General features: G+C 48.8%; 6 protein-coding genes across 10 annotated transcripts; 3 read left to right on the forward strand and 3 right to left on the reverse strand.

Annotated features, from left to right (window-relative positions):
• The first annotated feature begins 872 nt into the window (after positions 1-872).
• EGR4 (early growth response 4) lies at positions 873-7079 on the forward strand. 2 transcript variants are annotated; one of them, XM_070236239.1, is made up of 2 exons: positions 873-1484; positions 1913-7079. In XM_070236239.1, the coding sequence occupies exons 1-2, from the start codon at positions 1349-1351 to the stop codon at positions 3226-3228; spliced, it is 1452 nt and encodes a 483-aa protein (XP_070092340.1). In that variant the 5' UTR covers positions 873-1348; the 3' UTR covers positions 3229-7079. The 2 variants fall into 2 exon arrangements, with proteins under 2 accessions (XP_070092340.1, XP_023474655.2); XM_023618887.2 differs by having other exon boundaries at positions 912-1484; positions 1910-7079.
• Positions 7080-10273: 3194 nt separating this feature from the next.
• On the forward strand, positions 10274-36725 carry FBXO41 (F-box protein 41). The gene is made up of 13 exons (XM_001917153.6): positions 10274-10618; positions 22837-23873; positions 25396-25621; positions 26104-26177; positions 26446-26804; positions 27598-27839; positions 28011-28126; positions 28248-28400; positions 28547-28642; positions 30327-30445; positions 30622-30780; positions 32085-32200; positions 32334-36725. The coding sequence occupies exons 2-13, from the start codon at positions 22975-22977 to the stop codon at positions 32394-32396; spliced, it is 2622 nt and encodes an 873-aa protein (XP_001917188.3). The 5' UTR covers positions 10274-10618; positions 22837-22974; the 3' UTR covers positions 32397-36725.
• A 1353-nt stretch (positions 36726-38078) lies between these two features.
• Positions 38079-55407, reverse strand: CCT7 (chaperonin containing TCP1 subunit 7). Its single transcript, XM_001488366.6, has 12 exons — positions 54416-55407; positions 49558-49711; positions 48833-48939; positions 47354-47479; positions 45956-46008; positions 45440-45611; positions 42263-42427; positions 41284-41472; positions 40567-40664; positions 40057-40189; positions 39367-39573; positions 38079-38446 (listed from the first exon to the last, which is right to left on the reverse strand). Exons 1-12 carry the CDS (start codon positions 54419-54421, stop codon positions 38225-38227), a joined length of 1632 nt encoding a protein of 543 aa, XP_001488416.1. The 5' UTR covers positions 54422-55407; the 3' UTR covers positions 38079-38224.
• A 163-nt stretch (positions 55408-55570) lies between these two features.
• PRADC1 (protease associated domain containing 1) lies at positions 55571-59895 on the forward strand. Its single transcript, XM_001916917.6, has 5 exons — positions 55571-55741; positions 57967-58067; positions 58572-58681; positions 58958-59125; positions 59352-59895. Exons 1-5 carry the CDS (start codon positions 55675-55677, stop codon positions 59470-59472), a joined length of 567 nt encoding a protein of 188 aa, XP_001916952.4. The 5' UTR covers positions 55571-55674; the 3' UTR covers positions 59473-59895.
• A 473-nt stretch (positions 59896-60368) lies between these two features.
• On the reverse strand, positions 60369-72431 carry SMYD5 (SMYD family member 5). 4 transcript variants are annotated; one of them, XM_001488515.6, is made up of 13 exons: positions 72302-72431; positions 68421-68529; positions 67546-67685; positions 66956-67077; positions 66480-66549; positions 65764-65868; positions 64874-64936; positions 64582-64652; positions 64169-64275; positions 63717-63773; positions 62708-62802; positions 61935-62005; positions 60369-61833 (listed from the first exon to the last, which is right to left on the reverse strand). In XM_001488515.6, the coding sequence occupies exons 1-13, from the start codon at positions 72395-72397 to the stop codon at positions 61686-61688; spliced, it is 1254 nt and encodes a 417-aa protein (XP_001488565.1). In that variant the 5' UTR covers positions 72398-72431; the 3' UTR covers positions 60369-61685. The 4 variants fall into 4 exon arrangements, with proteins under 4 accessions (XP_001488565.1, XP_014586586.1, XP_070092341.1 ...); XM_014731100.3 differs by having other exon boundaries at positions 61917-62005; XM_070236240.1 differs by having other exon boundaries at positions 67546-67792; positions 72302-72419.
• Positions 72432-74427: 1996 nt separating this feature from the next.
• Positions 74428-80085, reverse strand: NOTO (notochord homeobox). Its single transcript, XM_023618889.2, has 3 exons — positions 79611-80085; positions 76667-76881; positions 74428-74824 (listed from the first exon to the last, which is right to left on the reverse strand). The coding sequence occupies exons 1-3, from the start codon at positions 79978-79980 to the stop codon at positions 74666-74668; spliced, it is 744 nt and encodes a 247-aa protein (XP_023474657.1). The 5' UTR covers positions 79981-80085; the 3' UTR covers positions 74428-74665.
• Between the last annotated feature and the right edge of the window lie 33719 nt (positions 80086-113804).

Raw genomic sequence — 113804 nt, forward strand, 5'->3', positions numbered from 1 at the left:
AATTTGTCAGTTGTCTATCCAAATTTTACATATTCTTTGACTCAGAATTACACTCACTGGAATTTATCTCACACACATGTTCATATCTATATTGTCAAGGACATTACAACAATGTTGGTAAAAGCTAAAGGTTGGAAAGTTCCTATATGCTCATGGATAGAGGACAAATTGAGCTCCCTTACAGTGGAGTACTATACAGCCTTAAAAAAGAATGACCAACTTCTTTACATTTGGACATGGAGCAATCTCTCAGCTACAATAAGTGGGAGAAAACTATATTGCAGGACAGTGTGTATGCTTGCATATGCATTTTTTTCTGAAAGAATACACAAAACCCTAGATGTGGCTACCTCAAGAAGTAGGTAGGTAAGGAAAAGAGGGACTTTTACTTTTCAATCTGGAACATGCCCTTTGGTACGGATTGACTTTTTCTCTCACCATTAGCAAGTATTCTGGTCCTTTTTAATTTAAATAAGTTATTTTTCCTAGAAAAAAAAAGAAAACCATTAAGAAAATGAAAACACACAAGTGTGAGCAAATAGCGAATAAAGGCAACATATCTCTGGCTTACTGAGTGTTCCTGTGCCAAGAACTTCGAATGCTCTAACCCAAGTGCTCTTTATAGCAAATTTATGAAGTAGATATACAATAATCTCCATTTCACAGGTGAGGAAACGGATGCTCAGGGAGATTAAATGACACAGCTACTAAGTGGCAGACAGAGGATTCGAACCACAAAGTGTGGAATCCTAAAACCCACGTGGGCTTTCCTCGCCGACCTCTGGCCGCTGCCTCCAGGTGGGAAGCGCACTTACTGGACGTCCGGCCCCACGCGGCGCAGCGCCCCAGCCTGGCGCACCCGCGGCCCCGGCGCGCACGGGGCTCCACGCTCGGGGAGCGCGCGCGCACGTAGCGGCGCGGCCCCGGCGGCGGCGGCGACGTCACAGCCCGAGCTTTCCTTTTCGGGAGTCCCCGGCACACATCCTGTGTCCATGTTTGGGCATTTACGTCACAGCGGCAGTGCCGGGGCCTCCCGAAATGGCAGTGGCCCGGGGAGTCGGAAGCCCTGAGCCAGCGCCGCCGCTGCTATATAAGTGGGGGGGGCCGCGGGTTGGGGGAGCCCGGCTGCGCTTTGGAGAGGCGAGGAACCGCCGCCCGAGCCTAGTCCCAGCGAGCAAGGGCTTCTCGGCCCCCCGAACCCCTTTCCCAGAGGTGAGCGCCTGGAGCCAGGAGCCCGGACGCCTGGTTCTACGAGGCGCGGGGCGCGCAGCAGCCGGCCTCCCCGCTACCTGCGCGTCGCCAAGCCCAGCGGGCGAGGCCCCCGGCGCCCCGCAGCCGCCACCGCGCCATGCTCCACCTTAGCGAGTTTTCCAGCCCCGACGCGCTCCTGGTCAAGTCCACCGAGGGGTGTTGCTCCGAACCCAGCGCTGAACTGCCCCGGCTTCCCGCCAGGGACGCGCCCGCGGCCGCCGGCTACCCCGGAGGTAAGGAGCGCGGCAGGGGGTGCTCAGACGGCTGCGCAGCGCGGGGGCGCACGGTGCCTGAGAACATGCAGGGATTGGGACGCTGGAGCTGTGGGGGTAGGGGCGGTAGCAGGCTCGGGGGTCCTACGGCCGGTAGGAGCCTCGGAGGTCCTGGAGTGCGCACTCCCATTCCCACCCCCACCAGGCCACCAGCGCCTCCGCAGGAACCTGTGCGTGTATCAAGGCGTCCTTATGCCTGTGCACGTGTGTTTTGCGTGTGCATGTTTGTGTGTGCGTCTTGGGGCCTATGTCGGCTCGGGCTGGATCAGAATGTGCAAAAGGCACTTCGTATGTATCAATGCGCACCAGGGGCTTCTTGGGCAGGGGCTGCGTCTCCGCGGCGCGCCCTTCTATGTACCCGGAGCTGATTCCTGCTCCCTCCTCAGCAGGCGACTTCTTGAGCTGGGCTTTGAGCAGCTGCGGCGCCGGGGGGGACTTAACCGACTCCTGCTTCCTGGAGGGGCCTGCGCCCACGCCCCCTCCCGGCCTCAGCTACAGCGGTAGCTTCTTCATCCAGGCAGTACCCGAACACCCGCACGACCCAGAGGCACTCTTCAACCTCATGTCGGGCATCCTAGGCCTGGCGCCTTTCCCGGGTCCTGAGGCGGCAGCATCCCGGTCTCCGTTGGACGCCTCATTTCCCACAGGCCCCGACGCCTTGCTGCCGGGTCCGCCAGACCTTTACTCCCCGGATCTGGGCGCTGCCGCCTTCCCAGAGGCGTTCTGGGAGGCCTCGCCGTCGGCAGGTGCCCCCTCACAGTGCCTCTATGAGCCTCAACTCTCCCCACCCGACGTCAAGCCAGGCCTCCGGGCTCCTCCGGCCTCTCCAGCGCTGGACACGGCCTCGGCCTTCAAAGGCCCCTACGCTCCCTGGGAGCTGCTCTCAGCTGGGGCCCCGGGGAGTTGTGGGTCACAGGGAGGCTTCCAGGCCGCCCCCGAGGCCCGTTTCCCCACGATGGGGGCCAAGATTGAAGACCTGCTGTCCATCAGCTGCCCCGCCGAGCTGCCGGCCGGCCCAGCCAACAGACTCTACCCCACGGGGGCCTACGACACTTTCCCGCTGGCCCCGGGTGACTTAGGAGAGGGGGCCGAGGGCCTCCCGGCGCTCCTGACCCCTCCTAGTGGGGAGGGAGGGAGCAGCGGCGACGGCGGAGAGTTTCTGGCCAGTACACAACCTCAGCTTTCCCCGTTGGGCCTCCGCAGCGCCGCAGCGGACTTCCCGAAACCTCTGGTGGCGGACATCCCCGGGAGCAGTGGCGTGCCTGAACCTCCGGGGCCGCCGCCGCCGGCCCCGTTCCCCCCAGCCAAGGCGCGGCGCAAGGGGCGCCGGGGCAGCAAGTGCAGCGCACGTTGCTTCTGCCCGCGGCCGCACGCCAAGGCCTTTGCTTGCCCGGTGGAAAGCTGTGTGCGCAGCTTTGCGCGCTCCGACGAGCTCAACCGCCACCTGCGCATCCACACAGGCCACAAGCCCTTTCAGTGCCGCATCTGCCTCCGCAACTTCAGCCGCAGCGACCACCTTACCACACACGTGCGCACTCACACCGGCGAGAAGCCCTTTGCCTGCGACGTGTGCGGCCGCCGCTTCGCGCGCAGCGATGAGAAAAAACGGCACAGCAAGGTGCACCTCAAGCAGAAGGCGCGCGCCGAGGAGCGGCTCAAGGGCCTTGGCTTTTACTCGTTGGGCCTCTCCTTCGCCGCCCTGTGAAGGGAAAATATGTTTGTAGGTTGGGGCGCCGCCGCCTGGCGCTCACGAGAAGACGTGGCCCATCCCGCGTTTCCGCTCCTCTTCCCACCTCTTTCCCGCACGCCCCGGGGCGGGCCTCTGGTCCTGCTTCCAGTTCCTTCGAAGAGCCCGCTGCGCACGCCTCGTTCAGCACCAGCTCCGTGGACAGCTCCCGCGGTCCGGGCTCCCGAAGCCGCGCTCTGGGGGAAGTCCTCTCAGGCCGCCCCCTGAGTAGGCACTTCCTTGGGACTCAAGGCAGTCTTTTGTAACTGGCACTCGCCCCACGCCCTCCCCTAGACCCCCCAGAGACAGGCTGGGGCAGCGCGGAGCCGGTCTCGCGCGGGATTTTGTACAGCAATGTCGTTTCCAGCAGCCATTGGTTGTAACGTTTTGCTTTGGGGTTATTTCCTTTTTGTTGTTGTTAATTTTTGTAAAGCAGACGCTACTCTCAAGCAGTTGACAAAACTGGTTATTTTTGCAATTAAAATTATTGTGCTAAAAGCTTACTGAATCTGCCATCCAAGCTCCTGACCCTTCCCCCCAACCACGCCGTCAGGAGAATATATGCCAGAAGAGAAAGGAGATCCTCACGCTCATGGAGTCATTACATACCTACTGTCGGGTACTGTGGCACAGAGTAGGCATTCAATAAATATGTACTGAATCAACGAATGAATTTAATCACAGCTGACCTAAGGGCTCAAGGTGTTTTCTGGAACTTGAGAGTGGTTGAGGGGCTTAGGTGTTAATCATTGTGCATATATTATCCTCCTTAATTCTCACAGTCCTGGGGATAGTAGGCATATACTATATTTCAAAGATGAGGAAGCAAAGTAGGTAACTCGCTGGGTAACCCAGCTAGGAGCAGACAGGGTCAAACAGATCTGTCTGGCTCCAAAGCCAGTGCTTTTTTCCCACCCCTAGAGTGGCGACACCTCAGCCTAATATCACTGTTTGGAAAGGCTTCCTACTCAGAGGTAAAAGAGGTTCAGCAACTAGAGGGAGCCCCAAGCAATAGTGACAGCAGCAGAAGACTGCAGCATTTCAGTGCTGTTCCTCAACACCCAGAGTATTGGGTGTCACAGAGGCTCCAGCTGGTGCCTTTGCATCTGTCTGAGAATCACATGCTGTCAGGGCCAAAAGGGACTCAGCGTTCAGTTAGACCATTGATGGGCAGACCCAACCCAGCAAGGAGAGGGTGCTTGCCAGAGGCTCACAGTCACCTTAGTTGCTCTTCCCACAAAGGGTCTTCACCAGGAAGCAGCAGCCCACTTACCATCCTGCCATGCACCTGCCACAGCCCCTTCTCCCTAGCTCTCCTTCCAGGTGAAACCCTTCATGTCTTTGGGGGCAGGGGGGTTGGAGCTAGGAGGGTAGTGAGGAAAGTATGATCCTGTGAGTGGGGAATAGGTGAAACTTGGCCCCTCTTTACTCCCTGAGCTCCCAACCCCAAAGCTTTTACACTCTTTCTGGCCACCTTGGGCAGACTTGGACCACTAAAAGCCTCTATGCACCCCATTTCTCCTCCCCAACAACTCCTCTCTGTTAAGGAAAGGATAGGGCCCCTCTGGGGGCTTCATTCTTTTCTCTTCTGAGCTGAGCTGTTCTGAAATTAGGAGAGCCTTACAGTCATATGATGCCAGATCAACCTAGCTTCTGATCCTCTGGCTTCTTCATCCCTCCACTGTCAGATGTGCTCATCCTCCACCCCTGCAGTCTCATTGACCAAAGACAAAACTGTCAAGTCAAAGAATTCCACCCATTTCTCTCCCCAGGTATTAAGTGCTATCCTGCTGGCTGAGTATCTTGTACCCTAATAAGCTAATTTGTGGTAAAGGCTTCGTATTACCTCTTCTAGGAGAGTTAACATTTTTAAAGAGTAGCCAGCAGAGGGCAGTGTTTAACCCTGCAGAGAGGCTCAAGTGATGGACTGTCAGGCACTCTGATAGGGAAGAGGTAGATTCAAGGAGACATAAGACAATGATGACTCTCATTATCTTACTATTAAGCAATCACACCTTTCGCTTACATGCGTGGACCACCTGACTTCACTTTCCACACAGAGTTGGGTAATGAAGAGCATTAAGGACCAGATTTCAAGCAACTGGTCCCAAACCACACAACCTGAACAAAGGAAGAAGGCTGACCAGCTGTGGGTGGGTGGCATCGAACCACCACCTCTCCTTGCCCCCTTCACCAGCATTCCATCAAGTGCTACTGGCTCTATCGTGCCCCATCTTGTCCTCATGCCCACCAAAGCCTAATATCACTGATGAGAAAACTGAACCCCAAAGAAGTGACTTAATAGTGGTGCTGGCACCAGAGCCCAGCCCAGTTCTGGAACTCCCAGCTGGGAAGTCCCTCCTATTAGTCCAAAGGGAAACTGCTCCATTTACTGCAGCTTGCCTTAGGGATTCTGAGGGAAGAGAATGTTAGACCAGAGATGGAAAGAATTAAAATCAAACCATCAGAAAATCAACCCAAACCCAGGACCCAAACCTAATCAGGGCTTAGCAGAGAGCTCATTTTCCTTACTTGCTCCTCTGTTTCATCTTGTCCTCAAAATGTGGGTGTCTTCCCAGACTTAGTTCTGAGCTCTCCCTCCTTCTCTATTTCAGCACTCTCCTTTGAGAGCACATTCATTCCCAGGCATTCAGCTATCACTGCTACACGGGTGGCTTCTAAGTCAGCCGGCCCTGGTCTCTACCCTAGCTGCAGCCCCATGGTTCTGACTAATGAACATCTCCTTACGGTTATCCCACCACCACTTTGAAAACAAGCTGCCTAACATCAAATCCCCCTTCCGTATACCCAATTTCTGCTAACAGCAGCCATCATTTGTTTGGTTCCCTAGACTTGCCTAAATAATCACAGTTCTGTGGGATTCACCTTTGACCCCTCCTTCCCCCACATCCAGGCTGTCATTCAGACCTTTGGATCTTTTTCTTTTTTAAAGATTGGCACCTGAGCTAACAACTGTTGCCAATCTTTTTGGGTTTTTTTAAATGCTTTTTTCTCCCCAAATCCCCCCAGTACATAGTTGTATATATTTTTTAGTTGTGGGTCCTTCTAGTTGTGGCATGTGGGATGCTGCCCCAACATGGCCTAATGAGTGGTGCCATATTCCCACCCAGGATCCAAATCGGCAAAACCCTGGGCCGCCAATGCGGAGCACACAAACAACCACTCAGCCACAGGGCCGGCCCCAGACCTGCTGGATCTTATTGAAGTTCTTCAAGGTCTTAACTATTGTTATTCATGGCACACTGTTTCTTTTTATGTATTGTAATTTTTGGCTTGTGAGCTTATCTTCAGTGGGGATTTACCTGGGCAGTAATACTCTGTGGCCTGGGTTGAGGGTATGTTTATCTTGAGCAGTTTTGTGTTTGCTTCTGCCAGGCATTCCAGGAGTATCCACTGATGGAGACCTATCTTTATGTTAATTTCTTGGCCTGGGGTTCCTGTACCACGCAGATGTTGTGAGATCAAACTCTAACTCAAGTAGTTATAAATTCTCAGAGGCAGCTCCTCCTACTCCAACCAGGGCCTGGGTCAGCACAGTCAAGCCATATGCCTCCCTCCCCATAGCCGCTGGGGTTAGTCACAGCGCGTCTCATGCTTACATCTCTTGGTCTCAGTTCCCTTATTTCAGTCCATGTAGTTTTTCTTTCCTTTCTTGCAAGCTCAGCTAAGCATTTCAGGTGTCTGTTATATTTTGTGAATCATTCCATGTATTCTGTAGCAAGAGGGTCTTTGGTTTGTCTATTCAACAATATTGCTGAAAACTGAAGCCAGAAGATGTTGATTCCTCTATTAAATATTTCTCACATTTATCCTCTCTGTGCCTATTTCCAGCACCTCAGTCCATGCCAACCCCCTCCACAGACATGCACACCATGGCTATGACAATCACGTAGAATCACATCATAACATGTAGTTGGAAGGAGCTTATAAGAACATCTTGTCTGACCCCTCACTGTATAGAGGAGGAAACTGGCCCAGGAGGTTTGGGGATTTTCTTAAGGGCACACAGATGATGAGGGACTGAAGTGGGACTTGAACCTGGGCTTCCAGTTCCAAGACCAGTGCATATTCATATAGCCACTCATTGCACAAGTATTACTGAGTGCCTGCCATATGTTGGGCCGGTAGTTCCCAACCTTTTACCTTTCCAGTGCACCTGAGGAATTCAACATGTCTATCAGTAACAAAGGCTCACTCAAGTCCTGATTCTCACCCTGGAGAGGCAGGGAAGAGGAATAAAAATCTTGATGAGGTGGGATATAGGTGAGAGTTTGACAAAGCAACCCAGAAAGTCTGCCCTTTCCTCCCCCTACACTCTAAGCCCTGTGCCCTGTTTGAGACAAGCCTGCACTCTACCAAACCACTCCCCATGGCCCCTTTACCTCCATTCTCTCTCCTTCCATTCCATATATTGCACAGCACTACTGATGGAATTTCCCTAAAATGTTCTTCGCAGTGTTTTACCCCAAACTGACCATAGCTTCCACCTTCCTACAAAAAGTACATTGCAGTTAAAGCCCTCCATCTGTGATCCAAATTCATCTTCCACTCTCCTCTGTCATCTCTCCCTTTGCTCTGTCCTCTCCCCTCTCCCCATGTATTATCCAAATCCTCCCTCCCTTGAACTCCCCTAAGGGCAGAGGCCTTATCTGATCCACATGTGTGGCGCCATATCACCAACCCTACTGCCCAGCACACTGAACTGTTTAATTATTGTGTTGGCCTAAGAAAAGGCCTAAAGGCCTAAAAGGAGAAAAGAAAAGAGAAGGGGAAGAGGAAGGAAGGAAGGTAGTTGGAGAACATGAAGCTGGGAAAGGGTCAGGAGGGAGAGATGAGAAGACACAGGCCTGAGGCCCTGATCCAAGCCATGGGACCATGCTTCTGGCTGGTCTGTGCCTGTCCAATTCTCGCTGAGCCCATGATTGTCTGCCTCAGCTCTGGGCACCCAGATGTATCTGTCACTTAACATTCTCTCTTTTGGTTTCTCTGGCCCACATGGAGTGGGATTCAGTTTAACATTTTTAGAACTGTGGTTCCCATAACAACCAAGCAGGAAGTGTTGTCTGTGAAATGTAGCATGGGCACACATGCGTACACACATACATATATGCACATGTGCACACAAATACATGCACACCCTGATACACACATATTCACTCACACATGCACACACTCATACATGCACACGTGCACATCCACATATACACACATGCATTCACTCACAAACACACACATGCACACATGCATATGCAGATTATACACCTGTAGGCACATGCATGCATATACACATGCACAGAAGCACACCTGTACATACACAAGCATGCCCCAAATCGTTTTAGAATATTCACAGGAAGCAAAGAGTGACGACAAATAAAGATCGCTACAACAAAGGTAGAACCAAGACAACATATGGATATTTTTGGCTGTCTGCAAAAGCAGGTGGATTTAGGGAATCTGCATTTTGGCAGAAGAGGCTCAGTGGGCTTTAACACAGCAAAGGGGTGGCAGGAGGGCACCGTGTTTAGGCACAGACTTTGGAGTTCAGGGACTTGAGTTCAAATCCTGACTATGCCATTTGTTGAGCTCTGAACTTTAGTTTCCCTATCTGTAAAGTGGGGATAATAATAACTCAATAGGTTTATTGTGATGATTGAATGATATGCATAAAAATTATTTGTATGATGCTTGGTACTTGGTTAATAGGAGCTGTTATCATTTACATCTTAGGAGAAGTGATTTATCATTTGCTCAATCTAAGAAGACTTTCTGGAGGAGGAAAGAAATTTAGGAGCTAGGGGAAGGAAGAGAAGATGTGGGGAGGAGGCAGTTTGACCTGACTGTCCACTGTTCAGTATTAGTTCTTATTAAATTTGCCTCTCCCCAAAAGCCACCTGACAAATCTACATATTATCCTTCCTGATACTAAATGCCCAGTACCTCTGCCCTAGCAGGAGTAGGATGGGGTCAAGGAATGTCCCCCTCAGCCTCATTTTTTGGAGAACCCTGGGGCTACCCTGTATTTCTACTCTGCTGCAGCCAGACTGCCCCTCATGGCCTTGGTGCTTAAGCCTGCCCAAGCCCATCTCTGTGCCTTTGCCCAAGTACTACCCCTTGCCTGAAATTCCATCTCCCCTTTACCTAATCCCAAACCAGCTCAGCCCCAGGCTTGGGAGGCAACACGGTCTGATTTCTCAGGCCCAGTTGCAGCCCTGTGGACTTCCTCTACATCTAGGACAGCCAGACTGTTCCTGCTTCAACAGCTGGATAGGCTTTAAACCCTGCTCCCCCCCCACCCCGCGCCTCCCCCCTCCCTTGCTCAAATCCTGAGGAGCTGGGCTTCTCTCCTAAGCAAGTTCAAGGTGGGGGAGAGGGTGGAAAGGGCCAGAGGCCACTGCCCCTTTCCTCCTCTAGGTCCGGGATGGGGATTTGTGACAGGGACACGTGCTTCTGGATGGCACCCTCAAGGACAAGATTGGGTCCCAGTACATCACAGAGCCTGGCTGCAGCCACTCCCAGCTCCCCTGGTTCCCTAGGGATGCCCAAAGGGGACTGACTGAAGCAGTCTCCAAGGAGACCACGCATCCGACCTGAGGTCACCGAGTGCCAAGGGGCGCAGCCCACGAGGCCGCTTAGGGACCGTGGCGCATATCCCACGAGTAGTGCAGCTTGCCTGCCCTCTCCCTGACCCACAGAACCGCCCACCCCAGGATTAGCCTCGTGTGGGAGCAGGCCCAAGCCCGAGTGGTAGGGAAGGGTTAGGAGGGAGTGGTTCGGATTAAAGGTGGGCAACAGAGGCCACAACCGGAGGTGCCCGGGGCAGAGAGAGTGCACTAGGCGGTGCCAGAAGCCGGGAAGACAGGGACTAGGAGGAACGCGGCCCGAGCGGTCCCTGCACCCCGAGGGCGGCGCTGCGGACCCCTCCCCCATCGAAGCCACCTTCAGCGGAAAGCGTGGGGTCCCGGCGCAGCCGCTTCTGGCGGCATCTGCCGCTCCCCAGCTCGCAGGAGAGCCCGCCCCGGAGGAGGGGCCGGCTCCGCCCCACCTCCTTGCTGCCTCCCTCCCCCTTCCCTTCCTTTCCTCCGGCCGCGCGCCCCCTCCTCCCTCCTCCTCCTCCATCCTTCCCCCACCCAGTTTGTGGGCCCCTCCCGCTGCGACTGGCTGGGAAGCTCGGCCGCCCCCGCCCCGAGAGGGAGGCGGGGGCGCCAGCCGCGGCGGCCACCCAAGGCTGCGGAGGGGAACGAGATCCGAGGCCCCGAGGCGGCCCTGCATCTGGACCGGGCACGCGGGGGCTGCCTCTGCACCCCCAGCCGAGGGCCGCGGGGCCTGGCCTCGCCGCGGGGTGGAGGAGGTAAGGGCGAGTCGCGGGCGCGCTAGGGGACCGCTCCTGGAGAGAGAAGGCGGGGAGGACCCCAGCCGCTGCCTCCTCCTCCTCTTCCTTCTCCCCCTCAGCTCCCTGGAGGCCCGCGAGGCTGCCCGACCGGGAGGGATTCTGGGCAAGGCCAGGCCAGAGGCAAGGAAGGGGTTAATTTAAGGAATCAAAATCAGAACGGTTTGAGACCAGGCTTCCCATCCCCCCTCTCACCAGTCACTCCCCGAGCCAGCGGGGGTGAAGGGGTGGGCTCCAGACCCCAGTGGGACTCTGGACCTTGGAGAGCAGAGACCAAGAGGAGGGAGAAGGGGGAGCGCCCTCAAACCCCAGCCCTCTCCACCTGCTTCTGAAATGGGGTGGGGGAGGGGCTTGGTGTTGAGGCCTGGCTGGGCACCTGTGTGGGTGTCTGTGGGTGGGAGGGTTTGGGTGTCTGTGTGCGTGCCAGTGTGCACGTGTGATAGTGTAGATGGTCTGGAGGTGTGCATATGTGTGCATGCATGTTTCTGTCTCCATATCTCAGTGCCTCGCCGGTGACTGTGTGCGCCCCACTGCATTGCTTTGCATGTGAGTGTGTGAAACGGTGCCTGTGTGCACTTGCTATGGTTTGCCTGTGAGTAGGAGTGGGGCCTGTTCTCTCCTTAGGTCCAGTCTGCAGTGAGGGGCCCAGATGGTTTTGTGGGTGTGGGATCCAGGTGCTGGAGTGGGGTGTGTGACCTTGGGAGGTGTGTGCATGTTTGCAGGCGCCCGAGAGTAAGGGAGAGCTTAGAACAGAAAAGGCAGTGTCAGGGCTGCCAGGAAGCAGAGGACTGGACACTCTGACCCCTGTAGGTCTTCACCAGGCTGGAGTGACTACTCTGGGAGGTACACATGTTTGGCCTATAGCCCCAGGTGTGGCAAGCCAGATCCCCTTCCTGGGGGATTCAGAGGGATATTGAGAGTCATGGGGCATTCCTTTATTCCCCAGCTTCAGGGACACTTCCAGGTGTCTCCTCATCCTTAGAATATCTCCTACACCTGCTGGCAGATGGCTCCTGAAAGCACTGAGCTTAGAGCTTCATTTCTTTGGCCTGTAAAGCCATCTATTAAAATTCAAATCTTCCTCCCCCATTTCTGTAATTACCACCTTCTCTGCTCCTTTCCTGCATGTGGATTTTATATGGAAAGAGGGAGAAAGAGTTCTTGGGCCCAGAAGGCCGAGTGGGTGGGAGAGGAGATGCCAGGGGCATGGTGGAGAGTTGGGGGCAGGGGGAATGACCATCAAAAACCAAACTCTGCTAACTTCTCAATTTTGCCTGACCTGAATTTGAGAGAGAGAGACAGAGAGAGGGGGTTTGGTGACATCCACAGACTTGTTTCTAGATTTAGGGATGCCTAGCTTGTTTTCGTTTTTGGAATATTTGTAGCTATAAGGGGATGATGGTTGTCGAAAGGTAATTGTCATCCTGCCTTTGAATTCCCTGGACTTTCTTACCTCTCTAGTAGCCCACCACACCCTTCATTCATTCATTCATTTAACAAATATTTACTGAGTGCTACTATGGGCCATGGGTTTTGAAGTCAATCAGGTAGTACTGGGTTCAGATCCTAGCTTGTCACTGTTTCAGTTATTCATTGGTATATAACTAACCACCCTAGAATTTAGGGGCTTAAACAACAATGATTTATTATTGCTTATGTTCTGTGGGTTGGCCATGACTGGCTGTGGGCTCACTTGGCACCTGTGAGCTGCGTTCTGGTGAGAGACTGGCTGGAAAGGTATATCAAGAATGGCCCTTCATCCTCCAGGGTCTGTCTACGCGGGGCATCTAATCATTCAGTATTTTAGCTCAAATTTTTTTACATAGCAGCTGGATCCCAAGAGGAAATATTCCGAGAGGATAAGCCCTAAGGTACAACTGCTTATCAAACCTCTGCCTGCAGCAGGCTTGCTAATGTCCCATTGGCCAAAGCAAGTCGCATGGCCAAGCTCTGAGTCAATGTGGGAGGGGGCCACCTATGGGCAGGAATACTGGGAGGCATGCTCATTGGGGGCCACCAAAGCAACAGTCTGTTACAGTCACTTACTGTCCTTGGGCAAGTGATTTGGCCACCCTGAGTCTCAATTTCTTCATTCTAAAATAGAGACGATACTACCTACTTGGCAGCGCTGTCATGAGGACTAAATGAGAAGCATGGTATCTGACCAGAATAATTAGGTAAATGTTCACTGTTTTGATTATTAGACTGCAAGCACCTTGAGGGCACGACTGTCCTATTCATCTTTGTGTCCCCAGTGCCTGGCATGGGCCTTGTGTTTGACATCGTTTTATTGACTGGATAAAATAGAGTGAAGCAGAGAAGCCCTAAGCTTTGGAGCTCTGCTAGAGTGACAGTGTCAAGAAGACACAGGAAGTTCTTACCTCCCAGCGAGTGACTAGTAGAGCCAGGGAAGCACTTGTTAATCAAGGTGATTCTTGGGTTGACTTGATTGTAACCAGATTTATCCAGTTCTGTGACAATGAGTAGGGGAAATCACTTTGGTTATATGAGATCAATCAGTTCATCTGTTATTCAGTGGGATTCCTCTAAGAATACACTGATGTCTACTGTCTGTGAGGAGGGTGTGAGGATGAGTCGGTTGCATTGTCCCTGCCCTCCAGTGTATCTGTGGGGCGGGATCTGATGTGCAAACAGGTCCATGACCATGCAGCGTGTGATACCTGTTACCGTATGTGAAGAGGAACGATCCATGCTCTGATGTGATTTGAGCTAGAGGAGGGGGTCAAGGAAGTCTCCATGGAATGGGCAGCATGTGAACTAGGCCTGCAGAATTCACTGATTGGATAGGGGAGTCCCAGGAAGAGGGACCAGCAGGAGCCAAGACTTGAGGATGTGACAGCGCTTCCCAGTAAACTAAGCCCCACAGGGCTCACTAAGGATGCACGGGGGGAAGCAGAGGCAAAAGCTAGGGCTGGCAAGGCCGAGTGGTGGTCAGATCCGAGCCAGCCCTGAGGACAGACAAAACGGGATGGACTTTGCCTCTCAGAAGATGGTCTGCCTTCAGAGATTTATTTTAGAAGAAGTGACATGGCTGGATCTGTATTTGCAGAAAACACGAGAATTCAAAGCTGAAGGAGTTAGAGACGCTAGTTCCAAACCGTATCGATGGTCCAGACAGAAGGGGATAATGAGTCTGGGGCAGGGGCTATAGGAAACAAGAAATAGATGGAGTCAAATGTTTACAAGATGGGATTGACAAAAATCAGTGATTGATAAGATCTGCAGGGGACTTTGAGAATTCAGAGATGTTCTGGGGGTTGCATCCAGAGTGCAGAGTGGATAATGAGGATGTTGGTTAGGATGGGAAACATGAGAGAGAAGCAGGTTTGCAGGTGAATGTTGTGGTATTGTGCGTTCACTATTAGCCATATTAAGCTCTGAGCCGCCTACATTAAAATATCATCCTCTTCATCTCCTCCCTCTCTACTCGCTGCTTCTGAGAAGCACTTTTAAAAAAAGAATTGCTATAAATTTCAGGTCTGAGGCATTGACTTATCCGTGCCTCGGGAGAGCGGAAGTGATGCTATAGATTAGAATTAGGTTGTCTCTGAGAAGCATTTAGATAGGTTCAGGTCTCTCTCATCTTAAAATTGCTCTGGCTTCTCCCATGCTGCCTCCTCCCCTTCACATTTGAGCTTCTTGTGTGCACTCACTGTCTCTACTCCCATCCTTACCTCACTTTCTCCTCCACCCCCATCAGCCAGGCTCATCGAAATGGCCCTCTCTAGTCACCAGTGAACCCTGTCCACCTCTGCTCTGACTTGAGTTGTCAACTTCTTTTGTTATTTATACTACTGCCCTCCTTCCTGCCTTGACATCCCGTCCTCCCTAAGGTTGCCCCTCAGAATTCCCATTTCTTGTGCTAGTTTTTAGGAACTTCTTGCTTCTTCTCCCTCCCCCGGCTCTCTGAGGGTCTACCTTTTTCCCCTGCTCTCCTCTCTGCACCCTCTCTCTGGTCCTGCTCATCCACTTTTGTTTTTATGCTTAAGTTGTCAAAACTGTATATTCAAACTATGTACCAAATATCTCTACTTCCAAGGCCCACTGGAACCTCAAACTCATGGAATCTACACTCAGACTCATATCTCTCCCTAAAACTTTCCCTCCTTCATTTTCTCTCCTTGTTGAACCACCTGCTTGTCCACCTAGATGCTCAGAACCCAGACCCGGGCCTGGTCCTTGACCCCTTCCTTTTCTATCTGCCACAATGACTCTGTCCATGATTCCAAGCCTTCTCCACTCTTTCCTTAACTGCTCACATATCTGTCCTTTTCCCTATTTGCACTCCTTACCTTGGTTAACAATTTCCACTTCCTGTGTTCCAACAGCCTTCTTCCTGAGCTTGGCCTTATGTAGTCCATTCTCTAAACCGTACACCTGATTAAGTCCTTGCCATTCCTTCATTCCACAAACAGTGAGCACCTACCCCATGCCAGGCACTGTTGTAAGTGCTGGAGAAATAGCAGTGACTGAGACAATGTCTCTTTTTTCATGGAGCTTACATTTTGGTTCCCTGAAGGAGGCGTACTCTGTCTTACTTCCTTGCCTTTGTACATGCTGTTTCTGCTTCTCAGCATGCCTTTCTTCCCCTCCCCCAACCTCATAATTGCCATTCCTCACCTGACAACTTTACTTTGCTCTTCAAGAGTCAGCCTAGGGCTGGCCTGGTGGCGCAGCGGTTAAGTGCACACATTCTGCTTTGGCAGCCTGGGGTTCGCTGGTTTGGATCCCAGGTGCGGACATGGCACTGCTTGGCAAGCCATGCTGTGGTAGGCGTCCCACATATAAAGTAGAGGAAGACGGGCACGGATGTTAGCTCAGGGCCAGTCTTCCTCAGCAAAAAGAGGAGGATTGGCAGCAGTTAGCTCAGAGCTAATCTTCCTCTAGAAAAAAAAAAAGTCAGCCTAGATGCTATCACCTCTGGAGGTTCCCAACTCCTCCAATTCCTCAAGCTAAGTGTAGAATCCCGTGCCAGCCTCTTGCATAGCATTTATCTCGTGACTGTATCATCCATATATTTAGTCTGCCCCAGGAGATCACAAGCTGCCTGAAGGCAAGGATTGGATCTTGTTGGACTGTGTGTCCTCAGCATACCCAGCACCATACCTAGTGTAGTTCATGGCACAGAGCAGGTACTCAGTATGTACTTGGAATGAATTCATGTTTGAATAGAGCTCAGGAGAGAACTCTAGGCTAGAATTATAGATTTGCGAGAGTATTAGTTAGGACTTTTGACCACAAGTGACAGAAATCAAGCCCAAACTATTTTAAGAAAAAACAAAATATGTACCAATTGAAATAATTGGAGGATGGCGGATAAGTGGGTCTTAGGCATAACTGTATCCAGGTTCTCAAAAATGGGGTAGAACTCTTCTCCAGCTCTTGACTCAGCTTCACTCTGAGTATTGCCACATTTTTTTCTCCACCATGCATGGGCTTTCTCCATATGGTAGGTGAAGGTTGCACAAGGCCAGAGACAACTTCACCATCTTAGCATGTGATCCTATGTGGCCAGGAGGACACCTCAACCATTTATATAAATTCCCAGTGAAGGACTCTGTTGGTTTAACCTGAGGGATGTGCCCATCCCTGGGTCAATCATTGTGGCCAAGACGATGGTGGTACCATGACTGGTCAAGCCTGGGTCACGTGTCCACCCTGTCAGAACCACATGGAGTGGGGAGGGGCAGTTCACCAAAGAAAGGATGAGATGCTATTACCAGAAGGTGAAGAAGACTTGTTAAGCAGATAAAAATAATAATGTCCACTGCAGGAATTCTCAGTGACCACGTGGTAGTTGAGCCATGAACATGCAAGATTATCTGTGTTTCTGGGAGAGTCAACATGTGAGAATGTGACAGTAGATGGAAGTTAGAGAAGACATATATCTTGAGATGGTTGGTCTTGTTTGAGGAGATGAGACTTACACACCTAAAAAACATAAAACAAAAAAAAGATAATGCCTCTGATTCGTTCAGCCTGTAGACTCCTACCCACTGAACACCTTGAGCTGGACTTGAAAGAAGGCAGACTTGAGATAGGCATTTCAGATGGAGGAAGGAGCATTAACAGGTCCTGGGATGATGAGGGGGCAAGGCCAGGCTGAAAAAGGAGGCAGGTCTTAGGGCTGCAGAGGTTGCTGATTTGGGGAGACTAGAATGCAAAGGAAAATCTCCGATTGTTCTGTCACGGTGCTTATAGTACAGGATTATGATGGAATTTGAATAGATAACAGTCCTATTTTTCTTTTTCCTCTTCTCCCTCCTCCCTCAGCCTCCATCACCTTTTTGCTTGCATTCAGGCAAAGCTTCATGCTTGTGCTGAGTAAGTGTGTACATCTAGGCAAAAATATTCCTAAGAATGATTCATAGTCATTCCTCAGCTCCAGCAGATGGAGGGAAACTGGGGGGCGGGCTGGCCTTAGGTGAAGAGCCACCTGCACCCCAGAAGCCCCTTCCTTCCTCTACTTTGCATATCCACACACAGGCCTGCACCCCGAGACTTCTCCCTTACAGGGTTCCTGCAGGCAAAGGGTGCTTTGAACGTGCGTAGGGTGGGGAGGAAGAAGGCTGACCGCTTCTGAGGCCCTGAGAGGTGCCCCCACAGGAGGGACCAGCACTTAGCTGGGATGGACAGGCCACACAGGTGCCCTGACATACATTACGGAATAACCCTGTTCCTGAAGAGCTGTGTGTGTGAACTGGATTCTATTTATATTATCCTTTGTCACTTTGCCAACCTCTTCAGTTTTATCTATAGTTATTAGTCTTTTCAGGTTTTTCTATTTCTTCTTGAGTCAATTTTGATAATTTATATTTTCCTAGAAAAGCATTCAGTTCATCCCAGTTTTCAAAAATTTGGGCCAAGAGTTGTACCTGGTAGCATTTTAGTAATTTAAAAAAAAAACCTTCCTGTGTCAGTGCTTATATCCCTTTTCTCACTCTTAGTGTTATGTATTTGTTTTCTTTCTTCCTTTTTTCTCTTTGAATAGATTTGCCAGAGGGCTGTTTATTTTGTTGGTCTTTTCAGAGAACCATCTTTTGGAGTTACCTCTCAAGGCTACTTTTTGCGTTGGTGGTGATGTGAGAACAGCGACTAAATATTTATTTTTCACAAAAGAAATTTAAGTCCCCGTCTTATATATACTAAGGTATTTTTGGATGAAATAATATGATAACTCAGATTTGCTCAAAATTATTCAGTGGTGGGGTGGGAGAAGTGGGAAGCGAGGGAGCAGTGTGCAGGTGAAACACAGCTGGCCAGGAGTTGATCATGGTTGAAGCTGGATGATGGGTACTTAGGAGTTCATCATCATTTTCTCTTTATTTTTGAATATGTGTGAAAATAACAAAAAGTTGTTTGTGTGTTTTTTTAATCCTTGTCTCACCATGCATACCAAAAATTTCTAGATGGATTAAAACTCCAATGTATAAAAGGAGCCACACAGCCTGAAGTATTCACATGCTACCAAGTCATTGTCAGTTCATGGTATTATAGCTATTTGTTTAAAGCCCTTAATTAAAAATAAAATGTTCTGGACTTGTAAAAAAAAAAAAAGGATATCACAAAGTACTAAAGGAAACCTACATAACTGTTTATATAATCTCTGGGTAGGGATGAACTTCCTAAGCATGACAACAAAATCAGAAATCCTAAAGATCTTACTGAAGCAAACTGTAAAACAAACTGTAAATAGGATATCAATAAAGACCCTAAACAAAAGTAAAAGCCAGTCCACACATTTGAGAAAAATAATTGTAGTATATAAATGACAAAGCATCAATATAATGAGAAGCCTTTGCAAATCAATAAGAAAATATGAATGTTCAGTGTAACAGTGTGCAAAGTAGCGCACGGGCAAGTCACCAAAGAGATACAGCTGACTGAAGAATGTGTGAAAAGATGTCCAGCCATAGTAATGAAAGAAATGCAAGTGAAACAGCCTGGCCACTTTTCACTTTCAAATTGGCAGGAGTGCAGTGAGGCCAGCATGTGAAGCTGAGGAGTTTGGCTGCAGTTGATGGACGATGGGGAGCCATTGAAGGAGCATGAGCAGGAGTCATCTGTAGACAGAGGAACCTGCTGCCCTATGTAGGATGGAATGGAGCTGTGAGACTGAAGGCTGGGCAGCGGTCCAGGTGTGAGGAGGAGCACAAAACAGAAGACAGTTGGGTTGAAAGCATTTGAGGAAAAATCCGCAGGTCTCAGTGGTTAGCAGAGAGCGTGAAATCAAGATGGCCAGTGGTGTGGTATGACTGGGAGGACAGTGGCACCATTGAGGGAAACAGGGATGCTGGGGAATGGGCGAGGGGAAGTCCAAGGTTTGTTTTTTGACACTGTGGGTCGTTGTGTTAGACTGAGTCTCATTACTAGTGACTGGCGGCCCACTCAAACAATTTAAAGCCACAAAAAGAATTTGCTGCTTCACACAATTGGCAAGTCCTGGGTGAAAGTTCCAGGCACATCTGGATCTGGATGCTCAAGGGATGTCATCAGGAGTCTTTTTCTTTGGGCCCAAAGAGAGGATGGAAATGGCCACAAGCAGCTTCAGGTTCACATTCCACCAGCTGAGCACAGGTGCTGCAGTGGCTGAACTCATTCCTGAATGATCACTGCGACTGATGGACAGGCTGAGGTCACAGGCGCTCCCCTAGGGCTAGGGGGTGGGGTCAGCCCACCCAAACAACATTGATCCAGAGTGGGGGGAATGGTTCTCCAAGGGAAAATTGGGGTCCATCTACAAAGGGGGACTGGAGCTGAGCAGCAAAATCAATACTTGTCCACTACATCTCCTCGCCTGTCCAAGGGCTACACAGATACCCCTTCTGGTATAATTTTTTAAAAATTTTCCCTGTTTATCATAATGCAACTATCCCTCACAAAACTTAAAACATACTTGTCCCATCTCCAGAAAGAGACGTTCCAAGTTCTCACCCACTTCCCACGCCCAGCCCCAACGCAAGATCTTGGCGATGGGCTGTTTGTCAGGTACTGAGCCAGCCCCTCATGGTCTTTCAGTTTATGGCCAGACTACAAAGATGGGGGAAAAATCGGATAGCTGAAAACACAAAACCCTCCCAGCTGAAGAGGGAAGATGAGGACAAACACTCGGTGCTCACAGGTCCATAGCATAGTCCACATGCTGGACCAGTGCGCGAGGACGAGGTTTCCTGGCCACCAATGGGCCCCTCTGGTTCTGCAGTCTCAGAGAGCCTTTCTTGTTCTTCATGCCCTGTGGCCACATGCGAAAGGGGCATCAAGAGGGTCACCTACCATTGGTGCAGTTTTGGGGGGTAGGGAGCTTTGGGGGCTGAGTAATCCCCGGCCTTTGTTTTCCAGGTTTGCGTTTTTTTCTGGCAATACAATTCCCCTAATCACTCGGAGGCTTTCAGTCAATCTGCATTCGGTTATCCCCAGAGCTATTAGCCAAACTAGAGACCTCGCTGAAAGTTATAATTCTTGAATCGAGTCCCTGTGGCGGTGTTGAGGGAGGAGGGAGGTTGTCTTAGCAACAGGCCTTGGTGCTCTGCCCATTGCAGGAGCCCATGGTTCTGTGGCCTCTAGCTGGGCCCCTGCCTCAGGGCAATGGGTGGGAGTTGGAGCTTGGCTGCCCCTTCCCACTCAAGCTGCATCCCAGTGGAACATGGGTCAAGCTGGAGGGCACAGCAGGAGGAGTCCAGAGCCTGTCGGGCCCCAGGTTTGCCTCCTTCTGTGTTTCCAGCCTGCCTGTCTTTGCTTGAGCTGACTTTAGCTAGAAGCAGAAAACTGGCTCTTAATTATCTTACTCTCAGCCATATTGGATTACTGGCCTCAGGCAGAAAGGGCCTCTCTGGGCAAAGTAGCATTTTCTTCCTCTCTGCTTTCAGATGGGCCCCTTTAGCCAGTGTCTCTCTTTTTTGTTGGACCTGAGGCCATGGGAAAGGCCATGCCCCAACATCTTGACCTTCTACAGGTCCCCTAAAGTTCCAGCCTTGTAGGAACATCGTCTGAGCTCCAGAGGCTGCGGGAGAGTTTCATTAGCTGTTTCGCTGCTGTGCAGCAGGGTTCGCCAACTTCTGAGGGGGGGAAGTGTATCTTACTCCTCTCCTTAGTTCCACTAAGTCCTTCTTAGCGTCTATTACTTGAAAAAAAAAATCCATTTCTGATTCTAATTTCTGGGTTAGGACTTTTTCCTGGTGCAGGTAACACAGACCCAACTCCAACTGGCTTAAGCAAGAAAGGGAATTGATCAGCTCACATAACTGAGCAGACCCGGATCTCAAATGGGGTCTGTGAGGAATCTTTCCCCATTTTAATTCTGCTCTCTGTGTGGGCTTCATTCTCAGGTAGTTCCTCTCAAAGGAGACAAAGATGGCCCTAGCAGCTCTGGCCCTCCCCATCAGCGTAGAAAGCTGAGCACAAAGAGGGGGCATTCCCTCAGTAGTTCCAGAGAAGTCTTTGGGACATGACTCACTGACTCAATGAAAAAAGATTTATTGGCTCAACTTGGGTGATCTGTACCCATCCTGGGACTCTGATGGGCCAGGCCTATATCACATTCTTACCCCTGGAGCCAGACATGGACCATCAACCCTCCACCCCCACCCCTAGACCATGTGGACTGAGAAGGTGGGAAAGATGGTTCCCCAAGGTCAAAGCAGGGTGCTGTTACCAGGAGATGACTGGGTGCTGGGCTGGCAAAGGAAAACAGACATCCACCCATACATCCATGTGGAAATGCCAGAATGCAAATGGAACTCAAGAGCAGGTCAGGATGGAGGGGTAGAGCTGAGAGTCAATGGCTTAAAGGTGTGAATGAACCTGTGGGAGTGAACCAAACTGCCTGTGGAGAAGACAGAGGCAAAGAGAGTGTGAAGGCAGACCTCCCATCAGGAGACAGGAAGATTAAGGCAGCAAGAAGAGGAGGTCAGAGAATCCAAACGGGGCAGCTTCATGGCAGCCTAAGAAAACAGAGAGGTCAGTAGTATCAGCCAAGGCACCAAGTGGGTGAAGACCCTTAATGACAATTGGATTGTCTGATTAGCAGGTGGTCTGTGACCTGGAGGAGGGCAGCGACAGCAGAGGGTGGTTGAAGCCCAATTAAATGCCAGTGAGGAATGGAGTAGAGATCCCACGAGGCAGGAGGGGGTGACTGGAAGCCAGAGATGAGGGGGGATAGGCGGGGGGGTTGAGGGTGACCAGGGGTAGGATGCCAGGAAGGGTGGTGGCTTGTGCCAGAAGGGGCCTGGAGAGGACAAACATCGTGGCTCTGGGGGCAAAGGGCAAGGCAGGGGCACTGACCTAGTAAAGAAATCTGAGAAAAGGACCTAGGTGCCTGGAGTGGCAGGGATGGGAGGGTGTGGTCCATAAGCAGGACCACAAACAGTGACACACACACAGGTATCATCAGGTGAGGTGACATCTTGGTCACTGCAACATGGTACCAATAGCCAACCTGTCTGATGGGTGTGGTTTGCATGATATGGAATGAGCATCCTCTTTTAAGGATTTTACAGCCACGTACATATTGTACATTAATCTTAAGTGTACAGCTTGACTGTTTACATATGTATACACCTGTATAACCACCACTCATACCAAGATACAGACCATTTTCAGCATCACATAAGCTTCCCTCTTGCCCCCTCCCAGTCCATATAGCCCCCAGGGACAAGCTCTGTTCTGATTTCTATCATCATCAATTCGGTCTGTTCTTGAACTCTCGCTATGGAATCCTACAGTATGCATGCACTCTTTGGTCTGACTTCTTTCAGTGCAACATAATACCGAATGGATTCATCCATGTTGTTGCATGAACAAGTAGTTCCTTCTCTTAATGCTGGGTAATATTCCATTATGAATATACCATAATTTATCCATTCTACTGGTGATGGGCACTTAGGTTATGTCCAGGTTGGAACTATTATAAGTAAAACGAATGCCTTTTTTTTTCTTAAAGAATTCTCATTCATTCTCTCTTTCGTACATGTAAAGGCCCTCGCAGAGGTACCAGAATGGCCAGCCCCCTCAGAGAAGTCAGGCCATTGGTCTCCCCTCCCCCTTCCATTCTGGGCACATGTTTCCTGGGGAAGGCAATTTCCTCACGGGTGGGGGATATGTGGTTGAGGGAGCGGGGAGCAGGGATGCCACCCTCCTAAGACTTACTCCCTCTCTTCTAGCCTCCTCGTCCCTGGCCGCAGACACCTTGAGCCTTCCTGACCCCGCAGGGGGGCTCGCCCGCAGCCCCCCATGAGCGCGCCCGGCTGACCGGCGGGGCGGCCGCGGTGGAGCCCGGGCGCCGCGGGGGCGGCGGGGCCATGGCCTCGCTGGACCTGCCGTACCGCTGCCCCCGCTGCGGGGAGCACAAACGCTTCCGGAGCCTGTCGTCGCTGCGCGCACACCTGGAGTACAGCCACACCTACGAGACGCTCTACATCCTCTCCAAGACCAACAGCATCTGCGACGGCGCTGCAGCCGCGGCGGCCGCCGCCGCCGCCTCGGGCTTCCAGCTGGCGCCCGAGCCCGCCGCCCTGCTGGCCGTGCCCGGCGCCCGCCGCGAGGTCTTCGAGAGCACGTCCTTCCAGGGCAAGGAGCAGGCCGGGCCGTCGGCCGCAGCGCCACACCTGCTGCACCACCATCACCACCACGCGCCCCTCGCGCACTTCCCCAGCGACCTGGTGCCCGCGAGCCTGCCCTGCGAGGAACTCGCTGAGCCGGGCCTGGTGCCCGCCGCCGCCGCGCGCTACGCGCTGCGCGAGATCGAGATCCCGCTGGGGGAGCTGTTCGCCCGCAAGTCCGTGGCCTCCTCGGCGTGCTCGACGCCGCCGCCCGGGCCCGGCCCCGGCCCTTGCTCCGGGCCCGCCTCCGCCTCGCCCGCGTCCCCCTCGCCTGCAGATGTGGCTTACGAAGAGGGTCTGGCGCGCCTTAAGATCCGCGCGCTGGAGAAGCTGGAGGTGGACCGGCGGCTGGAGCGGCTGAGCGAGGAGGTGGAGCAGAAGATCGCGGGCCAGGTGGGCCGGCTGCAGGCAGAGCTGGAGCGCAAAGCGGCGGAGCTGGAGACGGCGCGGCAGGAGAGCGCGCGGCTGGGGCGCGAGAAGGAGGAGCTGGAGGAGCGCGCGTCCGAGCTCTCGCGCCAGGTGGACGTGAGTGTGGAGCTGCTGGCCTCGCTCAAGCAGGACCTGGTGCACAAGGAACAGGAGCTGAGCCGCAAGCAGCAGTGAGTGGCCCACAGGGCCCTGTGGGTGGATGTGCCTGTGAGTGTTCCAGGGTGGGTGACCATGTGTGTCACTGTGCTGCCACCACCACCGTGAGTGTGGCTGTGAGTGTGTCAGTGTATGCCGCCATGGCTCTGTAATATGGGATCTGTGGCCGTGAGCATGTGATGGTGGTGCGTATGGGGCCAAGAGTTTCATGACAGTGTCTGTTTGGGACTATGAGTCCATGGCAGTGTGACTGCGTGCCTGTCTGTGAAGACTGTTTCTCTTCCTTCTCTGCCCTAGCCAAGGCCAGCCCTTCATTGTGACACCAGATCCCCTCAATTCTCCCCTCTGTCTTTGCCCTATCAGATTTTCCCTCTCTACTGTGTTGTTCCTGAAAGCATACAAACACAATGTCCCTTCTCCCATGTGCTACAGCCCCCCTCCCCCGTAAGCTACTGCCCCTTCTCTCCTCCTTATAGAGCAACTCCTGGAAAGTATTGTTTATGCTCCTGGTCTCCAATTTCTTTCTCCACTTTCTCTCTTGAACCCACTCTGATTAGGTGTCCACCTCCACCACTGTCCTCCATGTCACCAACGACCTTCATGTTGCCAAGGCCAAGCCGACATCTTCTTTGGGCCATCAGCAGCATTTGACACAGCTGGTCCTTGAAATGCTTTCTTCACTTGGCTTCCAGGACACTCTCCTGGGATTTCCTTCTATCTTATTTTTGCTGCTTCTCAGTCTTCTTTGACGGCTTCTCATTTCTCTGGTCTTTAATTGTGATTGTGAAATATACAGATGTTATGTGTGTGTTCCCATAGTAATATAAGCTCCATGGGGGGCAGGAAATTTTCTCTGCTTTGTTCACTGCTGTATCTCCACTATCCAGAACAGGGCTGGACCTAGAAGGTGCTCCGTAAATGTTGAGTGGATGTGTGACAACTGTGAGTGCATTTGGGAGTAAATACTCACATGACTCTTAAGTGTGAGGTGTGTACATGCAACTCCTGGAGGTTGGTATGCTGTAAATATGCTTCTGCATCGGAGAATGTTTCCGAGAGCGAGAGACAGAGTGTGTGTGTGTGTTGGTGGGACTGTGCCTCAGACTGTGTGTGTGTGCCTGTGAATAAACATGATGTGAGTACATGCACATGAGTGTGTGGGGCTGCATCCTGGGCTATGTATATGTGGCTGTGTGTCTGTAAGTGTGTACTCATGAGTGTTTCTGGAGGGAGGAGGTGGCTGTGTGTGACTGAGTGTGCCTATGAGTACTTCCATGGGGAGCAGGGGTGTCTAGCTGTGGGGGGGGTCTGGGTGGGTGAGGTGTGAGTGTGTGACTCTGCGTATATGCTTGCATTTCTGTGTGTGCCATTGTGTGGAACAGTGTGCCTGGGCCTGTTCTGCATGTTCCCCTGTGCCCATGAGTGGACGCCATGGGCAGCTGTGCCCATGTCTCTCCCCACTGGCCAAGGTCTCCTGCAGAGGGTGGGTGGGCAGCCAGGCCAGGGCCCTGGGGTAAGAGACTGCTGCGGGCCCAGGGAGGTGGTGCAGATCGACCAGTTCCTGAAGGAGACAGCGGCGCGGGAAGCCAGTGCCAAGCTGCGGCTGCAGCAGTTCATTGAGGAGCTCCTTGAGCGTGCCGACCGTGCTGAACGGCAGCTGCAGGTCATCAGCAGCAGCTGTGGAAGCACCCCTAGCGCCAGCCTGGGCCGTGGAGGTGGCGCAAGTGGCGCTGGGCCTGGCGCCCGGGGCCCAGGCAGAATGGTAAGTGTTCACCCACCTTCTTCTCTTCACCTGCACACCTGGCCCCCTACATGTCCCCTCCGCCACTGCCTGATGTCACCCCCTGCCCATGATGCTCCATGCTTCCCTTCTTTGGCTCTTCCCCCGTGAGCAGATTCCAGGCCTGAAGTAGGGGTCTAGGAACAGGGGAGCCCCTCTGATTGAGCAGAAGTGCCAGCCCCTGAGGCTGTAGCGAGGTGTGATCCAGTGGGCTCAGTCCTCAGGGGCCCTTCTCTGCCCCACCCTGCAAATGAGAGCCCAGGAACTACAATTGGGGTCTCGGGTGCTGGGTGGGTGTGGGGAGGGGGCTGGTGAGCCTGCTTCTCTGGCTGTCTGTCTGTCTATTTGTCCATCTTTCCCAACTGTTTTCCTTCTCTCCATCTTGTGCCCTGTTTCTCTGCTCCTTCCCATCCTCTTGCCTCCTCTGCCCCTCTTCCTTTCCCTCCCACTCTGGGGGCCCACAGCGAGAACACCACGCAGGCCCGGCCATGCCTAGCACATACGCAGTGTCACGGCATGGCTCCTCTCCCAGCACAGGGTAAGCCTCGGGCCTGGCCCGCCCCATGCAGCCCACCCTCACCCTGGAAAGACCCACCGGGCCACTGGATGGCTGGCCCTTCTAGGGGTTTGGCTCCTCCTCCTCCCCCATCCTCCTTGGGTCACCTCTGTCTGCTTCTCCATACTCAGAGGGAGCTCTTGTAAAGTAAGGTGGGTGGGTTGCCCTTGGCTGGTGGTAGGGCTGGGACGGGGGGTTTGGGCAGGCCCAGAACCCCTTGCTCCTCACCATCTGGTCCCCCCCACCTCAGGGCCTCCAGCCGTGTCCCAGCTGCATCCCAGAGCTCAGGCTGCTATGACAGTGACAGTCTGGAGCTGCCCCGGCCAGAAGAGGGGACCCCTGAGGACGGTGGCCCTGGTGGCTTGGGCACACGGGCCCAGGCTGCCAACGGTGGCTCGGAGCGGGCCCAGCTCCCTCGCAGCTCAGGCCTGCGGCGCCAGGCCATCCAGAACTGGCAGCGCAGACCCCGCCGACACAGCACGGAAGGGGAGGAGGGGGACATCTCGGATGTGGGCTCCCGAACTACCGAGTCCGAGGCTGAGGGCCCCTCGGATGCCCCCCGCCCTGGGCCTGCCATGGCTGGGCCGTTGAGCAGCTGCCGGCTCTCAAGTAAGTCCTGGAGGGTGGTCAGAAGGGACCAGTCCTTCCATAGTGCTGGGCCCTCTCAGGGGACACAGGGTCAAGGCAGTAAACCACTTGGGCTCCTGAACCTCCTTTCCCCTTGCCCCAGACTTTCCCACAATGAGAATGTCAGACTCCCTCTTACACAGCGGCCTGCAAGCCTGGGGCAGGAACTCCTGTGCCAGGGCAGTGCTGCACACAGGGACACTCAGGCTGGATATCGCATAAGGATGCCACATCTAAGGGGGTCTGTTCACATGGTGAGCTCATTGACATTTACAGGAGAGTAGCTGAGTGTTGACTCCAGGCTCTGAGGCCCCTGGAGCAGTGGGGAGAGCCCCCTCCTATATATACACAAGGCCATGTGCATTTGTGGGTGGGTCAGGGTCAGGGGATTAGAGGGTTCAGGTCAGGGTTGTGGCTGCATCCCATGTGGCTGCTCCAGGCTGTTCACAGAGGCCCAGTTTCTGTCCATCTAAACTCTAGCCCTCCAAACCCTTTCCTGCTCCAAACTTGACTCAGTTGCTTCATCTAGGGGGTGAGTTTGGGCTATGTGATGATATATGATCTTAAAAAGAAAGTTTACTTGAAGAAAGGATACCTTTTTCTATTTTGCAAAGTTAGGGATGGGGGTGATGCAGAGGAGGGGGAAGCAGAGGGCCCTTGTCCTTCCTCCCAAGTCACTGGTCCCCCAGCATGGGTCTCCTGAAGCTCCCCACCTGCATCTTCATGCTGGCCTTTGACCATCCATACTCACCTTTGACCCTCTGGTATCCTGCAGCCCGACCTGAAGGAGGCAGTGGGCGGGGTCGGCGAGCCGAGAGAGGCAGCCCCTCATGCTCCAACGAGGTCATCAGCCCAGAGATCCTCAAGATGCGAGCCGCCCTGTTCTGCATCTTCACCTACCTGGACACACGCACACTACTGCACGCCGCAGAGGTCTGCCGGGACTGGCGCTTCGTGGCCCGCCACCCTGCCGTCTGGACCCGAGTGCTGCTCGAGAATGCCCGCGTCTGTTCCAAGGTGCCTGTCCCTGCCGGTGGCCCCTGCCTTCCCAGGCACCCCTGCTGAGAACCCAGCTCCAGCCTGGCTCCCAGAAACGCTCTCTGGGGACCTCCTATCCTGAGACTGGTCCACCTCCAGCCAGCCAAGGTCAGAGCCCCTCATCCCCAGGTAACCCCTCTCTCCCTGCAGTTCCTGGCAATGCTGGCTCAGTGGTGCACCCAGGCCCACTCGCTGACACTGCAGAACCTGAAGCCCCGTCAGCGGGGCAAAAAGGAAAGCAAGGAGGAGTATGCCCGGAGCACCCGGTGAGGCCGTGGTGGGCGGGTGGTTGGGTGCTCCTGGGCCGTAGACCCAGAATTATGTGGTGATGCTTCTCAGAGGAGGAGGTGGCCACAAGCAACTCTATGACCTCTTGGCCGTCCCCAGGGGCTGCCTGGAAGCAGGGCTGGAGTCCCTGTTGAAGGCAGCGGGGGGGAACCTGCTGATTCTGCGCATCTCCCACTGTCCCAACATCCTTACCGACCGTTCACTCTGGCTGGCCAGCTGTTACTGCCGTGCCCTGCAGGCCGTCACCTACAGGTGGGTCCACCCCGCCAGATGAAGGCCCATATCTTCTTGGCCTCAGGCCCCAAGGGTCCCTGGGCTCTACATACCCTTTCCCCAGGGCTCTCAGACAAAGGGACCCAAGAGCTCTGCTGGCGGCCCCAGCTTTGTCTTTTCAACAGGAGTGCCACAGACCCTGTGGGCCACGAGGTCATTTGGGCCCTGGGCGCAGGCTGCAGAGAGATTGTCTCCCTCCAGGTGGCACCACTTCACCCCTGGTGAGCCCTGGCAGGGGTAGGAAGGGGACCGGGTTGGGCTGGGGCTGGGGCTGAGGACTGAGCAGATCTGGGCTCATTCCACAAGCTGGTTTGGGGAGAGATTCACACTCATCAGTCTGTGTATTTAGGTGTTAAGAGCAGGGCTTTAAAGTCAGACCTGGGGTCATGTCCTGGCTTACAAGCAGCGTGACTTTGGGCAACCCAATCGTGCCTTAATTTTTCAACCTACAAAGTGAAGGTGATATTAAGGATCTGTTGATCTTATTAGGACTGTTGCTGGCTCAAATGAGATGTATACAGAAAGCCTGCTGGGCCCACAGTAAATGTTCAGTAAACACTAGCTAGAAATAGCAAGGTTTGTTTGGCATGTGAAAGGCAGTTCAAGGAGGTCAGTGTATAACATGCAAGACAGCCGGTTGTTGGCCAACACAGGGTGCGAGATCATTCATCGCTCTACTTGGAGTTCCTCAGACATACCAGCCTTTCTTGCTCCCTGTGCCTTGCCCTCCCAGCCCTCTCTCCACGTGACAACTCCTCCCAGGTCATCCAGTGTCCATTCACTAACACCCAGGTAGAATTGGTCCCCTGCCTCGATTCCTATTGCACTTTGTCCCCACCCCGGCTGCAGTCCATTTTGCAATAATTTCCCTATATTTCAGTCTACACTGGACTCACGGTTCTCAGGGCAGAGGCTGTGAAAGTCCGTTTCCGTATCCCTGGTACCAAGTGCATGGCAGACACCAGAGAGACGGCTGCTGCCTGGGCAAGTGTGGAGGGATGAAGTGTTCAGGGAAACAGCAAGTTTGGTGTGAGTGGTGGGCAGGGCCAAGCAATGAGTGTGGAAAGGAAGGTTGGGTCAAGGTCAGCAAGGACCTTGCCTAAGGGGTTTCGAGTTTTGCTTTTTTGTTTTTTTTTGAGGAAGATTAGCCCTGAGCTAACATCTGCGGCCAATCCTCTTCTTTTTGCTGAGGAAGACTGGCCCTGAGCTAACATCCATGCCCATCTTCCTCTACTTTATATGTGGGATGCCTACCACAGCATGGCTTGCCAAGCAGTGTCATGTCTGCACCTAGGATCCGAACTGGCGAACCCTGGGCTGCGAAGCAGAATGTGCGCACTTAACCGCCGTACCTTTGGGCCGGCCCCTAGAGTTTTGCATTTTATCTAGAAAGTGCTGGGAAGCCACTGGGGGATTTTAGATCTTAAAAAATGGGATTAGATCAGACTGGTAACGTTCTGTGTCCTCCCCTCCCACAGACTGTCCACTTCTTAAGGCCGGGGACCATGTCTGTATAGTTACCACTGTATCCCCAGGGCCTAGCTCAGTTGTTCTTGGCTGTGGTAGACACTTGAGAACGATTTGCTGAGTGACTGAGTGAGAGAATATAGGAATGAATGGCTCACTGTCAGCAGTGCGGAGGATGAACTGGCGGGGAGACCAGTTATCATCCAAATGAATGTTGATGGTGGTCTGAACTGTGGGTTGAAGAGCTATTCAGGGATCAGAACCTACAGGTCCTGGCAGGAGGTGAGGGAGGAAGAGTCAGGGATGATCCCAGGTTTCTGACTTGAGCAGCTGGGTGGTTGGAGGGTCCTTGCCCGGGAAGGGGTCTGAAGGAGTTGGCTTGGGGTGTCATGCAACGAGAGGCTTCCCTGACGGCCCTCCCTCCACCCCATTCTCCAGCCAGCAGCCCATGCGCTTCAGTAACCGCTGCCTACAGATGATCGGTCGCTGTTGGCCCCACCTCCGGGCCCTGGGGGTTGGGGGTGCCGGCTGTGGGGTGCAGGGCCTGGCATCACTCGGTAAGCCTTTCCTTGGGACTAGGGTGGGGGTTGATGGGAAGCAAGCATGAGAGCAACACTGAAATCCCAGAGGGGCTCGGGCTGCAGCCTTGGTGGTGGCAGGAGCACCTGGGCGCTGCGCAGAAGGTGACCTGGGAGTTGTCAACAGGACCTCCCCTCTTTCTTCCTCTGCCTAGCGAGAAACTGCATGCGGCTGCAGGTCCTGGAGCTGGACCACGTGTCGGAGATCACCCAGGAGGTGGCGGCTGAGGTCTGCCGGGAAGGTCTGAAGGGACTGGAGATGTTGGTGCTCACAGCCACCCCCGTCACCCCCAAGGCCCTGCTGCATTTCAACAGTGAGCAAGGGAAATGTGGGGTGGGGTACAACTATTGCCTCTTACCATGCCTTGTCAGCACGTAGCATAACCAGCTTCCTGTCGCTCCTAGGCAGCAGGCACCAGCACTGGGGTCAGACTGACCAGGGTTCTAGTCCTGGCTTTGCCACCAGTGCCCTCTGAGGCCAGTGTGGCATTCAAGGCCTGCCAGCATCTGGTCCAAATGATTCAGTTCCACAGACATGTATTGCCCGTGCTCTGCCCATGTTGGAGACATGAGCTGTGGAACACCATCTGCCCCTCCATGAGCCTCCAGCCAAGGGCAGAGGGAGAACAGATGGGTTAAGAGCACAGGTTCTGGAGCTGCACGGACCTAGGTCTCAATTCTGGCTCTACTGCTTATTAGCTGCGTGACTTTGGGCAAATTACTATACTTCTCTGAGTTCTGTATCCCCGTTTTCTAGACTGGCTTTCTAGAATGGGTAGGAAGGTTAAATGAAATAATGTGTGTGAGCCCCCCTAGAACAGTTCTTAGGGTGAAGGAAGACTCCCCCTCCCTGGTGTAGACTCCAAATCATGCCTCCTCTGGCCCCCACCTCCCTCCAGCCACCCACTCCACTCGCAGTCATTCCTCCTTCATTTAGGACACAGGTGCCCAGCCCGGGCTGCTCACACCCAAATGAGACCACCATCCAGGACTGTTTGGCCCCTGGCAGGACCCCATGTCCTGAGCACTGAAGCTTCCTTGACCTTATTATTTCCAGGATCATCTTCTTGCCTCCCCTTCAGCCTCTTGGTCCCACCCTGACCTCCAGAACTAACAGCTCAGCCTCCAAAATCATGACCTCCAGGACCCTGTCAGCCTCCTGACTTTCTTGCTCCTCCTCCCCTTACTTCATGGCAACATCCAGTCCCTTAAACCTCTGCTTCCAAAATGTTTGCTCCGTCTGCCTTCATGCTCCAGTCGAGACTCATGAGCCTCACCTCGGCTGCTCTGCCCTTATAATTCATTTCCAGATGCCCGGGCCATAACACCACTGTCCCCTCTGCCAGGGAAGTTCCTAGAGCTCTGCACAATTGGCTCTTGCCCACTCATCTTCCCAGAGCCCCTGCAGCCTCTGCTCTTTGACCTTATCCTCCACCTTTTCCCCTTGTCCTGTGTGAGCCCCTGGGTGGTATGGGTCTGCTCTCCTCTTTATGTTCCCAGTGGCTGGCATGTGATTGTCTCTCAGTAGGTTTCTGATTTCATTAATTAGTGAGAGGAGAGGAGGCAGCTCCATTGCCCAGGCCAAACAGGGGCCTCCATCTTACCCACCTTTTCCCAGGCATTTGCCGGAACCTCAAGTCCATTGTGGTCCAGATTGGGATTGCTGATTATTTCAAAGAACCCAGCAGTCCTGAGGCCCAGAAGCTGTTTGAGGACATGGTAACAAAACTCCAGGTAAGGCGTTGACTCTGAGGCCACTCAAGATCCCAAGTGGCATCCCAAGGCTGGGCTGGTAACCTGGGCGGGTGATGGGAGGGCCCCGCCTGTCTGGCCCTGAGGGGAGACTAACCCAGGGTTTGGTCTGCAGGCCTTGCGACGGAGGCCCGGCTTCTCTAAGATCCTGCACATCAAAGTGGACGGCGGCTGCTAACCCGGGTGGGGGGCGGCAGGGCCCCTGCCAGCCCCACACCAGGGCACTCTCTTTGGACCTCCAGAGGGACCCTGCTTTGGACTAGACCTTCAGAGGCCTAGTGTTATCCCTGGCTTCCAGGGAGGGGTTGACAGCTTCCTGTCCTCCTCCTGGGAGAGTGGAGCGACAGGCCTGACCCTGGGCACTGCCTCTCCAGGGCAGGGGCTCGGACAGAAGTTGCCCTCCGACCCCCACCCCACCCCCAGCTGGAGCAGCCTTCTGGGCACAGCCAGAGAGGAGCTGAGTCACCACCAGCACCAGGTGTCACCGCCCGAGGATCTGCAGCAACTACCCAGTGGCTCCTCGGCTGCTCCGGCTGCTGGGGCAGCTCTCCCTTTCCTGAGGCCCCACCTCTGGGTCACAGGTGTCTGCTAGGCCCCAGGCCAGAGGGGGCTCCACAAGGCAGCTCAGACTTGGCAAGGAGGGCTCTTCTCCCCCTGCCCTGTCCCAGCCCTCTGTGGGGCACCCCCTTCAGATGGCTTGCCTGGGCTCTGGGTCCACTTTCTCCAAGGATAACACAGATAGGCCTAGGGGTCTGGGCATGTGGTCAGTCAGAAGTCGGGTGGGGGGGGAGGTACAGGAAGTAGTGGGAGTGGGCTTGGAAGGGCAAAACATTCACCCACAACTTCTCCCCAGGACCCTGAGACCACCCCTCCCAAGGGGAGAAATTGCCAGGCAGAGAAAGAGTTTGTATTGCTGTAGAAAAGACAAGACCCCTCCTCCAAGCCACCACATACTCCACTGCACACCAGAGCTGAATTCAGAGCTAAAAGGTGCATGTTTCTATACCCACCACCAATCCTGAGCCTCTGGAGGGGTGAGGCCCCAGCCTGGGAAACCCTGTCAGTGGGGAGCAGCAGTTCCTGTCTGTGAGGAATGTCCTTCTAATCCAGGTGCTTGGGCGGAACTCTGATGGCCTTTGGGTCCCCTAGGCTGTGCGGGAGGGAGTCACTGGGCTGCCTCTGTGCTAGGGCCTGGAGGAGGCCAGGAGGAGGGTGGTTTGGTTTGCTTCCTTGTCTGGCTAACTTGCTTAAAGATGTGGCCTTGATAGGGAGCCAGACCTGTGGGGCTAAGGACAAGGAAGAGCATCCCGCCCTCCCTCCTCAGTCTCACTGGCCCCATGGGCTGAGGGCTCTGTTGGGGGTCTTCTGCCTGGGGGCAGTGCTGGGGCCTGAGCCAGAGCCACTTGGCTTAGAAGCCACAGAAAACAAGTGGAGGTTTTTACTGCCCCTTGCATGGTTCCCCAAGGACCAGGTCCCAGCACTAAAGGCTCCAAAGACTCAGGCCTCCCCAGTTCCTCCTCTCCGAACTCCCACAGTGACGCTGAGGCCGTGGGTCCTGCCAACCTTCCTTGGAAAGTTCCTTCAAACATTTAACGTAGATCCATCTTAGGGTTTCCTTCTCTCCTGTACAAGACCGGCTCTCGGCCCTAACCATCTGGCTGCTGGTCCTGGCTGGGGCTGGGGTCCTCTAGTTTCTCAGTCCTTGCCAAGGACCCAGTTTCTGCCACAGCCTGGCTTGGACATCAGGACCAGCCCTGTGCTGCCCTGCAACGCGTCCTCCAGACCTGGGGCCCCACAGGCTCAGCAGGGCACCCAGCTCCCTGCTTCCACACCCAGCTCTGTCCCCACTCTTTTCATTGGTGACTTTTCCTCCTGTGGCTTGTTCTAGCCCGGCCCTTTGAAAACCCCAAATACCAAGGGTATCATGTTGGCAACTCCCTGTCCAGTCTTGCATGAAGCCTTGGCGAAGTGGCACCCCCCACCCTTGCCCCAGAGCAGCTGGCTTCTTTGGCTCCCACCTCCCCGGTCCTGTCCCCAGGAGTTATGGGAAGACGCACAACTTTTCTCTGTCCTCCATGGGTCTGGAGGCCCACTCAGGGCCTGGCTGCCCTGGGTGCACCTGTCATGTCTTGCCACTGCACCCTCTATAGCCCCTGCTCCCTGTGACCCCAGGACCAGAGGTGCTGCCCTCCCTGTCTCCTGGACAAAGCACAAAGGGATGTCCTGCTTGGCCTGAGCCTGCCATACTGAGAGAGTTTTTCTGCCCTGGAAAGCCTCCATCCCTGAATACCACCAGGCTTTGGGCAATTTCTCCCGGGGTGGATGCCCACTGGAATGCCTGGCATCAGTCCCAGGAAAGGTCAGGGTGCACAGGCAGTGAGCTAGAGTGGGAGAAATGTGGTGCTGATAGGACTGATTCTAGTATTAGGTTCATTCACTCATTCATTCATTCATTCATGCAACAGCCCTGAGTACCACCAGCACTGGGGGCAGCAGAGTGAACAAGATGACTCTCCTGCTGGTGGGAAGTTTGCCTTTCATGGGGTTGGCTGTTTCCAGGAAATCCACCAAGTCCCCCATCTTGTATTTTCCAGCTGAGTGTGTGGAGGATGTGTGGGAGTCTGTGTTGCACAGGCCCATGCCCCTGCTAGCAGGAATGATGGGTCACAGCATGTCCCATTGCATACCTGCCCCTGGGCTCACAGGCTGGTGCACCCTGGCCTTCATGCATGCCCTGAGAACTGGCAAGTTTGCAGGGCTCCCAGGACCCCCCAACTTGACGCTATGTTCTGCCTCTCCTCAGAGGAATGAGGCCTGCTGCCAAGTGGGGAGCTTCTGTTGGCTGGGATGCTCCATTTGTTCACTTCTTTAGTAACCATACAGCGAGGGCTGAGGATGGGGAACAGGGATGGAGATCCTAGCCATCCCTGGAAGACCTCATCCTTCACTCACCCAAAGGAGAGCCCCCTCCTCTATATCTCACACCTAATAAGATACAAAGAGGACTATCAGAGAGAGAAAACCAAGGCAGGCTGTGCTCCAGGCATCCCACTTGTGTGTACAAGTCCCATGGGGGTGGCCACTTGGTGTCCCTACCACCTCTCCCTGCTTACAGCCTGGCCCCAGCACCTGGAAGGCTTGGCACATTTAGCTTGAGTGCTTCATCATGCTTTTATTTGGGCTGCCTCCCCACAGCACTGGCAGGGAACAAGGGAGATGCTGTATGTATCTGGATCCCTGAGGGAGAGGAAGTGGACTGCCCAGAACCACGGTCTTTCACTGGCCAGGAGAGACCAACTAAAGAACAAGGCAGCTCATGTTTTCCTAGTCCCTGGAGAGTGGTTTGAGCCAGCCCCTCAAGAACTGCTTCAAAAAAAAAAAAGCCCCCTCCGTCCCAAGGCCTGCTGCTCTAAGGTTTGGCTCCATCCTTTGCCTTTGGGTCCTGCCTGTCCATCTGGTCCTGGTCTCCAGTCCTTTTGGGCCACAGGTGCAGAGCTGCTCAGGCCCCAGTCCCTCTAAAGGCGCTATGTTGAAGACCTTCCCAGAGTGATTATTGGTGCCAAAGACCCAGTTCCTGATGGACTTGGGGTGAAAACAGGAGAGATGGCGAGCGGGTGCAGGGCCCAAGTGCCCAGAAGAGTTAATCAAAACTGATGGGATCTATCCCAGCCTGTCAGTCCCTGGTGAGTGTAACTTCTCTCCCCCAGGGGCCTCGAACTTCACTCTTGACCCCTGGTGGCCACGCCTTCTCACCCAGCCTTGTCCCAGGCCTGCATTTCTGTATATATTGCTGTGTATTGTGTGTATGTATTTATTGCTGGACAAGTGTGTTCATCTACAGCCCTTGCCTAAGGATAAGGTTTAGGACTGTGTGAAGATCAGAAGACCAGGGCTGACCATGGCAACCAGCTCCTAGTCCTTCCCCAACCCCTTGGGACCCTGGCCAGTCCCAAGACTGCCCTGACAATCAGGCAGGCTTCCCTACCCGAGTCCAAGCCTCCCCTGCCACCGAGGGTGTGGCCCCAGGGAGGCTTGGCCTTGGGCTCCCCAGCCTCAGCTCTGCCCTGGCAGGGGTCTTGCCTTCGGCCACAGAGGCCTGAGGTGACCTAGGCTTGCTGCATAGCTGGCACCAGTAGGCTTGGCTCTGGCGGGCACTGCTGGTGGGGACCTCCACAGCTGGCCCCAGGCCCTGCCTTCCCTGCACAGCCAGGCTGCCGTGAGCCTGAACGGTGAGAGGGTAGCTTCCCCAACCCCAAGCACATCAGGCAGAGGGGTGGAGAGCATTTTTTGGTTTTGTTTCTGAAGTGGTGCCTGTACCTCCAGCCCCCAGGGGGCCTTCCCTGGCCCCACTTCTCCGCCCCCCCCAGGCATCACCATCCCAGCACTTTGCTCCACGTCACCCATGGATGCCCTGTGCCGAATGTATTTCAGTGTATGTATTTAAAAGGACTCACGGGCATCAGAAAATTTATGACTTTGTATCCAATAAAAGATGGTGAAACTGGAATATCCGCCTCAGGGAAGTAAATGGTAGGTGGCCACATTTGTTAGTGGGTGTCAGCAAGCCTTTCTGCAGCTAAGTGCACTGAGGCAGAAGGAGGTAGGTGACCTGAATGGTTTCAACGGGGTGAATGAAGCATTAGGAAGACCTGTCTCAGGACTGCAGACATCGCTGGAGGCCACACAGGTTACTGCGCCTGCCACAGCTCACTCCCTTTCAGTGTGTGCATGTGCACAAAAAGCATGGGTTGTCATTTCTGGTTCAGCAGGAGAAGCCATCTTTAGGGGCAACCCCAGCCTAAGGACAGCAGGAGCAGCAGGCAGTGCCCAGTCCCTCACCAGCTTGGCCACCTTCCTAGGAGGCTCTGGCCAACCAATCAGACTTTAGCCTGGGAGAGACGAAGCTGCTCCTTGTGGTCTGGCCTCAACTTCCCCATTTTACAAAATGGAGCTGCCCCAATGATTTAATTACTCAGGTCTTGAAATATTTAAAAATCAGAAAAAAGAACAGATGTTTAGGCTTAAACTGTGTGTCACTAGCAAAGTCTGCTTTTGAGTCTAACCAGGAGTGGTCAGACCCAAGAGATTAAAAAAAAAAAAAAATCACTTCCCAGTTTCAGGCAGCAAAAGCTTAAATGGCTCAGGGTGACATATTTACCTCTAGTTTCAGTAATTACTAACCACAGCTAGCTGCATGCCCTAGCTCTCAGGACTAGTATAAATGAGGAGGCAGTAAGACCCTGCTGACTTCCAGTTAATACGTGCTGGCCATTCCAAACTTCCACTTGTCAGAAGAACGCGAAAGGAACCCCCAAGACCACTGGTGGTTGAACTAAGACCAGGTGGGTGCTCCTTTAGCCACCTCCTCAGTGGACTTCTAAGAAGTCACGAGAGTTTAGAGGATGTGGTCTCTAAAACATTCCTCCAAGAGCCTTCAACCTCAAGATCTTGAACAAGAGGGACCCAAGACTAAGCCACAAGAATATGGAGGTAGAAGGGGAGACAAGGTAATCTAACACACCTACTCAAATGCAGAGAAACCCTGGCAGCAGGGCCACATTAGGCCAAGGCTAAATAAGATGATGGCAGAAGGAAGGGAAGCGAGGCCACATCTTTCAGCCACTCTAGGACAAAGCAACCAACCAAAGTGAAACTTCCAGATAGGGGCGACTCAGATGCAGCTTCCCCCTGGCAGGTTGGCCCCACACTCCACCTTAATGACCACAGGCTACTGAGAAGTCAGCTCGACAGGAGGGAAAATGATTCTCTTTTCTACCTGTTGGGTGAGTACATACAAGGCTAAAATCCTGAGCTGCAGTCAAGACCTTTATGAATAAAACTGCCCAAATAATGTGCAAAGTGAATTCTAAGTCTTAAATTTTATTTAAATAACCTCCAGTGAGAACAGAGTGGGCCAATTACTACCCCTTCCTTGTAATAACCAATGAATCAAGAGAGTAAGCGCAACCTGCAGCCAGCCTGCCAGCCACTCATGGGAGGTGCCTCTCAGTGGGGGCGGCCACGACCTCGGCCCCGACCCGCAGCTGGGGGAGCCTCCACTGTTGAGCGAGGGTTCTTGATGGTTTCATCTACGGACACGATAAGGCACGCAGCCTCGGAGGCTGCAGTCAGGGCATTGATCCTCACCATGGCTGGCTCCCACACAAAGGCCTCAAAGTTGTCAGCAATGTCCTCATTGTTGATGTCCACCCCGTACCACAAGCCCCCCTGAAAGAGCAGGAAAAGAGGGGAAGTAATATGGAACTGCTCCCAAATTTCTTATTGCATACCCTCCAAAGATTCAGATTGTCAGGAATCCTCCCTGAACTGGCCGGCCCGTCCCTGAGGAAGATGGCATCCGCCCAGGGCAGCACAACAGGAACCCGGAAGCACGCCTCCCCCCACCGGCCCCCGCCGACCACCTCCTTCACACCCTGGACATGCTGATCACTCAAGAGCTCTGGGCCCTCTCCCAGGCAAGGTGCCACGTTTGGGGGAGGCTCCATCCTCAGGTCACCTGAGGAATGTACATGAAACCATGGTTCTCAAGAGGAACACTTTCCAATCCCTTATTTCATTTTATCATCTTATTGCTTCCGTTAGTCCTCATTTTACAGATGAGGAAACTGAGGCACAGAGAGGTACAGTGACTTGCTTAAAGTCCTAACACGAGTCCAAAGCAAAGTCACTCACTCAGTGCTGCTGTGAGAGTGCTAAGCATTTAACAAACATCTCTAAACAAGTATTTGCTAAATGTCAAATGAACAAATTAAGTTCTCAGAGAGGTGACAACTTGGAGGTAGCAGTCCACAGCTGGCCTGCATGTCAGCAGGGCTCTGGAATGCTCCAGCAGCGCACTGCCTCCAGTGTGTGCTTTCAGGCCGGAGGCCGCAGGGTTCCTCTGGTTCCTCTCAGCACCCCGTGAGGAGCAATCACACTCTAGGTAGAAGCACTGAAGACACCCTGGAACCTCCAGTCCTGGCACTGTGGCTTTCCCTCTGCCCTCAGAGGAGGCAGTTAGTTGGTACTGGGTTTAGTTCTAGCCCTGTCACCTGGGCCAAACACACAGAGCTTGAGTAAGCACAACACATACTCAGAATCCAGCCCCATCCACCTAATCCTGGACCCCGAAGAGAGGAAGGACCCACCTGGGCATGCCGAGCCCGCAGCTTGTTGAGGATGTTTGTGGCATCAAAGCCAGCATTGTCACACAGCTGGCGTGGGATAATTTCCAAGGCCTTGGCATATGCCCCAATCAACAGCTGCTGTTTTCCTGGAATGGTCCTTGAGTAATCCCGCAGGTACTTGGAGAGCTCCATCTCAATGGCCCCACCTCCTGCCACCACTGAATCGTTCTGTAGAGACCAGATCCACCTCTCAATGCAAGCAGGCTCCAGGCCAAGCTCCAGCCACAGCCAAGTAGGGCCACTCAGTCAACAGGCCCTCGAGCCCAGAGAGAATGGTTCCTCATTTCTTCCCCCATCCCAAGCCCCAGACATGGCCCTCGTCTGGCATGATCCAACTTCAATCTGGTGAACCTTATGGTTTCTGACCATCATCAAGGTCACCTGTAGCTTGAGGGCACTAACACAGTCCCTGGGATGGCTGACCACATTAGCTCCACAGCTGCTCACGAGAGGAGGTCTTAGCCTTCAAGCAGCGTGACCTACTGTGAGAGACTGAGGTGGTTTCTCTATGATTTCTGAGGCAAGTCAGGGCCCACATGCCACGCAGGGAAGGACAGTTTATACAGGGAAGGAATCACCACACAAACCCAGGGACTCGTCAGCTCGGGAGGGAGAGTGGGCTGTACGGGTAGGAAGTCCCCAGCCTAGTACCTTGATGGCCCTCCTGACAATCATGATGGCGTCGTGCAGGGACCGCTCTGTCTCCTCCATAAACTGCTCGGCACCACCACGGAGGATGATAGTGCAAGTCTTGGCCTTGGGGCAGCCAGTGAAGAAATTGTACCTACACCCAGGTCAAATCACATATGTGAACTCCTTTCTGCTGCCAACCTGCTGCGTTCTGACCTCACCAAGTCCTCCCAACACTTAGCAGCTGTTCTTCTGTTCCTCACTAAGGTTCTCCAATCCGGCCCTTAAAGACATTCTTGGAAAGGTCTAGGGCTGTACCACTGGGGCATAAAGGACAGAGTCAGACTTTAGACCCAACTTGATCTTCTCTCCCCAAACACTCTATATCTGAGCTCTTTCTGCCCCAAAAGGTGAGTTTTCAAAGAGTAGCATATGCTATATGTATATACTACACCCAAAAGATGACAGAAGGCCAGGCCCAGGCAGGTGTCATGAGCTCAGCCAACAGGCAAGCCCAGGCCTGCGGCTCACCTCTCGCCTCCAATCTGGGTCTCTTCAAAGACCTGGCAGTGGCCCAGTACATCTGCTGACAGAGCATTCACACTGGTCTGGATGGAGCCTCCACAGGCCTGAGGAGCACAAGAATGCAAGATTATCTAGCAGTGAGGCTCACACAAGGCCAGAAGTTACCTAGTCTTAAAGCCAATTCCCATGCTAGACCCTGCCATGGTGCCCTAGAGCCCTCTGCACTGGATAACTCACTCTCTCCCTTGACCTCCAGGTGACCCTTACCCCCTCTGGAAGACGAGAAAACAAAACAGAACTAAGACACGTGAAGGGAAAACAGGCCTAGTTAAAGGGAGATGGGGATTCTTCGCTTCACCCAACACCCCCTCCCCCAAAGCAGGGTGCATTGGGCCCAGCAACTGAAGTCAGGATCAGTGCTTTGGACCTAAAGCTTCTTTCATGAGATGCTCAAGAAGAAAGGGAAGAACCTGGCTGGAAGCATTAACACTGGGCTTATCCAGCTAATCAGAACCTTAGTGCTGGGTTCCCTCACAAATCCAATTTCCTGACGTGTTTTGGTTGGACTCACTTCTGTACACTGAGCACACACACTGGGACTGGAGTGCTTCAGGGGCCTAGATGGATATGCCAACCAAACAGTGCACTGCAGTACACCAGTGGTCAATGAAAACCCCCCCAGGGCCAGGAAGACCAAGAAGCAGCCTGTCAAAGTTTGGTTACCATCATTGTCCTCTTCAGATCCTCCTCTGGCACTCGGCCAGCACAGAACATGTCCCTGTCGGCAAAGTACTGGGTAGCCACATCGCCAATGGGGAGTTTGGACAAGACGACTTTGGCTCCGGAATGATGGATCCTCTCTAACTTGTCATAGAGAATGTTCCACTCAGCATCAACAATTGCCTGATAATCCTAAAGAGACCCAGAAAAGGATGAAGGTGATTTGGAGCGCAGGTTAGCACATGCGGTAGGCTAAACTATACCCCCTCAAAAGAAATATGCTGATTTATTTGGAAATTAACAGGGATAAACAGAGTAACCTCTTCTTAGTCCAAATAAACAAGGACCCTATAAGATAACTTAGGAACCACCTACAACTTTCAAAAACAAAATCAGAAAGTAACCTGAGGACTGGGAGCTACCCCAGTTAGCACTGCCGAAGTGTGACAAATAGTCTAGCCTGGCTGAGCTCTAGCCGCCTCTGCACCCATGGAGTTCCCAATGACAAGACCTCTTCTCCCAAAGGCCATTCTGCACTGGGGACACATTTCCCAAGAAGACTTGCTTATAGCTGGGTGACACTGCTACCTCCAGAGATGGCCTTGGTAATATCAATGACGGGGTACACCTGTCTCTGCAGCGTGAGACTCAGTCTAGAAGGGGAGAAGCCCACATCTGCCCAAAGAAGAGGAATCAAAACACTTGGCTCACTACATGGCTGGAGAGCCCCGGCCAGCCCCTTCCTGGGGGGACAGAGGATAATATTTCAGCAGGTGTGCCCTATCCAAATCTCCTCAGGTCCAGGTCAGAGAGAGTAAAGAGTGAGAAAAGAAGTGGGCCTGGTATGTACACATCAATATTCAGGGGGACAGGAGGAGAAAGGGGCTCATAAGGAGCCTGAGAAACAGAGCTGGCCCAAGATGGCCACAGAGACCCAAGCCTTTGGCCCATTTCCATGCCACTGTCAGCTGCTGGGGCCTACCTCAACTGTGTGGACTCTGATTTCAGCATTATCTTTCTCAGCTTTCAGCTCAAGCTCAACATTTAAAAGGGCAATCATTGGATTATTGTACTTTTTGGGTTGCATTTCAAACCCAGCGTAAGAGAAAGTCTTCTTGAATGCGACGCCAGCTACCAGCTGGGACTCCTGTTTAAAGAAACAAATAGTTCAACAGTTCAGTACTGGCAAGAAATGAAATCTCAGCAGTGTGCTGGACAAACGCGTATCCATTCCCGTGAACCTGAGAGTTAACCATGTCTTCATTTGATTGTTGTAACAAAGCCTTCCCATTATCATAAAAGCTGGGAAAAACATAAAACATATTTTCGTTGTCTCTTCAGTATAAGGGAATCATTCAGCTTGCAGAGACTAAGCATGGTAAAGGCCTGTTTGAGCTGTCACCTAAGACTGGCCTCCAAAGCAAATGCCAAGGGATATGCTGTAAGTACTTACCTACAGTGCCAGGACAGGAGGCAGGTATTTATGAAGAAGGCACAGGCTGTCTAATGCCTCCCACTTCGAGCCCAACTGCTGAGTCTTCTCCCACTGTACAAGCCTACATACACACCTCTCCACCTGTACTGCATGCATGCGTGTGTGCACACACACATACACACTCTCCAGTGTGTGTGCTATAGCCTAGAGGCTTCCTCTTCCCAAAGATGAAGCCAAAAGGTCACAAGCGTCAGAAATTTCCTGCACAGTTCCCAAGTTATCATCGTGGCTTTCCACATCTCAATCCCTCAAAATGTGGACTTGAACCACTTGTTCCATAACAGAGCCTCCTGTGGGTCAGATTTAGTAGCAGGGCATAATAGAAAGCATGTTGCACCTGGGATTCACGTCAGCACTAACAGAAGATGTGGGTTCAAATCTGAGATCTCTTTCTTATCAATGATCAAGTCATTTCCCACTCCATAAAAAAGGACATAGTCAGTTCAATGACCTATCTGTTTTCTGCCAATGCTAACCTACAATCCTAATCTATAATACTGTAGTCTATCAGGGAAGATTCCTACGTGATTCAAATCCAGACTCATGAAGTGGGTGACGCCTAAGCTGAAGCAGGATGGATGAGCAGAAATTAGTCAAAACAGAAAAAAGGAAGAAAGAGATGTTCACAAGGGGCAGAGGCAGTGTGGTGGAATCAGGGAATGGAAAGCCATTTGCAGCTGCTGGAATACAAAGGAGAGGAGAGGGGCCTGTTGAGGAGAATCTTAGAGGGTCTGCCAAGGCCTGGCTCTTATCCTGTAGGCAATGTGGAACCCCAAAAGGCTTTAGACACAGGGCAGTAAATTGAGGAACCTCACCCTGCAACAGAAAACAGAATGGATTTAGGGGAGGAAGGGTGACCACTGTCAGGACACTGGTCTTGGGGATAAATAAAAGAGGCAGATTGAAGGTGACCAACAGGTTGTGGGGAGCTGGAAAGATTTTCAAAGACGACCCCAGATTTCTGGTTCCAGTGATTGAATAAATGGTGGTGATACCAACTATGTCAAGAACACAGAAAATGCTACAGGTTTGGAGGACAAGATAATGAGTTCAACAGCAGTTAGATACAGGAATGTGAGGCACAAGGGAGAGGTAAGGGCTGAAGATTTAGATCAGGACGTTCTCAGTTAACCCTAAGAATAAGTAAATAATTACTATCACCATTTATTGAATTGTGTATCTCAGGTTTTGTGTTAAGAATTTTATACGCATTTATGGGATGTGGGACAGTCTGAGAAAAGCACAAGTTTTTTGCGTTTTTGGCTTGCAGCCACTGGCTTTCTTACCAGGTAACATTAGTTCTGATCCCTAGTTTAGTGGATGTCAATTTAATCTCCAGGGTTTACAGAAGTAGAAAGGCCCAGGAGAAGATGGAATACTGCTACCAAAGCAGTGGGTAAAGACAAAGTCAGCTAGCCATGATAGAGAGAATGGGCTGAAAAAGGAGTGGCGCTGGGGGCCAAAAGACAGGGAATGGCTCAGATGACCTCCAGATTCCTCAGCTTTACTATACAAACCACAGCCCACTGACATGTGCCGTGACAGGAGGAAAAAGAGGAGGGAGGAAGACGGTGCAAATGCAATCTGGAAGCGTTAAAGTCAAAGGACAAAAGGTGAGGGGCCAGGCTGTATTATTTCAAGCAGGTCTTGCCCTGCCCAAATCACTTCAGGCTGAGGTCACCAAGAAAGAGCACAGTAAGAAGTAGCAGGCCAGAGACTGGAGAGGTCCAAAGTAGCATGGAGACACCAACATCAGAGAATGTTTCCAGACAGATACTACTGCGCTAAAAAAAAAAAAAAGACAGCTGCACTGTGCAATAGCCACTAGCCACTTGTTGCTATTTAAATTTAAATAAATGGAAATTAAACTGAAAATTCCGTCCTTCAGTTCCACTAACTGCATTTCAAGTGTGCAGTAGCCACACTTGGCTAGTGGCTAGCAGACTGGAAAGCACAGAGACATAACAGTCCCAGCACTGCAGGAAGTTCTACTGGGCAGCAACGAGGTAAGAGCTACACATGCTGCTGTGGATCAAATTCTAAAACATGTTGTTAAATGGACAAAAGCAAGTTACAGAAAACTGTATTATAAGTGAGCATTTCTGTTTAAGAAAGCAGTATTTACATATGTGCTTAGAGATGCAGAGTAATTCTGGAAAGACATACACACACACACACTCTTAATAGTCATTGTATCTGGGGCAAGAGTGGTGTAAGGCACATTTAATTTTTCCTTCGGGCCCTTTTATACAGTTTGAACTATGTATCATCTATCCAAAATAAATGAATAAAAGAAAGGAGAGGTTGACCATATCACTTGGGGAAGAATGGACTGAAAAGTACTTCTCAGTTATTAATTGAGGGGGTCACAGATAATTTATTGGAGATAGCCCTATCCCCTCCCACATTAACAGTGAGAATCTGATAAAAATCAGCCACTTCAATCTTCTAACCTGCTGACAAGTAAATACAGGCCCAGAGAGGTTACAAAATGCATCTGCAGTCACAGTCTACACTGGCAGTATGGGGAATACAGCTCAAGTCTGACTTCCAGTCCAACATGCATTCTCTCTACACCTGTAGTGTTGCTTACCTCCTACATCAAGCTGTGTGAAGGGTTAATGTGACAGCAGGAGCCTCCGAGGGAGGCAGCAGCAGGCTTACCTCTAGGGCGCCACCTTGCACCTTCTTGATTCCAATCATTTTAAGCTGCAGCAAATCATCAAGCATTATCACTGCGTCCACCACCATCTTAGCGAAGAAGGCTTTCTGCTGGGAGATCAGCTTGGAGCTCAGAGCGGTCATGGCACACTTCTCCAGCAGCTTCCTCTGTTCCCTGGGACACAAGGGTAGGACCTGCGTCAGGCCTTGAAAGCCCCTCTTATCTGACTCTATTGCAACGTGGTTTCTGTTCTAGCCTCTAAACTCAGCCCTCACCAACTTCATCTTCTGTATCTTTAGGGCAGATTATCAGTGACAGATGGTGATCGCAGTCAAAGACCTCATGTGTGACAGCTCTTAAACTACATTCTACAGCCTCTTGTGCTGCATGGGCTGGGGCACAGCCAAGGGTCTAGCAAGAGCCAAATAGCCCCAGGCCCACAGAGGGATTGCAACAAGCTTCTGCATCCAACTTGACCACAGGAAGTCAAGGTTCTGACAAAGCCACTGTAAACTTACACTTTATCTTCCTTCTTCACAGTCACTGCAATCTCTTTGATCTTGTTAACTGCCTGCCAAGAACAAAAGCTGAGTGAGTCTCTCAAGCTAAAGATAAATTGGAGAATGGGTCCCAATCTGTTTACTCTCAGCTGACAACATTTTTAAGTTTAGTTTAGTTTAGTTTTGTTTTTGGTGAGGAAGATTGGCCCTGGGATAATATCTGTTGTCAATCTTCCTCTTTTGGTCTGAGGAAGATTGTTGCTGAGCTAACATCCGTGCCAATCTTCCTCTATTTTGTATGTGGGACGCCGCCACAGCACAGCTTGATGAGTGTGTGTGGGTCCATGCCCAGGATCGGAACCTGTGAACCCCAGGCCACTGAAGCACAGTGTGTGAACTTAAGTACTATGCCACCAGGCTGGCCCCAACATTTGTAAGTCTGCTGCCCATAAAAACAGAAATCTCTATAGTTTGGACATCTCCCAAAGTTAGAAAAGTAGAATAGTTATAGTTCTGAAGAATCATCTGGGTAGTTCCAGGATTTAGCTCTGGATCTGCAGGTAACACACGTAAACAAATGAGTGGAAACAAACTATGACACTAGATTATGCCAAACCTTGTGGCTTATGGTAACTACCTATGATAGGGGCCGGCCTGGTGGTGCAGTGGTTACGTTCGCATGTTCCACTCCAGCGGCCTGGGGTTCGCCAGTTCAGATCCCAGGTGCAGACATGGCACCACTTGGCACACCATGCTGTGGTAGGTGTCCCACATGTAAAGTAGAGGAAGATGGGCATGGACGTTAGCTCAGGGCCAGCCCTCCTCAGCAAAAAGAGGAGGACCGGAAGCAGTTAGCTCAGGGCTAATCTTCCTCCAAAAAAAACCAATAACAACAACAAAAAACCACCTATGACAACTTCTGGCACTTTACATATTACTTAGATATGTAATACATGATATACATATTTGTATGTTAAACTTGCTATCTTTTCAAAAGCACTTCTCATATATGATCTCATTTTAAGGTCATCACTCTTACAGAGATTGTAAAGGGAGAAACTAAGGCCTAGAGGATTGACTTGCCCCAGGTCACAGAACGAAGGTCAAAGGTCAATAAAAGTGAAGTCTCAAGATGTGCCATGAGGTACATGATAAAAATAGAAATAGTTCTCACTTAAGAGAGCCTGTGATATGTCTACATCATAGTCTATCAGGAAACCTGAGGCTTACAGAGATGAAGTCCTATGTCTAGTCAAATAGCTGCTGAACGGTAGAACTGGGATTCCTGGGGAGTAGAACTCAGAGAATGTCCAAGGAACTCTGTTCCCAGTCCCTCCACACCCCGGTAAAGGTATTATCCTAAGAGAAATATGAAGGGGTCTGGGTGCAAGGCCAAGTTAACCAGTACTCCCATACCAACTGGGTGGCAGTGCGGAAAGCTCGAATGATGATCTGTGGGTGTAAACCTTCCTCCACATAGGGTTTCACCTGCTTCAGAAACTCTGCAGCCAGCAGGGTCACTGAGGTAGTGCCATCACCAACCTGCAAGAGGATGACAGGAAATTCACTTTCTCATATTCAGGGATAAAGTCCCGAAACTTCATTTTTAGGGAATCTACCTGTTTAAACTGGGGACTGTTTAAACGGATGTCAAGCTTTTTTCTGGAAACATAGGTTTTTGCAACAAGTAGAAGGAAGGCAAGAATTAAGTATCCCTCCCATCAAGTGGTCCTGTGCTACAAAATTAATTCTGCAGCCAGGCCCACTCTCCAAAGAGAGCTGATTTAGACAATCACATTTCCTCAGGATATGAAATTATACATGCAAAGTAACCAAGAACTTCTCTACTGTGTACAAGGCACTATGATGAACAAGACAGTCCCAGTCATGCTTGTAATACAATGCTTACATGTCACAAATAACCATAGTAACTAGAGGCACGAGATAAACATTCATTAAGGAGCACAAGGTACTACACGAGTTTACAAAACAAACCTCCCAGGATCAGCCAAAGTCCTTTAAGTTTTAAACACTATTTGGAATAAGCAGATGACAAGTCTGCTAATCTTTCTTACACAGCCATTTTCCATGATGGGATCTACACCCTATTTTTAATGAGGGAGAAAAAGACTAAGAGCTTTTAAGAAAACTGGCTAACCTCTGATTTGGAAGAAATTTATTTTCAACTCACCTACATCCATTGTGTAATATGAGAATCTCAAGGAAGAAAAAAAGGTTACTGTGGTAAAGGGTTCAAGCCGCCAAATTTCCAGACAGAAACATATTTCCTTGTTGAAGACATTAACAGATCAAATCCAGACTCTTCTTTCTTTAACTTTACATAATTTTATATAGTATTTTAGAGGCTACTGGGTCCTAATAAACCTTCAATATAACTTCAGGACACATCTGTTAATACTCTAAAATACATACTTGTCTCTCTCAACATTTATTATCAACACTCCAGTGTTAGAAATGGTTTTTTAATAAGGCAGATTGGTTAATGCCACTAAATTGTACACTTAAAAATGTTCAAAATGATAAATTTTATGTTATGTATATTTTACTACCATAAAGAAAAAAAAAGATAAACTGGAAACCTTAGTGTTTCCAGCCCCACCTTATATGGTGACTAACAGACGAGGAGTTAAATTATTTACCTAGCAACTCATATGCACTACAGCACACAGACCTGGGTCCCAAGATCTCAGCTACATGCAGTGGAACAGTGGGAATTTTAAAAGACTATTCATTTCATCTAAATATTTTTATAAGCATGTAGTACCTGTGAAATTTTAATCTTAGATATAAAGTCAATTTTTTAAGAGGAGAGTGAAGGAGCAAGCAGGTATGTGTTTCAATCTCTATTTAAACATGTATGATTGATTTTCCTACCTCAGCGTCTTGGGATTTGGCAATGTCCACTAAAGTCTTTGCTGCAGGATGGACAACATCAAGGAGTTTCAAAATTGTGGCCCCATCATTAGAAATTGTTGCTTTGCCTTAAAAGGAACAAAGTAAAATGTAAAGATCCTTTCTTAAATTGTCTTCCAGTGGGATTTGGAGCCCAGGTGCCTTTATTGGGATGGGGTAGAGGGGACCACGGCAGGAACGAACTAATCTTTTTTATGGAGTTAGCTCTGTGCACAAAGGGCCACATAAAATCACAAGCTGCCAAAGACCGTGAGCTCCTGAACAGCAACTGGCACACTTCAAACAGACGCAGAAAACTTTTTAGAATGAGAATAAGTAACCATTTTGATATTCTTAACACAGTTGGTACCCCAGTATCTCACTTGTCAATTAACAGAATAAAACATAAGGGGGAATTTTCTCCTTCTCTTGGCAACATAATACAATGGGAGTGACCAGAGGCAACTTCAGATGGTTCTACACCACGTCTCTCTACAAGGTAACAGGCTCACGAGCCCAGCTTCCCCCATATACTCCTATGAGGCTCAGCATTCAGGGCAACGTATGAAATGGAATCACTTCGCAGTGAGCAATCCCTTAGAGATCTTGAAAGTAGTGGTATTTCTCATGCCAACGTCTGCTAGCTCCAAACACTCCCCAGGAGCCCCCTCACCTGCACACTGGCCTGAGGAAGCCTGCAGTCTTACCTCGGCCATCCACAATGAGCTTGTCCATGCCACGGGGTCCCAGGGTGGTTCTCACAGCCTCGGCAATCACCTGGCAGGCAGTGATGTTACTCACAAGTTGGGGGATGCCTTGGGAGCTATCAGTCCCCTCTTTCAACAGGATAACTGGTGTGGGCTAGAGAAGAAAGAGCAATTGACTGCTTTTAAAAACCATCTATTACAATGAAACTCAAGGAGGAAGGGGAGAGGAAAAATGTTCCCATCTCCCCTATAAGGGAAATATCTGGAGGCCTTTTAAAATCACACTCCCCCACTGTCCACCACATCCATTCCTTGAACAGCCTCTACCTCCAGAGACACTGCCAAGACCAAGCATACCCTACAGGTGTGCTAGAAAATAGTTTAGAAGCACTGATTTAGTCTAAAAGAACAAATCAAACGATGTGTTCTCCAATGCCCAGCTGAATAAGGATAGCCTTTTCAACTTCTGACCCTATTCCCTGTGTCGAGGAATTAGGTCATAGCATAGGAGGAAGAAGGCCATGCTCAGTGTTCACCCTGCAGCAAAACATCCACTTATCTACATTACGGCTTAATCCTAGAAAAGTAGATAGGGCACTGGGGCAACACACGAGGTGCCAACAGCTTCAGGTGTTGTCCTGGAGATGCCCAGGCAGACAGCTTTACCAGTGATGTTTAGCTGGAGTGTAGGAGGTAGCCAGGCAGAGAAACAAATAGCACCTTTGTGCTGCCTCACAAAATGCCAACAAATCTCAACAGATAGCAGTGTTTCCATCTCTCATGCTGGTGTGACTAATCTCCCATCAGAACCCCCGAATAAGTTTTTTTCTTTCTATTTTGTATTGGCCTCCAGAACAGTCACTATCCCTGTAGAGGCTTACTTTGCAGACCTGCTTTAGAAACTCCGGAAAGACAGGGACATGAGCCTATTTTAAAGGGGCTGCTTAGACCTTGGCTCCAGTGACCATTAGCACAGACAGTAATTCCTCAGCTTAGCAAATAAGAGTACCTTCTCTCTGCATCTAAGCCTGGGCCTTCAGAGATGAGTGCATGAACCAGATCCAGTCATCCCAGTGTCTGTGACTAACTTTGTGTGTGTGAAACAGAATATAGCAAGGGTAAATAGTGTTTCAAAACTTTTGTTATATTAGTTATGTGTGTGCCATTAGGCTGTGATTTAAAATGTATTTCTGACTGTGGATTGCAATATAAAGTTTGAAAGCCAGTGCCCATGTCCACTCCTAGGGATATCTCAGGTGTCTGAGCAGGGAAAGCTAGGAAAGCACAAGGCTGTCTCAGCTCCTACAATAAGGAGCCAAGAATTCACACACCAAATAGTCTAATGACCCATGAGGCTGACTCTGTATTAATAGGGCAATTCCTTAAAAAGTTCAACTCCTTTGGCCAGTGCAGCTGGAGGATAGTGAGTAAGCAGAAGATTAGAATAAGGCTGAAGAGGCAGGCAGGAACCAGATCAATACTCACTGGTAGACTGTGGTAAGGAGTCTAGATTTTATTCCTACAAAGAAGGGAAGCCCTGGAAAGGCTTTTAGCAGAGGAATGGCAGAGTCTGATTTACATTAAAAAGAAAACCCAAGAGAAAATGGGTAAGAGGAGGCAAGATATAATGCACAAACGCATGAAAACCGCTGAAAAGATGCCCAACAAACTCTAGTGAGTAAGAGAGTGGGAGTAAAGAAGGTTTTGACACTTTGTATTGTACATTTTCTGTTGTGTTTCAACACTTTTTCTAATGAACTTATCATACAGTACTCATATTTTTAAAAAAGAACGCCTGTCAGATAACCCCCTAAATCTGGGGCCAGGCATGGGCTGGAGGGAAAATTCCTTCTTTTTCATGGTAGTATCCCAACTCTGGCAGCAACAAACAGCTTCTCTACACTCTCAGCATTCTTTCGGGCCCCTCGCACCTTCTGGAAGGAAAGCCCTGTCCCCCGACAGGCCCTGCCTTCTCCCAGTCCTGTAAATCATTCCTCGCGGCAGGCTCCAGTCTTCCTCAGTCCACCCCTGCCCTGGATGGAGTCTGACTTAAATCAAAACTCAACTTGAGTTTCCATCCCTGCCTACGGCCTTCAATGGATTCTTTCACCTCCTCAGTCTACCTTACCCAGTGCTTTCATAGACTTTTTCTCACTCCTACATCCAAACTCTATTCCCATCTACAGGAGCCACCCAGCCACTTTCTACCGAAACCGCTTTCTTACCACCAAGCCAGCAATTCCTCACAGCCCCAATTCTTCCAAGAAGCTTTCTCAACAGCAGCTAAGAGGGCATCCTGAACAGGGGATCCCATAACACCCTCTCTGCTTCCTCTTGTGCACAATTTTATATTGTCACCTGTCGTAAAGTATGAGCTTCCTAATGGTAAGGACTACAGTAACCTCAATTTGTAGAGTGCCTAGATTTGGCCACATATTAAGCAACATACAGCAGCTCTGTGTGCTGAAAATTCAACTATTATATATACTTGAAAGTGCTTGATACAGGCCTCGAAATAAGACAGCACTGGCTTATTTTTGGAAAAGTACTGGCAGTATGCAACATTAAATTCACTGAGAATTCTTAAGTATAAAGCAAGAAGGGCATGGAAGCAGCTGACCACATCGCCCCCAAGTTCCCTATGCTTTGTAGGCCCTAGAGAAATGGCAGGCTGGGTAGAGAGATTCTATGGGGAGGGAAAGGTGGCAGAGCTGGATTGAGCTAAGCCAGGTCAAGCAGGATGGGTTGTCTTCTATCTGTTCCCGAGGGGCAGGCCCTACTATGGAAAGCCCAGTTTCTGTCCCTAAGTTACTTTTCAACTTCACTCATTTTTACTCAAGTAAACAAACAAGAGCAGATTTGAAAGATGTGCAAAGGGTATCATGGGAGGCTTGGGAATTTCAGCTTAAGGGTCGTTCTCTTTATCCTCCTTAAAAATTTTTATTATTAAGCATTATTAAGCTTGATGTTCTAAAAACAACAGGTGTTTACATGCCAAGGCATATAGAGCTCAACACCACAAAGGCAAGAACATCTTTCTGCACAAGCTGTACCAAAGTCACAGGACTGAGGTTTCGGGGGACCTTTTACCTCTCTTCCAATCACAGAAGGCTTCTAGAATATCAAGGACCAATTTGATGACAGCAAGGAGGATTCTGGTGACAGAAGTTTCACATTCCGAAAGGAGAGACATAAACAGCCAATACAGCACAGAAACAGTCAGTTCAGGAAAAATTTAGTGTGGTGGTCTGGAGCCTCTTGGTGAAGGGTTTTGTCACCAGACAGAAGAAGCTTGGTTCTGATCCCCAATTCTTTGAATGCCAACCAAAACTCTTATGATAGGCCTGGCAGCAGGATAAGTTACAGGGAGGAAAGGAAGCAAGCAACTGCCCAGAAGAGCAGCTAGCATTTGCTGAGTGCTCACTACATGCTGGGCATGCTTTATCTGTACTAATTCATTTAATCCCCTCTAACAGACTGAGGGCCAGAAATGTACTAACATGCTCAAAGTCACACACCTAGTAAAGTGGCAGCGCTGAGTTACAAACCTAGGTATTCAGTGTGGCTCCAGAGCCCTTACTCTCCCTGGTTCTACTATACTGCCTCTGCACAGAAGATGAAAACACCTTCAGGAATAGACAATGTTGAAGATGAACTGAAAAAGGGCAGTACTGGAGGTATGAAGGGGAGATGGGGTGCACATAAATGCCAAGTTCCTTCTCTCTTGGTTACACGCTGGATTCACAGGGCATTTGGTAGCAGAATAAACACCTTTTAGGGGTCAGCTTGACATCTACCAGGACAGGGAGAAGAGGCAGGAAGCAGGAAAAGAACAGAGAACTGAGAGGGACTGATAGGCCAAAATGAGTGAACTGCCAAGCGCACAAGGAGTAATGCTCAGGCGGGTTTTGCCTCAAACACTTCCTTAAAAGCTGGCTCAGTTCAAGAGCAACTCAGGAATTACCACCGAAGCCTGGGCCCCATGGAAGGTACCTGCAGCTCTGAGACGGAGAGGACGGATGCCTGCGGAAGGGGGGGAGGGCTACAGGGAGCCTCCAGGATTCACTAACCTCCCTAATTTAAGAAAACGAGACCCAGAGATAGGTGGCCAAGTACAAAAGCCTGGTCTAATGACACACCCGGAGGGGCAGGCAGGGTCGGAGTCAGAGCCTGGTCTTCCCACCCCTGATGCAGCGTCCCATCTGCCTTGCCCCTTCTCCTGGCTGAGAAGCTGCACTCCCAACAACCAGCTGGGCATGGTTCATTCAGTAGGCACTAAATATACGTTTATTTAATGAATGAATGAGTGAATGAACGGAATAAAGCGCGAGCGGAGGAGTCTGTTCCCATTTATGCAGCAGCGGGTGAGCTGGCGGACAGCGAGCGACCACTCGAGACCTTGGGCTCAGCCCAACATAAGGTCCCATACCGCCTCTGCCGATTCTAGGAAGCACATGGCTTTACATTTCCCAGGGAAGCCAAGGCTTCCACGTCTGGCCGCCAACCGCATATGCACGCTCAAGCCGCACTCGTTTAAAACAGCTCACGATTGTGGGGGGCTCCAAAAACCGGGTCTCCAACGCGGGTTCGAGGCCCAGAAGCACCCTGGGACTTGTAGTCCCCAGCCAACCCGACCAGAGCCTCCCCTCGAGCCCCACATAGCCCTCGCCCAGGGCCCCTGCTCCGTGCCCGGGCCGAGCGAGGCCGCGGCGGGCCGGGGTCGCCCATAGACAGGGGGCCGGGGCGAGGACGGAGTCAGTGGACAGGGGAGGGCCTTATGGGACCGACCCCGGCCGAGCGGCGCCAGCCACGGGCCACATGGCAGCAGATGGCGACGGATGCGCGATAAGCCACTCACCATCATTTTGGAGGCTTAATCAGTGGCCCGCTACTCCTCCTCTCTTCTCCGTGTCTGGGCCGCCCAACAACCCCAGAATGCCCCGCGCCAGAGAAGTCCCCAGAAGCTTCGCCAAGCCGTTGGACCGGGAGAGGAAAGGGACGGGCCACTTCCGCCACCCTGTGGTTCACTACCACAGAGTCGATGTTGCTAGAAGGGCCCGAGGCTGGGCCTCTGAGGGCGCTCTAGCAAGAAGCGTTTGTTAGCGACAGGTTGCCAGATTTCGGTCGTTCTTTTTTTTGGAGCGTGCAGTATTCTTGCTCGGCCCGCGTCATCCACTAACCCTAATTCCATTCCCCTTCTTTCCTGGACGCCAGACCACGGAATGCAATAAACGCAAACTGACTGTGGGACAGGTTCATGTTAAGTAAGCGCTTCATGACAGATCTCATTTAATCCTTACAACCCTATCGCCTTGGTACTGTTATCATGCCCATTTTACAGATGAGGGAACCGCGGCTGAGAGGTTAGGAAAGCTGTTCAAAGTCACAGTTGCACAGTAAGTGGAAGAAAGGCGAGTGTGGGCACCTGGCCCCAATGCCCGTTTTCTGGCTCTGCGCTAGCCAAAGCCTCCTCTAGGGTGGGGTGCATCAGGCTGCGATCCCAGCGCCTCCAGACAGTGAGCGCGCAAGCACTGGTGGATATGGACAGAGGACGAGCCGAGCGGGGTCGCGGGAGACCACCCGGGCGCTAGACGAATGCCTTCCCAAGGAGGGGGTGGGAAGGAGAGCAGCACAGTTAGGAAAAGGCAAATCGTTGTCGTGCGAGGCGGCCGCGGGGAGGATCCAGCCGAGACCGCAGGAGCCGGCGGTCAAGACTTTCGGCGGCTGAAGCGAGTGCTGCAGGGCGCCCACCTGCAGTTCACCGTTCTGTTTGGCCCGCCCATCAGCCCGCTGGGTCCTGGAGAGTCGACAACAAACTGAGAAATGCTGGGGCGGGGCTGGGGTGGGGGCAGGCAGTTGCTGTTAAGAGTTTAGACCAATCACCCCTCGGCCCCACTTCTCTCGACCAATAGGAAGTGGGCTAGGGCGCAGAGGCGGAAAGTGCGGCTACATGACAGGCATCAGAGCCAATCAACCGTGGGCTTCGTTCGCGTCCGCCAACCAACGGCGAGAGCGGGTCTGGGGGCGGGAGGCCGGAGCAGCTGTCAGGCTGAAGTCCGGCGATCGACGCGCGGTGGGGCAGCAGGAGGAAGCGCGGCGCCGGGCCGGGCCCTGGAGATGGTCCCCGGCGCCGCCGGCTGGTGTTGTCTCGTGCTCTGGCTCCCCGCGTGCGTCGCGGCCCACGGTGAGCGACAACGGGCGGGGCTGCGCTGCGGGGCGGGGCTGGCCGTCCAGCTTGCATGCGTCTCAGGCCGGGGGCCACGGGTCACCTTGGGGACCCCGCGAGTTCGGGACAGAGCAGGTCCGGTCCGGGAACGGACGACTGGAGTGGGTGGGTGCTGGTCCCCAGGGACATGAGCTGAGCTCGGCCTGAGGCTGGGCTCTTAATCCTTAGCTCTCGACGTCGAAGCAAGACTACACCCCAGGCCCCACAAGATCCGACCCAGGTGGCTGAGGGGGCGCCCAGGAGGAGGAATAAGGGACAGCTAGAGATACTACAAGCTGGAGATATGTATGTGAGTAGTCACATACATATACAGGAGCACACATTCCTACACGTGGGCTCACACGCACAAGCACACAGGTACGCACAAAACCTGTTTGCCCGTACAGGAGCACCTAAACATATACACCCATACACGTACATGAGCACATATGTATACCCACATTTAATTTACACACATCAGCAGATGCAAAGGCCAGGCAAAGATGTGTGTGGGGAGGAGGAGGAGGAGTTTGGTGCTAATTCAGGAAGCCTTCCTGGGAATGTCTATCTGTTGGGAAGTCCCCACTCCCAGGATAAAAGGCTGTATAGCCCAGTGCCAAGCCAGTGGAGCTCTACCTGGCAGCTGTGATTTGGACAGTAGACAAGGATAGCTAAAAGCACAATCAGTCCTAACCCTAGCACATAGTAGTGGCTTGGTAATTTGTTGATTGACTATACGCCTGTGACAGCAGCTTCTGCCCTTCCACATTCCTCTGTCTCTCTGGGCTAAGGAAACCAGGGACTCAAGTCCAGGTAAAACATTAAAGTTTGGTGCTGAAGAGACATTCCTACACCCCAGAAAAACCTGGTTGTTCTGGTAGTTCTCATCCTCAGTGCAATGAAGCTGAACATAGTTGTTGTTCACTCATTCAGCAGTCTTTATTGAACAACCACTATATCCTAGCCACTGTGTTAGGTAATGTGGATACAACATTGAGTGAAGCCACAAACTTATGGTCCTTGCCCTAGTGCAGGAGACATTTAACAAAAAATCAGGAATACTGTATAATTACAAATTATATTGAAAATGTCAATGGAGAAAAAGTACATTTTGAATGGACATAAGGGGAGAGCAGTGATAGGCAGAGGGTCTCTCTGAGAAAGTGACATTTAAGCTATAACATGATGGATGAGTAGGAGTGAACCAGGCAAAGAGGTAGAGGTGGGGTGGAGTGAGGGCAGGAAGCGTCCCAGATGGAGCAACTTGCGAGAAGACTCAGAGAAGTGAAGAAACTGAGAGGAGGCTAGCATAGTTTGAATATAGGAAGGAGGATATGAGGTTGTAGTAGTAGGCAAGGGCCAGATGGAGCAGGGCCTTGCAGGCCTTAGTTAAGAGTTTAGATTTTAAGGGGCCGGCCCCGTGGCCCAGTGGTGAAGTTCTCGCGCTCTGCTTCGGTGGCCCAGGGTTTCGCTGGTTCGGATCCTGGGCGCGGACATGGCACTGCGCATCAAGCCATGCTGAGGCAGCGTCCCACATGCCACAACTAGAAGGACCCACAACTAAAAATATACAACCATGTACCAGGGGGCTTTGGGGAGAAAAAGGAAAAATAAAATCTTTAAAGAGTTTAGATTTTAAGTGTGAAGGGAAATTGTTGAAGGATATTAAAGCCATGAGTAGTCACATGATCATATTTGCTTTAGGGCATTTAAGAAGGTCCCTGGCTGTCGTTTAGGGAATGAAGTAAGAATAGAGGCAGGCAGACCAGTTAAGAAGTCAGGACAAGAAATGAAGTGGCTGAACTAGAGGGATGGCAGTGGAACCAGACAGTCAACTTTCAAGTTTTAGTGAGAATTGTTTTGTACCCAGGCTACCACATCTCCGCCGTGAAACTCTCAGGTCCACTTGAGAGCAAAGATGGATTGACCCTCAGAGAGAGAATACTGGAGCTCTCCGTCTTCCTGGCTCACCTGTGTAGCAGCAGCAGCAGCAGCTGTATCTCTGTGGTTACTAACTCTGTGTGCTCAACTCTGTCTTCTCCAGGGCAGAGACCATCTGTCCCACCACCTGGAGGACCCACTGGGCTGAAGCTAGGTCCCTGGGCCCAGACTATAGCCCGCCCATTTGAAGACACAGGTCTGTGATCTGAACCTGAACCAGCTCGTTCCCTGGAGGTTTCTCATCTGTACTGTTTCTCTTTCAGGCTTACGCATCCATGATTATTTGTACTTCCAAGTGCTGAGTCCTGGGGACATACGCTACATCTTCACAGCCACACCTGCCAAGGACTTTGGTGGTATCTTTGTAAGTTCAGGGGGGGCCCCAGGTCTCTGACCCTGTCCCCACCTTCCTTCCCCCTACTAAGCTGAGGTGACCCTTTTATCCTTTCAACCAATATGGGAGTGCTGGGACAGGGAAGGGAGCAGAGTCTGGCTCTGCCCTCCAGGGCTGCCGTCAGAAGGAAGGTCTTCCTGCTACTCCTCTGGGTGTAATACAGACCTGGACACCATGGGGGAACACGTCTTTGGGGACATGAGATGGTGAAAAACCAAAGGCTCTGCTAGCTCTACCTCTGCTCTATGTGACTTAAGGCAAGTTACCTCCCCTCTCTGGGTCCATACCAACCCCTCCCCGTTTCACAGAAAGGCAGGGTTGGGGAGGACACCTACTTGTGCTTTTGTGAGAATTAAGGAAAATGCTCAAGTGCCCAGCACACAGAAACCACTCCCCGTTTCCTTCACACTTTGTCAGCCAGGTCCTAGAGCAGGCGCATCTCCTCACACTCCGACCTGTCTAAATGTCTTTCAGCACACAAGGTATGAGCAGATTCACCTTGTCCCCGCAGAACCGTCGGAGGCCTGTGGGGAACTCAGCAACGGTTTCTTCATCCAGGACCAGATCGCTCTGGTGGAGAGGGGGTGAGGAGCGGACAGGCACGGGCACGAGGGGAGGGCAGGCATACTGTAGATTCTGAGACCAGTGTTGGTGGTGGCGCTTTCAAAGAGCTGTTTTTAAATAATTCATCTTTTTAAGGGTCTTTAAGAAACATCTTAAGATTGTCCATGCCATTTGGCCATTTACTTTTGAGCCTTTATAAAAAGCTCTCCATGGTCCTTTCATCCTCCCAGCTGAGATCTGGGGGAGGGGTAACTAGATTCCTGCCTTTCTTTCGGTCTCATCACCACCTCTTCCAGGGGCTGCTCCTTCCTCTCCAAGACCCGGGTGGTGCAGGAGCATGGCGGGCGGGCGGTGATCATCTCTGACAACGCGGTTGACAATGACAGCTTCTACGTGGAGATGATCCAGGACAGTACCCAGCGCACAGCTGACATCCCCGCCCTCTTCCTGCTCGGCCGAGATGGGTGAGGGCTTCTTGTCTCTGGCTGTATCAACACCCAGGTTGGGTGCCATGACTCGGGGAGGTCAAGGGCAATCTCCACTCCCTTCCTGCAAGCCTCATCTTGGGGTGCCCCAGTTGAAGGGCCAATAAAGTCCTCAGGCTCTGGAACTCCCAGAGTGATGGGGACAGTAGGGTATGATGGGGTGCCGAGAAAGTGACCATCGCCACCTCTCTTCATGCCCTCCCAGCTACATGATCCGCCGCTCACTGGAACAACACGGGCTGCCATGGGCCATCATTTCCATCCCAGTCAATGTCACCAGCATCCCCACCTTTGAGCTGCTGCAACCACCCTGGACCTTCTGGTAGAAGAGTTAGTCCCACATTCCAGCCATATGCAACTCTGGGCTGGGAAGGGGAAATCCAGGAATTCTGCTGTTTGGGATTTGGGGATAGCATTTGGGGACAGGTGGAGCCAGGGAGAGGAAAAAGGATTGGGCCTTGGCTAGGCTAAGGGAAGCCAAGGCCTTCCCTTCCCCAGGGCCCCCAAGGGTGTCTCATGCTATGGGAAGAGGCAAGGCCAGGCCCAAGGCTTCTTGGCTACAATCTGGAACAAAAGGGGCTGAAGGCAGGTGGCCCGAGAGCCACCTGTGATCTGCCACATCCCACCTGGCTCCAGCTTCCCCAGCCCAGGGCCTCCTCACAATGTCCTTCACAGCAGTTGCTGGAAGCTGGTTTAAGGAGCTGGTGTTTGAGGACTTAATAAACCCTCAGTGACTTTTTAGCAATAAAGCCTCTTATCAGGGTTGTAACTGTGTCCTAGAATAAGAGCACACAGGGGCGGGAGGGGCCTCCAAACTCACTCGTCTGGTTCCATGTCTTGTTTTGAGGTGAGGAAATTGATGCACAGAGATAAATGACTTGCTCAAGGTCCTTTAGCACTCAGGCTGCTCATCTTGCATCCCAACACAGCCTCCTGCTCAAGAACTTAGGAAGCCAGAGTTCAGTCCCCTGGGGAGAAGACTCAGAATCTGGTCCTGGGGATCCACACTGGGCCTCAGAGGACCTGTGCTCTTGTGCTTCAGAGACATTTGCATGGCAGAGTGTAGAGGAGACCAGAGACAAGCCTCAATTGAGGAGTTGCAGCTCCCACCTCCTGCCTTCACCTGGTCTAACTTATGCACCTTTGCACCACCTACATGACTGCCATGTGCCCTGGGGAGCTCACCAAGCCATTGTCCACAAAGCATTCCTGCAGAGGCCTGTCACCACTCACATTTTATTGAGAACAGTGGGCAGGCAGGGGTGGGAGGGGTGCTGGTGAGAGGTGTGAAGGAGTAAGAACCCAACAGGCCAGACAGGCATGCTCCACCTGGCTCTAGATCCAGGAAAGGGCCTGTGGGGTAAGCACCTGCCCTCCCGGGGAGCCCTCAGCAGAGGGACACAGCAGGCCCCTCAGGGAAGGTAGGCGGGAAGGAATTGCGAGTGATGGGTTATAACTCCCACAGCATCCAACCCAAGAGTGAGGGGTCGTGCTTATCTGGGGGAGGGGGACAAAGTCAGGGCTAATCTCAGAGTATCTAGCCCAGCTCGTCGAGGTTTCTGGAAGACTTCAACATTCCTCTGTGGAGACCCTAAAGATGGAGACTGAGGCCAGGAGAGCCCCTCACTGACCCATGTTAAACCGGTCCCAGGGAAGACTCTAGAGCATCCCACATTAAGGAGCACAGGTCTGTCATCCGCCAGGTCTCAGCCATGCTGCTAGAGTCCTCAACGGGAGAGGGTGTGAGGAAAAGGTGATGGTCCCCCACATGCCCCTCCTGAGGGAGGCAGAGGCCTCTTCCATACCCCACGGGGCCAGCCACTGTGCCAGGGCCTGAGGGACAAGGCACAAAGTACAGAGATTCTGGAGTCTGGGGAAGGGGTTAATCTCCACTCCCCTAGGTGTCCAAATGCTGGGGGTGGTGAGGTGGGGAGAGGGAGGTAATCCCCCTGGTTCCGTATTCCCTGGCAGAGAGGCTTAGTGAAGGTGCTCTGGAGGCCCTGTCCCCCTTCCTGCCTCTCCCAGGTGTGCTAGTGGTCAGAAAGTTGCCTTATCAGCTACAACGGAGGGAGGAGGGGAAGAAGGTGAGGGCATTTCACCCCACCTCCTTTCTTCTTCAGTGAAGTCAGGCTGTTCTCAGATTGCCACTTTGTTATCCTTCCATAGCAAGTGGAGAGGGGTGAAGCCTCAGGTGGGTGGGTAAGCATGGCCATGGGGGCAAGGGGAAGAAACATTGTTAGACCCTGACCTTGGTTCCAGCCGCTCACACCCTGGAGTGGAGGAGAAGGGGAAGGCCAGTTCTGAGAGGCTCAGTGACAGCACAGAGCCTAAGCCACTCAGCAGCAGTGTCCAGGGCATGGGGCCTGGTGAGGGGTGGAGGGCCTAGGATCCAGTCTCTGTCCTACCCTCTGGCAGAAACAGCTGGAATGGGGGGAAAGCAGGCAACAGGAGTGGGGAGTTCCTTCTAAGCCTCTTCTCTGGGGGAAGGCCCCCTTTTCCGGCAGGGTCTGGGGTAGAGCCCTTTCCAGGCAGGGGAACATCATACATCAGTCATCTCATCCCCCAGCTCTGCATCTTCTGGCTCTCCTTCCTCCTCCTCTTCATCCTCCTCCTCCTCTGAGGTCACATTGGGTTCATCAGCCTCTGCCAGGCATTTGGGGCAGGAACAGACAAACAGATAGTTCTCCCTGCAGAGGGTGGGAGGATGGTGATGAGGGTGAAAAGTCAGCCATCTACCAGGACTGAAGGACCCCAGAGCCCAGCTACCCACCAGGTCCCCAGCTGGCACCTGAGGATCTTGTGGCGGCTGTGACGGCTGCGCTCCCGCTGACAGCAGTCTAAGTAGCTGATACAGATTTCCTAGAGGGCAGAGGACAGGTGGGGTCTCATGGTTTGTGCTCTCTATTAGATGGGATTAGGGCCTCCCCAACCACTACCCTATTTCCACCACTGCCCCATCCCCAGGAGCCAGGTCTGAGCTGCCCTTCAGCAAAGGGGTGGGCTGCCCTGATCCATTCCCCTGTCCCTCAGCAGGCAAGCCACTATGAGGCTCTAACAACCTGTGTCTGAGACAGAGGGACTGTAGTTAGCCTCAGGCCATGGTTAAAGGCAAGCAATGGCCAAGGTCTGTGGCTGGGGTCAGAGGTTATCTTGGTGCGATGTTACTTGCCCTGGAAGAAGATTCAACCAGGCTCTGTGCATTGCACCAACAGCCAGGACCCCAAACCCACACTAGCAGCCCATAGCCCAAGCCACAAAGAGCCATCTCCTGTTTTCTTAGAAGCTACAGACTTGTTGATCAAAAGGTGGCTGGGGACAAGAACCTGGGCACACAGCTGTTTCAAATACTGCTTTGAGGCTTTCTGGAGTTATTTTTTGAAGAAGTGGGGTTGGGTAGGGCATACCCATGGGCAAAAAGACATGAGTCCTGGGGCACATGGGGATTCAAGCCAACAGCCTCAACTTGGGGCTCTAGCCACTACTGCTCCCAATCCCTGGACAGAACTTGCAAGGCCCACTGCCCACCCACCCCCCACAGCTCCCAAGCCCCAGCCCTCTCACCTCTCCTGGCTTAATGTCCTCCAGGGCAGTGACATGCAAAAGGAAGTTGTTTTCTGGGAAGGAGGTCTCTGCATTAGGGACACAGCTGTGGTTGCCTGGGTCACAAGAGGCAGGTAATGAGGATTATTGACTAATAAAAATAACAGCCTCAATTCTGCAGAGCACTGAGTCCCATCCTTCCTTGTTCTCTGATCTCTGCTAGGGCTGTAAAGGTCCTGGCACCCAACTTTCCTGTCTCTCCATCCAGTGCTCTTTCCTGAAGACCACAGCACACAGGCACAAATGCCCTCCCACATCACTCCCCTCTCCTACCCACTCTGACTGCCCCTGCTCTCCTCACTGGTCAGCTTCTTTTTCAGTTGTGTTCCCAGTGTCTGGCAAAGGGAGGGACAGGGCTGTGAAAGGGATGGCCACACTAGACCACTTAACTCAGTCCCGTCTGCTACTGGATGTCTGGTAACAGCTGAGCCAGGCCCTCTGAGAGCCTAGTCTGGGAGGGGTAAAGTGGCTCCAGAGCCTGGGAGCAGGGGCTTGTGGTAAGGAAACCAGCAGGTGGGAGGCTGAGATATGGAAAACACAACAGTCTGAGCTGGCTCTGCACCTCCCCATCACGTGCTGGAGAGACTCACCTTCTAGCCTGAGCTCCCTCCTCCCAGGATCCTGAGGGCCTCCTAGGCTCTCACAACACCCCCCCGCCCCGTCCCCCCAAATCTCAGAGAACAGCGGTGGTGCAAAGCCCATGCTTCCCTTTGCAAAAATCAGAGCTCTGCGCCAGCCTTAGCACAGGGCCTGGCCCATTGGAAGGTTAATTTATATAGAAACATATACTAAGGCACAAGCAGTCCAAGGAATGAATAAAAAAATGCTCGAACTATCAAAGCCCAGGGGAATCCCCAAGGAAGCTCAGCCCTAACCCTATGCTCAGATTTAACCCCACCAGCCTAGAAGTGGCCAACTGAGAGAGATGAACTGTGGCCATGAGGCCACCCTCCTCAATGCCAGGACTCACAGCAGCTCTGAAGCACAAAGAGGCCAGATCCTTCACAGTTAAGGAACTCGCCAGTTGCTGTAAGACAGTAATATGCAGATGTTATTCTACCCATTTTATAGGTGGAAAAAGGACTAGGCTTCTAAGGACAAGCTCTGGCTCCATGGTCTTGCTGCCCAATCACGACTGTTTTACTTGAACTTGCTTCTCGGAGACATAAGCCCTATCTTTCTAGAAACACTATCCCTGTATTTATCAGCACTCTCCCACCCCCAGCATCGATCCTCTGCATGGATCTCAGGGTTACTTCTTGTCTGTGTGTCCTATGGATAGACCTGAAGGTTCCCACAGGCATATAGGGATTACCTTCCCCAAAAATTAACTCAGAGCTCCCTGGGGGAAGACTGTGTGTCCGCCATCTGACTGGGGGGCATCTCCAAGGTGGAGTGAGGCCAAGGCTCCATCTCACCAACCTGCCTCGATGTCCTTGTACAGCTGGTCAATGAAGGCATCCAGCTGCTCGCGGTCCTGAGGCTTCAGCTCCAGAGCGTCACAGGCATGGACCCACTGGCTCAGGGAGCTGGGGGTCCCAGGCAGCCAGGTTGGAGAGGAGGAGGCCCAGCTCACAGGGCTCTCCACCTCCAGGCAAGTTAAGCCCATTTCAGGGTGGGGGACCCATCTTGCCCAAGAGACCAGGGCTCCCAAGACCAGACTCTTCAGTCTCACTCTTTCTGACCCCCACCACTGTGTCTAGTCGAGCACTCTGACTAGAGTCACACCCTACTCCACCCTAACCTTGAAAGGAGCTGTGTCTACCTTCCTCAGTCAACCTCCCACCCACACCCTGAGGGACAAGTCCAATAGATCTGGAACATTCTCTCCTAACCTGGTCCCAATTCCTTGGCCATTGGTCCCAACAAGAGCAAAGAGAGACCGGAATCCATCAGGAGTGAACCACTGTGGGAGAGAAAGAGAGATGAGTGCTCAGGTTACAGCCACTTACTTTTCTTCCTGATACAACTCTCTGTTCAGGAAGTCTTCCACAAGTCAGTCCCATCTCAACTCCAGAAGACCAAGTCAGCTCTGGCTTAGCTGTCCCCATAGGAGACGCTGACCCAGCTGCTCCTGGAAAGTTGGAGTGACTGGGAGGCCATTGGTCCCACCTTCCCCATGCTCACCTGGCTGAGTGCTTCCTCATAAAGGGCCTCTGTGAAGAGTCTCCGCAGAAGTTCCAGCTGGCCCTGGTTTAGGGGAAGGAGGGAGAGACTTGCATCGCTGGGCATTTCCCATTAGCCTCAGGCAGGGCCCAGAAGACCAGGTGAGGGAAGAAAAAAGGGCCAGCTCTGTAGAACGAGCTTTCCCTAAGGAAGGCCACAGAGTCCTTATTTCCAAAGAGCCTTGGCAGTCTGCTGGCCTGCTCCAACTGAGGGTGGCAACTCCCAAGTTCCTCCCTGTTTTCCAGCACTTGTACCAGCAGGGCTGAGGCAGCTTGGTTTAGAATGTCCGTCCTCACCACCCGCTTCCAGGCTCCTCAACCTGGCCTTCAGACCAGCTCGACTCCCCTTCTCCTTTCCTCAGACTTCAGTGCAGGAAGGCCTGCCCCAGATGCCCTCTCACACACCTGCCTCCACCTTCAGGCAGCACCTGCATGGAAGTGCACTGTCCTTAATGAGAATGTGTAACTCTTTGATTGCGAGTGGGCACTAAGTACACCGGCGGCTAAAATTCTCCTGTGTCACACTGCTCCCTGAGCCGGTGGACCCCCAATCCTCCATTTTCCATTATACCTGATTTGCCGACTGCTATCCTGTCATGAGGTACTGCCTTCCCACATCAGGGCACCCTACCCCTCCTTCCTCTGTCATCACCCCACTTCCCAGTCTCAGGTCCACGTTAGGTCATGAAGTTAAACAGTAGCAGGAATATAAGTCCTCTGAATAGATTTTTGGCCCCAGGCTCTAACTCATTCCTGTGGCTGGGAAGGGACCAAATGTGGAGCTCCCCTGAGATAGCCACAGAACATCCCAGGCTACTGGGGGTGAAGGGGGGGTCATGGGAGAAGACGAACCTTGAATTTGTCCCCAAGGAGTTTGTGGACAATTTCTTCCTCCTCATTGGCTGTTTTATTACAGAACTGGGAGAAGAGCCTGATCCAACGATCCTTATCCTTAGCCTGCAGCGAATAAATATACTTCAGGGTCATGTTCACACATGCCCGTGCACGCAAGTGCACACAAGGACTCAGACACCCACCTCCTTACTGCCACTCCCACCCACGTGAGAGGGGTAGCTTATGATTTTAAAGCCGCCACCATCAGAGAAACACCATCCACATGAGCTTCTAGGTAGACCCTTCCTCTGCCTGGGGACTTCCTCCCCACCGTGTCCACACCAACCATCTCCCCAACTGGGGCCAAGCTAGCCAATTCAACAATACTAAGAAAATAGGAGAATGAGGCTGAGGAGCAACAATATTAATGGAAGGGATCAGAGTGGCTTCTCTCACTTTATGTGAAAGACACAATCCTGAAAAAGTGGTGCTTATAAATTGAATGCATGAATTGCTGCTGCACAAGAAGTCCTCTCATAGATCCAAGATGAGGCCCCACCCCCCTGCCAGATTTGTGGTTAGCTACCCCGAAGGTTTACATAGCAAGCAGCTCTCCTTTGGGAAGCCCAGGAGAATTCTGCATCCAAGCCAGGGTCTTGAGGTGAGGAGGAGACTGAGGCCAAGGGTTGAATGAGGCCAGAGTCAGCTTCCCTGGGAGGGTCAGGTGGGCTTACCTGCTTCACTGTGGCCACCATTCGGGCCATTAACATGATGCTTGCAGTCTCAGGAGGGTAGTGAACACTCCTGGGGACAAAGAAAAAGATTGGGCCTAGAAATTCCCTCCCCAGTAGCTGAGTTCAGGGAAGCCCAGTCTGATTGCTACAGAGAATCCTTCCTCCCAACCCATTTATAACCAAAGAGAGAAAGTCATCGGCAAGGACTTGGGCAGAACTTGACATCCCTATGGGCTTAATGCTGCTCTTTCTGAGAGTGTGTAAAATGCCCAGGATGGTGGGACTGGCAGCTCAGATTAAAGGCAGAGGGTTGGGTGATGTGCCCTCTGTTTAACCATAAGAATGGAGGAAAAATCTAGAGGATGGTAACTTAAGAAAAATAGCTGCATCTGCTGAGCTCAAGCAGGCAAGCAGACCTGTCCTTTCCCAGACAGGAAGGGAAGGATAAACGAAAGAAGGGACGAAATGCCACCTACCTCCATGCCTCCTGCAGCTTATTGAGAGGATGCAGGGGGTCATCCTGGGAGGGGCCTGGGCACAGGACCTGATGGTACTGCTCAGCAGCTGCCACCCGACATTCTGTGCTGCAGTACATCACCTGTTGGAGGTCAGCACCCTAGGATCTGGCCATGAGGTGAGGCACACATGTCCCATGTGGTACTCACCTCCTCTAACTGCATTCCTTCCACAAACAGCCCTGAGCAGGAGCTCGGTGGTATCACGAGATGAGAAAGCATATGGTGCTCTGGGGGCATGTGAGAGGAGCACCTAACCCAAGCTTCTAAAACCATGGGAAGGAAAGAAAGCTTTTCAGGTAGAGGGGAGAAGCCCTGCTAGGCTCCCAGGAAGAGGGCAAGCTCCCACCAAGCCTACTTTCTAGACAATGGGACTGGAACAGGGAGGACGAAACTGGAACAGTAACTGAGCCTTTTCAGTGTCTTGCCCTACACTGTGGTTCTCAAGGGCCATGACCAGGTCTGTCCTCATGCCTATCTCCCCAAAGAAGACTTCAGCTAAGGCCTCCCTTACTGGCCTCCTTTCAGGTCCACTCCCCTGGGACGCTCACCTGGCAGTGGGGACAGCTCTGGTGGAGGTCCTTGCGCACAGTGCACAGCTCGGGGTGAGGCAGAACCTGGCCTGGCTTCCCGGTCAGCCTCTGAGCATTCTCCTCTGCCTTCTCCAGTGCCCGAAGGCAGTGGTCACAGGCTGAGGGAGACATGACAACGTGGCTTGAGAGACGGCCACGTTTATCCTTTTACAGCAGGGGAATAGTGCCTGGCACATAGTGAGTGCTCAATAAACATTTTGGAAGTCTGTGAATGAATGACTATGTTAAAGAATGGAACGAATTCATGAATTTCACATGCATTCAAAGGGAGATGACTCCCTCTTACCCCGCTGGAGTCCCCATCCCTCCTGTCAGACTGTCCCTGCTTCTCAATGGGACTTAGTCTGTGAGGCTCCCCTCCCCTCCCCTAGACTTGGCTTTCCCCACATTCTGGCACCAACTGACCCTCCTTTCACAGTTTGTCTCTAGCCCAAGAAAAGTGTGAGAAAAGCACGTGGCTGGCAAAGCTAAGGGCATCCTACTTGCTTCTAAGCCCTAACTCAGCATTTTGACCCAAGGGCACATGGCCTTCTCTTGGTAGAGGGCTGCATTCTGCCCCAGAGCCCTTTAGCATGATGTCCAGTCCCTTATACTGTGGGTCAGACTGAGTTCCACCTGCATGACAGTCCTCCCACAGGGAGCACTTCAGAAGAGCCTCTCTACGGCAGACTCACAGCCCCAAACAGCCTGAGGTTAGACAGAGGCGTGGTTCTCCAGGGGAGACAGCCTTTCCTCCCAACACCCAGAGTCCAGAGACATCAGCCAGTAGGGATGAATGCAGCTCTCTTCCATGTGCAAAAGCAGCTGGCCCAGCAGCCATGAGATGTGCTCACCTCGGTAGCGATAAAGTGCATTCCACAGAAACTGTGCAGCCACCAGGGGCCGTTCTACGAAGATGGTCTCCCCCTTCTGGATCAGCTGGGTAGCAAACAGCCCCTTTCCCTAAGAGGGCACAGAAGGAATAGGATGTCCATAAAAAGAGACAAAGGACATAGCTCCTGGAGGGCCGCCCAGCCTCACCCTCACGTGCCTCCCTCTCAGCAGAGGCCTCTGCCTTGGAAGGGCTCGTGGAGCATGGTCAGCACCCTCCATAACGGCCTCCTCTGGAAATGTAGCTCTGACCTACTTTCAGTCACACTTCTTTAAGCCTATTCAGAGCAGGGGGCCTGGGACGGGGAGCGAGACACCACGTCAGCCATCTCAGAGTACTAAGAGCAGGAGAATTTTTAGAATGGCCGGAGCAGGGCCAAGGCTCATAGCAGGCTGGGGCCTCCTGTACCAGGAGCTGGTAATAGCAGGGCCTGATAAATGGCAGGGCAGCCCTCCCTGAGGTACCCCTTGCCCCTCCAGGATCCTGGCAGTGAAACTGCTGTTCAGGGTTGCAGAGAAATCCTACACCACGGGAGAGGGAGGCCTAGTTTGAAGGAGAACGTGCCCTACTTCCCTGGTCGGCTGGGTATCTGCAGCACCTAGCACAGTGCCTCGCACCCGACAAGTTCTCAGGTGTTACGCTGAAAGGAATAACTAAGCCTAGCACCAGTCCTAATGCTAACTTGCCGTGAACCTTTGAGCCAGCTGCTTCACTTCTTTGCATCTGTTTCCCACATGAAAAGTGAGTATGATGATAATACCTACCAGGCAGTTTCCAGGATGCAATGATATAGCACAGGTGAATGCACCTCATGAGCTCTAGCTGCTTACTACTCAAAGTGAGGTGATGGACTGGCAGCACAGGCATCACTTGGGAGACCGTTAGAAATGCAGAACCTCAGGCCTGACCTCAGACCTGCTGAATCAGAGTCTATAGTTCAACAAGATGCCCACGTCAGTCACAGGCATGTTAAAGTCTGAGAAGCACTGGTCTAAAGCACTGTATACATCACGCAAGGGATGAAGGATGAGAAAACAATTGCTGCACTGCCATTTCTCAAATGTGCTTCTAGACCCAGGCAGTTACTGACCCTGCTGGGCACCTACTCCCACTGTTCACTTAGAGAATAGGGGAGTGCCCCTGCCAACACTGAACAGTCACAAAGGAGAGGAAAAAAATGACTGACACACCAGTGAAATGTCCTGTCACGTGGCCTCCCGGGTAGCTCCCTGTTTCCTTCTAGCATTGGTGCTCTGGCTAGACAGGGGCGTCTCCCAAAGTCAGAGGGAGAGGATGTGTAGACCAAGATAGGCCCTGAGCAACCCAGGAGCCACAAATCTCACCCCTCTGAACAACTCTGGGAGTTCTAACAGCAGCGTGGGACAGCTGGAACAAAACCACTGAGCACAACCATGCACGCACCCTTGGTTGTCTTCCTAGAAGCCCCACCTCCATGCCTTGTAGCCCCTGGGACCCCAACTAGCAAAATGAAAACCTGGTCTTCCTCTATGGAATAAAAAGATATGACAGAGACCCACATCATCTCTCCCAATCTCAAATCTTAATGTTAGATAAATATTAATCTCTTTCTGGAGGACCAAATGTAGAAAAGATTTAGTAATCAAAACAAAGGGAAAAGAATCAGAGATATTCTTCCACGAAACCACTCACCTCTAAAACATATGAAAGTGTTTCAAGAAAAACAGCTCTTATTCATATTACCAAGAAGCTTCAAGAAAACGGAACCTGAATGAAAAGGGCACAAACTATGCAAAGATAGTTCCAACTTGAAAAATAAGCTTTAATAAAAAGATTGTGCAAAACTCTAAAACTATGTGGTAAATTTTAAAATATTTATGAAATGGATGATTTTCTAGAAAATATACATTACCACAACTGAATTCAAAAGGAAGAAAGCTGAGACGGACTAATAAGCAGTGGTGATATGCACCAGTGTGGCATTCGGCTGGCATCCACTGTATTTAGTCAGGTTTCTGTTGTGACTGGTTGTGTCCTCGGCACAGTAGTTGGTAAATTTTTGAAAATCATTCCTACCAATATCCATAGAAGTGACAGAGAAAGTGGTCAAAAACTACCCCCCACTGAGGCCCCTAGTCTATCTGGTTTCACAAGCCAGCTCTCTTTAAACCAAAGCACAAGTAATTCTCATGCTCTCTAAACTATTCAATAACGGGAAAAAATGGAAAGCTTCTCCATTTTACCAAAAAACAAGCATTACTCTGATGTGGCAACCTGAGGAAGACAGCACAGAGAAAAAAACACAAACCAATCTCCCTTGATGAATATAGACGCAAAAAACCCAGAATAATGCATCTTGTCACCAAGTCTGGGTAGCTATGTGATTTTCTCCAGCAGCACATCAGGTGTGGACACGGAGACGGTGGGGTGGGCAGCTCATTCTTCCAGAGCTGGGATTTTGATAGAAGACTGCGAGAGGACAACTGGGTAAGGAGAAAGGCGGAAGTGATGAAGCGAGGGAAGAAATCCAGAAAGGAGGGGCCTGAGGGGTAGGGTTAAGTGAAGGTGACTATCTCTGCCTGCTAGGAGTGGCGGAACGGAGACACCATCAAACTGTAAGCCAGCCAAGAGCCCTAGAGGCCCTGGGGTGAAGATGGAGATGTGAGCAGCTGAGGAGACCAAGGATGCCGGGAAGCTGATTTACCACGGATGGAGAGGAACGCTCCAGATGCTTCTGGAGTGGAAAGAGAACAATGGAAGGTTGGGTTGGGGAACTGGATCAGTATGAAGATGCTGAGAGCAGAAGACAGAGGAGTAGAAGGCAGACGTCTTGGACAAGGACACACACGGCCACTACTCATGATAAATTCAAGCTCACTAGTAAACAAAGAAATGTAAATGAGAACAAAGCGATTCCATGCTGCACATATCAATTGGCAAAGATAACCAGAAAAGAAAATACTCAGTGCTGGACAGAAAAAAAGGCTGTGTGTGCACAGAAATTAAGCTCCAAGACCTTTGACCTCAGGGTCAAAAAAACAAGATCCAACATAAGGGGTGGTACTTGGTAATACGTACTTGAGTGAACTGTGGCCCGCCCACGAAATAGACTATTACTCAGCTGTTAAAAATTAATACGTAGAAATATGTTTATTGATATTGAAAGATTTACTGCTGCATCAAAAAGCATTTTCTAAAAATGTAATTTTAATATACATATTTGCACACGTATAGGATTATGAGCGATTTTTACCTTCTCTTTTTTTTACATACATTTTCTATCTTTTTCTACAATGAACTTCCAAAACACGATAATAAAACGACAAAATTCATGTCCTGTTTAAACCCTTCCAATGCTCCCACAGGCTTCGGGCTCCAGTAAAAATGCCTTAGCACTCCAAGGCATTTCGTGAAGGGTTCTGGCCTCTCTACCCACTCTCTAACCCCAAATCTCATTCAGAAAGTTCCCTGAAGACGCACGCTTTTTTACACTCGGTTCCCTCGGCTCAGCCCGTCCCCGCCCACTGCCCCCGGGGCCCAGCAGCAATGTCCCCCGGCCCGGCCCGGCCCGTTGGCCCGGCGCCCCCCAACCAGCCTGGAGCAGCCACAGCAGGGCCGCTGGCAAGCCGGCCCGGTTCCGCGGGGAGGGGGCGCGCGCGGAGGCCCGGGAGGCCCTGGTTCCCGCGTGACTGCCCCGGAAGCCTGCGCGCGGGGACAGACAGGGAGCCCCCGACCGCGAGCAGGGGCCAGGGCGCCGCGTCTGAGCTCCAGAGAAGCCTCTAGGCTCCGGGCATGGGGCCCCGCGGGGCTGTCTCCAAGGCAGGACAGGGTGGGGGCTGCCGACGGGGTCCGTCCCGGCCTCACCTTGGCGCTGCTCACAAATCGGACTTCCACGGCGACCCTGGCCCGGCCCGCCACGCCCACGCAGAAGGAGAACACGTCGCACATGGAGGCCGCCATCTTGGGCGCGCCTCCGCCTTCTGACCCTTGACCCTGCCTCGACCCGGGAGGCCCCGCCCCCCTCCCCCCACGGCCCGGGCGTGACCGTCTGCGAGGCTGCCAGGGTTCGTGCGTTAGCGAGTCCAAATTCTGGTCTCTTTTATCTACGTGTTTAGATCGCTTAGTTCGTTGACTGGGTGTAGCTGGGCTTTTGTGCTTTTACATCGGTACGGTTTTGTCTTCGGGGCCAGAGTGTACCTCTATATCAGAGAGAGAGTGTGTGTGTGTTGTTTTGATGTGTCTGTGTCCGACTTCATCTTTGTATGGATGTCTGTTGTCTCTGTCCACCCAGTGGCCAGTCTTGAGTCAAGAGGTCTTTGGACCCATCCCTGGACCCAGCTGAGGCGTGGGAGAGCAGCGGGCTGATTTACTCCTATCCCCTGACCCTTAGCCCGGACTAGCTTACTCCACCCATCCGTCCCGCAAAGAAAGTCTGATGCGAGATTTCCCTTCTCTGTGGGCCTCTGGCAGCGGGGCAGACAGTCCTGTGAAAGATTAAGTGGGACCTGAGTCTCCCTCAGACTCTTCAGGGGCTTAGGGACTTTGCAGCCTGGGGTCCCTAGCTGGGGGTGGGAGTGGGGAATGGAGGAGGGTCCATAGTTGACCTCAGGTCTGAGGACCCCTGAAATTGTATGCAGAAGTGTGATAGGCACATTGTCCTGACAACAGGAGTGGGACCTGTTCTCTCATTTAGGACCCCAAAAGCTGCAAACCACTGACCTAAAGCATCTGTCACCACAGCCAAGCCTGACCGCTGTACCTTATCTTGTTTCCTTGTCCTGCAATTGACTCTGTGCTCCTGGTAAAGGAACCTATGTCTGCATTTGCTTTGGTCTCATAGTGACGTTTGGGCTTGGGTAAAACCCAGTAACTGCTGAATAGGTAACTGCTGATTTGAAAAAAAAAAAAAAAAAAGAGGCGAGCCAGTTGTTCCTAGAAGAGGCAAGTGTGGCTGAGTTCCTTTGATTAACAGAGTTGACTTTGGGTCCAGCATTAGGAAGGATGTCCCTGAAGACAGGGACAGGGTAGAATTCTTGAAGCCGGACCCTGGCATCCCTCCAGCTGCAGCCTGGTATCCCAGACAGCATGGTCCACTGCCTTGGGGGCAGGTAGTTTTGCAAGGCTGTCTCTGCTCCCCAACTTTCCTCTCTCTCTCCCTCAGAAAATTCTAGAGCAACTGGAGACCGTGGTCTCTCTGACCACCAGATGACAGGGCAGACCTCCTTCCACCAGCTCACCTCAGCACTCAGAAGCCATTCTAGATTCTAAATAAATACCCTCAACAGAGACCCACCCAAGAAGGTGGAGCACTAGAGAAATCAGCTCTGGAAATGTTAATGGAAGGCCCCACAGGTGTAGGCTATCAGCTAGGCTTCTTAGAAATGAGCAGATTCCTGGGAAGGAAAGGGAGCCATAAGTCAGGATTGTGAAGGGGAGGAAATAATAACCACCCCATGAAAATAAAGCAGAATTTATGACAAAATGCCTATCTTGGCAAAGGCAGAGTCCAGTGTCTCTATTCTATATAAAGATGGAGAAGGGGTCAAGGCAGGTAACCGGAGGGAAAAAAATGGTGGTCAGGGTAGCATGTCTATTCCAAGAAGGCAGCTGGGCCGGAGCTCCTTTTGAGAGTGGTAACAGTTCAGACAAAACGAGAAAATTTGGGGGAACTCTGTAAGGGGAAGTGGGCTAAACGGTCTACCTTTTCCTCCTCTGCTCTCAACTCCACCACCTCTGGTAGGGAAGTCTTCTGTGCCCTGACTCAGGGAGGCTCCTTCTCCTCCACAGCCAGGCCAGGAGACGACTAATCCCTAGAGAGTCCAGGGCTGGTGTGGGCACCACTCCCCCAGGTGAAGGGGGCCTATAAGCCTTAACAGTTAGCACAGCACTGGGCCCGGCACACTATAAGTGCTTTATAGACGTCATCTCAGCCCTGGGAGCTCTAAGTTATCAACACACCCATTATACAGATGAAGAAAAAGGCTCAGAAGTTCAATAACTTGGCCAAGGACATAGCTGAAGGCTAAAGTCTGTGCCCCTGACCATTTTCATTATTCCAGCTCCCAGGGGTCAATATAGAAAAGGGGGCCCCTGCTTGACAGTTCAGATTCCCCTGGTGCCCTTTGACCCTGTCGAGGCTCTTCATTAAGAAGTGGGGCAGGCAGGTCCAGTGGGTGTCCCCAGGAAGAACTAGCTCAGACAGCCTGCACTGAGCCTCTGTCCTGGTCCTCAGCTGTCCACTTCTGACTCGGTATCTTCTCTTTGGATGCTGGTGTCGGAGCTGCTGGAGGGCTCATCCAGGGATGCAGCAATGGCAGACGTGGCGGGCAGTTTCAGCCTTTGCTGCTTCTGATACTTGACCCTGCGGTTTTGGAACCAGACCCTCACCTACAATTATAGGGAGTGGGCAGAGATCAGAGTGTGACCAGCAATTCCCACTGCTCCCCCATTCCCACACTGCCCTCTCCTCTCTGGCCAAAATTTACTCTTTCTTCTAAGGGAGGCATCCCCTCCAAAACACCCTTCCCTGTAATTCCAGTTGCCATTCATTCATCAACAAGTATTTATTGAGCTCCTGTTATGTACTAGGCACCATCCTGGGTGATGGTGATACAATGGTGAACAATAGAGGCATGGTCCCAGCCCTCATGGAGCTCACAGTCTAGTGGAGAGAGATGAATAATAACAAACATGGAAACAAAGAAATATATAAACACAAATGGGGGTACAAACAGGTCTGAGCCTCCCTGAGGGACCAGCACTTAAGTTGAGGCTCAGGGGATGAGAAGCCAGCCTGGTGGGGACAGAAAAGTAGGCTGGGGCAGGGGATGACCTGTAGGAAGGCTCTGAGGTGGAACCAAGCTTGGAGTGTTTGAGGACCAGCAAGGAGGAGAACACGGCTGGAACATCTGAGAGTGAGAGGAGAAAGCGAAGAAAGGGAAAGTGGGAGAGGTCAATGGGGCCAGATCACCCAGGATGTGAAGGCCATGAGTTAGGAGTGTCGGCTTCAAGGCTTTTGGGTGGTATGTGACATAATCCTATTTATATCTCAAGTGAATTGCACATCTAGCTGCTGTGTGAAGAATGGATGAACATAGATGCAGGGAGACAGCTGGGAGGCCATTGCAGTGATCCAGTGAGAGCTGGGGCTGGTATGAACTGGGACAATGCAGAGAAATGACGCAATTCCAGCTGCATTTTGGAGGTAGAGGTGACAAGGCTTGCTGATGGAATGGAAATGGAAAAGGAGGAGGAGTCTAGGATGACTAGGTATTTTGAACAATTGGGTGGATGGTGGGGCCATGTGTAGGGAAAGGAACAGATTTGGGGAGAAAAAAAAATCAAGAATTGAGGCTTAGATTTGTTAAGTTTGAAATAACTACCCATAAGACATCCAAGTAGGGACCTCAAAGAGGTAGTTAGATGTACAAGTCAGAAAAGAGAAGTGGGCTCAAGATACAAATTTTGGAGAAATTGGCTTATAGATGGTATTTAAAACCAGGGGAATAGATGAGATCAGCTGGGGAGAAAAATTTGAGGTTGCAAAGAGAAAAGTCCCCCCTACAAGGAGGACAGAGAAGAAGTAGCCAGAGAGCTGGGAGGAAAACCAAGAGAGTGTGGTGTCTGGAAGCCAAGAGAAGAGATGGGAGATAAGAGAAGGAGCAGTTGACAGTACTGAGAGAGGCTAATGGGTGGAGTGAGATGAGGGAAGGAAAACTTCTGTTGACTTTGGCTAATGGAGGCCATTAGAGACCTTGATGAGAAGTTTCAATGGAATGGTAGGGAAAGAATTCATATTGGAATGAGTTAGGAGTAGAGGGGAGGTAAGGACATGGAGAGAACATAGCCAGTTCTTGAGAAGTTTGCCTGTGAAAACAGCAGGGAAATGATACAGTAGCTGGAGAGGAATATAGGCTCAAGGAATGTTTATTATTATTTTTAATATTTAGTCCCTTGAATACCTACTTATTCAGCGCCCTATTTAGCATGAAAATATTGTATTATAAAGTTCTGCATTAACATCACATGTTGTTCCCATAATGTGATTTCAATTGGGGCCATTTTTCTCATCAAATAGGGAGTGTGCCAATGGTCAGGTCCTGTCTCCCCCAGTGGCCTGGCACAGAGGAAGAAGGCCCATGTCCTCCCATCACCCGCCACCTAGCACCTCTTGGAGAGTCGTGTCTGCTCCCACGTGCAGCCCTGGCCCCACAGGAGTCCTGCTCCCACCTGGTTCTCCGTCAGGTTGAGCTGGGCAGCCAGCTGGGCTCTCTTCTTCCCCACCAGATTGTGCTGTTTTGCAAACACTTTCTCCAACTCTTCCAGCTGCTCCAAATTAAACATAGTTCGAACTCTCTTTTGGGGTCTCTCAGTGGCCTGAAGGGCCTCCACCGGTGCCCAGTCTGGGGGACCCCAGAGGCCTGGGCAGTGAGCCAGCTCCGAGCCTAGAGAGCAACCAGCAGGAGGAGAGGTTAGCCAGCATCCTCCATCCCACCGCCCCAGCCCCCTATCTTGGAGGAGAGAGAACAAGCTCACAGCTCTATGCCTTGCCTTGCCCTTGGCCAGGTAACACAGCAAGAGGCAGGGTGGGCAGAGACTGCACAGAAATAACAGAAAACAAACAATGGGAAAGAAGGGACAGGACTGGCCCAGTGGCACAGCAGTTAAGTTCACACACTCTGCTTTGGTGGCCAGGGGTTCGCTGGTTCGGATCTGGGTGCAGACCTATGCACTGCTTATCAAGCCACGCTGTGGCAGGCATCCCATATATAAAATAGAGGAAGAGGGGCACAGATATTAGCTCAGGGCCAATCTTCCTCAGTAAAAAAAGGAGGATTGGCTGCAGATGTTAGCTCAGGGCCGATCTTCCTCAAAAAAAAAAAAAAAAAAGAAGGGACAGTGCTGTGAGACTACCTCTGCCTCCACCTTCTCTAGCTGCCTGGCTTAACCTCTGGCCCTAAGAGGAGTTGCCAGGCCTCCATCTCTCCTCCGCTCCTTTCCTTGGCTACTTCAGGACACCCCATGGGATGGGCAGAGCAGGGACCCCCAAGGGTTCATCCTTTTCATTTGTTCAACAAATATTTTTTGAATTTTACTATGTGTCAGGCATGGTTCCAGGACAAAGCAGAAAACCCCTGTATAACAGTAAAAATGGTAAATAAGTAAAGTATTGAGTATATCAAAATGATGAGCACTAGTGAGAATAATAAAGCAGGGAAGGACAGGGTGAGTGTGTGTGGGGGGGGCGGGGATAGTTGGCATCTTTAGAAAGGGGAGTCATCTCACTGAGGTGACATTTGAACAGGGCCACTATGTACAGCTTGTGGCCTGCACATGGGTACCCAGCTGAGAGGCTAAGTGGAGTCTGAAATTCTGCCCTCTCTCCACAGGCCAGTTCTTGCCCTCTGCCAAAGTGCTGTGTCTGTCTGGACATATTAGGGTGCCCTTCCTAATGCACACAAAGGTGCTATTCAGCTCACCAAGCTGTGGGCCAGCTGAGATGGAGATTCATCCATCAGGGCAAGGAACCTAAGTGGCAACTCGGAAGGAATGAGGAAGTGAGCCGTTGGGCTATCTTGGATGGGATTGTTCTGACACAGGACCTGCAAGTGCGGTGCTAAGGCCCCTCAGCTCCCACTACCCTTGGGGAGGCTCCAGGGCTGGCAGACAAACTACTCCAGCGAAAGAAGTGAGGCCAGGACCCCAACTGCTGAGCCCACTAGGCTTACCACAAACATAAGCATAATAGCAGAAGATGAGAAACAATCAGCAGGGCCTGATTAAATAAATTATGGGACATCCTTGGAATGGACCACTCTTCAGTGTAAAGAAGCTCTGTATGGATTGATGTGGGAAAATCTCCAAGATATATGATCAACTGAAAAGAGTAAAGTGCAGAGCAGTGTGTCAGTATGGGAGGGAGGGTAGAGAATGAATATACACATATAAATATGTGTGTGTATTGAGGTAGTAAATATACACAAAATACCTGTGGAAGAATAAAGCTGGTGTCATTGGCTACTTGTGGGGTGGGGGTGGGGGGGTAACTAGGTGACTGGGGGACAGAAAGGGAGAGGACACTCTTCTCCATATATCTTAGTAAACATTCTGATGCTTGAATTGTGTGGATGTAACTCCTATGAAAAAACTAACTTGAAAATGAGACATCTGTAATATAAAGTAGTAAACCGCAATTAAGACCTCAGGTGTGTGGGGAGGTTAGAAAAAGGTGGCTTGGAGTGATGGGCGTGGCTCCCAGATGCAGTGGCACGTGGTTGAGAGCCCAGTGTTTCCAACACAGGTGGGAGGAATGCCCAGCTGAAGGGAATTGAGGAAATACAGGAGGGGGAAGCCCAGGGAGTGGGAGCCAAGTAAGATAGTGTTACAGGATTTTGGTAGGGGTTCATAAGGTTTGCACTAACCTTGCTCCAGTTTGCTTCATGGGCACATGGGGAAGCATGAACCAGATAACCAAAAACGGCAAAAGCTCATGTAGGTGGGTGTTAACGCCAGAGGAGAAGGGGACCTCAACAGTTAATTTCTCGCTGGGATTTAAGTGCCTGCGCGCCGGGGCACTAAGGTACCATTCTAAGAGCGCAATAAGCAAGCGGGCTCGGAGGAGTCAAGTGAGGAGCGCAAGTCACTCAGACCTGCGCAGTCGAGGCGGTATGGTGTCTGGGCACTTGCCAGCACCTAACAGCACCACCTGTAGCATCCGCTTCTCCCAGCTGAAAAAGGGCCGTGGGTTCGCAACGAGAGCCGCTTTGGGGAAAAGCTTGTGCCAACAGGCGTTATCCAAAGGGGCTATGGGAGAAAGCAAGGGCCTCCATAAATCCCTCGTCAAGGGACGCGGAGCCAGGGAGCAGGACGGGGGCTCCTCGCAGCCGTAGCCCTGGCCTTGGCAGTCTTCCGAGCCCCTCTGGCCTACCCTTCCCCACACACACCTTCTCCCACCTCAGCGTAAGCCTCGCGCTGCGGTCTGGTCTCAGCTAGTCTCTCTCTCGGGCCTCGGTTTCAACTGCAAGGTCAAGGGTCGTAGGGTCCCTTCCCACTCCAGCTGCGGGTGGTTCTCAAACTCAGGGACTTCTCCGCTATCATGTGCCGACTGTCGCGGCCTCCCCTCTGCAGCCGCCCTGCCTACTTTCCCGGACGCGGGCGCGAGGGCCCCTCGTACCTGTGACGCCGAGGCCCTGGAGGCCGCAGAAGTGAGCCACGCGCAACCCCAGCACAGGGGGCTGAGGGCACGGCTGGTAGAGCCCCACGCTCAGGTAGGCGGGCAGCCACGTCGCCGGGCACGCCCAGGGCACAACCGGGGCCGGGGACCGAGAGGGAATGGTCCCGAGGCCCAAGGCAGGGGGGGTGGCGGGCGCGCGGGGGCCGGGCCTGGCCAGGATGGCCTCGACGGAGAAGGAGGACTCGAGGCGCCCGGGAGCGCGGGGCGTGCCTGGGCGCGCGGAGTGGCTCTGGGGCGCGGGGGACCCGGGCTGGAGCCGAGCGCCCCGGGCAGCGGGCGGCCGGCTGGCTCGCGGCACGGGGCTGGGCATGGCGCGGCCCTGGCCCGGACAGACGCTCCCAGGGAGGGGAGCCGGGGGCCTCCGGGGCCGCGTGCGTCGGGGGAGAGGAGAGCGAGAACACCCTGCAAGAGGGAGCGAGACTTGCTGGCCAGGAACGGCCCCAGCTGTCGGCGAGGGCTCTTAAATTTGGCGGGGCGGGACAGGGCGGGGCTGGGGCTGGCCTTTGGTTCCTGCGGCCCAGGCGGGGCCTCCCGCCCGCAGCGGAGCCCGGGACCTTCCAGAGTCAGTGTGCGCCCGGCCGCCCGGGGCCGCACCCAGTCTTGGGCGAGTCCAGGTGGGCGCAGCGGCAAGGAGCGGACTCCCTCCCTCCTTCCGCATTTACAAATGCCCACCCTGGTGCTGTCCGGGAAAGGACCCTGAGCTCGCTGTGGCTTGCTGATGATCCTGGGCCCACCGCCTGGCCACTGGGCGCCGTCTTGGAAGCAGAAGCCTCACGCCCATTCACCTGTGACTGCGCAGACCTTTTAAATTTTTTTAAATTTACTTTAAATATCTTGTTTATAAACACAGTGAAAAGTAAATTTCTCACCCTGTCCTCTAGCCACTCACTTCCCTGCCTGCAGACAGCGCTGTGGTTACCATTTTCTTTTGGATCTGTCCAGGAACTTTCTGCACCCACATTATCTAGGCCCCTTTGGAAGAAGCTTTCCTATATCCAAAAAGGTGGAAGGGGAAAAACCGTAACGGTTCCAGATTAAGATATATTAATTTACTTCCAATGTATAGGAGGTGACGGCTTGCAAAACTCCTAGTTGTGTAGGTGTAGGGCAGGTATTTGTGTCTCTGGTTTACAGATGGTAATCAGTGCTTGCAAATTGCAAGTCATGGTTTGTATTTCCTTACATGTAAAATGGATGATAATAATAGCTACTCATGGAGTTGCTGTGTGGATTAAATGACTTAATGCATGTCAAGCGTTTAGAATTGGCCTGCTGCATGGTGAGCACTGTGCTGTGATTGTGGGGCTCTGGGAGACTCCTGACTCCCAGGTTCCCATGGCATTCTGCCTCCCCAAACCAATGCCTAACATTGAAACTACTCACTCAGGTGGAGGGCGGTTCTGTGTCATTGTCAATAGGCGTCAGCTGTTTGGGACACAAACATGCCCCTTCTGCTCTGCCAGGTAGGGGCTGAAGGAACCTTGCTGTCTGTGTCCCTCCTTCCCACTTCAGCAAATACCGGCCCTGCTTCTGGGGCAGCCCCCCAGGCAGCCTGGAAGGTGAAATTGTGGAAGAAATGAAGGGCGGTGGCTCACTGGTCCCAGGTCTAGGCTTACTCTGGTTCAGTCAGAGGATGCTGAGTCAGAGAGGAGGGGACAGAGATGAGAAGAGGCCTGGGGAAGCGATGTGAGTGGGATGAAAACTCAGAAGAGGGGCTTTCTCTTACCCGAGGTCAGACCCATTAGAAGTTGGGGGATCCGGTGAAAGTTCTACAGCTCCCCCATAACTCTCAAATTCTACACACACCACTCCATTTCTCAACATGCTTCTTTCTGAAGGGCTTTTCCTCCCAGAGGGAAAGGCTGTGTGACCCCCAGGACCCAACCAGACAGCAATGCCAGGCCACTAACAGCAGGCCTTGTGAAGAGGCCTCATGAGGACGGACCCCAGGACCCCATTTTTTGGGCCTACAAAGACAAGGATTCATGCTGTTGGGGGACAGTGGAGCACAATGACAGAAAGTGTAGATTTTGGAATTTGACAAACCTGGCTTCAAGTCCCAGCTTTGTCACTGAACATTTCTGTGACTTAGAATAAGTGGCTTATTCACTCTAAGCCTCAATTTTTTGTAAAATGAGAATGATCTCTTAGGTGAGAAAATAATACTTACCTTATGGGATTGTTACAAGAATTAAATGAGACTGTGTTTTTAACTAAGTGGTGGCTATTACTGGGGAGGAGAGAAGCTCTTCACAATAGTAGTGAGCTGGGCTAAGCTCTTTAAAATGGCACAGCGAGAGGATGGGGCCAGGTTTATAGGGTCAAGATAAGGTGTCTGGTCTGTGTCCCTTTATGCACCAAGACTCTCAAAAGGTTAATCTGGCAGCAGTATGCATGCTAGAATCAGGGGGAGTTGACAAGGAACAAGACAAAACTTGTAAGATGGAAGGCTTATGAACATTTTGTTAAGTCTCTGTGTGCTGATTTCTAGGTAAAAAATATAATCACTGTGAATGCAGATCAAAACTACACTGTGATACCACCTTACACCTGTTAAAATGGCTATAATCACTAAGACTAAAAATAACAAATGTTGGAGAGGGTGTGGAGAAAAGGGAACCCTCATACACTGCTGGTGGGAATGCAAACTGGTCTGGCCACTATGGAAAACGCTATGGAGATCCCTCAAAAAACTAAAAATAGAACTACCATATGACCTAGAACTACCACATGACGCAGCTATCCCACTACTGGGTATCTACCCAAACAACTTGAAATCAACAATCCAAAGTAAGATATGTACCCCTATGTTCATTGCAGCACTATTCACAACAGCCAAGATGTGGAAACAATCCAAGTGCCCATCGACCAATGATTGGATAAAGATGTGGTATATATATATATATATATATATATATATATATATATACACATACATACATACATATACACAATGGAATACTATTCAGCCATAAAAGAAGAGAAAATCATCCCATTTGCAACAACATGGATAGACCTGCAGGGAATTATGCTAAGTGAAATAAGCCAGACTGAGAAGACAGACACCAGATGATTTCACTCCTATGTGGAATATAAACAAACACGTGGACAAAGAGAACGGTTCAGTGGTTACCAGGAGAAGGGGGGTGGGGGATGGACACAGAGGGTAAAGAGGAGCAGTTATGTGGTGACAGACAAGAAATAACGTACAACTGAAATCTCACAATGATATAAACTATTATGAGCTCAATATAAAAAAGCGAAGCCAAAAAAAATATGGTCACTGTGTGTCTTGCTCTGGATTTTCAGTACATAATTTGCTATGTTTCAGTACATAGTTATGTTTTCTGTTTCGCTTATTCCTCCTCAGACTAAAAGTTCCTCAGGATAGACATTAATATCCCCAATTTAAATATAAGTAAATAGAGCCAGAGAGGTTAACGGACTGCCTAGGTTCAAATCCCTTAGCTATGTGACCTTTAGCAAAATGTGGTTTTAATTTGCATTTATTTCCCTGGAAACTGTTTGTGTTAAGCATCTTTTCATAAGCTTGTTGTGTGAAGTGACTGTTCAAGTGGTTTACTTATTTTTGGGTTGGGTTACTATCCTTTTCCTTATTAATTTGTAAGAATATTTATGTATAGACAGAGGTAGATATTTTGGAATCAAACCCATTGTTGCAATATATGTAGAAGCAAATATCTTCTCTCACTCTGTGCCCTGCCTTTTCATTTTTTTAATGGGTTTCTTTTAATGAACAGAAGTACTAATTTTAAAAGATTGGTACCCGTGCTAATATCTGTTGTCAATCTTCGTTGGTTCTTCTTCTTCTTCTTCTTCTTCTTCTTCTCCCCGTAGCCCCCTGGTGGTACATAGTTGTATATTTTAGTTGTGAGTGCCTCTGGTTGTGCTTTGTGTGACGCCTAGTCAGCATGGCTTGATGAGTAGTGCTAGGTCCGTGTCCAGGGTCCGAACCCTGGGCCGCCAAAGCAGAGTGCGTGAACTTAACCACTCAGCCACGGGGCTGGCCCCATAGTTTACCTTTTATATTTAGGTCTGGAATTGATTTTTGTGTAGGTGTTAGAGAAAGGACTTTTTAAGGATGAGTCAAAATCTGAAGCTATAAAGGAAAATATTGATTGATGCAAAAACACAAAGATTTAAAAATTATAGCTTTTTGTTTTCTACATGATTTAAGAGACTAATGCATTTAAAGAAAAAAAAACAATTATTATTGTAAAAGCTAGTATTACTGTAACTTTGGTTTGTAACTCCAAATCTTGTTTTCTACATAATTTAAGAGACTAATGCATTTAAAAGAATTATTAGTTTATGTTTTGGGGCACTCAGTATATAAAGATGTCATTCTGCGGCATCAACAACTGAAAGGGGGTGGGGCTGGAGTTGTAAAGGAGCAGAGTTTTTGCATGTTGTTGAGGTTAAGCTGACATAAATTCAAGTTAGAGTGTTATAACTTAGGATATTAAATGTAATACCCATGGTAACCACAAAGAAAATAGCTACAGAGTATATACAAGATGAGATGAGAAAGAAATTGAAACATTTCACTACAAAAGACAATTAAACACAAAAGAAGACAGTATTGCAGGAAAGGAAAGACAACAAAGCTATAAGGCATATAGAAAATAAATAGCACAATGACAGAAGTCCCTCCTTATCAGTAATTACTTATGTAAATGGATTAAACTCTCTAATCAAAAGACAGAGACTGGCAGAATGGATAAAAACACATGATCCAGCTATATACTGTATACAAGAGATGCTCCTGACATACAAAGACACAAACAGGTTGAAAGTGAAAAGGTGGGGGCCAGCCCCATGTCTGGGTGGTTAAGTTCACACGCTTCTCTTTGGCAGCTCAGAGCTTCACTGGTTCGGATCCTGGGCGCAGACTGAGCAGTGCTCATCAAGCCATGCTGAGGTGCCATCCCAAGTAGTAGAACCAGAAGGACCTACAGCTAGAATATACAACTATGCACTGGGGGGCTTTGGGGAAAAGAAGGAAAAGAAAAAGAAAGTGAAAAGATGGAAAAAGATATTCCATGTAAAGAGTAACCAAAAGAGTAGGAGTGACTATACTGGTATCAGACAGAATAAACTTTAAATCAAAAAAGTTTTCAAAAGATAAAGAAGGACATTATATATTAATAAAAGGTTCAATAAGCAAGACGTATGATAATTATAAACATTTATGTACCTAATGTCAGACCATCAAAATATATGAATCAAAACCAGACAGAATTGAAGCAGAAATAGTTCAATAATAATTGGAGACTTTAATACCCCACTTACAATAATAGATAGAACAAACAGAAGATAAGTAAGGAAATAAAAGACTTAACAACACAATAAGCAAACTAGATCTGACAGACACACACAGAACACTCAACCCAACAACAGCACAATACATATTCTTCTCAACTGCACGTGAGACATTTTCCAGGATAGACCATATGTTAGGCCACAAATGAAGTCTCAATAGATTCAACAAGATAGATATAGAAAGTTTCCTCTCTGACCACAACAGGATAAAGTTAGAAATCAATAACAAAAGGCAAACTGGAAAATTCACAAAATTACAGAAATTAAACACTTTTAAACAACGAATGGATCAGAGAAGAAATCACAAGGGAAATTAGAAACCACTTAGAGATGAATGAAAACAAGACACAATATAGCAAAATGTATGGGATGCAGTGAAAGTGGTGCTGAGGGGGAAATTTATAGCTATAAATGCTTACCTTAAACAAGCAATAAAGGGTCTGGTCCTGTGGGCTAGCTGTTAAGTTCAGCATGCTCTGTTTCAGCAGCCCTGGTTCAGTTCCCGGGCGTGGACCTACACCACTTGTCACTGGCCATTCTCTGGTGTCGACCCACATACAAAATAGAGGAAGATTGGCACAGACGTTAGCTCAGGTCAAGTCTTCCTCAAGCAAAAAGAGGAAGATTGGCAACAGATGTTAGCTCAAGGCAAATCTCCCTCAGCAAAAAATGAAAATTAAAAAAAATGAGAAAGATTTCAAATCAGCAACCTGACTTTGTAACTTAAGGAACTAGAAAAAGAAGAACAGACTAAACTCAAAGCTAGCAAAAGGAAGGAAATAATAAAGATTAGAGCAGAGATAAATGATATAGAGAATAGAAAAACAATAGAGAAAATCAATGAAACCAAAAGTTGGTTCTTCAAAAAGATCAACAAAATTGACAAACACTTAGCTAGATGGACTAAGGAAAAAAACCCCTCAAAATACTAAAATCAGAAATAAAAGTAGGGACATTACTAACAAGTCTACAGAAATAAAAAGGATTATATGAGAGAACTATGAACAATTGTATGCCAACAAATTGGATAACCTAGATGAAACGAACAAATTCTAAGAAACATAAAACCTACCAAGACTAAGTCATAAAGAGATATAAAATCTGAATAGACTTGCAACTAGTAAGGGGATTGAATCAGTAATTAAAAATCTCCCAACAAAGAAAGAAAAACCTGGGCCTGATGGTTTTGCTGGTGAATTCTACTAAACATTTAAAGAAGAACTAATACCATTCCTTCTCAAACTTTTCCAAAAAATTGAAGAGGAGAGAACAACTTCCTAACTCATTCTCTAAGGCTAGTATTACTCTGATACCAAAGCCAGTCAAAGACAAAACAAGAAAAGAAAACTATGAACAAATTCATACCCAAACCATAATTATTTTAAGAACATTGATGCAAAAATCCTCAACAGGGGCCAGCCCTGTGGCTGAATGGTTAAGTTTGCGCGCTCTGCTTCTGCGGCCCAGGGTTTCACTGGTTTGAATTCTGGGTGTGGACATGGCACCACTCATCAGGCCATGTTGAGGCAGTGTCCCACATGCTACAACTAGAAGGACCCACAACTGAAAAAATACACAACTATGTGCTGGGGGGATTTGGGGAGAAAACGCAAAAAGAAATCCTCAATAAAATAGTAGCAAACAGAATTTAACAGCATATTAAAAGGATTACACACCATGACCAAGTGGGAAATATTCCAAAATGCAAGGATGGTTCAACATACAAAAATGGATTGATGTAATATGCCACATCAACAGCATGAAGGAAAAAACCACATGATCACTTAAATAGATGCAGAAAAAGCGTATAACAAAATTCAACACCCTTCTATAATAAAAACACTCAACAAACTAGGAATAGAAGGAAACTACCTCAACATAATAAAAGCCAAATATGAAAAACCTACAGCAAACATCATACTCAATGGTGAAAGACTGAAAGTGTTTCCTCAAAGATCAGGAACAAGGCAAGAGTGCCTGCTTTCATCAATTCCATTCAAGATAATACTGGAAGTTTTAGCCAGAGCAATTGGGCAAGAAAAAGAAAAGGCATCCAAATTGGAAAGGAAGATGTAAAATTACCTCTTTTACAGATGATATGATCTTATATATAGAAAACCCTAAAGATTCCACAAAAAAACCTGTTAGAACTAATAAATGAATTCAGCAAAGTAGCAGGCTACAAAGTCAACACACAAAAATCACTTGCATTTCTATACATGAACAACGAACAATCTGAAAAGGAAATTACAAAAACAATCTATTTACAATGGCTTAAAAAAGAATAAAATACCTAGGAATTAACTTAACCAAGGCAGTGAAAGACTTGTACAATTAAAACTACAAATGTTGTTGAAAGAAATTAAAGAAGACACAAGTAAGTGGAAACACATCCCATGTTCATGGATTGGAAGACTTAATATTGTCAAAATGTCATTACTACCCAAAATGATCTACACATTCAATGCAATCCCTAACAAAATGCCAATGATGTTTTCTGCAGAAATAGAAAAACCCATCCTAAAATTCATATGGAATCTTCAAGGGATCCCAAATAGTCAAAACAATCTTGAAAAAGAACAAAACCAGAGGACTCACACTTCCTGATTTCAAAACATACTGCAAAGCTACAGTAATTGAAACAGAATGGTATTGACATAAAGACAAACATATAGAACAATGGAATATAATAGAGATCCCAGAAATATACCCTTGCATATATGGTCAAATGATTTTTGATGAGGGTGCCAAAACTATTCAATGAGGAAGGGACAGTCTTTTCAACAAATGGTCCTGGGAAAACTGGATATTGATATGCAAAAGAATGACGTTGGACCCTTACCTAACACCATATACAAAAATGAACTCAAAATGGATCAAGAACCTAAACGTAAACCTAAAACAATATATCTCTTAGTAGAAAACATAAGACAAAAGCTTCACAACGTTGCATTTGGCAATGACTTCCTGGATATGACACCACAGATATAGGTAACAAAAGAAAAAATAGACATAGTGGAATTCATGATAATTAAAAAAAATCTAGGCATCAAAAGATCCTATCAACAGAGTAAAAAGGCAACCCACAGAATGGGAGCAAATATTTGCAAATCACTTATCTGATAATGGATTAATATCCAGAATAAATAGAGAACTGCTAAAACTGAGCAACAAAAGGAAACAGCCCAATTCCAAAATAGGCAAAGGATATGAAGAGACATTTCTCCAGAGAAAATATATGAATGGCCAAGAAGCACAGGAAAAGATGCTCAACATCACTAATCATTAGGGAAATGCAAATCAAAACTACAATAAGATACGACCTCACACCCATTAGGATGGTGACTATCGAAAAAAAAATGCAAGAAAATAAGTGCTGGCAAGGATGTGGAGGAAGTGGAACCTTTCTGCGCTGTTGGTAGGAATGTAAAATGGAACAGCCACTGTAGAAAAGAGTATGGCACTTCTTAAAAAAAAATTACACATAGATCCAGAAGTTCCACTGCTGGATCTATCCACAAAAGAATTGAAAACAGAGTCTTGAAGAGATATTTGTACCCCTATGTTCATAGCAGCAATATTCACAATAGCTAAAACATGGAAGCAACTCAAGTATCTATTGATAGGTGAATGGATAAGCAAAATGTAGTATACACATACAATGGAATATTATTCAGCCTTAAAAAGGAAGGAAATTCTGCCGTATGTTACAACATGGATGGACCTTGAGGACATCATGCTAAGTGAAATAAGCCTGTCACAGTAAGACAAACACTGTATGATTCCACTTATGTGAGGTACTTAGAGTAGTCAAAGTCCTAGAGACAGAAAGTACAATGATGGTTGCTAGGAGCTGGGTGGAGGGGAGTATGGGAAATTATTATTTAATGAGTATAGAGTTTCGGTTTTATAGGATGAAAAGAACTATGGGGATGGATGGTGGCGATGGTTGTACAACAATGTGAATGTATTTAACATCACTGAACTGCACTCTTAAAAATGGTTAAGATGGTAATTGTTATGTGTATTTTACCACCATAAAAAAAAGTGAAAAAAGGACAATGGAGCAGTCTCTTCAAAGTAATGAGAGAAATTAACTGTCTACCTAGAACTTTATATTCATCCAAACTATCATTCAAGAGAGGTAAAAACAAACATTTTCAGACATACAAAGACCAGGAGAGTTTGCCACCTAAAGACCCTTCCTTACTAAGAGACCTGTTAAAGAGCAGGTTAGCAAGGAAAAAAAAATGAACCCACAGGGTACCAGAAAAATAATAAGTAAAAGAAGTACAAGAAAAATAATAAACATAGAGGTTGATTAATCATCAATACAATTTTATCAACTATTTGTTGTTAAAAATAGTCTTTTTACATTAAAAAACTAAAACATGAAACAGCAATAAGATTTAGGATAGTAAACAATGGGCCTGTTAAGGTCATTGTCATGTTAAGAGAAGAATTAAAAATATTGACTAATTTTATTTATTAATAGGCAAGAATAACAAAAGGTATATTAAAAATTTAAGGGCAAAGACTAAAAGAACAGAAATATAGTAAATAGCTTCCAAACCAGCAAAGGATTTTTAAAACAGTGTCAGGGTGTATGTGGAAAATTTTATCAGGTAGAAAAGGAGACAAACAGAAATTTTAAAAAGAATGATATACAGAAAATGCAAAAAAAAGATAGCATGAAAAAGTCTAAATAGAGAAGCAGTCACACTGCAACATAAAAGTCAGAGTCCTTAGCCTATGTTTAAGTGAGTTGAGTGTTTATTTCAGAAGGGGAGGATAGGCCAGAGTAGCTTTCCTAACTTCATGGTTCTTGAGTTTGCTCTTAAGATGTTTTCGTGTAGGGCTAAAAAAATGTGAGAATATTGTTCCCACAATCTCTGCCTGAACAACCTACTAGAGAAGGAACTTCAGACAACCAAAATGACAGGACAGAAAGCGGCATAAGGTATAGTGGCAATGATCATTAGTGGCCCTTAACATCACAACCATAAAGACAACTAGAAATTCCTGCTGATGGAAGTACACGACTTCAGCTGTGAAGTTTTCTTGTCAAAAAAAAAAATCAAATCCAAATCTGATCAAGTCTTTAGATCTAACTGCCAATCCACAGGAAATATAGTGGTCAGAGCAACATGTTAAACACCACCACAGGGATGCAATCAGCAAAATTCAGATTATAAGACACTCTATAGGGCATACTACCTATCTTCATCAATAAATGAATTGTAAGAAAAAAAAAAGATGAAGAGAAAACCCATAGATTAAAAGTCATGAGAGACATATTAACCAATTGCAATGATTGGACCTTATTAGGAGCCAAAGAAACTGTATAGGTATTTATGAAGTAATTGAGGAAATTTGAATACTAGATATTGGCTAACATGAAAGATTCTTGTTATATATACATTTTTAGGTATTATAATGGTATTTTTTTTAGGTACGATAATGATATTTTTAGGTATGTATAGTGAGTCCTTATATTTTAGAAAAACGTACTGAACTATTTACTTGCAAATATACATGATGTCAGAGTTTGCTTCAAAATAATCTGGGGTGGGTGATTGGCCAAGACAAGATTGGCCATGAGATGAAAGTTGTTGAAGTTGGCTGATGAATGCTCGGGGTTTCATTATACTATTCCTTCTGCTTTTGTTTATATTTAAAATTTTCTATAACAGAAGGTAGCAATAAAAATGAAGGTTGGCAATAAATGAATTGTGTTCAACTTAAGTAGGTAGGAAAAAAAGCAACAGGAAAAAGTTAAAGAAAATGGAAGAAAAGAAAAAATACAGATAACAAAAAAATGAAATAGAAAAAAATGATAGAAAAAGATGACACAGTTGAGAAGATCAACAAAATCCAAAGTGGTTTTTTGGAAAAGGTAATAGACTAAACAAACCCCTAACAAGACTTACCAAGAGTAAAAAGAGAAAAAGCATAATAAACATAAGGAATGATGACAGGCCAAGGCTAGAAATAAAGAGATTATTTCATTCTAAGGGATTATCATAAATCACATTGTCAATACATTTGAAAACTTATATGAATAGATAATTTTCTAGAAAAATATCAATTGTCAAAACTAACTTTAGAAAAAAATAGAAAACGATATACCACTAACTGGTCATTGATAATCAAAATTTTATGAGCCATTTCCCCCTCTCCTGAAAAAGACATTCAGTCCCAATAGTTTTATGAAACTAGTAATCCTGATTTTATACTGTTTCAGAGAGTTGAGAAAAGGAAAAGCTACCCAAATCATTTTTGAGGCTAGTTTAACGATGATATCCAAACCAGGAAAAGAAAGTTTAAGAGACAAAAATCGTAAACCTATTATCCTTATGATGCTAGGTGCTAAAATGCTAAATAAGATAATAGCAAATCTAATTTGACAGTTTATATGAAAATAATAATCAAGATCATGTAGGGTTTATTCTGAGAATGTTAGAAAGTTCAACATCATAAAATCAATTAAGGAGCACACCATATTAACAGATTAAAGAAAAATATGTTATATTTATAATAGATGCAGAAGAAAACATTCAATGAAGTTCTACAATCATTTAAAAAAATGAAAACTTTTAGCAAACTTAAGAGTAAAAGGTAATCATCAAGGTAGTACTCCATATAAACAGATTGAAGAAAAAAAATAATAATAGATACAAAAAAATTTGTAAAATTCAAGATTCACTCATTTAAAAAGTATACCTTTTACCAAACTAAAGGGTATAGGGTAGTCATAAAAAAAATGTATAGCAAAAATCATATTTAAAAGTCAGATTTCAGAAGCAGCTCCTATTAGTCAGGAGTAAGACATGTGTCTCCATCATCTAGTATCTATTTATCATTGTACTGGTGATTTTAGCCAATGCAATAAGACACCAAAAGAAAGATATAAGAATTGGAAAGGAAGAGACAAAACTACTCTTACTTGTAGACAATATGGTTATCTATAGAGATAATTCAAGCAAATCCACAGAGAAACTCTTAAAACTAGAAAATATAGCAAGGTTGCTGGATGTGTGATCAATGTATAAAAATTGATAAAGGTAAATATTCTTAGCAAATGTAATAGAAAAATATATCTCATTCATAACTGCAATGTAAACTGAGATACACAGGAATAAACTTAAAAGATGTTTGAAATGTTTAAAGAGAAAATTAGAAAACAGTATTGAAGGACATAAAATAAGACCTGAATAAATGAATGGGAAGACTCAGTGTCAAAAGATGACAATTCTTCCAAAAATTATCTAAAAATTAAATGCATTAGAATTTTTAAAATCCCAATAGAATTGTAGAACTTGATAAATTGATTCAAAAACTGTAGAATGAAGCACCAAGAATATCTAAGACAATTTGAATGAAATGGACAAGATGAAGGAATTGGCCTTACCCAATACCAACACTTCTTATAAAGCTATAGAAATAAAGACAGTGGGGTATCAGCATAGGGATGGAAGAATAGGCCAGTGGAACAGAATGGACAGCCCAGAAATAGACCCAGATACATATGGAAACCTGACGTATGACTGAGGAGGCAGTGCACATAGTGGGGAAAAATGGACTATTAACAAATGTGGAGATTTATAACCAGATTAATTGGTTATAAATGTGGAAAAAGAAAAAAGGAGATTCCTACCTTACAACGTACACAAGAATAAATTATGAGGAATTTAAAAGCCTAAATGTAAAAAACAAAATTTCAAATTTTTTGGAAGAAAATATAGAATAGCTTTATGACTTCAGAATAAGGAAAATTGCTTAAATACCAGAAACACCATAAATTTTGCTGCATTCAAATTTAAAACTTCTGTACGATAAAAGACACCATAAACAAAGATAAAAGACAAGTCACAAACTGGGAGAAGATATTTATAACCCACAGACCTGACACGGTCTCATCAGAGAAATCAGAACCACTGGGAGTGACATAGAATAAGAAATTTATTATGGGAATTTGATTTTATACAATTATGGGAGCTGGCTAAACAGTTCGTGTACAGTTAGTTATTGCTTCTGCATCTTGTACTGAGACCTGAAGGCAGCGGGGTAGGCAGTGAGAAAGGAACAACCGACATGAAGTGGGGAGAACAAGGATGACTGGAACCTGTGAGGAAGAGCTGAAACTCACGAGGAGAAACTGGAACTCACATCCTTCTTTCACTACCTCCGAGCCTCCAACTCCCATGGTGCAAGTGATCCATAGGAGAACCTGGTGCCCTTCATCCCACAGTTAAAAATGCACCAAGCCCAGGAGTGGGAGAAGCTGAAGGAGGAGATCCAATGAGAGGTGAAAGAGCTGCAGACCCGGCTGTTGCCTCATGCCAATAAAGTGAACCAACAGGTCTACCACACCATGCTTGAGCTGCAAGAGCACCTGACCCTACAGCGACCTTCCAAGTATAGACGTGACTGCTTCGCTTCTACCTTTCAAATATCATGCACATTTCTCCTGTGGCCAACCCTAGCCCAGAAACATGTGAAAGGGAATTCTAGGAAGTAGGATTCCAGCTCAGCTAAGGTGACAGTACAAAGCCACTACAGTTCACCTTTTGTCAACTTGGCATACGTAAACACCCATTTTCACCATACTAAACTTTCAAGTAAAGTTTGAAAGCAAACTACAGCAAAATTATCCTTCTGTTTAACATGATGCACCTATCCCTTGCACAATGAAAACATCAGATCACTTGGTTATCCATATGAAGAGAGAATAAGTACATTCCTAACCCTCCCCTGCCAAAAGAGGATACGATTCTCTTTATTCACACTTCAGTGATGTTCATTTCTCTTCCAGCTGAGTCACACTTCCCCTCTGATATCCTGTAACTTAATTACTGACAAATAATGTTAAAAACTTATTTGGACAGTGGAGAAATGGGAGGAGGAAGGAAAAATATTGGGGCCGGCCCCGCAGCCAAGTGGTTAAGTTTGCGCACTCAGCTTCGGCGGCCTAGGGTTTAGCTGGTTTGGATCCTGGGCGTGGACATGGCACCTCTCATCAGGCCATGCTGAGGCAGCATCCCACATACCACAATCAGAGGCACTCACAACTAGAATATACAACTATGCACTTGGGGGCTTTGGGGAGAAGAAGAAGGGAAGAAAAAAAGAAGAAGATTGGCAACAGTTGTTAGCTCAGGCACCAATCTTTAAGAAAAAAAAAAACAAAAATATTTGCATTGAAATACAAGAAGAAAAGTTTCAGTCCTCATCTCTGCAACTGATTGTGTTGTTTTAGCTGTATTTATAACTACTCTTCCACTCCCCGTTTCATATTCCCTCCCTGCTGGGATGACCTTCATTCCTCATCTGGGCCATTAGCACTCCTTCCTCTATTAAGTTATAGTAGTTTTGCTGTTGACTTTAGTTACAGGAGATGGGAATATCAAGAGGCTCCTATTCTTCCCTTGATAGTCAAGACCAATCACCCCGGGAAGTACAATAACCCTTTTCTCTGCCTGTTGATTCACTGGCAAGAGAAGCTCAAAATAGCCAGGGCTAGTCTCAACTTCCAGTTCAATGGAACCACTGCTGTGGCCCCTGTGGAAATATTTCTCTTTTGGGAACTCATACCTCTAGACCAGCAGAGCTGAAAGTTTTAGAGACAGAAAGTGGAAATTTTGCTAGAGAAGCACTATGTGTGATATTGAGGGGACCTGTTCTCATTTTTACTCTCTGTTTCCTGACCCACAAATCCCGGCTTTGGGAAAAACAGCACCATAGGTCAGTTGCTGATTTAGAGCACATCCTGCATCCTGAAGGGGATCACCCAAGCCCTGCAAGGTTTCGCCACTCCGCTGATGCCATAACTAAGTCTTCAAAAGGCCATTCTACTGTTCGCTCAGGGCAGCTACTTCAAGGTGATGGGGAACACGGTAAGACCAATGAATTCCATGAGCCTGAGCCCATTGCTGTTCTTCATTTGCTGTAAAAGGAATTCTTTGGTCAGAAGCAATGCTGTGTGGAATGCCTTGACAGTTGATAAGGCATTCTACAAGTTCACAGATGGTGATTTTGGCAGAAGCCTTGTGGGTAGGGAAGACAAATCCACGTCAGAGTAACTGGATATTCCAGTGAGAACAAAGCATTGCCCCTTACTATGTAACCAACCCACCACCAGGTGGCTGATTGATTTCCAAACTAGGGCCTCTGCTGTTGGCAGGTTGGGCACTCAGCAGTGGCTGTAGCCAGATTAGCCTTGATGAGCGGGAATCCATGTTACTAAGCCATGCATAACCTCCATCCCTCCCACCATGGTCACATTTTTCATGAGCCCATTACAGTAAGCACATCTATTTGTCTTTGGTACTTAAGTACCATCACTTGGTCTCAGCTAACCTGGGATCCCATGACCCTCATTGAATTTAGGGAGCCACATTCAATGGCATAAGTTCCTACCATCATTTCTGGCCTACAGAGAATAGCTGCAATAGACATCTTCAAGGATATCAGGGCTCTCCTCGTGAATGTGTTTCTCACGGGCTTGGTGAAAGGAGTGTCCTCTGGACTTTCCTAGGTGCATATTTAGGGGGCAGGTAAAGAGCTCTTATATGATAAATCTACTCTAGCATTCCAACCTTCCTTAGCCTTTGGATGCTTTCTTCTACAGTGTTCCAAAGAAATTCTGGCATTTCAGCTTCCAGATTTCAGTCAACCAACTGACCAGCTAGAACCACTCAAGCTAACACATCAAATCAGGACTCTCTGCTTAGTGAGCCCTAATAAATAAATTCAGCCTAATCTGACTTTATATTCTTTCCACCCTGATCCCACACCTTAGGAATTCATGTCTATACATTCCCCCAGGTTTCTATTGATATCACTTGGTAAGATCATGCAATTATTTTGGTGTGTATCACACCTCCTCATGGATCATGCTTTGCACTTCAGCCTTTGGATCCTGTTTGGATTTGAGTCTATAACCAATGAGAGGTGATGGACATAGATGCTGAGAAAAATCAAGTCTACCACTTCAGGGAAGGCAGTAACCAGTCTTTTAGGTAAGAGGAGACTAACTTCCTCAGATAGGGGTGGAAGAGCTATTTCTACTGAAAAAGGAGGTTCAGCAGAACTTAGGGACTCAAGGTCCCCAGATTCATTGGAATTGACCATATTTGTCTCCAACCTAACTTTCATGGTCCCGCTCCTTCCGAATAGACTTCCGAATTTTATCAGAAGAGACCTGTGAGGTTGGGAACGTACTTTGTCCTATAGGACAGCCATAGAAACTTTCAGGTCCCTTACATGGACTTGAGACGGGATTTTCAAGCCCTGCCTCATCATATTCTTTCTCCAAGTTCTCCAGGGCACTTTAACAACCCACCAATCTCATTCCAGTTGTTATGTTCAAGCAAATCCTTGGTCAAAGCATTCACTTCTATAGGCATTTCATTACAAGTGTCTACAGGTGATCATTTAAAGAACATTTTTCTCCCATTATATGCCATGGAATACCAACGACCCCTTTACCCCTGGTAACCCTTGGTAATTCTTGGTAAGGTTCATTTATGCCTTTAAATCTAATTATATCAAAGAATCAATTCTAGGTAATCTAGACCAAATTCAGAGAACCCGACACCCAGTAAGGTTCTGTTCTTTTTGGAACCATGTCTGGTAGCAAAATCTGTACCAGTCAGGATCCAATCTGGGAAGCAGAACCACTTGGAGTGACATAGAATAAGGAATGTATTATGGGAATTTGACCTTGTACAATTGTGGGAGCTGGTTATATAGTCTATGTGAAGCTGTTACTTCTTTGTCTGTGGCTGGGGACTGAAATTCACAGGGCAGGCAGTCAGGAAGGAATGATGGATGTGAAGTGGGGAAGCAAGGACAAAATGGAACCTAGGAGGAAGAGCAAGAATGAACTGGAAACGGCTTTAATCCCATACCATTCTGAAGCCTCTAACTTTGTTGATGTAGGTGACCTGCAAAAGAATCTGGTGTCCTTTGTTCTGGAACTAAATACTACATACGTAGCCTAGAAGTTGGGGAAACTGAAGAGGGTCTGGTGGAAGATAAAGGAGCTTCATGCCCAGCTGCTGCCCACCACCAGCAAGGTGAGCCAGCAAATCTGTTCTAGTTCATGAGCCACCACAGTGCCTGCCTTACACAGTGTAAACATGGTGGCTACTGCTTCTGCCGTCCAAGTATCATGCGCTTTCTCCTGTCACCAACCCTCGCCGAGAACCACGCAGGGAAGGAAATTCTGGGAAATGTAGTTCTAACTTAGCTAAGTTGACACAATACAAAGCCACTACACTATTTATAAAAATGTTTAAAACATGTATATCATAAAACATAAATATGTGATACAAGTATAAAGACATTCTTGAGCATGATATATATGACAACTAAAATAGAGATGAGCTCTGGGGGGTCAAGAAGGGACTGGGGCTAGGGAGAGGCACAAAGGCTGGCAATTTTCTATTTTATTTCTTAAAACAATGGTAGTAAAAATGTTTGATAAAGTGGGTAGTGGTGGGTATATGGATATTCCTTTTATTATTTTCTATACTTGTCTATAGGTTTGAAATGTAGAGAGGAGGAGAAAGAGGGGAAAAATGGTAATAAATAATAATAGTCACTAATATTTACTGATCATTTAAGCTTTACACTTGGATTATCTCGCTTAAGTAAAGAACGAGTTTCTTTCTCTGGATTCAGGGACAAAGCAGAGCTGTGGACACTGACAAGTCCTAGACAGAACCCAGAGCCACTTGGGACCCAGGAAGTTGGGGAAGATGTGTTGGGAGGCCCCCTTGCTGCCCTTTCTCCCAACACCCTGATGAATCTTTGTCACTTTTCTCCTTTTTCACCCTCTTTTGCAAGATCTCTCTCCATCTCTCTTTCTCTTCATCTTTCCAAAGGGAGGCTTTTTCATCCAGAAGAAAGGTGCTAAATGGGGAATATGCAGGTCTTTGGAGCTGAGATGCAGGGCCTCTGCGTCAAGCCCAGCCTACAGGATGCGAGGGCCGAGGGCTACCTTGGGGGAAGCCCCACACCTCCTCCCCCTGCCCAGCCGTCTCAGCTCCAGCCCACACCTGCTCCTCCTCTGCTCTGCCCCTCCTGCATCCACTTGCACCTGACAGGCCAAGAGCAAACAAGGTTGTTGTTTGTTCCCCTCACCCAGGAAGGCACAGGGACACAGCGAGGCACCCTATAGGCTAAAACACACTGCACTTTGCAGTTACCTACTGTTTCCTAACTTTTTCTTATGTATACTGCTTTTAAGACTTTCTCTGAAATCCTATGCTCTTCAATTAGACTGAAGTCAACAAACATCTGTTTGTTTGAGGCCTGTTTTATGTGCTGGGTTTATTACAGTTTCTTCCCATTGGGAACTCACAAGCTCCTGCTGGGGGAAGGGGAAGAAGAGAAACTCATCCACAACCAAGCAATGTAACTGGCAAACTCAAGGGGCAGATTCGATGGGTGTATGAAGGACAGAGACTGGTTATAACTTCAGAGATCCAGGGAGGCTCCTTGGAGGAACCTTTCCTCTGCAGATTCCTCCAAAGAGAGGAAAGCCTACGAAGGCAAGGAGTAGGTGAGATTATGCATAAAGAAAATGCTGCAAGAGAAGAGAGAAGGGCTAGCTAGTGGGGACCCTTTGGGGACTTCCAACTTTAAGGATGGGCAAAGACAGAGGGAGGAAGGAATGATCAGAGAGGAAGCACGAGGACCAGGGCAAACAACCCTCGTGCAGTGAGACTAATATGTTCTACCTGCTTAGAGTACTTCAGAGCTGGTTGGGACCTTGGCAGCAAACTAGTCAAAGCCCTTCCTTGTACTGAAAAGGAAAGACATGGAGGCCCACCTAAGTGGGAGTGATTTGCACAAAAGGCAAAACTCATTTCAAGACTCTGACCTTCCAGCTCGCTCTATACCATGCACCCATGACAACCCAAGACCCAGGTCAGCCACTTATTTGTGGTTTTATGCACCAGCCATGCTTACCACAGTGCCCAGCACATGGTAGGTACACATGTATTTGCTGGATTGAATTTGGTTTCTCCCTTATTCCTCCAGTCTGAAGAAAGGGACAAGAAAGTGGGATGGTCGTCCACCAACCCCTGTGATGCCCCAGGCACTGTGCTATGTTGCTGCTCCCCACAGTCATGCTGTTATTCCCGTTCAAGGACGAGAAAACTGGATTTGGGGTAGCTAAGTGATTTGTTTTACAGCTAGCGAACTGCCAGAATTCAAACCCGGCTCTGATTCTAAATTCTATAATGAGAGTGTCTATTTAAATGACTTAAATTGAATGTAATTGAATTGATTTCTCCTCTGCACCCACAGCCCTTAGAGGCCTAAGGATTATTTTTTTCCTTTGGGAGTGAATGGGGGACAGAGTTGTAGTGAAGAGAGTGTGTGAGAGAGTAAATCCTTTTAAGAACGGACTTATTTTAACTACTGGTAACTGACTAAACTTCCTACACCAGTAGAAGAGGTGAACAAACGTGCTGGTTCTTTTTTAAAAGTCTCCACCTATCAGGCTTCAGCCCTCTGTGCATCACAGACATTCAAATATGGTCTAAGGGTCCAGACACTCAGGGGCATTGTTGAAATGGAAAGAGACAAAAAGATTTGGGTTATCATGTGTGTGACCTCTCCAAGTGTCTTGTAAGCAGACGGAGTGGGAGAGAGGAGAGGATGAGAGGACCACACAGAAAGGTTTCTGTGCCCGGAAGAAAGGAAAATGGAGGTGATGGTGGTGGTGGTGGTGGTGGTGATAGTGCTGTGTGTGTGTATGTGTGTGTCTTGCAGGTAGATGTTGGGTAGTTTTGGGCAAGGAAAAGAGGACAGACTTGTCACAGGCCCTGTGTTCCAGCCCAGACCTTCCCCCGTCCCCTTGTAACCTTTTTAAGGATATTCCAAAAGTGGGCTTCTGGGGTTGTCATCAAGCCTTTGCCACCTACTACTAAAGCTGGGGAGGTTGAGTCTGGGGGTTTCAGGCAGGTTGGGAGAGAAGTGGCATGGGGAGGGGCACTGGAAGTCCTGGGAAACCCCATTTTCCAGGCCAGGTGCAGAGGCTGGGCTGTGCCGCCAGCTGGGGGTCTGATGAGTGGGGCGGGGGCTCTGGCCACCTGTTTGTTCAGCACTGAACTGAGGATCCTGTTAGGAAGTGCCCTTGTTTGTGTCCAGACTGATGTGTTTGCTGTTCACACTTGCATGGAGATCTGCCCCTTGGAGTCCTGGCTTCAAACACAGGGGTCAGCGTGGGAAGGAGGTGTATGGGCCGAACTCAGAGCCTGTGGGGTCCGGAGGATAATCTAGGAAAATCAATGTCTACAAGCTCCTGAGGAGGGTCGGACCCCACTGGAGGCTCAGCTCTGGCTCCCTGCTTTCCAGAGCAGAGCCACCTGGGGCTTACCCAGTGAGGGGTCCTGAGGCAGGAAGGGTTTGGAGTTTGGCTTCCTCACACACCAGGGGAACTGCCTAGCGAAGAACAAAATATCCTGCCAGGGAGCCACCTTGAGATGCTGGATTAGTTGGTCTGGGATGTGGCTGCAGCATGGAAACTTGTAAAACTTCCCAGGTGATACCGCTGTGCAGCCAAAGTGAGAACCACTGTTCTAGAGTCTGCCAGCTTCTCAAACCTTAACATGCATGTGACTCACCTAGGGGATCTGGTTAAATTGTAGATGCCCACTCCGGAGGTCTGGGTTGGGTCCTTAGATTCTGCATTTCTAACATACTCCCAGGTGATGCTAGTGCTGCTGGTCCAGGCACCATACTTTGAGCAGCAAGCCTCTATACCTGCTTTGGACTCCTCATTCCAATTGTCCTCATTGCTCACAGGGAAGAGGGTAAAGCTGTGTCCCCAAGCCTCCTGCACCGAGTCACCTGTCCCACCCTTTTCCCGCCACCTTACTTGGTAAAGTGATCAACAGACCTCCCTGACCGAGGCCAGTCTTCTGGTCAGTCTCGGGGTCTAAGTGGACAAAGCATCTCTCTGAGCCTATCTGAGACACGCCAGTCCAATGAGTTCAGTTGGGGAGTGAGGCAGGGGTGGGAAAAGGGCAGGAGCAAAAGTAGTAGGCATGACCTTCTCTTGTCCTCTTGGGACTTAGGCCTGATGGCCAGATAGGACGCAAACATTGTGTGGTAGGCTATGTTTCTAAAGATGGCTGTAATCATTCCTTTCTTCCCACATGCTCTGTTGCGGAGAGGCCTTGCCATTTCCCCAGCCCTTCTTTTTGGATCTGAGCCAGCCTTATGACTCATTTTGGTCAATAGAATGTGGAGAAAGTGACACTGTGTCACTTCTGAGGCTGAGCCTTATGATCTGAAGTTTTCCCTTTGCCATTTGGGATGCTCACCCTTGGGATCCAGCTTCCATGTGAAGAAGCCCAAGCTAGCCATGTGGAGAGAATGAGAGAGGTTCCAGACTCCCAGCTAACCCTGCAAGACCCTAGATTTGTGAATGAAGTTATCCTGGATGTTCCAGTCCCAGTCACCATCTGGGATTGCATCCCATACCAGCTACATAATTTGTGGAGCCCAGTGTAAAATGAAAACGTAGGATCCATTGTTCAAAAATGATTAAGAATTTCAAGGTAGCAACACCCAATCATTAAACCAACTACAGGGTCTCTCTGAGCGTGGGGCCCTACAGCTGCACAGGTCACACATCCGTGAAGCCAGCCCTGATTACAACCTCATAAGAGAGCCTTGCTGACACCATGTGAAACAGAAGAATATCCCAGCTGAGCCCAAATTTCTGACCCCAAGAGTTGTGAGCAAATAAAACAGTTGTTGTTTTAAAGCACAGTTTTGGGGGTAGTTTGCTACACGACAGCAGAAAAACAAAACACACTGCATGGTCTGACTCTTTCGTAGAGTGGGAGACGTGTGAGAGGAGGCACTGGCAGGCCAATAATTCGGAAATTCATGGGCTAAGATCAATGACAAATGATAATGCTTGTTCGCTAAATGGACAGATCTTTGAAGATGAAGTCAGCTTACAGAATGCAACAGGTTAGAAACTAAGTACAACTCAGTATTCAAAGGTGTAGTTTCCCCAGAAGATGCTGACCTGGGTGAAGGCAGAGGAGGCAGGGATAGGAGCCTGCTTGCTGTGCCTTTGTCTGGAGCAGGGAGCATGGAGGACTGGAAGAGGAAAGGTCTCTGGAGTCAGACAGACCTAGCCTTACATCAGACTCATGCACATTCACATTGTGAGAGTTTGGGGAGCCTCACGCCTCTTCATCTGTCCCCATCCTTCTCCCCCTGAAGCCTTTCCCAGCCCAGACATTGGCAACTTCATCCTTCTAGCTGCTCAGGCCAAAAATCTCGGAGTCATCCTTGGATCCACTCTTTCTCTCATCCTCACATCCAGTCCATCAGCATAATACTCATAAGGCTCTACATTCAAAATATATCCAGAATCTGACTTCATCCAACCACTTCCACTTATACCACCATGGGCCAAGCTTCCTGTCTTTTGCTAGGATCATTGAGGTAGCTATCTACCTGTTCCCATGCTTTTGCCCTTACCTCTCCACATTCTTCAACCCAGCAGCCAGAGTGGTTCTGGTACACAGGGTCAGATCCTGTTACTCTTTTGCTCAATACTCTTCAGTGACTCCCCAAGTCATCCAAGGTAGGGGCTGACAAGGCGCTCCACTCCTCTTATTTCTCTAATCTCACCTACTACTATTCCCCCTGCCCCCCACTCTGCTCCAGCTACACTGGCCTTCTGGCTTTCCCTTGACCAAATATACTTCTGCCTCAGGGCCTTTGCACCTGTTTTTCCCTCTGCCTGGCCAAGCTGGTCCTTCAGATATCTGTATGACTCATTCCTTTACCTTTTTCAGGTCCTTGCTGAAATGTCCCCCTTTTTAAAAAAAAAAAAAAAAAAGATTGACACCTGAGCTAACATCTGTTGCCAATCCTTTTTTTTTTTCATCTTCTCCCCAAAGCCCCCCAGTACATAGTTGTACACTCTAGTTGTAGGTCCTTCCAGCTCCGCTATGCAGGACACCTCCCCAACGTGGTGATACATCTGCACCCAGGATCTGAACCAGGGAAGCCCTGGGGCCAAAGTGGAGTATGCAAACTCAACCACTTGGCCACGGGGCTGGCCCCAAATGTCACCTTCTTAATGAGGCTTTCCCTGATCTGACCTTCTCTGCCTTGTTCTACGTTCCTTATTTCCCTGTACTGCTCAATTTTTCTCTGTAGTACTTACTACCACCCAACAAACATATTTTACTAACATATTTTTATTATCTCTTGCAACAAAAATATAAGCTACCCAAGGGCAGAGCTTTTTATCTGCTTTGTTTACTGCTTTTTCTCTTGGTGACTAGAACTGAGCCTGGCCCAGAATGGTCAGCACACAAATATTTATTAAATGAATAAACCAATGAAGGAAGATAATTGATGTTAGCTTCACCTATTACAGCCCACTTTATTGGATTTAGTGAAATCTAAAAGGAACAATAAAGACACAGTTCCTGGCATAGAACAGAGGCTCATGCACACATATGTGTGGGTGTCAGGGAGATGTGAGCAGAGCAGGAAATAGCTCATCAGCCTGATCAGTGGCTGCCCCCTGGGCTAGGTGTTCCTCTCAAGGGCTCTAAAGGAGCCAGGTAAGCAGCCTCCAGCCTGAGCATCTGGTCCAGGATTACCAGGGCTTCAGCATTCACCAGGGAATTCTGGGTAGGGATAGATTTAGGCCAAATACATCACCATATCACTTGAAACCTATCATTTTTCTAAGCAAAAATAAATACCTGGACTCAAGCTCCTGCAAGCGCCCCCTGCCATCTCTCCAAGTCATCGTATACGTCATCATTTAATCCAGTGACTCTCAACTCTTTTTCTGCATTTAAGAACACTTTTTTTAAAATGATGTTTTCTCCCTTTTGGACCTCAGGTAATCTCTCCTCCCCGTTCCTGGCCGTTACCACTAGAGGTCCACACTAGAGCCCACTCTCCTTTTTATCTCTTTTCCTCTTTATCCTCATCCCCTTTCCAATTGCCCCCCTCTCCCCCTAATGAGCCTCTCTCCTGTGTCTTTGCTGTTTGTTATTGATTATGTATGGATCCATGTAAAATATGTAGGGATGTTTTGTAGATATGTTTTTAATTTACATAAAGGGTATTATGTATAAACCTCCCCTTTCTTTTTCTACTCAAAACTAGTTTCAAGGTCTCTCTTTAGTGCTGTATACATAGAAATTACATTGCTTCTAATAGCTGTTTTCTCTTATTTCACATTGTGGATCAAAGTCCATTGTCAGGTTGATTTTTTATTTGTAGAAAAACTTTTCTGTTGTTAAAAAGGTTGAAAGATTTTTTTCTTTATCATCAGCATTCAAAAGTCTCAACAAGATGCTTGGGTATGTGTCTTCTCTCAACGAGTCTTTCCAGCTGTGGGCAACAAGCATTTGGAGGGGGGGGTTTTGGATGTCTTGAGGATGAGGTGTCGGAGAAACACCTCAGTGGAGATATCTAATAAGAAGTTGGATCAGAGAGGGTGTCTGGGCTGGATATAGATTTGGGATCCATGTGGGTTCTAGTTTGAGAAGAAAAATATCAATGGATGATGAGATCAAAGATGGAAGAGAACAGTCAAGGAGAGAGGGGTGGGCTGAGCTGCTGAAAGCAGGGGATTATCAGAGGGTCTATGATCAGGTGAGCAATTGTTTTCCTCCCCTTCTTTTTAAGAAATTGTCATAAAATATTTCAAACACTAAGAAAGTTATAGATAAAAATTGGATAAATACGTAAGAACCACCCGCCCCCTATCCAACTTTATCGGCTGTAGCTTTTGCCGCATTTACTTCAGTCTTTGCTCTTTTAAGTAAAAGCACATTGCAGACATGGCTGTGGCTCGGTCTCCAGCTGCATGTAGAGAGGGAGGGCTCTCCTCACACAAGTGCTTCCTTGCTGGGAGGTTGGAGCTGTGGCAGCCACAGGCCTGGGCTGTCCCTTCTCTGCTGCCTCCTTTTCTTCCTCAGGACTCCCCGGTCTGCTCATCCTCCAGTGCTGCCCAGTGAGGAATGCTGAGTTCAGCACTCCAGACTCAGATGACAATTTAAGATTTAATCAGATACCTGCTGAAAAAATTTTTTAAAGGCCTTAAAAATTATCATGTAGAGAGTGACATCAGCATCATAGCAAAATGAGCTCTTCTGGTAATCTCTCCCCTCCCCCATACAACGAAAAAGACATTCATATTCCAACAGAGGACGTCCAAGTACAACACAAAAAATGTCTGAGAGACCCATGCAGCCATATGACAGAGGGCAGAGAGGCTGGAACCACCCTCAGAGGAGGCGGAACAGGGTAAGGGAAAACTTTGCTTCCTCCCCTATAGACTGCAATCCAAGACCACAGGTGGCCTCCGAGAGGGAGGGAATGGGGGAGGGGACATTCCTTCATGGGAACATCAAGGACTCCTGAGGGCCCTTGCAGCTTAGAGGGAAGACCTCTACCAGGGTGAAAGCTTTCGTGGAGGGGTGACCTCATCAAGCCAACACCCAGGAGAGCAGATAGCGAGAGCAGATAGCGAGAGCAGAGTGAGAAAGCCCCCAGAGCATGCAGGAGAAGATGCCCCTCCCCCTCACCCACCCAGTGCTAGCGCCAGCACCTGAGATCTCTGCAGAAGGCAGAGGGCTCAGAATACAGGGCTCTTGACCCCCACCCAGTGGCAATAGGCTGTAACTATGACCAAATAATACCAGGATGTGTAAAAACAGAGCCATGCCCTCTAGCAATATCAAACATTATATTAAATCTCCAGACCAGAGAGAAAATAAGTACCCAGAAATCAGTCCTGAGGACACAGAAATATGTAATCTAAATGACAAAGAATTCAAAATAACTACCATCAGAAAACGCAATGAGTTGAAAGAGAATGTAGAGAAACAAATAAACAAGTTCAGGAGCTACTTCACAAAAGAGATTGAAACTATAAAGAAGAATCAATCAGAAATATTAGAGATGAAAGACACAATGGGAGAAATAAAACAAAATACAGATTCCCTGAATGCTCGAGTGGATATCATAGAGGAGCGTATCAGCATAATTGAAGATAGACATGTTGAAATGCTCCGGATAGAGGAGGAGAGAGAACTAAGACTAAAAGTAAATGAGGAAAGTCTCCAAAAAAATATCTGACTCAATCAGGAAATGCAACATAAGAATTATAGGTATTAAATAAGGAGAAGAGAAGGAGAATGGAGCAGAAATCTTGTTTAAAGAAATAATAGCAAAGAAGTTCCCAAACCTAGGGAAGAGGATGGAAATCCACGTGGAAGAAGCTATCAGATCTCCTAAATATGTCAATGTAAAAAGACTTATGGCAAGGCATGTAGTAGTGAAACTGGCAAAAGTGAATGACAAAGAAAGAATACTAAGGGCAGCAAGGCAGAAGAAAATAACCTACAAAGGAATGCCTATCAGGCTTTCGGTGAATTTCTCTGCAGAAACCTTACAGGCTAGGAGAGACTAGAATGACATATTCAAATCTTTGAAGGACAAAAGCTTTCAGCCAAGAATACTCTATCCCATGAAAATATCCTTCAGATATGATGGAGAAATAAAAACTTTCCCAGACAAACAAAAGCTAAGGGAGTTCATAGCCACAACACCCCCCCCCCCCACAAGAAATCCTCAAGAAGGCCCGCATACCTGAAAAAAAAAAGGGAGGAAGGGGTTACAAAGCACAGAGTAAAGAGATAAATAGGTGGACAGAATCAGAACAGGTCAGCAAATACTCAAGTATAGCATTAAAGATAAAGGGAAGGAAAACACCAAAAACAGATAATCTTATCATTTTAACCACAAACTCACAACACAAGATGGAATAAGATGTGAGAAAAACAACTTAGGAGGGGAAGAGGAAAGGTACTGAATCGGTTTAGTCTAAAGAAATAAGAAGCCATCAGAAAATGGACTATCTTATCTATGAGATTTTGAATACAAGCCTCATGGTAACTGCTAAACAAAAAAGCAGAACAGAGACACAAATAATAAATAAGGAGAAAACACAGAAACACATCATAAAAAACTACATAATTCAGGGCCAGCCTCATGGCTGAGTGGTTAAGTTTGTGCACTCCACTGCGGTGGCCCAGGGTTTTGCCAGTTTGAATCCTGGGCACGGACATGGCACTGCTCATCAAGCCATGCTGGGGCAGCATCCCACATGCAACAACTAGAAGGACCCACAACTAAGAATATACAACTATGTACCAGGGAGCTTTGGGGAGAAAAAGGAAAAAAAATAAAATCTTTTAAAAAATCCAAAAACTACATAATTCAACTGGTAAACCAAAATACATAGGACAAGAAACAAAGGAAATGTAGGAGAACCGGAAAACGAGTGATAAAATGGCAGCATTAAGGCCCCATATATCAATAATCACCCAAAACATAAATAGATTGAATTCTCCAATAAAAAGACAGAGTGGCAAGATGGATTAAAGAACGAGACCCAACAATGTGCTGCCTCCAGGAAACACATCTCAGCCCCAATGACAAACACATGCTCAGAGTGACGGGATGGAAGACAATACTCCAAGCTAATGGCAAACAAAAGAAAGCAGGTGTTGCAATACTTATATCAGATGAAGTAGACTTCAAGATAAGAGAAGTAGGTGCCAGCCCTGGGGCACAGCGGTTAAGTGCGCACATTCTTTTTGGGCGGCCTGGGGTTTGCTGGTTCGGATCCTGGGTGTGGACATGGCACCACTCATCAAGCCATGCTGTGGTAGGCATCCCACATATAAAGTAGAGGAAGATGGGCATGGATGTTAGCTCAGGGCCAGTCTTCCTCAGCAAAAAGAGGAGGATTGGCAGCAGATGTTAGCTCAGGGCTAATCTTCCTCAAAAAAAAAAAAAAAAGAGAGACAAAGGGGGCAGTATATAATGATCAAAGGGACACTCCATCAAGAAGAAATAACACTTATAAATGTCTATGCACCCAGCACAGGAGCATCAAGGTACATAAAGCAACTATTAACAAACCTAAATGAAGATATTAATTATAACACAGTAATAGTAGGGCACCTCAACACTCCACTCACCTCAATGGATAGATCATCCAGAGAGAAAATCAACAAGGAAACTGGAATTAAATGAAAAGCTAGACCAGTTGGACTTAATAGACATATATAGAACGCTACATCCAAAAACAGCAGAATATACATTCTTCTCAAATGCACATGGAACATTCTCAAGGATAGACCATATGTTGGGAAACAAGTCAAGCCTCAGTAAATTTAAGAAGGTTTAAATAATAGCAAGCGTCTTTTCTGATCACAATGCTATAAAGCTGGAAATTAGTTACAAGAAAAAAGCTGAGAAAGGGACAAAGATGTGGAGACTAAACAACATGCTATTGAACAAGCAATGGATGATTGAAGAAATTAAAGGAGAAATCAAAAAATATCTGGAGACAAATGAAAATGATAACATACCATACCAAGTCATATAGGATGCAGCAAAAGCCATATTAAGAGGGAAATTCATTGCAATACAGGCTCATCTTAACAAACAAGAAAATTACCAAATGGGCATTCTCAAACTACACCTAACTGAATAAGAAAAAGAAGAACAAACAAAGTCCAAAGTCAAGAGAAGGAGAGAAATAATAAAAATCGGGGCATCAATAAGTGCTATTGAAACAAAAAAGGCAGTAGAAAGGATCAATGAAACAAAGAGCTGGTTCTTTAAGATAAAATTGACAAACCCCTAGCCAGAGTTACAAAGAAAAAAAGAGAGAAAGCTCAGATAAAATTGGAAATGAAAGAGGAGAAATAACAATGGTTACCACAAAAGTACAATGGATTATAAGAGAATACTATGAAAAACTATATGCCAACAAAATGGACAATCTAGAGGAAATGGATAAATTCTTAGATTCTTCTCAAAGCTGAATCAAGAAGAAATAGATAATCTGAATAGACCAGTCACAAGTAAAGAGATTGAAACAGTAATCAAAAGCATCCCAAAGAATAAAAGCCCAGGACCAGACAGCTTCCCTGGAGAATTCTACCAAACTTTCAGAGAGGATTTAATACCTATCCTTCTCAAGCTATTCCAAAAAATTAGGGAAGATGGAATGCTTCCTAACACATTCTATGAGGCTAACATCACTCTGATAACAAAGCCTAACAAGAACAACACAAAAAGGGAAAACTACAGGCCGATATTGCTGATGAACATAGATGCAAAAATCCTCAACAAAATATTGGCAACCTGAATACAGCAATATATCAAAAGTCATACATCATGATCAAGTGGGATTTATACCAGGGACACAGGGATGGTTCAATATCTGCAAATCAGTCAATGTGATACACCACATCAACAAAATGAGGAATAAAAACCACCTGATCATCTCAATAGATGCAGAGAAAGCATTTGACAAGATCCAATGGCCATTTATGATAAAAATTCTTAACAAAATGGAGATCGAAGGAAATTACCTCAACATAATAAAGGCCATTTATGACAAACCCATAGCCAACATCATATTCAATGGGGAAAAACTGAATGCCAGCCCTCTGAGAACAGGAACAAGACAGATGCCCACTATTGTCACTCTTATTCAACATAGTACTGGAGGTTTTGGCCAGAGCAATTAGGCAAGAGAAAGGAATAAAAGGAATCCAAATAGGGAGTGAAGAAGAGAAACTCTCGCTGTTTGCAGATGACATGGTCTTATATATAGAAAACCCTAAAGAATCCATCAGAAAACTATTAGAAATAATTGACTACAGTAAAGTTGTAGGGTACAAAATCAACCCACAAAAATCAGCTGCATTTCTATACTCTAATAACAAACTTACAGAAAGAGAACTCAAGAATACAACTCCATTTACAATCACAACAAAAACACAATGAAAACTATAAGACATTATTGAAAGAAATAGATAATGACATAAAGAGATGGAAAGAGATTCCATGCACATGGATTGGAAGAACAAACATCCTTAAAATGTCCATACTGCCCAAAGCAATCTACAGATTCAATGCAATCCCAATCAGAATCCCAATGACATTCTTCACAGAAATAGAACAAAGAATCCTAAAATTCATATAGGGCAACCAAAGACTCCGAACTGCTAACGCAATCCTGAGAAAAGAGAACAAAGCTGGAGGCATCAAAATCCCTGACTTCGTACTACAAAGCCATAGTGATCAAAACAGCCATGGTACTGGTACAAAAACAGGCACACAGATCAACGGAACAGAACTGAAAGCCCAGAAATAAAACAGCACATCTATGGACAGCTAATCTTCAATGAAGATGCCAAGAACATACAATAGAGAAAAGATAGTCTCTTCAATAAATGGTGTTGGGAAAATCGGACAGCCACATGCAAAAGAATGAAAGTAGACCATTATCTCACGCCAAACACAAAAACAAACTCAAAATGGATCAAAGACTTGAAGATAAATCCAGAAACCATAAAACTCCTGGAAGATAATATAGGTAGTACACTCTTTGACATCAAACTTAAAACCATCTTTTCGAACACCATATCTTCTCCAACAATGGAAACAGAAAAAATAAACAAGTGGGACTTCATCAAACTAAAGAGCTTCTGCAAGGCAAAAGAAAGTAGGATCAAAACAAAAAGACAACCCACCAACTGGGAGAAAATATTTGCAAATCGTATATCCGACAAGGGGTTAATCTTCATAATATATAAGGAATGCACACAACTGAGCAACAAAAAAACAAACAGCCTAATCAAAAAATGGGCAGAGGATATGAACAGACATTTTTCCAAAGAAGATATACAGATGGCCAATAAACACATAAAAAGATGTTCAACATCACTAATCATCAGGGAAATGCAAATCAAAACTATGCTAAGATATCACCTTACACCTGTTAAAATGGCTATAATCACTAAGACTAAAAATAACAAATGCTGGAGAGGGTGTGGAGAAAAGGGAACCCTCATACACTGCTGGTGGGAATGCAAACTGGTGCAGCCACTATGAAAAATAGTATGGAGATTCCTCAAAAAACTAAAAATAGAACTACCATATGACCCAGCTGTCCCACTACTGGGTATCTACCCAAACAATTTGAAATCAACAATCCAAAGTAATGTATGTACCCCTACGTTCGTCACAGCACTATTCACAATAGCCAAGCTATGGAAACAATCCAAGTGCCTATCAATTGATGATTGGATAAAGAAGAGGTGGTATATATATACGATGGAGTACTACTCAGCCACAAAAGAAGACAAAATCATCCCATTTGCAACAACATGGATGGACCTGGAGAGAATTTTGCGAAGTGAAATGAGCCAGACTGAGAAGATGATTTGACTCATATGTGGAATATAAAGAAACACATGGACAAAGAGAATAGTTCAGTGGTCACAAGGGGAAGAAGGGTGGGGGGAGGGCGCAGGGGGTGAAGGGGAACACTTATGTGGTGACGGACAAGAAATATGTACAACTGAAATTTCACGATGATGAAAACTATTATGAACTCAATTACAAAAACAAAAGCACATTGCAACACATACACAGCCCCTTCAAATCCCTCTCCAACCCTGTCGGCTGGAGTTAACTGCTGTTTGACTTTGGTGTTATCATGCCCATCATGGCCTCATACAATTACTCCATAGTTACTTATCCATAAACAACATGTAGCATATGCAAGTGTTTTGCATGCTTCTGAAGTTAATGTATGTGGCACCATGCTGTCCTTACCATTCTTCAGCTTGCCTCTTTGACTCAGCACCATGTTTGCAAGTTTTATATGTGTAGCCCTAGTTTATTAATTTTCATTGCTGTAGAGCATTCCAAGACAAATATGCTACAATTTATTTATCCATTATACTGTTAATGGACATTTGGGTTGTGTCCAGTCTTTGGGTATTCGGACAATCCTGCAAAGGACAGCATCTGCTGCTCTGGGCTAATGGCCACACTGGGGCAGTGCTGGGGACCGACTGCAGATCCCTCAGGGATCTAAGAGCTGCCGGAAGCACCATTTATGGAGCATCTGCTATGTGCTGGATATGACCAAATTGCAGCAGTGAATCCTCATCACAATCTGTGAAGAATCACCAATACTTCTCTACAACGAAGGAACACAGGCTCAGAAGGAGGGCAAGCCCCTTCTCGGGGTGACACAGCTAGTACATAAAAGGGAGGGGCAGGCTTTCCTCCCCCCAGGCTCCTCTGGCCCTGAGCTTGCCTTGTCCCTTCTTGCCCAGGGATCTCAGGGCCTCAGCCCAGGGGCAGGGGGTGCTTCTCTGTTGGCTGGGAACACCCCTGGACTTGGTGCTCGGGAGGACCCTGCCAGTGCTCACTGCCTGGGTAGGCTCTGCTCAGCCACAGAACAGGCGGACTCACAGTGCTGGCCACCGGCCTGTCGGCAGCTGGCAGGACACAGAATCAGGCCCAGGCCTGCTCCGGGGCTCTAGGTTCCTGGAAGGCAGGACTCCGTTTTCTCAGTCTCCTCAGAGCTCCGGTGCAGTGCCCTGGAGAGTCTAAGCCCTCCGTTCTGTCAGTGGTTGGTAGTTTGCCGTCGGGAAACCTAGGCTCTGGTCTTGCCCTGTATCTAACTTGCTGTGTGACATGACAGCAGGAAAGTCACTTAGACCCCCTGTGAACTTGAATGATAGCCTCAGGGGTTGCTGAGCCCCTTCGTGGAGGCACCGTTTTGCTTTTTAAGTGCATCTCGCACCTGGGCGTTGTCCCAGCGAGGTCAGGAGCAGGCACTGCGCTGCGAGTGGTGGCGGGCGCCCGGGACAGAGGGATGGAGGGCCGGCCGCTGGAGAGTGTCTTCTCCCGCTGTGGGCAGCAGGGGGCGCGCGCAGACCGTGTGACCCGGGCGCTGGGCGCCTCCGCCGCCCGCGGCGACACGACCCCAGCGTCTCAGCAGCCCAGGCGAGGGCGCGGGAGGCGGCAGTGCGAGGGGGGAGAGGCCGCTTACACAGAAGCCTGAGTTGGGATCCGTTTGGTCTGCAGACCCGTCAGAAGCTCCGGGAAGAGAAGCCCGAGTCGGGGAGGTGGGGCGGGGCGCAGTGTCCCGAGGGCGGTAGAGCTAGAGCACGGGTGGGGAGCGGGAAGGAGGGACGCTGTTTCGGATGCCGAAGACCCGGGCTGGTGGAGTCAATCCCCCTAACCTCAGGGGAGAAACAAGCACCGCCCCCTCCCAGAAGGAAGAGTGTAGTGTAGAGTCAATTGCAGGAGATCCCTAAATGGCAAAACGTAAAAGATCGCATTTTTCGTGTGGTTCTCCTCCCGACCCTGGTGGGAGGTGGGAGAGGGTGTGGAAAGCGACCCTCCTACTACGCAGTCATAGCTGAAAGGTGGCAGTGTGTGTAGGGGGGACCCATCTTCCTGCTCCCAGACCACAAGCTTGCCAGCCTCAAATGTGCTGCGGAGCAACGCCCTCCTGTCCTGGCAGAATTAGTTCTTTTCTGACTTCCAAACTAATATAGACATGTTGCACAAAAAATACCGAAATTACTATTAAGAAAATGAAAGCCCTCCCATAATCCTCTAACAAAATAGCCACCGTGAACAGTATTTTCTATTCCATACGTACACTAACATATACATGTGACATTATAACTTTTACAAAAATCATTGAAACAAACTATAACATTGCTCTTTAACTGCTTTATTTCTCACTTAATAAATGTTGGACACCATTGTCAGTATATATAGCTCCGCCTCATTTTTAATAAATGGTTGTAGAGCATGCTGACATACTTCACTGAGCCAGCCCACCACAGAGGAGCCTTGAGATGGTTTTCCATT

The sequence above is a fragment of the Equus caballus genome, chromosome 15 (genome assembly GCF_041296265.1).
Source record: "Equus caballus isolate H_3958 breed thoroughbred chromosome 15, TB-T2T, whole genome shotgun sequence".
NCBI classification, from domain to species: domain Eukaryota; kingdom Metazoa; phylum Chordata; class Mammalia; order Perissodactyla; family Equidae; genus Equus; species Equus caballus.

Coding starts and splice junctions, on each gene's coding strand:
- FBXO41 (XM_001917153.6), top strand. CDS start 22,975: ATGGCCTCGCTGGACCTGCCGTACCGCTGCCCCCGCTGCGGGGAGCAC. Junction 26,178..26,445: donor GGCTCCTCTCCCAGCACAGG/GTAAGCCTCGGG, acceptor CCCCCACCTCAG/GGCCTCCAGCCGTGTCCCAG. Junction 30,781..32,084: donor GGCCCTGCTGCATTTCAACA/GTGAGCAAGGGA, acceptor ACCTTTTCCCAG/GCATTTGCCGGAACCTCAAG.
- SMYD5 (XM_014731100.3), bottom strand. CDS start 72,397: ATGGCGGCCTCCATGTGCGACGTGTTCTCCTTCTGCGTGGGCGTGGCG. Junction 67,686..68,420: donor TGCACTTTATCGCTACCGAG/GTGAGCACATCT, acceptor TGTCTCCCTCAG/CCTGTGACCACTGCCTTCGG. Junction 62,803..63,716: donor CTTTGTGCTTCAGAGCTGCT/GTGAGTCCTGGC, acceptor CTTGTGACCCAG/GCAACCACAGCTGTGTCCCT.
- EGR4 (XM_023618887.2), top strand. CDS start 1,349: ATGCTCCACCTTAGCGAGTTTTCCAGCCCCGACGCGCTCCTGGTCAAG. Junction 1,485..1,909: donor GGCCGCCGGCTACCCCGGAG/GTAAGGAGCGCG, acceptor CTCCCTCCTCAG/CAGGCGACTTCTTGAGCTGG.
- CCT7 (XM_001488366.6), bottom strand. Junction 42,428..45,439: donor TGCAAGGTGGCGCCCTAGAG/GTAAGCCTGCTG, acceptor TTCTTTAAACAG/GAGTCCCAGCTGGTAGCTGG. Junction 38,447..39,366: donor TGCGGGCTCGGCATGCCCAG/GTGGGTCCTTCC, acceptor CTGCTCTTTCAG/GGGGGCTTGTGGTACGGGGT.
- NOTO (XM_023618889.2), bottom strand. CDS start 79,980: ATGCCCAGCCCCGTGCCGCGAGCCAGCCGGCCGCCCGCTGCCCGGGGC. Junction 76,882..79,610: donor CCAGGGCCTCGGCGTCACAG/GTACGAGGGGCC, acceptor GTTGCTCTCTAG/GCTCGGAGCTGGCTCACTGC. Junction 74,825..76,666: donor TCAACCTGACGGAGAACCAG/GTGGGAGCAGGA, acceptor CTATAATTGTAG/GTGAGGGTCTGGTTCCAAAA.
- PRADC1 (XM_001916917.6), top strand. CDS start 55,675: ATGGTCCCCGGCGCCGCCGGCTGGTGTTGTCTCGTGCTCTGGCTCCCC. Junction 58,068..58,571: donor AGGACTTTGGTGGTATCTTT/GTAAGTTCAGGG, acceptor AATGTCTTTCAG/CACACAAGGTATGAGCAGAT. Junction 59,126..59,351: donor TTCCTGCTCGGCCGAGATGG/GTGAGGGCTTCT, acceptor ATGCCCTCCCAG/CTACATGATCCGCCGCTCAC.